At 36.8% G+C, this 144,179-nt stretch overlaps 1 protein-coding gene and 1 long non-coding RNA gene across 5 annotated transcripts; both read left to right on the top strand.

Moving 5' to 3' along the window:
• Positions 1 to 15,081: 15,081 nt before the first annotated feature.
• Positions 15,082 to 22,591, top strand: LOC122178747. The gene is made up of 4 exons (XR_006178450.1): positions 15,082 to 15,131; positions 16,360 to 16,426; positions 16,536 to 16,640; positions 22,387 to 22,591. It is a non-coding gene; the product is annotated as an uncharacterized LOC122178747 (long non-coding RNA).
• A 5,625-nt stretch (positions 22,592 to 28,216) lies between these two features.
• On the top strand, positions 28,217 to 98,861 carry RB1CC1 (RB1 inducible coiled-coil 1). 4 transcript variants are annotated; one of them, XM_042869140.1, is made up of 24 exons: positions 28,217 to 28,285; positions 40,259 to 40,371; positions 42,222 to 42,349; positions 43,781 to 43,907; positions 44,161 to 44,331; positions 54,593 to 54,795; positions 55,824 to 56,259; positions 59,480 to 59,650; positions 63,785 to 63,969; positions 66,688 to 66,874; positions 66,955 to 67,036; positions 67,724 to 67,785; positions 68,633 to 68,736; positions 70,779 to 70,905; positions 77,084 to 78,999; positions 82,188 to 82,347; positions 84,476 to 84,584; positions 84,703 to 84,943; positions 87,663 to 87,714; positions 88,731 to 88,778; positions 91,767 to 91,825; positions 93,583 to 93,710; positions 97,201 to 97,271; positions 97,847 to 98,861. In XM_042869140.1, the coding sequence occupies exons 3-24, from the start codon at positions 42,279 to 42,281 to the stop codon at positions 97,922 to 97,924; spliced, it is 4,788 nt and encodes a 1,595-aa protein (XP_042725074.1). In that variant the 5' UTR covers positions 28,217 to 28,285; positions 40,259 to 40,371; positions 42,222 to 42,278; the 3' UTR covers positions 97,925 to 98,861. The 4 variants fall into 4 exon arrangements, with proteins under 4 accessions (XP_042725074.1, XP_042725073.1, XP_042725075.1 ...); XM_042869139.1 differs by having other exon boundaries at positions 93,583 to 93,719; XM_042869141.1 differs by lacking the exons at positions 28,217 to 28,285; positions 40,259 to 40,371; positions 43,781 to 43,907 and having other exon boundaries at positions 42,269 to 42,349; positions 93,583 to 93,719.
• The last annotated feature ends 45,318 nt before the right edge of the window (positions 98,862 to 144,179 follow it).

Genomic DNA, 144,179 nt, shown 5'->3' with positions numbered 1-144,179 from the left:
GACACTTTCCTGTGTAACATACTTCAGGGAACCTGCTTCAGCAGAGAGATTGGACTAGATGTATCCAGAGGTCCCTTCCAGTCCCAACGTAATTCTGTGGCAGAGATGAAGAGACAGTACATTATGACTGAAGAAAGTTTGCAGCTTTCTTAAAATATCTGTGAACATATCCATAAAACCTTGTTACTGCATTGCCCACATGCAGAGTATGAAATGAATTAATAATATTTACTTATCCTGAATTAAGAAAGAAGACAATGCTGACAGGCTGAATAAACAGGAGGTGTTATATCTCATTAAAAAGCAAGAGTAGGAGTACTTGGAAAGACTGTGAACATGCTGACATACACCTTTTGAGGTAATATACCCTTCCTGTGATACTGGAAAATGAAATTCAATAGCACTGAAAAATCATTAAACATAGGAAAAGTATCAGATGAAAGACGTTTTCTGACTATGGATAGATGCTTGCAGTATTTCATTTGCATATATTCTTTCTCTGAAAGGACAAAATGTTGCTGTGGTAGCATTTCTTTTTATTATTATTAGTTATTTGCATTTCTGTTATATTTTCCTCGTGACGTGAGTGAGAGGATTTGTAAGAAGGCAAGTGAAGGTCACGTAGTAAAATCAAATTTTGTTCTGCACCATTTCTGATTGTCATCTTTTAAAAAGAATGTTTCATTTTATAGATACTGTAGGTATATCTTTTTATAACTTTTTGAATTTTGGCATATAGTTTTTCTATTACATGCAATGGATTGTTCCCATAGATAAAGTTTCTTCAGAATTCTGTGTGATTCTGTGTGTGATACTTAGTGCTTATGGGTGTGGAAAGAACAAATAAAATGCACAAAAAGGCTTTTCAAATATAAAATCAAGGTGAATGCTAAAATGAGAATAAGGCAGGTATCAGCCCATGGTTAGAGCTGCTTATCATGTTTTTATAGTAATGTATAGAATTTGTATTCCGTTAGCAAAATACATTTCCAAATTTAAGGAGTTTGACCAGTTAAAATACACAATATGATACATAAAATTATATAAAGTACATACCAGATAAAATACTTCTAAAATACTTCTAACTAAATATTGGTACCCATAAAAGTAGGCATCTCAATTAAATCTAGTTTGAATCCTCTGTTTTCGTTGGTAGAGAGGAATAAGCCCTGGGAGAAGATGATTTGCTGACCTCTAGGATTTCTGTGCTACCTGCGCTATCAAGGAAAACTGCAGATTTCTAAATCCCTTGGATAATTATTTCTTTTCTCAACTATACATGCACATGCATGCAGAGACAGAAGATATGACATTTGAAAATAGAGTAGCAAGGATTAAAGGAAAAAAGAGAATGAAAATGGCAATAAAGAAAAAAAAGAACAAAAAATAGGATGTCTTGGCTATCAGACCTATAAAGAAATAACTAGCTGGTATATTTCAGTCATTGCATAATGATAGCTGCTGGAATAGAAGTGTATCTGTTATGGATGTAACAGACTTAAAGGCTTGTTTCCTTCTAATCTTCTGAAAAAGGATTAGCAAATGGTCTTTGTTTTTTTTTCATGATTTCCTACCACCATTTAAAGTCTGCTTCTCTAAAAGGCTAGTCAGCATTCCACTTTTATTTACAAAGACACTCATTACAGTTTCTTAAAATTCTGTCCATTCTATCCAAATCATTGCTTACAATTTTCTTAGCAGAGGAATATTTTTAGTTATGAATATTAAATGTTGTATCTAATTTCTTTTTTGTTCTCAGATACGTTATATTTGGACTGAAAAATAATTGGAGTTCTTGTTGTTGCATTTTTAACTTTGATATTTTAATTTAGGATTTTTTTTCAACTGTCTCCCTTTCTCTTTTTATTTCCATTCCTGTTGCAGTTCTGAATCCATAAAAGTGAAACTCTTTTAATGCTGAAGATAAAGAACCTCAGATAAAGGATCTGGAGTTGTTCAGCCTGGAGAAGAGAAGGCTCCAGAGAGACCTCATGTGGCCCATCAGTACCTGAAGAGGCCTACAGAATAGATGGGTAGTGACTTTGTACCGGGGTGTGCAATGACACAACGAGGTTTTAAACTAAAAGAAGGCAGATTGAGATTAGATATAAGGAAGAAATTCTTTGCTGTGAGAGAGAGCCTACAAGGCTGATCCCTTCTAGGAATACAGTCCTTGGATCTCCAGTGTGCTTGAATGCCAGATATTTGTCCAGCAATGCTATGGCTGGGTAATTCTGCACATATTTCAGATAAGAATCTGAGGAACTTCAGAGTCAGAAAACTGTTAAAGCTAATATCTATGGAAGCAGAGATCCCTGGGGTGACATAGCAACTGGAAAGAGGTTTCTGAGTTGACTTTGTACTGAGGGGGAAAGTTAAGTCATTCAATCTCACTTTAAGCACAGTTTTTATTTGAGCTGTCTGCTTGAATGAGGTTATGTAGATGGCAATATAATCAGCTGTAATCGTTCCTTTTGCCCTTTTAAATTAAACTGAAAATAGCAAACCAATTTAGTTTGTAAGTAATTACAGTGGATTCTTAATTGCCTCAGTGCAGGTTGCTATTCCAGCGGATGTGCTGACAGTATCAGCAGTAATCCGCTGACAGTTCTAAGGACCCCAGGAGATGTCTGATATGACTGGTGGCAGCAGCTGAGCACCCAGCTGGCCTCCCCACTGCAATGTGCCAGCTGCATGATGTCCGAATGCCCTGCGAGCCCATGTCTCATGGCACCATTTAGCCACCCACTGGGTTCATTGCTGGTGGAGTGCCACAAAAATGCTGCAAAGGATGGAACTCCTCCCCTACAAGGACAGGCTGGGAGAGCTGGGGCTGTTCAGTCTGGAGAGGAGAAGTGTGGGGAGACCTGAGAGCAACTTTTCAGTATCTAAAGGAGGGGCTATAAGAAAGAAGGGGATAGACACTTTAGCAAGGTCTGCTGTGACAGAACAAGGGGAAATGGTTTCAAACGGAAAGAGGAGAGATCTTGACTGGATAGAAGAAAACAGTTTTTTATAAGCGTAGCGAGACAGTGGAACAGGTTGACCAAAGATGTGGTGGATGCCCAGTTCTTGGAGACATTTCAGGTTGGGCTGAGGGGCTCTGAGCAACCTAGTATAGTTTAGTTGTCCCTGTTCTTTGCAGTGAAGTTGGACTAGATGACCTGTAAGGTCCATTCTGACTTAAATGATTCTTTGATTCTGTGAAAGCTCAATGAGAATGAGCAGTGCATTATTTCATGCATTATTGAATTAGATAATCACAGAATTGCTCAGGTTGGAAAAGACCTCAAAGATCATTGAGTTCACTCATGACCTAATGATACTACCCTACTCTAAGTACCTTCTGCTAAATCATGTCCCTGAGCACCACATCCAAATGGTTTTTAAACACATCCAGGGATGGTGACTCAACCACCTCCCTGGGGAGCCTATTCCAGTGCTTAACAACCCTTTCTGGAAAGAAGTTTTTCCTGACATCCAACCTAAACTTACCCTGGTGCAACTTGAGGCCATTTCCCCTAGTTCTGTCACCTGCCTCCACAGAGATGAGACCAACCCCATCTTGCTGTAAGCACCTTTCAGATATTGTAAGAGAGCAATGAGGTCTCCCCTCAGCCTCCTTTTTCCCAGACTGAACATCCCCAGTTCCTTCAGTTTCTCCTCATAGGGCATATACTCCAAGCCCTTCATAATGGCCTGCAAGGGAGGTAAGATTAAGAGTTGACTGATATGATTGTCTGGAAATCTTAGTCTTCATATAAAGAAATGCACAAGAAATTTCTCTTATCATATATCTTTGAATATGTAATTGAAATTGAATATTTCTCTTTTTTGTTCTCCATTTTGCCATTGTTATAGGGTGATGGAAATAGAAATTAATGAACACTAATCAAATTAAAAAGAGTGTAATATTTTGTTTCAGGCTGAACATGAAGTAAAATAAATTTAAATGAGATAGGAAGAGGAAGGAGGGAAAGGAAAACATCAATTTTGGATACATTTATTATCAAGTTTTTTGTTTTGGTTGAGGTAATTGAACCTTCTATGTATTTAACTTTCCAATTTGAACAAGAATTTCCCCAAATATTTTTAAGTAACCAATACAGAAAACAGGAATTATGATTGAATTAAAATATATATATATGTATTCTGACTCATAGTTTTCTTCCACTTATATTAAAAGAAAATGAGTTTTCAAAATGGAAAAAGAAAAAACTAGAATAAACTTTATTCAAAAATAGACAAATGCCTGTTGTTTGGATGCAAGTTGAAAGACTTACTTCCACAGTAAGTCTTTTTAGAAATTTCATTTTTTTAAGTCCTCCTGTACTTGTTTGTCAAATAAGTGTCATTAAAAAGAAGCATATGCTTTATTTGAAATCCTAAGTATGCTGGACACATATGGGAAGTCCATTGTCTGTTTTATTGAGCTTATCCTTTCATATGTTCATGCCATATTTCTGAACGCAGCAGGACTACATAAAATACAAGGGCTGAGTACAGGCTAATATTGAAGGCTATCATTAGTGAAAATGAAATTAATTGGGTTATGCATTATGTGCTGTTGTCTCTTACAGAAACACCGGAATGAAACAGCAGGCTTTCTTGAGAAAGGACAAAATCATGTAAACAAAGCATCAAAAACCTCACCGGGAAGCATTAAACTTCTGAAAACTAGAAAGAAATTAACTGTAATTGCCAGCCTACTGGGGAGGTTATCAGAGCCTCTTAAATACTGCCTGTACTTTTGCAAGAAAACACACTTCTTTCCCTTTGGAGATGAAGTCTACAGAACTGGCCACCCATGCCTATGCTTATCTATTGCTGGAGAATTCCCGTAGTCAGGTATTATACAGAGAGAGAAACTATAGTATTGACTGCATTTAACCCAATGTAAGATGAGTGTGTGATCACCAACTCGCGTCAGGAAAAACATGGACATAGTACTGTGCTAAGCCAGGGGCTCACTGCCTTGAGACATATGACTTCTTGTGTAATGGCTGCTGGATGCAGGCATGCTTCTGCTGTGGCTTAGGACTGCCTCCACATCACAGTGATAGCAAAGTCCAACACGCTGGGCATTCGCACGCACTTTGAGATCCACTGCTTCAGCTGTGCCATGTAAACTTGATACTTTCACTTCTATGCACTGGCTACAGACTCTCTTTTTGTGTTTTAAGCTTTAAGATTTTTAAATCCATGTTTCCTTGGGCATATTCTAATGCTTTGTGCATTGCAGCTACAATTATCCCAAGTACAGACCAATATTTTGGTGTTTCAGTTGCTTATGTATGTGTACGATTTTTGACAAAGAACTTGAGGCACATCCTTAATCTTCTCCCTCCAGAAGTGTTTTGTTTTATGTAGTCTTTGCAAGAAAGAGCCAAGTACTGAAACACAGCAAGTGCTAATCTGCACTGGGTCTATGTCTAAACAAAATGAGCTAGCTTGGACAATGCTAATGGGAGGTAGAGATCATTAAACATACCAAGAGTCCAATCATAGCTGTACAAAGGTAATTGTCACAATTTTTCTGTTGCGTTTCTATGTCTGCATAAAGGTAATTCTGTAACAATTTCAATTACACGGAAATGTAATTTCACTTTGAAATTATGTTTTCTTTTCATTTCAATTCATTAAAATTCAAATGAAGCTCCATTCATTTTCCTTTTTCTCTTCTGTAGATTTGCAAACTCATTTTGCCGTTCTCAGTTCCTTAATGTTAGCTTTCTCCCCATACACGCAGTGCTGCCATTACATTTGTTCGCAGGTGCTTTATCAGATGGATTAAAGCAGATAGATGAGCTTTCTTTCTTTCTCCCCCCTCTTAGTCTCTAAATAAGGATAAATTTCTTGCATGTAGTGAATTTCTTGTACTTCTGTGTGGGGAAAACAAATAAAAATCTTTCATAAAGTAATTATTTAGTCATACTTAGTAATTTGCACCTGAAAAATTAAGGTTCTAGACTTTTTAAATAGAAGGTAACTTGGAAAATTCATAAATCAATACAGGATGGAGTTTTCTTCCACTGAACAATAGAAAACAATTGAAATGCAAAACTAATTTTTTTTTTAAGAAACACTTTATGTCAACTTTTAGTATTGCCAGCACATTTCAAAACTTGACACTAATATTTATTCCATTTAACAATACTGTTAATGAAGTTGGTTGTATAAAGCTGTGTAAAACCTGATACTTTTGTTGCCTGTAAATTCAGGCACATGCCTCTGAAAAGATCCCAATGGTGCTCATTCTACTACATAGAGAGAAGTAATAAAGCCAACAACTTCTTTGTTCAAGGCACTTCAGACGCTACTGAGAGACAGCCATGCATGTAAGGTACATTTTCAAATATCTCAGCTGCTTTTTTTCACTGAAAGCATCTTATTCCAAGCTGAAACAGATGTGACTGATTTTCTGCTCCAGCCAGTTGAAGAGTTTTGTGTGGGGAAGCCTGGGATGAAGCTGCAGGAGGCTGGGCATTGCCACAGGCTGCCTTTTCAATGGGCTCTGGCAGGAAAAGCAGCTCTGTTGAGCTACTTCCAAATCTGCTAGAGGAAACAGCAGTGTAAGCAAAAACTTTTAGTAGAGGCTGAAGATTGATGCAAATGAGTTGGTCTTGTTGTCATTTGTTTATTTGTTTTAGCAAAGTTCTGCAAAAGAAAATGAAGAAAGTGTTTGCAGCCAGAAAGATGCCTTGACAGGTGATAACAAAGGTCTTTGGGAAGGGCCCCACCTAGAGGGGCTTGAAATGAAACAGGTGTTTCTCAGTTCTTGCTCTGTGTGGAGAAAAAAGGTGTTCATTTTTTTTTTACAATAATAATAAAAAAGGTAACTTAATTTCTTGGGTTTTTTTTTTTTTTTTGTTTGTTTGTTTGGTGGTTTTTTTTTTTGGGGGGGGGGATAGGGGGTATTTATTTATTTATTTATTTTCTCATTTGGAGAAGTTCAGAAGACCTCCAATCTGGCTTAATGAAAGGATTTGAAAGGTGGACACTACAGATGAATTTCACGTATAAATGAACACTCCTTAGAATAGAGCACTTAGCCAATAAAATCTGCCTTTTTACTGAAAACTTGAATGTATCTCCTCTACTACACTGAAAGACTTCAGTCCTGTGACCTCGCTGTGACCTTTCCTTAAAAATGTATTTAAATTAATGACTGTTAGGTTTTTGTTGTTGTTTTTCTTTATGTTCCTTTGCTTGTTTTTACTGCAGATTTGGTACTTGAGTATCAGAGACTGATCTCCTATGTACTATTTGGCTGTTAGGAAATCTTTTTAATCTTGCTGGGAATAAATTAATAATTCAATCTTTTATGAGCCAACTTTAAGGGGTATTTTTCTGACATCGCAACTTCCTTCTGAATTCTCTCCAACTGGTAAATCTTCTTGTACTGTAGTTACAAAGATGGGCACTATTGTGTTACAGTTAGACTGTAGTGCTTCTAATACTTTCAAATGTCTTTTTCCTAATCTTCCTGGGCATAATTTTCATATATTTCACATATTCTTTATCCCTTTCACCTTCATTTGCATTTCATTTGCTGTCGATTTATTGTATTTCCCATTTGTTATGATTTGGGAAGAAGGATTTGTTTTCTCACAGCGCTCGCTTACACTCATTGTAAACTTAAATAGTATTCTTTCTCTTGCATATTTAAAATGTTTTCAAATAATTCCCCTTTATCATTCGCATTTATATATCTGTATTTCTGGGGCTAGAAGATCTTTAAGGTGTCTTTCAATCTGAACCATTCTATGCTTTTCCTCCTCTAGCCTTTTACTATACTCTTTCATGGTAAAGGTTTTTCTCCTGTTTTACACTTTGAACACCTTGAGTTGTTTCTCATCCTTCTAAACTTAAGACCAACCATCATCTTTATTTTCTACTGACTATATTACAAGCTAATCTTTAGTCCCTAGATTATATTTGGAAACATATGAGGACTGAAGTAATTATTTAACTGCAAGTGATTGCTAAACATGTGCAGGAAAATGCAATAGAAATAATTTGTTAAAAATGCAAAATAGAGGGGGAGAATTAAAGGTTCTATCCACTTGTCTACAAATGTTAATAAAATTGCCAACGTGATGCCTGTTCAGAAAACAAAATCTAGGGTTGGTTGTAAGTCATTTTCATCCCCATCATTTTCAGTGACAGAAAAAAGCCTACAACAGTCCAAATTTGGTTTAGCACATACAATTTATCTCTCTACTCACACTTAATTAAACAGCATACTTTGAGGCTTGTCTAATTTTCCTGTTCCAAAACACAGACACCCACCATTGAAGTTAATGGTTTTTATTTTATTTTGCAAAGCTATTCCAGCTATGCTAAATTAGCGGGAACATTTTAATCAAAGCTTGCAATGGATCATCCCCTGCCAGTCTGGGGGGGCATTACAGCTTGGTGCATGCAGAGGGTGTGTTTGCTTGAACACATTTATGCACAGACCAACTGGTCATCTCATCGCATGAACATAGACAGACTGGTTGAACCATATTTTCTGATCATAACTATAACAAGCTTAAATTAGTATCTCAGCGTTAACTTTATTGCTTTTGTGCAGCTCACAGAATGGAATTACAACCTGAATATTTGCAAAACCATGCAGATGGCTGGCATTTGGAGAACTATAGAGTGAGCATGGGTAAAACAAAGCTTGAAATCATGGCAGCTTCTTGCCTCACAGTAGTTCCTGAACCAGAGAAACATAATTTAGATCTCAATGCATTGGACTGCTTGTATATCGTGAAACTTTACTTTATGATAATGCATTGGAATAAATTCCCTCAGTAAAATATCTAATTTTAATACTTAATATGTTGGTTGTTTTTTTTGTGAGGCTTATTATGTATTTTCCAATATTGCTTTTCAGTGATGAGTAGAAAAGATACAATAGCATTCCTTACTATAAATAAAATTGGCTTTGGTTAAGGTTTTAATAAATTAACCAAATAGCACTAAAAATCTAGCACTCTGATATTTTGGCTCTCTGGAGATGCCAGACTTACTCTTTGATATTTTTGTCATCTTTGTAAACATTGCAGCCAATTGGAAAACTGATTACATTAACACTATGAAAAAATGCATGTTTTTACACGATCCCCAGGCAGAAAACAGGTTTTGATGCACATGCATAATGCCTCAGATACCACTATGAAGAAGACAGAGCCAGGAACGCATAGGAGCACAGCGCAGTATGAGAGGCCATAGGCGTGATTCAAAAAAGGACAGTTGCCAATTGGATGTAAGGAAAACCTTTTCTCCCAGGATGACTTTAACAATTACTTATGCAGGTTTGATAATGCATGCTCTCTTCAACACCACTTAGTGGAATAGGAATCTATACAATTGGCCTTTAATATAAAATCAGGATAGATAAAACTTGCTGAAGTCCTTTGGATTGTCTCAGATCTTCCTCAAGAACTCTTTAAGAATGTTTCCTATTGCAACTCTTTCCTAACTGAGAGCTAGTCCAATTTTTTTTATTATTATCCTTAAAATCCTACTTTTTTACACTTAATTATGCTTTTCCTGCTTTTAACAAAAGCTTTTAACAGTGGAAATTTTCAGTAATTAAAACACGCTAGAAAAAATTTCCAGGTGAAATGAGATTCTATATTCTGTAGTGCATGCTTTCATTGAAAAGATTTGCACTGGATGAAAATAAAACACTAGCTTAAAATTATTTTATTTTGAATCTGCTTTTTACCACATTTTTTTTCACTACTGTCTTTATTCAGTGTTAAAAGCATTGTTTGTTATATTTTCAGTAATGTTTTCTGTATGAAAGTATTTCTCTGGGGTGAGATTATGTTCTCTGAGCAAAAACTAACAAGATTTATTCTGCCCAGGGACTTCTGATAGTGTCTTTCCTTGACCTGTCTTCTGATTTCTACGTACATCAGCAGCATCATAGGCCAGGAGCCCTCTCTTGTTCCTTGCGTGGTTCTGAGTGCTCAGTCCTCATCTTATTCATGGCAGTGACTACTCACTGTTACAGGTCAATCATCCCTAAGAACAACAACAAAATCTCATTCAAAGCTGATGGATCAGACACTGGAAGAGCAGAAATCTATCCTGACCTTGTAGCAGACTTGTATGCTGCACAGCTAATGACAGCAAACTTCACAATGTAGGTGAACAGGGTATGCAGTCCTTAGCTCAGAACTGTAGGACTCCTCATTGTGGTGCTGTTTGGAACAGCTGCTTCTTGTCTTCATCTATGCTGTCAAAATGGGGTTATCAAAGACTGTTTTTACACACACACTGAAGTGTCTGTGCTGGGTCTGACTGGGCTAGAGCAGTAGACACAGCCAGATAAACAAAACAGACCAAGGGGTCAGTGTTGATGCCAAACAGCATGATGTTCAGCAATAAAAACTGCATTAGAAGAAAAAGGGGGTGTCGACTTGGGGTATCTAAGGTGACTTGCTTGCTGGCTGGGCACTGATCTGCCTTGGAGCTGCTGTGTTGACCTTTGCATCATTTATTTTTTTGCCCTGTGTCACTTATTAAATGGTCTTTGTCTTGACACATGAGTTTTGGTACTTGTTCTTCCCATTCTCTCCTGACCCTTTGTGGAGAGAGAGGAAGTAGCTGCAAGCTTAGGTTACATTTTGATTAATTTTTAAGAAATATTCTGAAAGAAAACTAATCAGAAGTGGTTACTATCACAGATCTAATCACTTTTCCACTACAAGGTGAATTTATTTGATCTCAGTTTCTCTAATATAATGAATACTATACCATATGTTTCCTTTCTTTCTATAATGCAAAGGAGAGCATAATACTTTTTCTTACAAAACAAGAAATGCTTTGTGCCTGTTTGTATGGGAACTGCTGAGTCACGGCCTGAACCTCTGATTAATCACCTGAGGTGAGCCTTGAGTCAGCCAGAGGAGCACAGGTGAAGGCAATTCACCTGTGCTGCCTTAAGGGGTGGAGCCAGGCTCCACCCCTCCTGGACCTATTTAAGAGCTGGCTACCAGAGGGGAAGGATCTCTTCTGGAGATCCTCCTCTTTTGGTATCTTCTAGTGAGCTCAACCCAAGGGTAAGCTCTTCTACTTATTCTCTTTTGTGATCCTTGTTTGCTTTTGCCTTACTCTTTTGATTATATTGCAATTATAACATCTTGGTTATACACTGTTACAGACATAATGCTAGAAGACAAGATGATCCTGTAAACAATAAAGGATTTGTACTCACCACAGTATGATTTTGAGGCATCTACCTTAAGCATTGTGAGGTATTCTCTATGAGACACATGCTCACCTCTGCCTTTGTACTCGGGCACAGTTACAGGACTTGTATTCAGGTCTGTAGAAATATCAGATATTAAATATTCTACTACCTAATGCACGGGAGTTGGGGAGAAAAATATGCTTAATAGTTTTAGTCCTTTCATTTATCGCTACTCTTCTGTGATAAGAGCTGAGAATTAACTCAATGTTTACTAGACACGTTATGTAAGAGAACAGTGCAAAACATTGTATGCAAAACAAGATTTGTAGTGTAGGCGTTTGTGATACAATATCACACAATTTCCAGTATCAGAGCTACACAGAAAATTAATGAATGCTGATTAATTTTTTTTTTTTTTTTCTAACATCATTCTCCAAACACCAGTTTTGGCTTCCCAAGTAAATAATAACAGCTGTGAGTCTATCTGGGAGCCCAGTTGGCTTGGATGAGATTGTTAGATGCCAAAATGAAGGGTATGTTTTGTTCCCAGTGATCTTGGGTCTTTTCTTTGCTCTTTGCCAGTTGCTAATAGGGAAAAAGCTGAAAATGTGGAATGATTTTGGATCTAATACAATGCTATGTTTCAATCATGTTTTTCTAGTAAGAAGAGAGACAATTTCTCCTCTCTGCCCTAAGATCTCTGATAAGTTATTCTCTTAAAATGCAGGGGCAGAGTTTCATTGTAAACAGTTTCACGGGAAAAGAAGCATTTCAGTGGAATTCCTCTGAAAAAAGGATGTTGCAATATATTTACTCAAAATGTGCTTCAAATTAAGGTTGTATCAATATTAATCAATATGACTAAGTCAACTTCGGTAGTTCACTCACACTGTCTCCCAAAAGGTCGATTAGATTCATCTAGCCAAGTATCCAACACAGCTGGCTCCTTAGAGCCGTAGTCTTTCCTTCTGGTTGAGCTACAGGAGGATATGATGTGGAATGAAAATAAAGGTAGTTAGTATTGGAAATTTCTGTGAAATTGAACTTCCATTTCTTCAGTCACTCATGGATTTCCCTCTGATCGCATTCTGAGAGAGTGAATAAGTTGATCAAATTACATAGCTGAATCTCAAGCAGTGAAAAAAACGAAGTGAAAATCAGCATATTGAAAATAAGGTACCAGAACTGAGTCTGTTCTTCCATGCAGGATTTCCAATTCCTTGAAACTTCAGATGCCGAATTATGCTCTGACTTCTAAGTACAGTTATTTGCTTGTTTCTTTCAATGACAAGACTAGAGTGAGCTGCTTCCCAATGCGATCCTTGATCCTGTCCTACTGTCTTATTTATATACGGTGAACTGGAAGGGGAAATTAATGGCTGATAAGTAAACCACTCATGAAAAAAGGGCTACTTTTAACATGTCTCTTTTCCCTGTTTAACACACCATTCCACAATCCATTGTAGTTGTGAAGCTGAAGCAGTAATACTGGAGCAGTAACTGATAGGGCTTTTCAAAGCAATGTAAGTCTAAACATATGACTTTTTTTTTTCCTGTCATGATGATCTGGGTACCAGTGCTTGTGAGGCTGCTTAACCTTTCTGAAACAGTCCTTGAGGGCTGTGAGCTATTTAATAAGATGTTAGTGTGAAAGTTACAAGTGCAAATTGCTTCATCATTTCTTATCCCAGTAGAAGCAGCCAGCATAAACTATCCCCTGATCTGAGCGTTTGGAAATCACATTAAATGTTCCACATAATTATCAAAAATTTCCTAGGTGTCTGTTCCCTTACTGTACTTCTACCCACATTTCTCATACACAACTTTCTTTTTTAGAAAAAAAGAAAAAGAGAAAAGACATCTCAGTAGTTTGCTTTCCATATCTTTAGTAAAAAAGATGTTAATATTGTTGACATTGATTTCTCTACTAAGCACGTTTTTGGACAAATATTATGGTTGAATAGATATTGTTCCACCCTGAATTTACAGAAATAAATAATAACCCCATGAGATGTTTTTAACGCCTTAATTTTCTGTTGCTTGATACAATATTTTGCCTTTGTTTAGTTTTGGCAGCTTCTCTGTAGGTTTTGTTTTTCCTACTGTTTGATACAATTATTGAAATGTCTCTAAGACTGCATATTTCAAACTACCAGCAACATCCTGGCACCAAGTAAAAGATGGAGAAAGAAGCTAAGCTAGTTCCTTTCTGCTTCTACTAACTTGAAGCTATACAATCCCCACAAGCTCACCAGACATATGAGTGGACACCCAGAAAACATATGAGTATGTCACTAGTTAGCTCATTGTCATGACAACATATTTTTATTAAAAATGTAGAAGCTCTTTTTAATCAACTAGTCTTAATCAACTGCTCCCTCTTTTGACATCTCTAAACAATTTGAGCATGGCTTTCAGCACTAAGAAGTTGTTCTCCACTGATCTGAGCCTTGTCTACATTTAGCAATAGCAGAATGAATATCTGGAGTGAAGACAAAGCATGCTTGTAAAAGGATTTTGCATGGAACATGAAAAATGAAGTTCCCCATCATTCTAGGTATTCCACTAGCTCAAGCAATTTTTTCAACTTTTATTCATAACTCCCATTAGCTTTTTATGTCAAGACTTTGGCTCTAATTAGAGAACCTGCCTTTACTTCATATACCCACATGACATTTTTTTGTTTTTCCATTACTGTGGTCTCATCCCCCACAGGACTGCTACTTTCAGAAGCCTGAGCTGTTCTTAGCTGCTACTGTTTTGTTATAGGCTTGTTTGGGTTAACAACCACTTATTGCTAATATAAATCTAGCTTGTGGTGTAGCTTCATTGCTGAGCACCTGGCTTGGAACAAGGGTTTTATATGCTAGACCACAAGCAGCTGTCTTGGTTTAAATAGATGTTTTACATGCTAATTCACAGATCCTGAAATTTGCTTTACCATATTTGCTAAACTATAATGCAAGTGGTTAGAACTGTGGATGTAGTTTGTCTCTAAATCTAGAAACAGTCTTTCATTTTAATGGTGTAATTTTCAATAATGTCTATTTATGAAAACCAACTAAACAAACACTGGTGTTCTATGATCAGACATCCCACTTCCATTGATCTTCATGATCTGGTCAGAATCCATTTTTTATACACAAGTTGGAGAGAAGCCTGATTTCTTTTTGCACAGTTTACTTTTCTTCCACCACTCAGAATATGATTTGAGAATGAGACAGCATTTCCTATTTTCAGAGCAAATTTATTTAAACAAATGCAGACATTTTCTGCTGCTTAATTCCTTAATAAATGATTTGGCTTTATTACTGCTATCTAGTAAAGGATGTGCAATGACCAACACAAATACTACTCTTTAATGTGATTTATTTTGTATATGCTTAGATTTTTTTCACCTAGATTTTCTTTTTAGCTAATTCAAATGAGTAGTTCTATAAATTCTGCCATCACCAACACAACCATAACAATTAAAACCTTTATTTGAGAACACTGGAGGGCTGCGAAAGACTTTCATATTTTTTTCTAGGTTACACAGTACTGAAAGAATATTTAATTTCAAACAGCAAATCCTACAGGAGGAGCAAAGTAGTCATATGGTTTTAAAAGTAATCTGTAAATTGAATTTTGAGGAAGCAGGAAGATCACTGTTTTTCTAGCCTTCAATGCGGACAGCTGGAGAGGGTGACTGGTGTAAGGGAAGTGTTAGGTCACAGCTTGAACTGGTGATTGAGCAACTGGTGAAGGGGTGTGGATGGCCCAGGAGCACAGGTAAATTGTTTGCACCTGTGCTCCTCAGATGACCAGAAGGGATGGACACAGGGTGGAATCACACTGGGCTCACATACTCCTCTCACTAAGGAGAGCGTATTTCTTGAGCCTAAGCAGCTCCCTGAGAGGGGATGCTGCAGGCCTTGTGAGGACTTTTAACCAGGTGGGTGTGTTTTTCTGTATACGATTGGTCTGTGAATACTTTACGTGGTATCACTAAGAAATTACCAGAAATAGTTCAGCTTCTTCATAAGCAGAACAGCTGATAAGACTCAAATTCTGAGAGCATTTTTGAGCAACAGAACCAGCTAGCATAACTTTATAACTTGACAGAGTATAGCATTGCTGGTCAAACTTCTCTTCCATGGGGAAATGACTGGCTCTGTGAATAAAGAAAAAACAGTGAATTTATCTTATGCTGACTTTGGCAGGGCTTTCAAAAATCCTCTGGTATGGTAACCTTATAGACAAGCTGCAGGGAGAGTGTGTAGATGGATGTATGTTAAGACTGATGAAAAATTAACTGGGTTAGAAGGCTCAAAATATAGTTTTTGGCTTGCAGCCCAGTTGTGGCTTGTGACAAATTCCTTCCCCCAGAATTCTGGAGTAGGCAAAGCGGATCTCCACTTATGACCTGAATGATGAGATGTATACAGTGAGCTTGCAGGTTATACCAAATTGAAGGGAGCAGGCAATATGCTGGCAGAAGCATCTGCCTGTCAGAGGAACTTTGTCAGTCTTAAGGAACAGGCTAGGAGAAATCATGGGAAGGTCAGCAGTGATAAAAGGGAATTCAAACTTGTGGGATGAAATAATTGCATGTGGCAGTAAAGGCTGGGCTCTGGCTGATGCAGCAGCCCTAGAGAAACTACCCTATGATTCTGGTTGAGAACAAGTTGGGTGAGGTTACAGTACCCCTGTGTTACTGATATAAATGCATCAGCAAGAGTCTATTGAAAGGTCAAGAGAATGATTATTCCCTTCCAGTAAGCATCTCAGAGTGAGTTTGACCTATCATGTCTTTGTCTGGACCCTCTCACTTTCCAGTGTGAAAGAAAGATCAAGAAACTGGAGGACATCCAGCAGAAAGGCTCTGAGATGGTTAGGGGGCTTTAGTATAAAATATGAGGAGGTACTAGAGAAAGTGGCTTAGTTCAGCATGGAAAAGAAGAGATTAACAATGAAGGAAAAAAGCTCTGTAGGCCCCTTTTGTGTGTAAAAGTAGGCTATAAAAGACTTACTCAAGCTTCTCTGCAAGGTCTATACAATGAGAAACAAAAGGAATAAGCTGCAGCAGGGGAAATGTTGACTGTTTAAAATAAATATCAAAGCTAGAGTGGTTAAGCTCTGAGATGTACTGACCAAAGGTGTTTTGAAATCCATCCTTGAAGGCTTCAGACGTTGACAAGACAAGGCCTTGAGCAACCTTGTACAACACTAAAATGGATCCTGTAAGAGGTAGGCTAGGGAAGTGGGAACTGTTTGGTCTCCTGAAATCCCTTCTAAGCTAAGTTATCCTGTAAATCTATGATCAGTTTAAGCAGAGACGACTTCTGTTTTATCCCAGGAGAATAATAAATGGCTACACACAGTCAAACTGATAAGGTCAATGAAAGCAATAAGTGCCTTCTCAGAACTACTGAAAATGGATTCAACACTGCCTTCAGCTAAGGTATGACTTAACTACTTGATGCCAATCATTGACAAGTGACGTGTTTTGGCAGTGTTGATTTATCAGTTAAATATATCAGTCACAGAAGTGATACTTGTTCAGTTTGAGTGATGCTTGCCTGAGCCATCCCTTTAGGCATGCCTTACTACTAACCCACATACTATGCTTGTAGTTAGTCTATCTCAGACTTAAGCAGTTTTGTGCATGGGTTATGTGCACAAAATGTTCAAAATGGGCTGTTTGTGTATTTCCATATCTTGTGAACCCTCCATCTTCTGTAAATTTTAACAAGACAGAGAAAAGAGAGGAGAGCTGGAATGGTATCTCAGTTCATTTAACTGAAAGAGGACTGGTAGGCTATTCCCACCGTCAAAAATACAGCATCCTGGAATCCATTTCTATGCACTTGTATAACTTCACAAATTTTTTTTTTTTTTTTGAACAGTTTCTTTTATATCTACTCTATTTCTTCTTCTTCCCTTTGACACATGAATGTTTTGCCACTTTGTTGGCTGCTTTTTTTTTTTTTTTTTTTTTAACTATTGACTGTTTTTATTTTGCTCTTCTGCAGAAATCTACTTTTACTCACCTATTATTATTGCTTGCTTTATTGCTGGTAACAGGAACTTGCCAATCAAAATATCTTGAGAGACTACAGAGATTTGCTGTATGTTAATTCATAAGCAAAGTACCTATTTTAATCTAGCTTTCTAAGTCTTTTATGGTGAGACTGCCATTAAGGCAAATATTAGGTTTTCTTTCCTTACATACACAATGCAACGTGGATGAAAAACTACAAGACAAGAACTTAAAAGCAGATATCTTACTAGCATAGGCTCACTCTACTCAAAAGCAGTGTCTTTCATAAATACCCAGAGTTTAAGCAAAAACTCTACTGTCAGTGTAGAATTCAGACTCAGGATAATATTTCACCATATGTGACAGGTGAAGGCTAGGCTTTTGTAGATTCTGTAATAGAAACTTCTGTACTGCAAAGTATCTAACTCCATAAATATTATCAGCGGCTTATCAACAGTGATAACACAATCTTACTGAATATATTTCCAGTTATGCTTTACTTTAAAAAGAGTTCTGCTGCAATCTTTCGCTGTCATCTAGTGTCCAAAGAAACTTTCTGCACTGTTGGGTGTTTACACAGAAGAATGAAATGCTATTTTTTCCTAATCTAATTTTTCCCAAACACAAGCAACAAAACAAAAAAAAAAATCAAACTACCAATAATCCCTGGACTAATTGCTGAAGTTATATCTAAAATTTGAATATTTTCTTCTCTCTCCATAGTTAATCAGATATGAACTTATCAGCTAAACATTGGCCAGTGAGGAAATAAGAAATGGAGAAGAAACCCACAGCTTTGAAAAATGGCAGTATTGCAAATGATGGTTGAAGGAAAGGATACTTACTGCAAAGGTCCCATTTGTATCTGAGCTTGAAGGGAAATGGAAGAATGTGGGCTAGAAAAAGGCACCATCGAAGTATCTCAGTACAATCAAGCAGGAGAGATACGTAAATCTAGTGGGGAAAAATATTAAGGCGTTATTAAAAATCAAACAAAATTTAACAACAAAGAACTGAAAGCTCATGTAAAACTCTTATTTTACTTAAATGTGTACTTGCCACAATCATGTGATCAAACTCAGGTTTCATTTCACAACACTCACATAGCACACAAGATATTCTGAGAAAAGTGTAGGGTTGTGCTTACTTGTCCATAAGGAAACAGGATTAAAATAAGCTTCGATACCCTGAGATGTCGTTAATGTATTTATCTCCTTTGGAATTAGCCTCTAGTTATGGCACCAGACTGTGAAATGACAGACGTAACTCAGGTCATTCAAAGCCAAGATATCTATTCTTGAATGTAAGGTTGCTGCCAAATGCATATTGTCTATTTACTTTGTAAATATAGCAAAATATATTGTAGTTAAATAACCTCTAGTGACATAAGGGTAATTAATTAGCAAAAAACATATTAATAGAAGGCAGATGGAAAAAAAAAAAGTAAGGATTTGTCTTTTTTTAAAAAATACCTTTTATGTATGCAAATATATAACTCAGATATGTAATCAATCTTAATTGTGCCATTTTATAATCTTGTAAGGATATAAAGTTGTTAAACTAAACTTTTGATGTCTACAAATCAGATTCAAGTTGCTTCAGAATGCAAAATAAATAAATCAGCATCTTACATTTGATCTAAACTAGAGTGGATAAATGTTGCAATGACTTAAATGTTTATGATGAGCAGGTCCATATTCATCTGCTCGTCCTCATAACATGGCTGCAATATTCTCAGTTGAAGCGATTTCAGTGTTCATAAAATTCAAAAGTTAAAAAAAATAAGCCTCTTAAGAACATACTTTAAAGTATTTATTTGGAAGTTAGTGCAAGCAAAAATAAACTTGCTGTTCTCAGATAAGGCAGATGCAGATTTTCAGCAGGTAAGGGAAATAAAAGCTTTAACCTGCTCAACAGCACTTTTCTCAACCTTTAAGCACTCTTCCTGAATTTATCAAGATGTAAACAACCAGCAGTGTTTATAGATTTCTGGCTAATGAATAAGATGAATATAAAAGACTAAAAGTCTCACCATGCCCTTCAGAGAGCTCCATATGGCAAATGCAAACAACATTTGGAAACCGACAAAATCACACATCCGTGTGCCTTATTTATTATCCTGTCTATTGCCTTACCAAGTAACTAGTGAAATTCAAATAGCTTGGAGTTCTGAAAGTGTTTTAATGCATTTTCTATAAAGAAAACAAGTAATTCTATAAATCTGAATAGCAGTTTATTTGCTCTAAAATACCATGCCAGAGATGTCTATCCCATATAAAATACTGCTTTAAAAAAAAGAAATTGTTCAAAGATTTTTTTCATTATAAAATAGTTATTTTTGATCTTTCAATATAGTAATTTTGAAGTAGAACATAACCCTGGAACTGTGCAATACAACCTTAGTATTTTGTGAAATTATGTCTCTGTTTATCTAGATACATCTATCTATGTACTGATAGTAAAACATTTTGAGGTAATGCTATATTAGACCTCTGAACTTTTTGGTTTTTTTGTTAGAATATTAGAAATATTCAAGGATATGCCCTTTTGCATATAGTAAATGACTTTCAGCCAACTTTGTACTCACTGGACTGTAAAAGAAACAAAAGATAAAAGTCTTTCCTGAAATGCTGCCTGAGCAGCATTCTACATGCTAGACACAACTCAGTAGTAATTCCTAATATTTAACTTCAGTGAAAAATACTAAAACAGAAAATTAATTCTTGCTAGATTAGATCGTGGAAAAAAACAACTAAGAAATACAAAATACACGTAGGGCTAACATGCAGGTTGTTAGACCACTTTGTTGGTTTTAACATATACATTCCTTTGTCTGCTCTGGGATTGCTGTCCTACTCTATTTCCTAAGAATATACATATAATTTAAAAAATTCAAAAAAGGAGGTGCAAAAACTTACAAAACCATGCATAGAGAGAGGACTGGTTCCCAAATATACTTCACAATTTGTACGTTTCAAGCTCTCCAGCTTTCAGAGCAAAACCTTTCTTTCAGCTAGAAAAAAAAAATGTGAAGACTAATGATGTCCCCTAGTGTTGCTTTTTCAGAACTACAGTACAGTGTTGCCACAAGTAAACCACAGCATCCATGAAATAGGTAATTCTAGAATGTATTATTCAAGTGAGAGGCTAATGTACTTCATACTGTTGCTGGCTGTGCATCCTATAGACCGTCTGTAGGGAAAGGACTGAGCAGCAGTGCTTTCTAAGACAAACTTCATGCAAGGATAATGCTGTTACTGTGCCTACACAAATACTCCTGTTGCATATTGGCTTCAGCAAGTATAAGCCTGGACAGAATAAACTTAGAAACATAGACATGGTTAGAACAAGATGTAAATCAATTGCTCATTTGGGTTTGAGAAAGAACACAACACTTTTCTTTGGTAACACCACAGGTGTACCAAGAATCACTGGCCTAAGCCCTGTAGCTCAGACCTTGCTGCTAGAGCTATGCATGTATTTGATAAGTGGGATCGATTTATTTCTGCTAAATATCAAAAATACATATTGCTTCAGATAAATAAGAAAAAATGTCTGTACGGACAAACTGCCACAGCAGGATGGCTTAAAAACATGAACATCCCCTGGTGCATCTCATGAGAGGACTCCAGAGGGCTTCATAAATACAGCTAGAGAGTAATGACTAAATAATTTCACCAGGTTCTTCCAGCATTTGGTGTGGTCATCTGACACTGAGGAGTGCAAAGTCTTTCACACTAATTCCACTTACGGATCTGGCTTCCTCTCACTTGTGTCTCACTTTTCTTCTTCTGTCTTTCTAATTATGTTAAGCACACTGCTGAGCTTACTCCTTAGATCTGCAAGAGTGTTCTGTGATTTCCTTTAATTGCCTCCATTTAATTGCTACTTCCTGTGTCAACACAGATGTACTTGTTTTTTTTGGAGTGTGCCTGAGAAATACTCTAACCACTCTATACTGCAATTGGAGATTATTTTTATTGTAATGCTATCATTAGGAAAAAAGTAACCGTAAAGCTTACGGTTAAAGGTTCTCCCCCTCTGTCTTTCAAAAATACTAAGCAAGCTGGGAAAAACAAACAGACAAACCTTCTTCTGCAGACAAATCTAGTTTAACTAATTCATGAATTTAAACTTATGGCTGTTTAGTGACCACCAGCAATGTTTGTCTCACATTCAGAGTGGGTGTACTTTGGTCAGATAAGAGGATGTATGTAAACCTATTGCATCCTTTCACCTAAATTTCCAAAGGTAAAATTAATGAGCAGAACTGATCTGAAAAGGTAAGTTCAAAGATAAACGTGGATGAAACGGGGTGTTCTTCCAGAGGGTTTATAAAGCAGAACAGAATCCCCAACATCATAATCTAGTGAAAGCTAGCACTAAGAGCCTATCCAGATTCAATACTTATATGAAAGAAGGAACTAAAAAATTAAACAGCTGCAACAACAAAGATAACCAGTATCATGTCAGCTCAAAAGGAAAGGGAAATAGATAACAGCAAAGTGACCTGGAAGTAACAAAACATCAGAAAGTGGAAAGCTGAAGTGCATAGCCATTCGAGGCAGATGTCAATTACACTTTTGTTCCCCAAATCCTACAGCTAACACTCAGCTTACAACAAGCTGCTGAACATCTAATGACATAAAAGTTCTCTACTAGACCCTTGCTATGGATTAATAATTTCGGTGAGTAACTCCAGGTATCTTTACCTGGAAAAAGCAGGAAAACTTCAGAAGACTAAAATGTAGAGTTCTAAGGCTAAGGCAATGTTTGAAATGACAAATGGATAAAACTAGTTAATCTATAGTTTGATGTGCCACCTACACCACAGTTTTCATCAAAATGCTAACAGCTCAATTCAGTGAAGACATCAGAATCAAACAACACCACTGATCCTTCTCTGAATGGTTCCATGAAAATGGAGCCATACCAGTAAGACTTCATTGACTCAGGTTATGTATTAGATGAAACGACAGGCTACTTGCAGAAACTTGTACCTTCACAGTTAAATCATGAACATGCAAAACACTATGCACAAATCTCATTTTGCATGTATGCATAAAAAGAGCAAAAACCTAAACCAGTCTTCAAGACAAGAATCCTATTCACAATTTTGATGGTGGTTAGATTACACTTTTAACATATTTTTCTTATTCTCCTACAGAGCAAATTCCAAAGCTGCAAAGCTCTGAAAGAGGATTCTGCCAGAACCCACGCCTGATCTCATCAATGAATATAAAAAACCTCCTCAGAATGAGTAATGAATGCAAGTGCACTCGGAACAGTCAGATTTTTTTAAAGTGATTTAAAACTTAGCTTAAATTAGTGTACTCCTACAGAATAATTTAAATGCGTAATTAAGAACGTTTGATAGGTACAGCCTCTTTTGGAGATGCAGAGAATAATCTTTCTACTTTATTCCATTAACTGAGGTCAATGACTAATTCACTGAATTGAGACTCTGAAAGCTAGAAGAAAATGATTGTTTTGTTTCCACTTCATTCAGGAATAAAAATGAAAGAAAAAAAAAAAGAAAGCACTGAATGCTATAGCTTGCCAGGGCAAGGAAGAAAAGTAAATTCAATATGTCAATAAATAGTATTTTCTTTTCACAATCCATCTTCATATAGGCACAAAGTGAGTAGTATATATTTAGTTTAAGGATTCTATTAACTTAAATATAATTAATAAAATGTATTAAAGGAAGAGTTTCTGCATCTTAAATTTCAAGTTTATGTTAATAGAAAGCTTGTGGGTGGAGGGAGTTTGTAGGCTAATATAAAAGGGGATATGATTATTTTTTTTAACAAAAAAGAAAGGAAAAAACACAAGTTCCTAAATTGCTGACTTAGATCATATGTAATTATACTTTTTCTAGCTTTTGAAAAGATAGACTACACATTAAAATCTAAATATGGAAGGAGTGGACATAGTCCAGAAGTGTACAAGTCTGTCTCAGGGCAGTCTCTGATGAAGGATCTTGCTGCAGGTAGTGTGCTGGGAGCTGGGGTGACTTATGGCCTGGGTTTTCAGATGGGTACACCCCAAAATTCTGTCTCAGGTCAATTCTGCCTCTTGAATCTCCTTTTCTGTGCTGTTCCAGGGGATACAGTGAGAAGTAAAGCTCACTGCAGGGGCTGTGATGAGCTGCAGCCTCATAGGTAAGCCTACACCCCTTAGCTTACGAATTATTTCTCTGTTGTTACTGATCCAGGACAGTAACTGACACAAATCATGTACGGATGTGAACAGGAAGACCATTAAGTTTTTTGAACACTGTTCTGCAAACGTGGACAACATATCTTGTGCCATAGCTGTAAAATGAAAACAACAAACAAACAAAAAAGTTTTCTAGAAACATGGGCCAAATGAACTCCTGCATAATTTCTTCAATCCAAATATCTGCTTATATAAACTTCCTTGTTTATAGGAATTAGACAACATTTAAAACTGTAAATGTATAATGTAAATGTGACTTAAGTGCTTATATACATGTGTGCATAAAGCTGCTACAAATTAAAAAAAAAAAAAAAAAAGTCAGTTCTATTCACAATAGCATGAAATACTTAGTAATGCTAATACAACAGTGTCTTTTATATAATTGCATATAGCATTACTGCTGTTCTTTTAGTGCATTACTTCCTCAGCCTTGCTGTGTTCAGCATCCCCTGCGTGTTGTGAAGAGGTGGTGGGAAAGTTCAGCCTGTGTCCCTTTCAGAGCTCCTCTTTTTTACCACTTCTGAAAGTATGTCCATTCTGACTATTTCATCTGAGTTTTAAATATCATTTGCGCATTACTTCTTGGGACCAAAACCTAATCTCATGACCTAGATGTTAAATTGAAGCCAACTGTTCCCTCGTGCACAAACCTTGGGCAATAAACTCATAAAATCGTGTTACTCACTTATGAATTCAAAATGTGTGTAGAAAGAATTACAGAAACATACTGGGAAGAGTCACATGATGTTCAAATTACTGGTTAGGAATGATCCATAAAAGGGCCCAGAGGGAGTGGCATGCTTTCAAAAATGGCATCAGCTGCTCCTGAGTCATTGACCATTCAAAAACAAATTACTGAGAGCTTACAGACCAGTCAGTGCTCTGGTTAAAAAAAAAAACAAAAAAACTAGTGACCAATCTGGATGTGACACTGTGCCCTTAGTCCACAGTGACAGAGCTCCCAACTCACTTGCCCTTGTAGAGCAGCCCATTCGTTTTGCTACCCAACTACAGCCACACAAACACAAGGCTGAGGAAATGGATCCCTTGATACACCCAATGTAGCACCCAAATTAAAAGCACATAGTGAAAACCTCTTTCAACTTCCAACTTCTGATCCATCCAACTTCTGATCTATTTTACAGAATGTGAAAAAAAATGCATGGGTGACAGTATATGTTGAAAGAACAATAACCTAAACATGGCACAGTGCTTTGAAATGTGAAGAATTATCTCCTTTCCTTTGATATATCCTGGAACAAAATAACATTCATAAAATATTTCTTTTCAGGGCACATGTACTAGATAAAATGTTAAACTTTTGTTTGTTATTGTTCAGACAGTCTCAGAAAAAAAAGCCCTGTAATTAGTTGCTTGACACAAAGTCTCTTGGATTGCTTTGAGAGGAAGCAACATAATGAAATGTTACAAGAACAAGCCAGATCAACCTGCTCTGCTGGCAGCTCTTTGCTGACTCCTGTTTCTCCTTCAGTCCTTCCTGAACTGTGCTGAAATCAAGCTGTCCTGCACGTGCTGCCCAAAACCAAACAGTGCCTCAGTGCCCAGAGCCCTGATTCCTTAATGCAATTGCTGAAAGCCTGAATTGCAGAGGTTGTCAGAAAACTACCAGGCCTAGTGGCACTGCAGCCTGTGTTGGAATACCTGCTATCAGCTTCTCCTATTGATGTGCAACAGGTCACCTCAGTATTATCTCCTTGGCCAGACAACTTTAATGAGCCTCCCTGGTACTTTAACTAACTGCCTGAAAGGAGGTTGTGGCAAGGTGGGTGTCAGACTCTTCTCCCAGGTAACAATGACAGAATGAGAGGGAACAGTCTTAAATAGCACAAGGAGAGGTTCAGGTGGGATATTAGGAAAAATTTCTATACATTTCAAAGTTGTTTTTTAACTTTGGTTTGTCCCCACTTAGAGTATGGACAGTGCTTGTTTTGTGAAGCTTTTCATGTTACAGATCACCCCATTGCATTCAAAGACTTTATGAAGGGGAAGAACATTTTTGGTGATACAGAAAGCAGAAGTTAACATCTGTAGAACTGGAGCTTGATCACTGGGATTAAATTAAATCTGCCTTGAATTGCTGTTAGAAACTTGTATGGTATTTCCCATTAAAATCAGTCTGCTCCTCTCAGTACCATTCTCAACTCCATTTACTGCTGTACTCTGAGATGAAAACACCATCTTTCAGGATGTGGGTAACTACACCATGCTTCCCAACAGGATGCAGAAGCCAGAGAGTGCTCATCTATCTGGTGCCATAAGGCACCCGGTGACACTGCGGCCTTGTTGCTTTCAACATCCCACAGCAGCAATGTTTTCCAAGTACAAACACCTGGCTGCACAGGCTGTGGGTGCTCAGAGCTGTCTGTAACAGCACAGGCAGACAGGCAGCTCTTCAACCCAGCAGCAGGAACTTCTGAGGGCTCCCGTGGGAGCCAGAAACCTGTCCCAGCTATTGAGAATGGGTGTCTTACAAGCTGATGAACTAAAAGCAAAAGAAGTTAGGTGTAGGGCTGTGCATGTGAGTCCAAGAGAAAATCTCAAGACTGAATTTTGTATATAGCCAATCTAGTTATTGTACTAAATGCGCTTGTCCTGCATGCTGAAAATGAGGTGTCATGTGCTCCCCTCTGCATTCCCCTTATGTGTTTGCCTCATAGGCTGGCTGCAGGATTGCACTTTGAATTCTGCTGTGCCATGACCTGCTGCTTATACTGTATGGAAGAGGTGCCCAATCTTTTGGCTTACTTGGGCCACACTGAGTGAACAGAAATTGTCTTGGGACACAAACACAAAGGTTGCTCCAAAAGTAATGCCTCTTGTGTTTCCATGGAACTGCAACTGATTCAAAGAGCACAATAGCACTATTTGATAGAGCAAATTCTCAGCTACAAAACACTTTTTCAACATAGTCACCACCATTAGCTGTGCATTTTCACCAGCAGTGAACAAGAGCGTGCTGCCGCACTCATAAAAATCTGCACCAGTGGACATGACCCACCCTTGCTGTCACTCCTGCTGAAATACACCACCCACCATCTTACTGTGCTCACATCCACTGTTTCATCTCCATAAATGTTCACAAGTGTTGAATGGCAGAGGCTGCCATTTTTTCCACATGGAGGAATTCAGTTCCACACCTTTGCTTCATCTGCCAGTACTTCCATGTCAGATGCCATTTTGTCAGTGCTCCTTCACTGCCATCTGTCAGACAGCAACAACATATAATGGACTGTTGGTGGGAATGTTCAACCTGTACTACCATACCACCAGCATCTGCCTCTAACATTGTGGGCCAAGAAAATAAAACAGCAGGCATTACTTTCACAGCAGCCCTCATAAAATATATACTGTAGTTCATGTACATAGGTAACAAAAATTATTTTAATCTTTAGCATTTTTAATTAAAACAAAACAAAGCAAAAAAGACTAACAAAAACACAGAACTAGTGGGATATGTGACCCTGTTGTTGTGAAACTACCACATCAGTCTAGTTCAACGGCAGCGGCTGCAATTCTTAGTGAGCTCTCAAGGTGCTTGTCAGAGATTTTAGATGAAATTTTACTCCTCCTGTACTTCATCCTTGAAAACAATTGTTCACAAATGTGTGATGACATGAATAACATATGACTGTGAAGCGAGGATACTTTTTCTCTGGTAAGAGAGGGCTTATAAAATTAAAGAGACATGGTCAGATTTTTAAGTAGAGCATCTGATTGGAACTCTATATGGTGCATTAGAAAATTCTCATGTAATGTATTTATGTCCACTGAAGTTGCAAATATACCCCAAAAAAAGATTTTTTGCCGTCTTGAAACCTGTTCTCAAATTCTTTTATCAAAATGGAAAGCAAGACTGCAGAGTGTTTGCTGCTCACAGGGCTGCGTTTAGCCAATGAATGCATAAAATTATTAGCTATAACTTGAGTGGTACTGCACTGTGCCCTCCCTGTGCCCTGGTTCCAGCTCAGACAGCGTTAATAGTGCACTGACTTTTGGCTGCTGCAGGACAGTGGGTGCTTTCCCAGGGTCGGGCCCGCATTGCCTGCTGTATGGTAAAGCAGTGTTGCAGAATGCGTGACCCGGCCACGTGTTGCACTTTAAGGGAATACTATGCAGAACACCCCTAAAACCCACATGCAGTTCAGAGCGAACCTTCCTCACACCTCTCTAATCTGCTCTCACGTGGCTAAAACTCCACGAGGAAGCCTGAAGTAAAAGAGAAACCACAAAGCAACGTGTGCAAAGTTCATTTTCGATTTCTCAGGACAGGCACGAGAGGCCGAATCGCGGAGCAGTCTCACGGCAGGCTGTATCAAAGTCCTTCCGAGCCCCCAGGGGCCTCAGCGCTTCCCTACGACCCCCGCGGGGAGGAAGCGCCAGGTCAGCAAGGTGAGCGCACCCTTCAGCTAGGGAAGAGTCGGTCCGAACGGAATACAACCTCCCGCGTCGCAACCCGCAATGGAGAGAGCTAAATCCGGACGGACCACCGGCACCCCTTACCCTCCCACAGCCCGGGAAACGGCTTTCGCCAGCACCGCCGCTTCCGCCCCACGGTTCCTCCTCCGGGCCGCCCTCTCCCGGCATGCGCCGGCGCCGGAAGCCGCTGACGACAATAACAAACATCGGCGGCGGCTGCGCCTGGGCTCCCCGGCCCCGCTCTCCCCGGCCGGCCCCGCGCCGCTCGCCCCTCCCTGCCATCGCCGTCCACCCGAGCGCAGCGGCCGCCGAGGCGGCCCTCGCTCCCGCTGCGCCGCGGGGCCTGGCTGCGCCGGTAGGGGGGCTCCGCCGCCGCAGGATGCGCGGGGCCGCCGCCGGACCCTCGGGTGAGTGGCGCCGGGGGAGGCGAGGGCCCCTCCGCGGCCCCGCTCCGCCTCCTCCCCGCCCGCCGCGGGCGCGGGGAGCCTGGCTGGGGGCTGCCGGCGGGCCTCCTTTACTGGGGCTATCGCGAGGGGCGGTGGTTCAGAGGTTGGCCGCGGTGTGGGCGGCGGAGCGTTGGGGGCCGGGGGTGGAGCGCGGTTCGGTGCCGGTTGCGGCCCCGGGGCGGCGGGGGAGCCCGCGGGGCGGCGGCGCACGGCGGGCTGCGGGCGGGCTGCGGGAGGGCCGGGGCGCTCCCTGCCCGCGGTCCCCTGCCGGGGGAGGGCTGCGCGACGAAGTTACTCCGGAGAATGACTCAGCCCGTGCTTTCGGCCGGGCTCAGCGTGCGGCAGCGCCGTGTTGGCCGGTGCGCTGCCGCCGTTTCCAGTGTTTACTTATCGTTGTTCTCGAGGAAGCATGTGCCGAGCTCTCCCGTTGTTTTCTCGTTACTGCTTGTGAGCGTGCTGTCAGGCGGCTCTGTGGGGCTGAGCTGCTGCTCGTCCTCAGTGCCCCCGGAGTTGTGAGTGACTGCTGGCTGAGGGTAAAGGCGTGTGTGGGACAGCTGCAGGGGCAGATCCTTGTGACGCCTCATCTTTATCTAGAGATTAAAATGATAAATTGTGCCTAAAAGCAAAACACTCAGAAACAACCACCAAATGTTAGTTTTTTTCCTCCTTAAGCAGTAATTATCTCAATAATTTTTTATTTTTTTTTTTTTTTGAGGAAAGACTCTTTTTGTATGAAGAAGGCTGTTCTGTCAGTGAGCCATTTGATGAGTTCACTTTAAAAGTTTCACCTTTGCCTCATGATGGAAGGGAATGAGGAGGTCATGTATTGTTTCTGCCTCGATGTAAATGTGTGAAGTAGTTGGCATGGCAGCCTTTAGGGAAGATGCTCTTGAAATTGGTTAGTTCACTGCACAGTAGAAGATATCTTATCTCTGTTGGACAGACAATGCTGGGGCAGCTCCCAGTTGAGGTTCGTATTGTTGGGCAGTATTTTTAGGATGCCAGGTACGAAACGTACTTCAATAAAGGAAACACTGATTATATGTTTAAGTTGTGAACTTTTCTAAAAAAGAACAAATGCCTAAAACAGTCTAGTACCTTGGATGTTTTTAAAAGATGAAGTAAATGAACAAAGAGCTGTGTTATCTATTTTCACAAAAGCTATAGTGCCAAGGAGAACACACAAGAAAGAAATGAGACAATACTCACTAAGTTTAGTTTAAATGAAACTAAAGAGAATCTAATGGTACTTACTTTAAAAGCCATCTAAAGCTCAAAATGGTTTTATTTTATCATACTGGGAGTTGTGAAGAAAAAATTAACTTGTGAATGTGGAGTAAGGACCTTCAGCTGTGCCGGTTATAGATCCAGAAATGCAAGCAGGAACTTTTGGGATAATGCATTAGTGTAAGGTAGACTTAACTGCAATTTGGAAGTCTATTACCATTGTGCAGTTTGTATGGTTTTTGTTTTTTGTTTTTGTTTTTTTCTCTGCAAGCAAAACCAAGTTGTGCTGTAGTCTGTTGACCCAGCCTTCTGCTTGACACAGATTTGGGTTAGTAGTCTCTGGGATCCTACTCAAGGGGCTGGCTCCGTCCCCATGTCATGTTACCATATTTATAATTAGAAGCATACGAGGCAGATTTGCATTTACTGGAGAAGAGGACATTGGTTATTTTGAGGTCTTTTGTGGTGTCTGGTTAAGACATTGCTTGTCCCTGTGAGATCTGAATGCAGCTAAGATTATGTATGGTTCTGGGAGAGTTAAGGTGAAAAGTATAATTTCTAAACCATGCTTAAACTTACACTTTCAGTTATTGTGGTTAAATAGGGTAGGTGTATATGGAAGGAGAGGAATAGCATGAGTCCTGCTCCTTTTGATAAGATGGTGATGGAGTGGGATTGTTTGACAGAAATTTTCACTATCTTAAACTGTAGTGTTGGTGGTTGTCAGTGTGATCCTTAGACCCTTGTTTTTAATCTAGCAGCTAGTTTGAGTAGAAGGCTGACTTAGAACGGTGTGAAAATCTAGAGATTTTGTATTGTACAGAGTGGATTTGCTTTTATATTACAGTCAAGTGAAACAAGTCAAAATGAAAAACTGTTGTCTAAGGTGGGTGCTGTGAGCCATAGCATGCATACCCGGCTGTCATCTGAGCTACTCCAGAGCCATTTGGACACTGTCCCAGCTGTCATGCCTCTCCTACATGTGTATTGCGCAAGAGCAGTTGTGCTCCTGATGTTGGGTTCAGAGCTACATGACATTACTTGAGGAATTTCTGAAGAGGAAAATGAAATGGTGAAAAGGTGAAATTCTTTGAAAAATTACCAACTTTGCACTAGACCATACACTGTTGATATTCTCAGCAGTAGTGATCAGTGAATAGCAAACACTTGTCTACAAGAAGCATGATTATAATAGTATTGTGTTATACCATCTGATTGAATGCACTGATACCAAACAGGCAAAAAAAGTATCACTAATATGGAAATTACTAACCTACCTGCTAGAGTTAGTGTGCATTTTGTAGCTGATTTGTCAGAGTAGTGGTTTGGGAAAACATTTTGAAAGATTCTCATGTGGTCTCTTAGTCATAAAAATGATTGATGATTGAGAAATCACTGACAGTAACTTATTTTATGAACTAGGGAAGGATTCTGTGGCTGTTGTTAAAGTCACTTGTCTATGAATTAACTTCTATTTCAGATACACTTTTAATTTAGTTTTGAGTTCAGTTGAAAAGAAAGTTGGAAGACATTGGGTGTTTTCCTCTGTGGGAAGAACTGGTAGTGGATGTACTTCAGCAATGCTTTCTAAAGCCAGTGGTATTTTAATGTATCTAAGTTGTTAATAATAAATAATATCTAAGTCTGAATTCTTGGCGATTGTTGATAGAAATATCAAAACAGATCTGTTGATTTAAAATTTTCACTCAGATTCAAATGGGGCGGATTGCAGTTGACTGATCAGGAGAACTACTGGCTGTCAGGAAAATTCTTGCTTATCTTCCATCTGTCTGCAGGTGTGTATTTTCCAGTAGGGTTCTGAGCTTAAACTGTGTACTCAGGCAGTGGCAGTTACTAGTGCAGCTTTCTATATCCATCCAAGATGTTGACATTTTCTTCTGGGAACTGATTTTGCAGCCAGGCCTGCTGCCTTTATCACATCAAGGTGAAGTGACTATATATAATCTATAGTAGTTGGTGTGTCTAGATCAGCTATTGAAGAAAGGAGTAGCCTACTTTCTGTATGAAATTACTTGCTGCTCTGTGATTGTTCTCCATTCTTCATTGGTTACCTGTTGATTGAAAAAATAAAATACCAAACCATTATTTTTACACTTACGGGATATTAAGAAAATTTTGTTAGTGTTTGGGAAATAGTATGTTCAGCATTAAAATTAAAATTGCCAGTTTTTTTTTTATTTGGACAGAGTGTCTGTATGATAGTCACAGTACAGCGGTCTTCATTATTATGCTTGGTGATGTGCTTGAAAGGCTAGTGTTGTGCTTTCAGTTTGAACAGGTTGAAGGCAATCACAGAATCATAGAGTCATAGATGTGTATGCAATGTGTATTTCTGAGGTAGAAAGTGGCACTGGAGAAGTAATGAAAGACAAGTTTTACTTCCATTGCAAATTCAAAAATCATACCTTTCAGCGAAACAGTCAGTTCTAAATGGCACTTTTGAGATCTGATATCTGTGAACATTTGAGTTAGCTGCTCAAATTTGGATTGTGCTCATGTTCTCATTTGTATTTGATGGAACTTATCTGCCGTGTTTTTTGTATGAACAAGTATGTTTGTGCTACGTTCTGTCAAATAAGCTCTTTTGTCTGATATGGATTTTGCAGATATGGCTGCAGCAACTTCCAGTCTTCTAACATATTCTGATTCTTCAGGGATTACAAATGTCAGTATTCTGTCTCACGTTCTGTTTTGGGTTCATTTATGCCTGCTATTAGTGCTGATATGTCAAAAGTGTAGGTATTTCATCCTTGTTTGGTGTAGTTGTGTCTGGAATGGCAATTTATACTGATAAATTGTGCTTTTAGTGATAGTTTTAGTTCCATCCTCCAGAGTGTATATTTCTATTAAATTCAGATGAAATGGAGGTTCTTATGTAAGAATATATTGTGTAACTGGACTAGCAGCTCTTTTCAAATATATTATGCTTATGTTAGATTGCAGGCATTCTGCTTGTAAATTGCAGATGACTTATTTGGCTATTCTAATTTAAAATACTTTGTATGGATACTTGTATTGCCTACTGATTGGGTTTGCATTAAGTTCCTTTCAGTTAACATTTCTTTAAACGAAAAGTGAGAATATCATTTAAAAATTCTCACATACCAGTCAGAGCAAAAGAGGGGGTGGAGTGTGTAAATTTGCCTTTTCTTATGTCATGTGAAAGACTCGAAGGCAAAATACCAATAAGCTGAACAAAGCATGTGTAATACAACAAAGCAATTTCACATGAATGTTCTGACTGCAAACACCACAACTGGGGTTGAATAAGGTAGAGGTGTAATTGTAGTGTATAAAACTTTGTGGGTGTGGGGTTGGTTTTTTTTTAATCTCTGAGATTGTCTATTTCTTAAGTTGGTAATATTCCACAGAGGCATTTATTAATGTGCTTTGTTGGCTGCTTTAAACTGCCAAAGATTTATCCAGGAAAAGCAAAGAAGGCCTATTGAAAGCTACTAAATACTTTCTAGAGATATTATGTTCTTCATACCCATCATGCAGTTTTTGTCATTTCTCAATATGTTGCTCTTATCCTTTAGATTTGACAGTAGAGGCCTGAAGGTTATTTTTAATTGTGTAAAATGCAAATAGCTGATGTGCCAAAAATCAAGTTGTGATTTTCTTGAATGTCTTTGTAGGAAATATGGGGTTTATGTCAGTTCTGCAAGTAACTGGTTCTTTGCTTGTCTGTTTCATGTAGTTGTATTATAAAAAGAATTTGATAAATAGGAGGTGGTTCATAGGTGAAACACTAACTATGAGGAAAAAAGTTTGGAAGCTGCTAATCATTTGAACACTTCAGCAAGACTGCGGTTGATTCCTTTACTGCTGGAAACTTTAATGTTATTCTAAACATTTACCATTTATAAGAAATTAATTCGTACCTGATGGCATGTGTGGTTAGGAATTGGAATGACGCCTTTTGAAAATTTTCACTTCTCTTCTTGAGTGACAGTGCTGACTTGGTTACCTCTTGTATCCATCATCTTTTTTCCTGCCCTTAGCTCTGGGGTAATAGTTTGAAGGGCTGTGTGGCAGACAGCAGTCCTTGAAAGAGTTCAAAGTTGTTGCAGCAAAGTAATCCAGTTTACAGCGTGTAACTGGAAAGTTGTGCTGCTGAAAGCTGGTGCAGGGAGAGGATCAGGACAACTGGCTGAGGAAAGAGATTCATAAGGCTGGTGCTCAGGCTGTAGTCAGTGTTTTTGATCGTGGTCTTGGTTAGCCAGAGAGAGGGTTAGTGAAGGAAAAGCATTGGTGCTGACTTGTCTGATCTTGATCTAAGACGGAAAGGAATGCTCGTTGGCTGTTTCTTGCAGAATTGTTTGCAAACACAGTAAGATTTTACATGCTAATTATTTTTCAAAAGTTCATTTCTATAGGGGACGCCTTCCCACTTGTATGGAGTTAGTCAGTAACTTGAATAAAACCACCTGAAGCTCTACATACTGAAGAGCACCATTTTTTGTAAAGTATTAATCACCATAATGTGAGAGAGATAGGTAGTCTGCATTTGTTTTTGAAATGGCAAAGTTATACATTTAAAAAAAGAGGAAAACTGACTCAGCCTTCAGTTAATTTTTGTCAAAGACACAGTTGCAAACAGCTGTGGAAAGACTGTTTCCATCAGTTAACAAACTACTACAAAAAGAGAATGCTTCTACAAAATGTAAGCTGTTTCCTAGCAATAAGAATGTCAGAAAACGTTGGCTTGTTTTCTGACTTGCATTTGTTAACCAAGATGCAGAAACTTCACTTTCTGACAGATGAGATGTGAGGTTTGGGGTTTTGCGAAAGCTAGTAAACTCCCCCCCACCACCTTTTTTTTTTTTTTTTTTTAAACTATTGGAGGGGAAAAAAATTGTCTGATTCATATGTGGATTGTATTTTGGCAGTTCCTCAAATACTATGAACAGAATAATATAAATAGATTCTAACCCTCAGAACTGAAGTTTTATAATTATATACGTATGGAGTCATGACATAATGTCTAATAATATGCTTGTTGCTTCATAAACTTGTTGGAAACTATTTATTTCCTAAATTCATAAGTTCTTTCCGAACTTGCAAGAAGCTACACTGTTTTGGACTACATCAGTTTTAAAGCTATTCCTTAATACAGTGTTTTCTTATTGTTGTTTCTGCCCAAATGTTGCTTTTGATCTCTTGCTCTTCCACCATTGATGCTGAGGATCTGTGGAGGTGTCACTCCACCTGTACTGCTGAACAGGGAGAACAGAGGTAGCTTCCATGTTATTCAGAGTTGCTCCCGCATTCACGTGGTGTAAATTATATTTCCTGAAACTGAAAAGCTAAAGATGGAGTTGATGTTTTGCAAAATGCATAATACAAAACAGAACAAAACGAACAAACAAAAAAACCAACCCTCAAAAACCAAAAAGAGAAAGAAGTAAAACTGTGCCATACTTCTGAGTTTTGAAATTCCTCTTTAATGAATTGGGAAGTAGGGACATTTGGCACATTTCCTGATTGCAGTGCCGAAGTGCAGCATCTTTCCTGTTTTAAGAGCATAAGGGACTTGCTTGATTGACCAGTTGGTGAGTTTGAGAACAATGCAGTGACTGCTGGAGATGCTTTATTTAACTGGTTCTGTGCCTGTGCACATCTCAGTGCTGTATAAATAAAGCTACATGTGGCACAAGAAGCTGTTGTCTCCTCTGGACCTGAACCAACAAGAATGATCAGAGGTCTATAGCACATCCTTAAAGAGAGGCTGAAGTAGCTGGGCTTCTTTAGGCTGGAGAAGGACTGGTCTCCAGGGAGACCTCAGTGTGGCCTTTCAGGACCCAAAAGGGGCCTAGAAGAAACCTGAAGAAGGGGCTCTGTGTGAGTGAATGTAGTGACGGGACAAGGAATAATGGCTTTAAGTGGAAATAGAGTAGATTTATTTTAGATCTTAGAAGTAAATTCTTCTCTGTGAGAGCGGTGAGGCATTGGCACAGGCTGTCAGGAAGCTGTGGATGCCCTATACCTAAAAGTGTGCAGGGGCAGGTTGGATGGGGCCCTGGGCCCTGATTTAGTGGGTAGAAACCTTGCTTATAATAGGGGAGTTGAAACTGAGAGGTTTTTAAGGTCCCTTCCAACCCAAACCACTCTGTGATACGTTAATTTAAGTGTATTTTAAGGAGTGTTTTCTTTGACCAGTCAGTTGTCCAGATAATGGTATGCATTTTCATTGTGTTTTTTGTTATTTATTTGTTTGTTTGTTTATTTAAACTAAGCTGTTTGCACTACTAAAAGCAGTGGTAGAGAATGTGTACTATCCTTGTGAGGACATCTTGTCTGTTCTAGGTGATCATAGTGGCCTTCTGCAAAATGAAGATGCCTCTGATTAGAAGCATTAGTAGCAGTATTGAATAAAGCTCCTTTTAAACATCACTTTACATGAAGAAAGTTGTTTATTTCCTTAAGTTCAGCCTTAGTCTCTATGTTCCTTTTCCTTTGATATTAGGAAGAGTGCTGTAAAATCCTTTACTTGTGAAGTGAGGTGTGGAAGTTAGACAAAGAGATCATTTTTAGAAGGGCACCTGAAAAAGCAAAGGAAGTAGAGGCAGAATACAGATTTGCAGAAGAAAGATTCAACTGAAAGGAACATTACATTCTCCTTGAGGGGAGGTGTATTCCAAATGAGATAACTCAGTGAGTAAGAAATAGCGCATGAGGTTTTTTTGTTGTTGGTTTTTTTTTTTTTTTTTAGCATGTGATGGACTTGCCAGACTTTGCCTTGAATGAATTACCCTTTTGACAGGTAGAAATTCTATCTACATTGATCTACTGTGAGAAATTGGACTCATGTAATCTCAGGTAGTATTTCTGATTCATATGGAAGCAATATCAATTATTACCGGCAATGTAACCTTAGTGGGTCCTCAATAAGAAAACGTTCCTTTATCAGCATTATGCAGGTGATGTTCCTAAACAGCTACGTGAATGCCTGATAATTAATGATGTGGCATTGCAAGCTTCTGAATGAATAGTGGGGGTACTGCCTTGCTTGACTACTTAGAACTAGTTCTGTCTGTATTTAGAATTGTATTTCTTTCAATCTGAAGATATGTGGGGGTGGTGTGGGAAGGAAAGAGTTCGGACTTCTTGGTCTTCTCTGATCTCAGAGATGAAGCACTGATGAGTACAGCACTTTGCAGATATGAAGTAATGCTTCTCTAGGCACTAAAAGCAAGGTACCTTTTACTGCTGATGTGTTTCTGTAAAAGGAATGCAAAACACTTGGGATTAAAGAAAAGCAATGACTTTGGCATCATTTAGTTTAAATTCTAGCTAGTTAAATTAAAATGTTTTGGTAACTCATATTGTTAAAATTTGGTTCATAATGCCCCTTTAAGCACAGTCAGTGTAGATAAACATTCATTTTTGTCTTTGTCCTGCCCTGAATGCAGATTTTATTGTTTTGAGTTTGTAAAGTTGGAAAGAATTGTACTGTGAAGCAGTGGAACAGTCACAATTGGGTAATGGAGTAGGGATTCTGCAGTTAATGGCAGAAATGGATGGCTAATGTAGCCATAGGATTATTTATGGAGTGCTGTGAAACCCATGACGTCTGTAGTGTTTTTACAAAAGGGAAAGGTCTGTAAACAGACATTCATTTCCTTTTACAGATGCAGGAGCAATGAATGTGTTCTGAACTAAATAAGCTACATTTGAAAATTTCTGAACAACGTGCATTGAAAGTATTGATCAGCACAGACTTAAAAAGTTGCCAGTTGTTTCAGAGTTTATAGTGGGTAGGACAGTCTTGTAAGGTGAAGCAGATGTAGTTCTATGTACATGATCTATGTATGCAATGTAAACACAATGTAGAACAATGAAATAAATGTTACATTGTCAGCATAACATATTCATGGCTGTTTTTGGTGTTAGGTAATGCAGCAACATACATATTTGAATTAGTTTTTGGAGGTTTTTCTACCACATTCTATTCTGACCTTTGTTTTTGTCACCTCATTCTTTTTCTTATATTTCATTTCTACCATATTCTGTCTGTTCTGGGAATTGCTACAGCAATTTCTGTTTCTAAATTTTCAACACTTAATGATGCTGCTGATAATTCCTGGCTGGTTATCATATAAATTTCTATAATCTGAAAGATAATGTATACTATAGACGTAATGCTGCAGGACAGTTTCCAATTACACAGTTAGCCTCTTTGTCTTTGGTAGTTAAGTTCTTTACTATGAGAGTGGTGAGGTGCTGGAACAGGCTGCCCAGAGAGGTTGTGGATGCCCCGTCCCTGGAGGTGTTCAAGGCCAGGTTGGATGGGGCCCTGGGCAGCCTGGTCTGGTATTGAATGTGGAGGTTGGTGTCCCTGCATGTGGCAGGGGGTTGGAGATTCATGATCCTTGAGGTCCCTTCCAGTCCAAACCATTCTGTGATTCTGTAGTTGTCAAATGTTGTAATTTTTCGACTTCTATTAAAAAAGAGGTAAATAATTTCAGCACTGAAGCACTAAGAAGCTTGAAACTGTACTGTGTCACAGAAAAGATTGTGAAATTCTCTTAACAGCCTATTGAAATAATGCTAAGAGTAGTAACGTGTTTGTGGATATATATTCTGTTGAAACTTGATGGTTGTTGACTTTCACTCTCGGCTTAAGTGGAAAACTTTTTTGTTATTGTTGAATTATATTCTTGAATTCTAGGAGTAAACTCAAAAAGCAGTGGGATATGTAGCTGACTTGGCTTAAATTGGCCTAATTTAACCTGACTTCTCGAAGAAAAGAGACTTAGACAACTGTGAATAAATTTAATGCATCTCCTCCCTTAACTAATCTTGGGCTTTGTTGGACATGGTCACCCAAGCGTTGTCCAGAGAAAAGAAGGGTAGCAAGAGCTCTCAACATTAGTTTTCTTAAAGAGATCTGAAAGCAGGCAGCTGAGCTCAGTAGTGTCCTCAGCAGGACAGTTCCTGCTGGAGGGAGAGCTGCAGCCTGCCCTAAGTAGGGCAGAGGTGCTGGCACAGCTTCCTGGAGAAGCTGTGGATGCCTTATCTCTGGGAGTACTCAAGGCCAGGTTGGATAGGGCCCTGAGCAGCTGAGCTGGTGGGGGGCAGCCCTGTCCATAGCAGGGGACTTTAACTGGATGATTTTTAAGGTCCCTTCCAAACCCAAGCCGTTCTGTTATTCTTTGAGTGCACAAATTTGTCCTGCCAGTCAGTGTAGCCCAGTTCCCCAGGACTGATTGCTAGCTTGTTTGTTGAGTGATAGAAGCAATGCTTGATTTCTAACTTTTTAGTGGTCTCAAAGGAATTAGAATGATAGCAGTTATAGTACTGGGGGCCACCTTTGTGCTAGTAGTTTCTTACAATTTGTGGTAATGTCCATTACTGCAATCTAAAGCAAATGTTGCAAATGTTGCTGGATATACTTTGTCCAGATGCAATTACTGCCAATGGCCAAAGCAGGGACGCTTCTATTAATAATTTTGCAATAGTGATTCTTAAACACATTGCTTTTTCCTTTTTATTGCATCTTTGCTTCTGAATAGGTGATGTATGTGCCTTTTGAATAGGTGGAAGGAAAGAGGCTCAGGAGAGAGGAAGACAACTTCAAAGCTCAGATAACTAGCTGCTGACAAAGTGACATCTGTTTCATGCATGTAAAATACAGTTGTGTATTTTTCTCCTTGTTCATAATGTTTGCAAATTTGGGACGAAGAGTTTGTTTTTGATTTACCCTTAGTCACGGGTTGTGTAAAATGAGTTACATGTTCTAATGTTTTTTTGGGGGCTTCAACAATCCTATTTTTAGTAATGGATTATCACCCTTTATAGCGCCCGATCATCTTCTCAGAAAGCTTGCTAGGGCATTAACGGGGTAGAAATAGTATTTGTTGCAATTCAGAATTTGAGCGTGCAGTTTGCTGACTGCTGTTGTGGCAGTTGCACTCAGTGGGTTACTGAGCCCAGTTGTCTGCCGCTGCTTTTCCTGCCAAGGGTTCCTTTTCCTTCAGCACTGTTATCTGAGCGGTAACAGTTAAAATGAGCTATCTTAGCTTTAAAAGACTGCTGATCTGGCTCACTTTGGTTGTAGTTGTAACAGCAGTTCTGGGAGAGGAAGTCTCTGGCGAGGATGCCACTGACAAGCAACCGCATCTGGTAACATCTTCAGTTCATAAGAACAACAACAAGAAGAAAAAAATATATATTTTGCAAATAGGTGACTGGCTTAACAAGGTTACCTAAAGGAAAGGAGTGTTTATTCCTGAAGGTGCCTGTTGGATACAGCTGCAAGATAGAACTGTTGATTACACAGCATAGCATACATGCCGTTTTACTCTGATTTCCCTTAGATCAGTTGTGTTGTGACTTTCTGTTTCACTGTTAGCATCATGTAAGAATTCTGCGCTGGTTCTGAAAAAGTAATTTCAGCTGATGGAAACTCAGGCAGTTCTCTTTAGTGAACTAACTCTCTTGGATGCACTGGAAAATGTTACAGCTATTTAAATGCAGTTTTTGTGGAAAAAGACTCAGATGTGTAGCAGTTTTGAGTAGACTTGAGACTAGATGGCATTGTTAATAAATTAAAAGAATACCACTTCTTTTTCTTTTTAATAGCATTGTCATACATTATTTCGGTGTTTGTTGCAGCGGTAGCCATAAAATCCTGATATTTTAATGATACCTGTAGTTACGTTCTGTATATTTTCTTTACAGATCTTCTCTGGTTTTGAACAGCCATGCTACTCTGTTGCCAAAATCGAGTACAGCAAATGCTCATTTATTCTCTTGTATTTGAAGAAGGTGATAGCTGTGTGTAGTGCCTGAAGGTAACTCTTGCTTTACTTAAAGTGGGAAAGTTTGAGACTGCTGATGCATGCCATAAAATATTTGATCTTCTTTCAGTGCTTTAAATGGTTAGCTGTGGTGTTAAGAATGGGATGGATTGATTAAAATTTCTCTTTCTGTACATGAACAGAATGAGGTTTCTGGACAGATTATCACCAGATTTTGCAAAGTAATTTTTATATGGAAAGTAAATATAATGCAATTATTTGACTAAGTGGGAAAGAGGTGTTCCCTGCTGCTTGTGTTAACATTATATTTAATGTGTCTGTTTCTAATTTTACATGGAACGTAGTCACAAATAATGCCTGTTGTGGAAATAAGTTTCTCTGTACTTTTAAGTCCCATTTGTTATATAGCTTAGGGCAGAAAAATTAATAATGAATTACTGCTGGTTTGTTCTTGAGGTTTGATAGTTTTTGTCTGTTTAGTAAGTTTCTTTATGGAATATATTCTCTACAGAGGTGATTTTTTTTATTTGACATGGTTCTCCTTCCAATATGATGTTCTTTCTTGGTAATATGTTGCTGACAACAGTAATATGCATGTCTCTGCTAGTTTATGTGCTACAATTAATACTTGAAATATGTGAGTATTCATGGAAGAAAACTAAGGACTGTCTGGAATTGTTTATCTGGTAGAACTACCTTCCTAGCCCTGCACACTTCAATAATGGTTTTGTTATTTTCCTTTATGGATTATGAGACTTTTTATTCTGTAGACAAAAATAAATGCAAATTCAAGCTCATTTTAGAATAATACAGTTAGCTGTGTAGATCTTGTACGTGTTCTTATTTCAGGGAAAGGAGCATCTTGTACTTCCTGTGAAGTAATTTAATGCAAAAAGTCTTTTCTATAATGGTCCAGAAATATAGCTGAGGCTAAACGTCTACATCTTACTGTTTCATAACCCTTTTACATTAAAAAAAAAAAAATTGCAGTGCTTTAGTGATTGCAGTGATAGTGTACTTTTGCAGCCACTCCATTAGCGCATAAGAAATTATTCGCAAATTTAAGAGTTTCTGTGGAGCAGAAGAGAAATAGGTGCAGAAGTATGAAGCCTTTCAAAGACAAAATAACATATCTAAGAATGTCTTACAAAGCAATTAAATGTTTTCTTCTGATGTGTATACTGGAAAAAAAAGCGCGTATAGTCGTTTATCTAGAAATTTGTGGGGCACAGGAATGAAAGTATTCTGAGATGCACTGTCTTTTTTTGATCACTGCATAGTGGCTAGTAGTAACTAAGGCTATAGAGTTAGCTAGTGCTGAAAACAGAAAAATCTGTAGATTTGTTAGTTGTGTCTGTCTGTAGTTAACTAATCGTTTTTAAAAACTACTTTTCTGGGGGTTTGATGTTCTCTTTTATGCGAGTGGAAAAACAACACCTGTGGTAATAACCAGTAGCAAGGCTTTGTTGCTGTACATTGGGAGATGAGTACTTACACCATTTTGCTATTTGTAAAAAGCAGAAAAGGTAACTAGAAATAACTTTAGCAGGGGAATTAAAAATGTATTTTATAACTTAAAAAAAAAAAAAAAAGCCAGGTAATGATCTGGGATGTTGCCCCTCTTCAACTGAAAGTTGTCTTCCCCTCCCTTCCTTGTCCATCCCCACTGTAACTTTCCATGTGTTTCTCTAGACCATTCACAAGTCAGAAGGCTTCCTGTGCCCATGGTTCTTGTAGGAGAAGCATCTGTATGTTTAGTATCAAAGAACTGGAATATGAAAAGCAGTGTGTTCACCCTCTATATAGCTAAAAGCTGTATAGTACATACTTCTTATAACTTCTATGTGAAACTGACACTTTTTTTTTTTTTTTTTTTTTTACAGTTTCTAAATGATTTTAGCAGTGGAAGTGATAAACTTCAGAAACCTAAAGAAATCATCATGAAGCTATATGTATTTCTGGTCAACACTGGAACTACTCTTACCTTTGACACAGAGCTTGCTGTACAAAAGTAAGAAAGTAAAGCAATTACTTTTTTTGGAAAATCTGTCAGAATTACATCTGGTCTTCTGTGATCTTTTGCTGAATAGCATTTTTATGTTTTACTTATTGGCATCATAAGATTACACATTGTTTTTCTACTCACAGTATTTTACATTTTCTGAATAAAATATGTGTTCCATATAGACTGCGTAGACTGAATGCTGAAGAACAAGCATGTAGGTATCTGTCTTATGCCCATGGTGGAAAAACTCGGTTCTGTTATATAAGACTCTAATATGTGTTACAACATTGTGTATGTAAAACATGGACTTCCGCACTGCCAACTGCTTGATACAGCAGTAGTTTAGATTCCCAGTGAAGTCCCAACAACTTGACTATTACTGTTTTTTTTTCCATTGCACAATAAAAGCATCTTGTAATCTTAATAATGTTTTATAAAGACCTATATGTACTAGGTATACTGAAACATGTTCCGCTGTTTGAGAGTACTGGTCTAATACAGTAAATCTTGTATATCATCGTCATAGCTCATATGTTTGGTGCCAACCTTCCAAGCTGTTTTCCTGTTCTGTCAGTGGTGAATGACTAACAGGTAACAGATGTGTATGCTGAAACATGGGCTAGATAATGCTGCTTAAAAGACTTCCATGAAAGTGCTAAGGTCCACTGTTTCCTTCCTCCTGAATTTCTGTTTGTGATTTTCATGACACAGCAAGTGAATTTGGATTTTAAAACATTGGAGTAGAAGGGCCCTAACAGTGTACATAGAGTGATTTTTTTTTTTTTTTTTGTTCTATAAAAATAAAACTGCTGGGGATATTACTGAGGATGAGATAAAATATTTCATCTCAACCATTTTGGATCTACTGGGTCATGAAGCTTGTGAAGGGACTAGACTATAATACATGTGATGAGTGTCTGAGGGAACTGGGGTTGCTTAGCCTGCAGGAAAAGAAACCAAGGGGAGATGTCATTGCTCTCTACAACTACTTTTAAAGAGATTGCAGTGGGGAGGGTATCAGTCCATTTTCTCATGTTAGGACACAAGGAAATGACCTCAAGTTGCACCAGGGGAAGTTTAAATTGGAAAGCAGGAGAGCATAGATAGGCTTTGGAATGGGCTGCTTGGAATGATGGTAGTAGATTTGCCATCCTTGGAGATATTAAAGAGATGTGTGATTTTTCCAATTGATTTACAGATATGTCAATACCTCTGTGTGTTCTTTGGTACACTGAGACGTTCTGTCCTAAATTACAGTGAGGTACAACATCTGAACTGCCAGACAGGGTGCCTAATGGCCTGACATGAGCCAACTTTTCACTGAGTCTGATATTTTTTTGAAGAAAAATGGATGGACAAGACAACATAAAGACTGTTCAGTTGATCAGTTTAACTTGACACGTGTTGATGTTATCTTCTTGCCCCTGTTTTTTCTAGCGTGGCTGATCTGAAACATGCAATACAAGCAAAGTATAAGATTGCCATTCAGCACCAGGTATTGGTAGTCAATGGAGGAGAGTGTATGGCTCCAGACAGAAGAGTGTGTAGTTACAGTGCTGGAACAGTAAGTGCACACTGCATTCATAATCTAAACTGTCCTTTAAAGAAGAAGGAAAAAAAGTATTCTACTGAGGGATTTTCAAGTATTTTTTCTTCAGTTTGCTGCATTCCTTTACTTTGAGAAACTTTTTTTTAAATGTGTACAGCTTGTAAATGTAGAATGTTCTGAAAATGTTACTCGTATGATGGAATAATTGGTGATTGAACAGTGTATTGTCTTTACTTAATACTTGGTTTCATTTTCTTTCTGAGTGTAGGACACCAACCCAATTTTCTTATTCAACAAAGAAATGATTTTGTGTGAGCGTCCACCAGCCATTCCCAAAACCACATTTTCAGCAGAGAATGAGATGGAATTGAAAGTGGAAGAATCTCTCATGATGCCTGCAGTTTTCCATACAGTGGCATCACGAACACAGCTTGCTGTGGTAAGTAAATTCTTAGTGTACTTGAACAACAAAGAACAATAACCTTTCTGTATATCAGATTGGTAGCTTGATACCAATTTTGAAATAGTTTGAAAATGGCATATTGGTGATGGTGTATTCATCAAAGCCTTTGTCTTTAAGATTCAAGGTAGGTACTAAAACATGCTTGCTCTTCAGCATCTTCAAAGCTTCTTACAAAAGCAAATGTAATACAGCTTAATGGATGCATGTGTTTTCAACATTTGCAAAATAAAAGCAATCTGGTTTTTGTTTTGGGCTCCTGCCCTAACGCTTTGCCTTATTTTCAGTGTCTTTAGTCTGCCTCAACCTGAAAGAAGAAAAGTTAGTTTGGAAATGCTGTTAACCCGGGTAGAAAATTTGTGGTACATGTTTTCAAACTGCCTTTCTGATCTTCTGTTTCATTTTATGCATCTAATCAACTGGTGAGGAATTCATAAAACTGAACTTCCTTTTCCCAAAATGCGTTCAGATCTTTTCTTACTGAGTAGTCACTTCTAGTTGCATAGAAAGTAAACCCAGAATTCCAGGTTGATTATTGCCATATTACTCTGATAAGGAGGGACTGGTGCCCTGCTACAAGAGCAGTAAGGTACTGTGTATGTCTACGAACAGCTGCATGTTCAAGAATGTGGCACAGCATATTCAGTAGCTGAATTGATTGATTTTTGCTGATAGTATCCTCACTTTTCAGATTCGGCATTCCAAATTTAACTGTTTCTGCTAACTCTAAGGATTATTTAAACTTCCAGCTGCTGGGACTGGGGAAATGGTTATGTTAACGCAGACTGAATAGTTGTATATGTGACTGTTCTTTTTTTTTCTGATTTCATACAGCTGAATTCAGAGGAAAGTGTCAAATCATGCATGTAGTATGAAAGTTTTGTTTTGTTTCTTTGTTTTTTTTTTTTTTTTTTTTTTCCCTTGGCCTCTCAGGAATGGATGAAGGGGAAAGTCAACCTAAATAATCTAACACTAACTTTTTGTCTGATTTAAGGCGAGGATTGAGTCCCATAAACACTTTCCTCTCTATTACCTGTTGACAGTTCTTGCTGACTTAGTAAATAGGACCTTGAGTAATTAGGATTCTGTGAATCATATGACTCATACTGGGAAGAGTAGTGATGTGAATTCATCTAAGAGTAGGAGGGTTTTCATCTCTACTACTTACTTGAGGAGTGTGAGAATTGTGTGGATTTTTTTCCTGCAGCTGAGACTGAAATGTTCTAAAACTGTTTTTTTTGTGAGGTGTTAAGAAGATTTTATAAAAGTAATTAAGACAAGTATCTGTTAAATGTTTAACATATTGATGGATTTGATAGAAAAAAGTGTTATATTCTTCACATATGTGCTTTACTTGGTGTAATGGAAGTGAAAGGTGATGTTACCATCTCTCATTTCTCACTGTTGATATTTTCTTTACTTCTTTTACTCCATCTCTGAAGGGGAAAAATTAAAGTGGCAGTTATGTGATCTTGAAAATTTTTAACTTCAATTTTGGCCCACTGAAGTTAGTGTACGCTGGTAAATAAATTGATTTAATTATTCTGGATTAAGCTTTTTGTATTCCAGGAGTTGATTTTTAGTTGTTTTTTCTTTGTTTTTTTTTCATAAGTGCACTAATACTTAAAGTTGAAAAGAATTGTTAGTCTTCTTTCTCTTCTCCTTCAATTACGAAGGTTATATTAATACGCACAACAAGCAAGTTCATTGCAGTATTTCTGTGTTGAAGTAGTTCTTCATATCTTAACTTGTTCTAGTGGCATGCCTTCTGTAAGGGAAGCACATATTTCAGAAATAATCTCCAAGACTATGTGTGAAGTATGGATTTTATTGGCCAACTGAAGCTACAGCATTTAGCTTAAGACTATAAATTTTACTTCGTGATTGATCTTCAGCTGATTTCCACAGAGTAAAGAAATCTTTCCATGCTTGGTGGCATCTATTAATTTTTTTTGATGAGGGGGATAATGATAATATTTGGAAGGTCCTTAGTTCTATTGTAGTAGAATTGAGTTATTCTAGTATGCACATTAATTTTCTGAAAAACTGTCTTCTGTCCTATTCTTTTGAAGAAAAAAAATAATAAAGACTGAATAGATAGTTTTATTCTTAAATCCGTTGTCTCTTTATACTTTGTTAATTTTATCCAGAATTTTAAATATTTCAAAATCATAGGCTCTGTATTTGGCTGTGAAAGTGCACTGGGTACTTTTCTGGGAGTTCAGGGGAATAAGAAAACCATCCTGCCTAATACAAGATGAGAAAATAGGCTCTTTTAACTTAAGGTGTACTGGAGTGTGAAAATGCCATAAAGGAGTATTGCAGTGTTATACTCCACTGATCTGTCTTGTTGCCTGCTTGAAACATATTGAGCAGTAATTCAGAAGAACCTGAGGGGAAGGCTGCAAATGCGATGAGGAAATGGATCTTCTTTAAAGTTCTTTGTAAGTGTATGATTTGGGAGGAAGAGGAAACATGGGAATTCTTCTCACAATTGATTGAGATACAGGGAGAGAAGAGAGGCTCTGAACCGTCACAGTTGTGGGAATGATGTGTACAGTATACTTACTGTGGTTTTGGATAGTAGACTTAAAATGAAAAATATGCAGTATAAACATCCAGGGTTTGCCTTGTTGTAGAGAGAGAGATTTTCTGTGTTACCAGAAAAGCAGAATTGCAGTAGTAAATAGTGTTTTTGCCTGTTGTAATTATTCAGGGAATCTAACTAATGTAATTTACTTATAGAAGGTATTAATTACAATGATATTTTATTTAAATTGTTCCTTGTAATACAAAATCTTATCTTGTCAAGAATGAGACAGTGATGTGCAGCTATTTAAAAGTAGTGGAGAATATTTTATAGCTGCCAATTTATTTTTTGTTTTGAATATGGTCTGTTTATTAGACAAGCAGTAACATTTAAAAATCAGACTTGATAAGTAAATGTAGTAGTAAAAACTGCTTAGAAGTTGGCTTTCAACTTTGCAGAACCTCCTGTAGCTTGTGGCCAACTTCTAATTTATTAATAGGCAAACTTGTTTTCTTCTATGGAAGGTTATGTGTGTTTTGGAGTGATGGCTTTTGTTTTCATTTTGGTTCTTCCTCATATTAAATCTATTTGAAAACTATTGAAATCATTTTTTTTTTTTGCATCTGTGAGTTGTACTGTGCTGTAAAGCTGTGTCACGGGGTTTTTTCATGCTTAGTTTGAACTTTATACTGTAGAGAATGTACACAGGTATTTCTGATTTGCATTCTGAATCTGTACTTTGTATATACTGGTAAACAGTCTTTTACAGTTTCTATTTGCAAAACCAAGTGGTTCCACATTCTCCTTTAACAAAGTACTTTTTATAATTTTTTTCGTTCGCATCATTTATTGCCTGAAATCTTATTTTATATCTTTCCTTTGTTAAATGGGTAACTATAACTGGCCAGCATGGATTTTAGATTTTGCTGTTGATGTCTGTGCATTTTTTGTCATAAGTTTCCGATATCCTTAGTTAATGTTCCAGCTTAAACAAAAGTTGTCTTCTAGCTAACAGAGGAGGCACAGTTCTTCTCCTGTCTTACAGGTAGTTAAATCTTTTGAGTTGTGTGATTAGTCATGCTTTGGATTAATTCTGGAACATAGGTTCAACAAAATAGTTATAATTGGAATTATATCTGGAATGTATCTGTTAAGATACATATGTAAATTTTGCTACTTCATGGTTTGTTTTTTCTTCCATTTCATCAATTCAGAAGCATGGAGATTAAAAAAAAAATTAGCAAAACTGTACCAATTTTCAGTAATATCCATGGAAGATTTTTGTTTGCATTTTTCTTTCTTTGTCCTGCATGTGCAAGCCATTGTCAGCTAAACAGCTTGACTACTTTTATGGCTTGAACGAATCAAATTCATTCCACTTACAAGTACAGTTTTTTTCATGAGCAAGAAACCTAAAATGTCTTTGTGAAATGTTTGCATTTTAATATCTTTTTTTTTTTTTTTTTTTCCCATATGGTGTAGAGATACATTAAAGCAGCTATTAATTTTTCTTTATTTTCTTTAATAATGTTCAATTTTTTAAACTTCTATGTAGCTTATTTTAGGTCTTTATACCTCCCAATACCTCCCAATCTTGCACTTTGCTTAAATCAAGTTTATTATCACCTGTTTCTTTTTCTACTGTTTTGCATGATTATCATACCAAGATAAAGTATTTTATTTTTGCTTTTGGTAATTTGATATTTATACAGATGTCTGTAAGTTCTTGTGTTGCTTTTTTCTTTTTTCATGGTTATCTCACTGTGTAGAATTCATAGTATAAAAGAAGCTTTAGAGAAGCTGCATCAGTTACATCATTTGTTCCTTCACTGGTTAAACTGCAATTCTTTTGTCAAATGTGGCAGTGCATTGGCTTATTAAGCTTTTAAATTTTTTTGCCAAATAATCTTTATGTAGTGTTTTTAACATCTACTGTTTGGCATTTAAATCACAGTTAAAGCAGGTATTTCCATTTCCCGTACAAGCATCTTAGTGATAGGACCAGTGGGAATGGTTTTAAACTAAGAGAAAGGAGATTTAGGTTAATTACTAGGAGGAAGTTTTTCACTCAGAGGGTGGTGACACACTGGAACAGGCTGCCCAAGAAGGCTGTGGATGCCCCATACCTGGAGGCATTCAAGGCCAGGCTGGATGTGGCTCTGGGCAGCCTGGCCTTGGTGACGCTGCACAGAGCAGGGGGGTTGAAACTAGGTGATCTTTGAGGTCCTTTACAACCCAGGCCATTCTGTGATCTTGGTTTCTCTTTGGCTAAAAAATTGTTGGACTTGCAGCTTGTCTAGTTTCTCACTTTCACTTCAGCAGTTCTGGCCTTGAGCTCTGTTGTACGTGGACAATGAGATGCACAGAGTGCTTTCAAAAGTTACAAACTCAGAAGTGCAGGAGATGACAAGCTGTTCTCTACACAGTGCATTGTGCAATAAACTGTGTTATGTGAATGTTTTCTAACTTTTTGATCTTTTAACACCAGTGCTAAAAATTTTGTATTCGTTTTGTATTTTGTATTCAGCTTTTAGAACATCTTCTTAAGTAATTTAACTGAAAGTTCCACATTATTTGTTTCCAATAACAAAGGTTATTGGAAACTTGGACTTTCTGTTAGGAGCTATGTTTCACATCTGAACTGAAACTGTTGCTGTCGTCGTCAAACTGTCAACTCCAGTGAGTTTTTTTATTTTCCAGATGAGAGTGAGAAACTGTGTGGTTGTTTCATTTTGTTACCTAAAACTGCAACTGTAGTCATAGCACCTACATCGTTCTTGGTTCAGTTCCAAATGCTTTGTAACTCTTACTGAAGAAATACAAGCATGCTTGAAAGCTATGTAGCTCTATTTAAATAAATACTCTCTTCTCTTGACTAGGAAGCTACTGTGACATCCACTGGAAAAGAATTACTTTAAAATTTTGTTCTGGAAGGTGTTGTGAAGATTGTAACATCTGTGTGACTTAATTGTTCTTATTCCTTTGTTTTGGCTAAAAGGTCTAATAGCTACAAATACTTCTAGCTCCTCACAGAGGTCCAAACTTATTGTAACTTAGATTATTGATCAGTCTGACCGTCTTTTAATATAATTGAGCTGGCTATGGTTAAAATATAAGAGCATTTAAGATTAGATGTGTTTTGGTTGGCCTTTGTGACCAAGCTGTTTGATAAATCACCAGTCAGGAGAGAAAAAAAGAAGCTTGAATAACTTGGAATCAAGTTAGTAGAAGCTACTGCTTGCCTTGTACCCCGCTTTGTTTCCCTGGCTGTTACATCAGCTTCTCATATCCTTTTCAGTGCTAAATGGTCACTTGACTTCTTGCAGCCTGCTTTTAGGATTACTGCCAAGAGCTAGTGAAAAAAGGACTAAGAAAATGTCACTAAGCTATGAATAGCTTGGTTCTGTATTGTGCTGATGGAAAAAATACCTTATGAATGTGTAATTAGCCATGAACTGTATGGACAAACGTCCAAAGGACACTGTTGCTGAAATTGACAGATTTTAAAAGGGGATGGAATATCAGCTGCCTAATGAAAGAAGAGAAATCACCATGAGATCTCAAGTCTCCCTCACAAATCAGCTGTTGCAATTACAAGTTATAAAATTAAGAAGTGATTAGTCTAGTAGGATTATTGTTGTTTTTGGATGAGGTGTATGAAAAGAGATATTGGCAATCAAGATATTGGTTACCTTTTCTGGAAGCACTTATCTTCTACTGTATTGTGTGAATGTGTGTAATTACACTTTGAGGGATCCTTTGTTGTGACCTGAGGTTGATTTTTGTTGCTGTTGTCCACTTTTTTTCTTGATGCTGATGACTTAAACCTCTAAGGAGTCCTTTTTACAGAATTCCAGACAGATGGCAATAGAGAACTTTGATGACTTGTTTCCTTTTATCACAGGGTTGTAGAGAATGGAAAGAACCCTGCATTTCCTGAGAACTTTTGTTCTGTAGAGGTAAGTCCAAAGAGCACTTAAGACAGACAACTGGACCTTCCCAAGATTTACTCTTTTCCATTCAGTTGAGCAAAATTAGGATGGCAAGATGCAAAGACAAAGTCTTGAAATTAATGAGAAATTAACTTCACAATGTTTTAGCTTAGGTCATAGGAGGAAATAATAAAGTAAAAATTCTGTTAAAACATCCAGACAAAGTTTAAGAAATCTTTCTAGTGGGCTTGTGAGTTTCTTGACAAACACAAAAGTGAAGATGCTTTTATTTACTCTTTGACATAAATGGCCAGGTTGGGTTTGTCTAGTCTTGTCTCAGTAGTGGTGCATTTTTGAGGTCCACATTCCAGCAGCATGGTGAAACTATCAGTATTGTAGGTGTGCCTGTGTATCTGAGTAAAATGGACATAGCTGTGCAAGGCAACTAGTTTTGATTTTAAATTTTTTTTTTTTTTTTAATTTTTTAATTCACTGTGAATCCCTGGGTGTTTCTAAATTACTTCTGAGTTGATCTGTGAAAAATCAATGACAAAGCATGCCAGTTGTTAGGCAGGCTTCACTTTTCTGTGCTGGAGCTGGCAATTTTGCTGAGAAGTGTTAATTAAAAAAAAAAACAAAAAACTTGTAGGGCTATGTTTATATGTCTGACATAGTTTGAGTTTTTAGACATTAGTTTGTATGCCTGACATAATTCAGTTTTAAAACGTTATTAATTTAGGAAGGAACTATTTCTGTGTGCAGATATACTGATTGTGAAGTAGATTGTTCTCCTAATGTAGCTTGAGGATGTCTTCCCTTAAAATCAGTGTGTGGAAAAGTCAGGGAAAATAGGCCCAATCACTTGTTGCTGCATTCCGTAGTGATGACATGATAACAAAGATACATCTATGAAGGTTTCATTTTTTTTTTTTTCTTAACTACTTCTGAGCTACTGTGGAAACATTAATTATCTCAGAATCATTCTTATGATTGCACTCATAATGGAATTTTTTGTTTTAATATTTGTCTTGAACATAGAACAAAGAGCTGTAGCTCACCTCACACTGAAAAAGAATTTGGTTAAATAGTTAGATGATATTGGATGATATTTTTATATAGCAGTTCCTAGGCATATCTCTGTTATGTAACAGATCTTGACAGTTAAGCTCATGTGTTATGTGGTTTCAAAAAATTATTAATTTGCTTCTGGGGGAAATACTGTTGTTTAGTCTTTCACTTTTCTGGGAGTCCAACTTCTGGGACTCAGCTCTTTGACTTGGGTGAACTCAGATAAATCATTACAGGTCAGACTGGTGGGTAAAAATTATCAGTACTTATTGTCTCTGGTTGTCTGTAAAGTAATGTAAAAAATGTAACATACCAGACAGTCTCAGTTGTAATGTTTTTTTTTTTTCCTACAAAAATGTTGTAACTTGCAACATCTCTTTTCACTTTTAAGTATTGTGCTGTGAAAACAACTTTGCTAAAACTAATCTTAAATTGACAACACTTAGGTTCTCCAGGGGGCATTGAGAATGACATAGAAAACTTAATAGGACAAAGCTAACTTAACAACTTCTTACTCCTATTTTGAATAATATAAATATATCTAGCTTAAAAACTCATAAATAAAGCCTGAGTTGAAAGTACATCTCGGGGCAGTATCTCATCTTCCTAAGCCTAGTGTAAGCATTTCCTCATTACACAGTTGATTTGTGCAATGCCGAGTCAATTTGTCCAAGGGAAAATAGAACCAACAAAGGCTTCTACCCAGGGCTTTTAAAGAAATATTTTTGTTTTGTGATGAGATAAATCCAGTCTTTATTTTTCTAAATCATGCTGTGGTAGTCATTTGAGGGTACTGCTGCATATAAGACATATAAGACTTTATGGTCAGTGTAGGCTTTATAGATTGTTTTTGTCTTCAAACTAACATGTGGTTCTGCATGTGCTTTTGCCTTTGGGATTCTTGCCAATAGCTTGATTGAATTTAGGAAGGGAATAGTTTGTGGATTGAAAGTAGAATGCTCATTTACGTTCACAAGGCACACATTAGAATGCAATGGATAAATATAATAAATATAGTTGTCTTTTCAGCTTCTTGTTTTTGGTATATCTTCAAGTATACCTTTTGGCAAAACAATCTATTCTTCTGGTTCTCAATATGATAATTAAGACAATATATTCTTTTTTTCATCTGCTGCAGAAATTGCATTTGAGAAATTTGTTCAAGGTTTATTTTAATTCTTCAAGTTTTCAGTATCACACTAGTTTGCATGTATGTGTTTAAATTGTATAGAGGGACTAGATACAGCACTGACATCCACAAGTCATTATCTAGAGACTATCTGTGTGCTGTTCAAGTTGTGTTACTACTTTTTTGACTTAGGAAGTGAGAGCTATGCTGCAAATAAAATAAATGTTCTCAAGCTTCCTGTCACACGTGCTGAAGGTGAACAGAGTTCAGAAAACAAGACGTAGCATCTTGCTGAAGTAATAAAGATTTGTAGTAGATTTTGATTTCCTTGGAGTTTCATGTATAAATGGTTGTGTATGTGTTGTTTACCCGCTGATTACTGATACCAGTAATTTGAAGGGCAATGGAATCTTGTGATGCTGCTGGAGAAAAGGCTTGGATTTTCAAATTTGTTTTTAGAAGCTTCATATTAGGTATTGTTCATATTCTGAAATATTCAGATAAAGAACTCTGCTGTTTTGTTATTTGTTTTGGGAAGACAAGTGTTATTGTTGGATTTGAAAATACTGTATGTTAAGCATATGTGCTGCTAACTATGTGTTCATAAGCAAACATTGTGTAATAGAGTCATAGGTTTGGGTTTTAGTACTGCTTTTTCACTGAACTCAAATAACTTGTTTCTCCATGCATAGTTTCTCACATGTACTAAAGCAAAAGAAAAATGTGCATTCAGTTTAGTTCAGCAACATGAACAAGCTGCATAAAGTTGTAGGATTTCCTTTCTTGGACGGTAGGATGAGAAGAATATTTGCAATATATGTTGTTGATAAAGTGTTGAGCTGAAGGATTTATTGTGATATCTGTTTTGTTTTCTCATTTGGTGGTTGGGAAGTAGCACTAGCAGATGAGGGTGGCAATCTGTTTTCTTAGTAAACTTTATATAGATTTTCTACTAATAGTTAGAAATCTAGAGTTGAACACAAGAAGCATTGCTATTAGTGCAATTTTAAGAGGATATAATAATATATGCTGTATCAAGGACTGTGTTGAATTACTACCTAACTTATCAGCATCTCTCTCTGCATCTGATGCACTGTGCTTCTGCTGGCTGATGCTGCAATTCTTTGTCTTGTTCTGAGTTTCTGTTTGGCTCATTAGTAGATTTCTCCTTAATTGACCTTGTTTACTGACTCTGGATTACTACAGATGTAATTATGAATTATACGTGCACTGAGTAACATATATTGGCAGCATTTAATTTCATGAGGTTTGATGTTATGGTGTTTTTTTTTCTTTTTGCAACTGCAACTTTAATCTGCTTCTTCATAAGAAAAATAATTCTCAGTAAATGATTATTAATTACTCTATCTTCTGATTTTTTTTTAATCTTTTTTTCTTAAAGAGTAAGGAAAGTTTTGTTGTTCTTGGTTGAAACTTACACGTCACATTTTATCACTTTTTATCTTAATATTTTCTTGGCCTCTTACTTTTCAATGATAGCAATATAAAACATCACAAATCTATCTAGAGTGACTTGCATTTTTTTTTTTTTCTTGGATTTTTTTTTTTTTTTTTTGGCAGGAAATGTACGAAGTTGCCAAGAAGCTTTGCTCGTTTTGTGAAGGTCTGGTACACGATGAACATCTTCAACATCAAGGCTGGGCTGCCATAATGGCCAACTTGGAAGACTGTACATACTCTTATCAAAAGCTGCTTTTCAAGTTTGAAAATGTATATTCAAGCTATTTGCAGTCCATAGAAGATATTAAGTTGAAACTTACACAGTAGGTTTGCTGTTAAACTTCAGTCTGTCTCCAAAGCTACTTTTTTGTGTGTGTTGTATATCTCTTGCTGGTTCTAATTAATCAGGCACGTAGTTGATTATGTTTCTGAAAATATTCTTTCTGTTGTATATTAGTCATTTTTAATGGACATTTTTCATTGCTTTCATCAGTGCTTAAAATCACTACTGAGTTATTGAGAAAATGATGTTCATTAATGAACAGCTGTTTAAGAGCTGGAGTCCTTCCAAATGTGCACTAGAAACGTCTAGATAATTTAACACATAATTTAGACATTAAACAATATTTTGACTACATAGTTGTACTTCTGAATTAATTCTGAATGGACTTAAACATACATTAAGAATGATGATTTATGTTGCGAATTTGCAGCTATTTTTAATGCAGAATTTTGTTATATACACTTTGAATGTGTGTGTATATATGTATACTTAAATTCTGCAAATTCTGTATGTTACTTGAAGGAAAATATTTGACATCTTTCTTGACATTATAGTATTATGATATTTCTCTGAGTTATGTACCTAATATAGAATGTCAGGTACTTAAAGAAATAAAATATAAATCCAGTTTACTTTTTTAAGTGGGGGAAAAAAAAAAAAAAGATGATCTCCATTGCATTTAACAAATATATAGAAACTATTCAAAGTCTGCAGATGTATTCAGCCAGAGGGCACTCGTCTTTGCTGGTAAGCATTGGTGCGTACCCATGCAGAAGCAAACATGAGTCCCAAGTGCATGTTTAAAATGTGAGCACGCGTCTGTTTATCAAATGTTGTGGTTTTTTTTCTTGTTTTTGTCATTGCATTGTACTCTGAAGATTATATTCTGTAGTGGAAGAGAGCAGAAATTGCAACTTCTTATGAAGTTGATATTAAATGTGGTACTTTGAAAGGATAGTCAGCAAATTCATTTTGAATATAAATAACACATTAGTTATGAGTGGTTTGTGTCAGTTTTTGTAATTGGATACTGACGGCTTTTTTTTTTTTTCACCCTTTTTAAAAAAGCTTGGGTTCTGCTGTCTCTGTCATGGCCAAGATACCACTGCTGGAGTGCCTAACAAGACATAGTTACAGGGAGTGTTTAGGAAGATTGGATTCATCAGCAGAGCATGGAGTGGCGGAAAGTGAAGAAACTGAGCATGGGAAATCTTCTGAACTGGTGCTTTATTCTGATGTATCTAAAGTGAACAATAAATCAATGTTAGCATCATTTTGCAAGTCAGTTGAACATTCAGCTTTAGAAGGCACAAATCCCGAAAATGTAAAAGACGATAAGGAGTCTGGTCAAAATACTACTGTCCAGGACAATGAAACATCAGTAGAACTGAAAGATGATGATCAGCCTTCCTTCAATGTGTCTTTATTAGACTGGATAAATGTTCAAGACAGACCTAATGATGTTGAATCACTGGTCAGAAAATGTTTTGATTCTATGAGCAGGGTAAGTTAATAATTTTGTTTACACTCAAATTATATTGGGAATTTGCTGCGGAATTTTTTTTTTTGTTTATTTTCCAAATGCCAGTTCTTTTGAAGTGATTCAGCTGTCTGTAGTTTATTGTTTCTCAAATAACTTTCTGACGGAGACCAAAAAAAGAGTGAGGGTGGGGTAAATACTTTGAATGGGTTCTGAAATTTTAGGAATTTGATCTTTAAGAAAATTTGTAATTTTGCATCGAATGCTCATTATCTTAGTATGTTTTTTGTTTGCTTTTGGCCCAAAGTAGCCATTCTTTATGATAAGCCAGTGGCTTCTTTTAAAAAAAGCGACTTCAGATCTTAGTTGATTGTGTTCTTATGCTTACAGTGAAATATTCATGGACCGAACTCAATATTATTCTAAGAAATACTTAAGTAATTATTAAAATATAGGTCAAATTCATGTGCTTGTGATTTTGTTTGAATACCATATATATGCGTGTATATATATGCATATGTATTATTCATCAGTCGATAGAGATGTGCTTACAAGAGCATAGTATATTATGTTGTATTTCTGTGGGGAAAAGAAGAAAAATTACTCATATTCTTTCCAAATGTCTTCTAATCATTGTAACCTTTTACTTTGAAATTCCCTCCTATCTTTCCGTGCTCGTTCCTTTCACTATGGCTTATATGTCTTAAATAGTTTAACTTTGTTTGCATGTGTATAATATTATTGCAACTCAGTATAGCTATATAAAAAAGAAAATAAATTTTATTGTCTTGGACATTTTATTTGCTTTTTAAGGGTCTGGAAGACTCTCTCAGTTATGTCTAAGCCCCTGTTATAAGGAATATTATCATGTAATTGGTTTTGCACATTGATTTTGATGAGTTCTACTTTAAAAGTAATGGTCTATCTCTTAAAAATCAGTGTCTTGAGAGAGGCATTAAACAGTCCTTCAAATAAATTATATTAGTGATACTAAAGTAACAAAAATGAACAACAACAAAAAATCATTGTCGTACGTTATTTGGATCAGCTTCTAGTCTTATCTGTCACGTGCCAGATATAAAGAAGAGATTATCTTGCAACTGTGTGCTTTTCTGTCCTTGCTTTTCTTATCCAAGACTAGTTAGAAACCCTTTGTTTCAATTATTACAATTATTCTGTAATATAAGTTGCTATTTTTGGGGGGAAGGGGATTGCTCCTGCTCCTTTGTTTTCTTGTATAATTAGAATTGGAAGGCAGAAATGATGTTCAGGATATTCAGACTATGCGTGAAACAAGTAATGGTGATTCAGTCTTGAACTGTTTTGGTTCACAAGAACCCGAAAGCTTCCAAGTCATATGACAGTCCCTAGTTTTCCTTAGGAAAGCATTAATATGGTTTTTTGATGGTAGCACAAAGGATTTAGTCTTTATCTGCCATTGATTTAGAATTAGTTAAAAAACAGAATTGGCCTATTTAGATGAAAAGGAAAAGAAAAAATTACAAAATATCTGAAATACAATTGTTCTCTTAGCATCTACTTGAAATGACTCTTTGAAGTAGGAAATAAGACTATAAAACCAGTAATTCTGTTCTTTTTCTTGTTCTCTACCTGCCCTTCTTTGAAAAATGAACTGTACTAATGGCATGTGATTACAATTGATGACCTGAATTCAGTTTCAAGTAATATTTTTATTAAAATGTAAGGCATCAGAGTGTGAAGCTTATATCTTTGACAGTAGCAGTCTTGATAGAATTGGTGTGTTGCAGAGCACTGTTAGGTATGTGATTCTTCTAGCCTCTAGGCATTTGAACAGTGATGCTTCTGATTGCAGAAACAGAGGCTGCAATAAAAGCAGAGGGTAAGTAGGAGCTAACCAGATGTTATGACAGCACTTAACAGAAACAATTTAAGTAGAAAGAGAGAAGACTTAAAGATGAGGAGAACAATATTATCTATTTAGTAGTGAAAGTAGAGCAGAATGCTATCTATGCAATTAGGTAAAAGGTGGGGAAAAAAAAAAAAAGAATGGATGGGAGAAATAAATTACAGGGTGAAATAAAAGGAACAGGTTTTCTTTATAAAGGAAATAAATGGGATAAATCATGCTTTTTATGGTGATTTAAAGGGAAGGAAAAAAGAAAACATGGTCTTCAGTATTTTTTTTTTCTCTAGTAAGAAACTGTTCAGGTAGCTGCAGTTCATACTTGGAAGAGAACAAAATTCATAATATGATGAAAAGAAACTTCAGAAGTTTTGAGAAAACTTTGGGGATTTTGTAAATTAAATTTATTTCTTATGAAAAATTCTGAAATTACCAGGCTTTTGTATTTTCTCTGGTAGTATTTTAGTGTAGTCATGTTAGTATTGATACCATGTAAGTGACCTCTTTTCTGAGAGTTACTGGGCTCTTGTGGTGTGGGTTGATGTAAAAACTTCATGCTGATGCAAGAAGCTAGTATTAAGACTGTGTGGATGACCTCAGAAGACTGTATCCTTTCCATTAGATTCTCATGTAATAAGGTCTTTATTTCGCTACTTCTGTAGTGAAACTTGAAGAATTACCCCTACTATAGCTTCTGTGTAGTTTCTCATGCCAGTTTTTTTCCATGGATAATGGATCACAAAGGAATATGCTGAAATAATTTTCTAAAATGTGTTTTTATTAACAAAAATATCAGTAAAAATATTACAAGTGTGCTTTCTCTGTAGTTTGTGTTCCAGCTACTAGTACTGGTCTGCTTATCTATGAAGCTATCAAAAATATTTGCTCAGTAGGGAAATAACAGTGGGTCTTGCAACTCTTTGTTCTGCCCTTCCTATTAGACTTCCCACTGAGTCATGTTTATCTTTCTTTCTGAATGTGGCTGTATGGATTCTTTTCCACTGTAAACTGTTCTATGGTTTTAATTGCCCCTGTCCACTCCTCATCCCTTCTCCTTGCCAGAACTGGATTTGTGTGCTAGTCTATGTTTGTATGCTATTTGTATGCTAAGTCTAGTTGGAATACTCCAAATAAATTGATGTGGTGACTTGAGATATTCTATACCACCCAGTCTTACTGCTTCTGAAACAAATGAAAGATGTAGGCATAGGGTGTCTGATTCAAACAAAAATCCTGGTGAAAATAGTATTGGTAACTAGATAATAGTGAAGGTAAAAATAATAAAGTTATAAAAATTCATGTAGTTATTTAGCATTATCTTTCAGAACAACAAGTGCACTTATTTATTTGTTTTTCCAGCTTGATCCAAGGATCATCCAGCCCTTTTTGGCAGAATGTCGACAAACTATTGCCAAACTAGATAATCAGAACATGAAGGCTATTAAAGGCCTTGAGGATAGGCTCTATGCATTGGATCAAATGATAGCAAGTTGCAGCAGACTGGTAAATGAACAAAAAGAACTTGCTCAGGTAATGTATGCATATGTGTGTGTGAGACACTGGAAGATGTTAACTTTTGATATATGCATGGTGATAAAAATTATAATGAAACAATTACAGATTGTTGTGCAGGATTTTCATTATTCATAATAATTAGAGATTTAGATATTGGTAATTTTTAATCTGATATTTTCTGTATGATTTTTGTATTTTTTTAAAATACTTTAAAGTATTTTTCTGTTTTTGTTTTTGTTTTTTTAACTGAAAAGTTGAGACACTACTATTATACGCCAGTAGGTAGAGAAGGAGTTGTGACCTTCAGTTTTCATTTGTGGAGGGATTTATTGTTATCCTTGTGGCTTAGAAATAGCGAAACAATTAGAAAATCAGAACTTGAGAGATGAACAGACTCCCTTTCCCTTTTGAATGAAACACTGCACTGTTTAACAGTGGAGCCTGTGTTCTAGTAATTTCAGTGACTGAGTCTAGGAGTAAGTTTGTGTTAAATCTCAATCTTGTGTAAGTGCTTATGTTGTAGCCAGCTTCTAAATACAATGGACATTTCACATAATGGAAAAGATAGTATTCTATCTCTCTACTTGGTTGTCCAGTGTTATTGATTGTGGTCTTCGCTGGATTTCAGTTTTCACTTGAATGAGAAGTCTGTCTCAAGCTCACCAATTTATCTTGAGTGAGATGCCTAAGAGTCCCTTGAAAAGATTTATAAATACTTCTGTGTATTTTGATTTTGTAACTTTTGAAATTTTACCAGAGTTGTGACTTTCAATTTGCCTAATCTTTTCTAAACTGTGTATTCATTTTTTTAAATGACATATGGCGGTGTTTTTTTTCTCAGAATGGTGAGATAGAACAGGAGGTCATTTGTTTTTCTGAAGCTTCAATGAGTTGAATACTTGTGATTAAACCACTGATGAAGTATGCTACATGGTAGCATTTTCATATATGCTGTTCATGTATGTTGGAAAAGGAAGCATTTTCAGACCAGTTCTAACAGGTCATTGATTTTAATTCCTTAGGGTCTTATTATTTGGTCTACAGTATTTAATGCAATTGTTTAGATACTATTTGAAAAAAGCAAGCACATTTAAGATACCAGAGCTAGTATCATGTTAATCATTCTAGTGATGGTCAGCATAGAAATCTAGAAAGAAGGGCTAAATGCAAGGGTTTAATTCAAAAAATATAGATGAAGACGTGAGTGTTCTTTAAAGCTGTTAATATTAGTGGTACTGGAAAAAAAAATTACTTTATGTTATACCTCTAAACAGTGAACCATTTCTGTTCATAAAGGGAACAGCAAGTTGATATATTTTATGGAACAAGGATTAGAAACATCTAAATGGTAATCCTAGTGGCAGTATGTGTATTGGAAGCTGCAGGCTTGTTTTTCCAGGCTGGAAGAAGCTGGTGTTTCATTTGAGTTGACTTTCTACTCCAAATTCAATTTTATTACTGAAATTCAAAACAAACTTAGCTCACAGAACAGTCCATGTGCTGCTAGAAGGCTTCACTGCTCAGATAACTTGCTCATCCATGGACGTGCCTTAAGGGTTTTTTTTTCTTTTTTTTTTGATATGATTTTCAATGAACTGACCATTAAGCACCCTTTCATATGAAAAATGACTTGGTGATTAAGTGTTAGGAACCGCTAACATTTACTGGAGAAATCTATTTTGTTCAATTCAAAACTTATTTTCTACGAAATCTGGAATTTGTATCATAAACATATTTAATTATGATCAGTAGGTGGCATTACTTACAAAAGTACTTTTCTAGAAAATTTGGAATTCCTTCAGTCTTTCAATCTGATTCTACTCAGTAGCTTGTCCTTTACATTTTCTTGCATGTATTTTTGTGTTGTATTTTTTCCAAATTTTCGCTATTGGTAGTGCAGCTTTTACAAACACGATTACATCAAAATTCACTTCCAAGAACTAGGTTCATAGAAGTGTTATCCTATGAGAACTGTTAACCACGGTCAACACGTTGATTTTTCATAAGACTTTCTTGATTCTGGGGTAGTTCTATTTCACTTCAAGTAAGTCTAAAATGTTGTAGTAGTAAGTCTTCAAGTAAGTCTAAATTTTGAAGTAGTAACTGAGTAAATAAAATAAAAGCATTATCATACCTGTTTCTCAGCACCTTTCTTAGTTTACCTGTGACAGTCACATCATGAACCCTTTCATCTTCTCAGGGCTAGAAAAGCAAGAACTTGCGAGAACAATTGATTACTTGCATCTTAGTTTTTTCCCACATTTGTTTTCCGTATTATTTTTGTCATTTTATGTTTTTGACTACTAGCATGTAATAGGAATTCGAATTTAAAACGTACTTTAAAACATACTCCATCGGGACAGAATATCTTCTGCAGTTTCAAATTTACAAATAGTCTTTTGGCACTAAGAGTAAAGTTGTACCTGACTTTACTGCCTCGTCTGTGTATGTCTATATATGTTATGTTCTGTAATCAGCATTCTAGAACATATTTAGATATGTGTTAGGTGGTCCATCTTCCCTATTCTGCCCCCCTTCCCCTTTTATGGATTGCCTGTACAACATATATGTACAGCAAACAACAGATAATTCCTTACCCTGCTCAGCACCTAGTTACAAATAAACATCTGGCTGTACTTACTGTCTACTGTAAAGTTTATTCCTCACCCTCCTACGTTTTCATGTTTTCTGTTGGATCATGAAACAAGGAAAGTTCAGAGCAAATGTTGAAAATTTGAGTCTTATTAGCCCTTCTCACTGTGAATAGGACTTCCTAGAAGACCATTTTGCCTTATTATAGGTTTTTCCCAGCCTTGGCTGTCTGATCTTTCTCCTTCAGCTTTTTAGCTCACATCCTCTGCTTGGTCACCATAAATGTTCAGCAAGTGTCAGTGAGTGTAAATGGGTACCATTTTTTTTTCTGCATGAGGAAATTGAATTCTACACCTTTGCTTCATATGCACTTCTGTGTCAGATGTCATTCTGTCAGACTGCCCCCCTGCTGCCATCTGTTGCACAGCAACAAAGTGTAATCAGATATTAATTGCATGGTTCAACCCCTGCTGTTATACTAGCAACATTGGCCTCTGATATTGTAGGCCAACATAATAAAATAGGAGGCATTACTTTTGGAGTAGTCCTCATATTACCAATACAGTTTGCAACATCATAATTCTTTTGTAGTCAGCTGGACAACTGGAACTGGATGACTGTTTCAGAGAATCTCTGTTGCTGTCTAGGTTCCAAAGAAAATGACGGTTATCATGGTCTTTTGTCTTTGCTTGCATCATGGGTACCCAAGGTGAATTTCTCATTCACATAATGAGTACTTCTGAGTTAAAAAAAAAAAAAAGTTTCAGTAATTATTACACTCAAACTTTCTCTGAAATGTATATTCTATAGAATACGGAAGAGCTAATGCCAGATATTTACTTGAAAAGATTAAGGGCAAGTTTAAGTTGGTTATTCTAATGTTTCAATACTGGGCATCCTTAATTGTCATTGCGTGTATTTGTTTTGCTGTTCTTATGGTTATACATTCAATGATGCATAAAGAAATTCAGTAATTTGTCTTAAGTGGGATTTATGTGGCTGAAAATGTAGTAACAATTATGATGTACTGCTAATCAATCCAGGAGATAAAAACTGAAGATAATGTTTGAGTTTGTATGTGTGTTCATAGGGAAGAGAGAGGAAAACAGATTTTGTAGAAGAATTTTGATATTCAGAAGGTAGCTAATTTAGCCTGCAGTAATGCTGAATGTGTTATAATGCTAAGTCTTCAGTATGCTTGAATTTACCAAGCTGGCTGTTGAAGTCAGACTGATGGTTCGTTGCCTCAGTATTGGTATCTATTTCTTTCTGCTGCATTAAATTTATAATCTTTCACTGAATTCAGTTTGTTGTGTTAAGGTCTCATAAGGTTGTGATAGTAATATTTGGAGAAGAAAATGTAAGATCAGATGTATTTGAATTGGATTATAGAATGAAAAGAATGCATGTTGGACAGTGACTTCACAATGTATGATTCTGTTAGCTCCCAAATATTTACAGGAAGTTTTAATAAACTCATTCATACAGAGAAGATGATCACTTCAGTGCCTTTTTGTTGTCACAAAGCTTTTTTAACATATGTCTTTTCTTTTCCAGGGATTTTTGGCTAATCAGAAGAGAGCTGAGAACTTGAAAGATCCTTCTGTGCTACCTGATTTGTGTTTGAGTCATGCAAATCAGTTGATGATTATGTTAACTAATCACAGAAAGCTGTTAGATATTAAACAGAAATGTACCACTGCCAAGCAGGAGCTTGCGAATAATCTACAAGTCAGACTAAAGTAAGTTACAACTGTTCAACTTGATATTGTGAATTCCATTTGTATTGAGAATTTTAAAAGTATTTTATAAGGAGATTTTCATTAATGCATAGAGCTTTTTCTAAATGAAAGAGAAAATAGAAGTTGGATAAACTTTTGAAACTTGCATTTGCTTATCAAAACATTTCTAAGTGTGAAATAAAATTTTAAGAGAAAAATTTCTTAGGCGTTTGTATGACCTTCATATCAGTAAAACAGTATCCTCAAACCTGCCTCCTCCATCAACCTCAGAAGCCATCAATGTCTTATTTAAAATTTAACTGATATAATTATATGAATTTTTTCATAGGGCAGTAGCAAGCATATGAAAAATACTTTTCAGTAGCTTATGATCATATCAAAGCAAGAAAGGCATGCTGTTAGTTTGTGATTTACTAGCAGTTAATGAAAAATAATTATACTAACTTAAAAAAAAAAAAAGTAATATTTTTCATGTGAGCATCGTTGCTGTGTGACACAGCCAGTAATTATTATGTATTGCTCAGTGATAAAGTTTTTCACACTACTAAACTATTTCAAGCTACTAAACAACTCAAATTTTAATGTTATGTCAGATGTGTAGGGAACATACACAGTATAATGATTTTGTTTAAATAGTTCTATTTGTGTCAGCAATTAATAATTAAGCAATATTAATGGAAGGTCTGGAGGGCGAAGCACAAGAGAAGAGGGTGAGATGCCTTGTTCAGAGCAGGAGAGATAAGGGGAGCCCTCATGGCTGCTGCACCTCCTCACAGGGAGCGGAGGGCAGCCCTGAGCTCTGCTCTCTGTGACAGCGACAGGGCCCGAGGGAATGGCATGGAGCTGTGTCAGGGGAGGGGCAGCAGGGGGTTAGGAACAGGGTTTCATATGGAGGGCTGTGGACACAGAACAGGTTCCCTGGGGATGTCGATCACAGCCCCAGACTGCCAGAATTCAAGGAGAGTTTGGACAGTGCTCTCACATGTATGGTTTGGGTGTTCCTGCATGGAGAGACAGGGTTTGGACTCTATAGCAGTATTCACAGAACCATAGACTTGCACACTGGATTAGATATCTATCAAGGAGAATTTTTTCTTCATGGCAAGATTACAGTTTGTATAGAAGAGGTAGTTTCAAGATACAGGAAAAAATAAATTAGCAGTGCACTAGTGACAAAGATCTTTACTATGAGAGTGGTGAGGTGCTGGAACAGGCTGCCCAGAGAGGTTGTGGATGCCTCATCCCTGGAGGTGTTCAAGGCCAGATTGGATGGGGCCTTGGGCATCCTGGTCTGGTATTGAATGTGGAGGTTGGTGGCCCTGCATGTGGCAGGGGGTTTGGAGATTCACGATCCTTGAGGTCTCTTCCAACGCTGGCCATTCTGTGATCCTGTTATGTCTTTATTACTAAGAATTACTTATTGGTGGATCAGAATAGGAGTTTGTCTATACAGCAGCCTTTAACTTACTGAAAAGATGGTTTTTTTCTTTTGGCACCATTTTTCACAAGTAATGGGAGTTAGTACCTAGAAGATAGCTTACTGTAAATATCATTTTAATTTCCTGTATGTTAAAGTATTTATGTAGCTATGCACCAAACTAGTGAGTTATTAGAGGAAAAGGCTGGCATCCTCTTGGGAGGAAAAAGCTAATGTGGCAGGGAGAGTGAATGCAAGAAAAATAGATTTCATGGAATACTGAAGATTTTCAAAAAGAAAAGCAAAGTATTGTATTCTGGGTCAAACCAAATATTCTTCTAGCTTGTCTGTCTTCAGTAGCAGTATGTAGCAGGTGACCATAATGGGAATCTAGTGAGAAGGAATCTTTTTGTCTAAGAGTATTTACTTACAGAAATAGTTCACTTGTAGTTAATTGCTGGTGGAGATTTCTTCCATTAATTCTTTTTTGAATTCACAAGCTCCTGGCTTTTTCAAGGAGCATTATAACAGTGGTATACAGAAAATACTTCATTTTTGTGCTTCCACTGGATGTTTGTTGGATTCGTGCAATGCCTTCTCCTTCTTTCTTGCTACTCATTGCTGTGAGAAAGTTAACAGTTAAAAGTGACTTCTTTGGTGTAAAAAAATCACTATAATGTTTCTCTTCGGTCTCTCAATTTTAGCACTGTTTCAGTAGTTAAACTATGATTTAATTATTTTGCTGACTGATTGAAAATTGTGTTGGCCATGGAATAAATGTTCAGATTTTCAATATAGGAATTTGTATGTTAAGAGTGGCTTTAGATGTTAGAGTTATTTGTAATGAATGAGTAGATGGCAGTCTGTCTTATCTGTTAGACAGTATCCACACATTCAATATTTCTTACTAATGCTTTTCTGTAAATATTTTTAAGACTTATAAACAGACTAGTCTCTTCTAGACATAGCAGCTTCTTTTTAAGTTCTTCTGGATAAAACTTCATTATCATTTATTATGAAGTTACATATGCTCAGACCTACTTATTAAAAACAGTACCTTAACTCAAATGCTACTAAGTGTTAATTATGGAGCACTTTCAAGACTTCCTTATTGGAGAAATTAATGGAGAAGACAATTAGTGAATTCTAAATTATTTGGTACTTCCAGATAGAATGCTGTTGTCCCATGTAAAATGATGTAATTGTTCACTTGATCCAAAGATGCTGCTAATTTCAGTGAAATTAAAATGCATAAGAGATGACTAAGTTGTTATCTTCTAATGTATAACCTACTTTTGTAGGTGGTGTTGTTTTGTAATGCTTCATGCTGACCAAGATGGAGAGAAACTGCAAGCATTGCTTCGTCTTGTGACAGAACTCTTAGAGAGGGTCAAGGTTGTAGAGGCTCTCAGTACTGTTCCTCAGATGTACTGTTTAGCTGTCGTTGAGGTTGTGAGGAGAAAAATGTTCATAAAACACTACAGGGAGGTAAGTAAACAAGATGTCAGGTTCAAACCTTTGTGTCACTGCATGAATTAACAACTAACTATGTATTTCCCATTTCACAGTGGGCAGGTGCTTTAATAAATGATGGGAAACACCTATATGAAGCTGAAAGGGCAAAAAGAGAATCTTTTGGTAAACTGTTCAGTAAGTACTTCCTGTTCTGTGGTCCGTGGCTTAGTATGACATTTCTCTTCAGAAGTAGATAAAATACTTCCATTATGTTTTAGTTTAAATATGCGTATGATTATGTTTTTCCATATAATTTTATCAAAAATACTGTGAATGTTCTCATTAGTTTAATGCTCCTGAAAGAATAAATGTTATTACACTTGAATGCAGTTTCTGCTTGAACGTGTTCTGCAAGCTTTACGATTCCTTTAAAGGAATCCTTTTGAAATCATTACTGAGTATTTGAGCATTGGTGCAGCATCCTCTGTAATTCATTTAAAAAATGAATGAAAAGCTGAAGTTGCACGTCTGGAACACTTGACCAGAGGTTTTTTTCTTTAAATAGGAGAATTGAGTAAAAGGTTATCAAATGTTTGGAAAGGAAGTTAGCAAGATTTCAAAGAAGCAACTTTGAAGAATTAACTGAGGCTTTTGAAAAGGTGAACAGTAAGCAAATAGAACTCATCACACCATTCAAGCCTCTGCTTTTATGGTGGATTTTACATGAGGTTCTGTCACCACTTTTTGTTAAGAAAAAGTATGTTTGGAATAACTTCAAATTTAGTTCAATTGTTGAACTACAATAGCTCAATTGTTTTTTGTTGAGGCATTGTTTGTATGTTGCATTTATTCCTTTTAAATAACCATTTTTTCTTTGCCCAGGGAAGTCTTTTCTAAGGAATCGCTTGTTCAGAGGACTTGATTCCTGGCCTCCATCCTTTTGTGTATGTACTTAGTATCTTTTTGTCGTTTCTTTCATTTTTGTGAACGGCACTTAGTAATTTAAATGAGGCGTAATTCATGTTGTATACCTGTCACATTGCCCTGACAGATGAGATAGCTAGACAGTGTACTTTTTGCTATTAAAAGGGACCTATATTAACACTGTTTACCAACTTGTATTGTGGTGGGAAAGTGTGTATCAGTTTGTTCTTTTTAAGGAGTCATCTGTAGAACTGATTTAAAAAATTGTTTTTTGTTGATGCTCGGAAAACAAAGGCCAGGAGGAGTAATTGTTTATTTAATCCAATATTCTGAATAATATAGACCTAAAATTTAATCATTTGGTAAAAACAAGTGTTTTCCTTTTTTCCTGTGATTACTGGAGGAGTGGAACAGAATTTTTGTTTGTAATTGAGCATTGCCTATTGAATTTCTCACAGATTAGTTAATTAAAGTAAAATATTTTGATTCTAATATTGCTGACTTTTTTTTTTTTTTTTTAGTATTTTAAATACTGGACTGTATTTGTGTATTAAGTTAGTCTTAAGTTTCAGAGTCATCTCTTATCCCTTAACATTAGTGGTCTGTTTAATAACTTTAGTAAGCTTAATAATAGGGAGAAAGTGCTGCTGCCAGAGGCACTATGGATAACAATAAATTTGAGTTTATATATTTATTCTTTAGGGTTGTGAGGGTATGGCCAGATGTGCTTGTTTAAAAGGAGAATTAAGTCTTTGATGAGAGAAATCATAGTTTAACTTATCTGTTATGAATTAGACTCCTTTTGAATCCCTTAGTTATCTTGTAATCATCATCAACAATGTATGAATTAATTTCTTCTTGATACAGACAAGAAAACCTCGCAGATTTGACAGTGAGCTTCCAGATATCTCATTAAGTGACTTGCAATTTTTGCAGTCTTTTTGTCCTTCAGAAGTTCAGCCGTTACTCAGGTAAATCACCTTTTTCACCTCTATGTGATGTGGAAGTGGCTTCCCTTTCTGTCCTGCTCACTCCTCATTCAGACCCCCTCTCCCTCTCTGATATCTTTTATGTAAGGAACAGACAGTGATATTTTGTAAACTGGTGTCGTTCTTAAGTGATGCTTTTAGCTGACATAGGACAGGTATGTTCTTTGTATGCTTCATGTACTCAAGTTAAAATGACCTGAGCACCTCAGTCCTATGTATTCTCTACTAAGGTGTAATTAATGTTGAGCATTGCTATGATGGATAATAAGCTTTCAAATTCATGTATTTTAAACCTGTAGAAATAAGATAGAGTAATGTTAAGCAAGTTAGCAAGCAAGAAATAGGCAAGAACAAGTATGGTGTGTAAGATCCTATGTCAGAAGAGATCTTTCTCTGTATCACCACAATGAGATGCTGTATGTGTGGACTATTGTTCTGTTAGAACAGAGCTGTAGTTCCATTTTCCAGCTTTAAGGCCAAAATCCCACAGAAAATAATAAGTCCCCGTGGAGATGCTCTGTTGTCATTTATTAGGTTTGCCAACAGTATCAGCCTGAAACCTGTTACTGGCGTGCAGCATTGAAATTCATTGCATTTTTCATCTTTATGTTGTATTGGTATTATTTTTGATTCTGGAGTCCTGTTGATCCTCCTGGTGCTATGTCTGCTGGTATTAACAACAGGTGTAGTGAGCTTAGCCTACTTGACAGTGAATTTGTTGTCAATCATGATTTTGCTGATAAACCCTTTTAATTTCTCTTGTTACAGTGTTAGACTTGCTTCTCAGGGATTCTAAAGATAAAATGTAAACTATAGTTTTATATATTGCCGATATTGACATCATGATTTTGGGGGTTCTGAGAATTTTATGACCGTCCTAGGAAGCTCTCTGAGTCCAGTAAGAATTTTGTTATGCTATTAGAGAATATTCAGTAACAAAGCTGTTCGTGACTGATGTAGTGACACAGCTTTCCACTTGATGGCAATAGAGGTGGGATTATGTTGTGTTCACCTTGGCTTCTGGGTTCAGACTTGCATTTGGTGGTAATGTTGATGAAGGTGGAGGACTTATAACTTGAACAGGCCTAGCTTTCGCACATCTTTATACACATTGAGTTTCAGAACAAACTTTATAGCAGTGGTCTCTTCAGTGCTTTAATTGAACATCCCAAAGAAAACAATTGGCAAGCAAGCAAGCTGAGGATGAGCAGTGGGATTCTTCTCTATCACTGCTGATTCCCGGAGCTTCAGGATTAAAATTATGCCTCCATTTTCATACAGTGCTTCAGTGAAAAGTTTCTGAGGTTCTAAGTTTAACTAGTTGCTGAAATATTAATTCCATAAGAATAATACTACATACCACATGCCATATATTTCGACTAAAGAATGCAAAATACATTGAAACATTATCTGCTTTTGTCGTATTGTTAGTCTAAATGAACTCCTGTTTCATTAATTCAGTGGAGCAATTCCAGACAAATTAAATATTCTAGAAGTACAGGCTCTCAAGAAAAATGAAATGTTACTTTTTCAAAGGTTTAGGAAACCTGTAACTTTTCAACACTTGCAATGTGATCACAACGTGTTGTTCAGTCTTTTCAGTGATAGGTAACCTAAATTAAATAGAATAATATAGAATTAATTGCTGCTTCAAAGTAGGAGCTGGATTGGAGAGAATCCAACTGAAGAGAATAATTGAGCCATTTGCAATTATAGGTGCTTCAGTTACAGATTTGATCACCATCAGTTCTCTTCTGGTATGTCTTGAAAGGAAAGACTTTGATGCAGTACTTCCCCATTATTTTTATCATTATGTGGTCCTTAAGAGCTCTGAAGTTCTTAATTTAAAGCACAAATAAAAGGTACTTGTGTGAATTTTCTATGCTAAATACTTGAAATGAAAAAAATATAAACTTCATTTAGAGGGAAGCTTTGTCTCGCTGGAATGTCTACATTAAAAAAATCAATCATTTGAATATTAGATGTAACAATGTGCCAAAAACATATCCTGTGTTGTTTTTAAGGGTTCCAATACTTTGTGACTTTGAACCTCTTCACCAGCATGTACGTGCTTTACATAACCTGGTAAAAGCAGCGCAGAGTTTGGATGAAATGTCACAAACCATTACTGACCTGCTGAATGAACAAAAGGTATGCTTTTTATTTTTCTTAACCAAAAAAATAGAATATTCTATTCAAAAAGAGCTGTGTATTTTCATAATGTTGTTTTATCTGCTTCAGGAAGGTACTTTGTTTTTCCAGATGCGAAGATTAGTTGATCACACAACTTTACAGTAGTAATTTACTTCATAATAAGTAAAGTAAGTCTATTTAGAAAATAGTCTAAAGGTATGAAATGCCTTCAACACATCAGATGCTTGTATTCCACAAAATTTGTAAAATTAATAGAATAAATTATAGTCCAGTGGAATTATTCTGATCATATTTTTCTGCTATTTTTATGATCCTCTTTGAATGTATGTATTTTGTCTCGTTTGTATTTTTCAAACATAAATATAAAAATATTCCGTTTTGGGCACTTCAGTACAGAAGGGACACTGAGGTGCTGGACAGGTAAAAAGAAGGGCAACAATGCTTGTGAAGGGCTTGGAGAGTATGCCCTATGAGGAGAAACTGAAGGAACTGGGGATGTTCAGTCTGGGGAGAAGGAAGCTGAGGGGAGACCTTATTGCTCTCTTCCAATATCTGAAAAGTGCTTACAGTGAGACCAGGGTTGGTCGCTTCTCACTGGTGACAGGTGACAGGACAAGGGGAAATGGCCTTAAGTTGCACCAGGGTAAGTTCGGGTTGGATATCAGGAAAAACTTGTTTCCAGAAAGGGTTGTTAAGCACTGGAATAGGCTCCCCAGGGAGGTGGTTGAGTCGCCATCCCTGGATGGGTTTGGATGTGGTGCTCAGGGACATGATTCAGAGGAGGGCTGTTAAGGTAGTATGGTTAGGTTGTGGTTGGACTTGATGGTCTTTGAGGTCTTTTCCAACCTGAGTGATTCTGTGATTCTATAAGCTTGTTACTTCTTTGGTAGTTTTCAATGTTTAAGTCTTTCTGCCCCAGAAAGATAAGGGAGAATTCAGGGACCCCATGACTGGTTGTAGCCATTAATCTGAAAACTGCTGGTTGCAGTCCTGCTTTCTGGGGAAGTGTTATATGCAGTCCTTTGAGTTTACAGGGAACAGATAGCTTAAAAACAAAACAAAAACAAAACAAACAAACAAACAAAAACCCCTACCTTTTCCTCCTCTTCCTCCACCTATCAAGCAGATTCTTCCCCTAGAAAGAGAAGCCTGTCAGTCACTTTAGGTTGCTTCTACACATTCTGCCTCTAACATTCATTGTACACCAAATAGGATCCTTTTAGCTTCTGATTGTAACCTATTCTGGGGACTTAAGCAGTGTTTAACATTTTATGTAAAGTTTAGTGCTTCAGATTGACCTCCTGCAGTTGAATATTTTGCAGGATTCCATGTTATAACCTAGAATATAAGTGTTCAGATGCATTTTGATGCTTTCTAGTACTAACCTTGTGCAATTCGCTTCACAACGCCATGGTCCTAGTTAAGTTTATTGTATATACATTGAAGGGGCTGTTACTGTTATTATTTTTATTTTGTACTCAAAGTCATGTGCATGTGAAATTTTGAATGAGATAATTCCTGCTTAAAGCAGATATGTGAAGTCCTCTGTCTTTTTACCCCTCTGAAACTTGAACATGAGATTTACTGTAAGTCTTTGATTCATTCTTTGGGTAAGGAACTGGCTAGAGGGCCATGCCCGATGGGTAGTGGTTAATGGAGTTAAGTGCAGCTGGTGACCTTATTCAAGTGGTGTCCCCCAGGGGTTGGTATTGGGGCCCATCTTGTTTAATATCTTTACTGATGACCCAGATGAGGGGATTGAGTGAGTAACGCTCAGTAAGTTTGCAGATGGCACCAAGTTGGGAGGTGGTGTTGATCTGCCTGAGGGTAGGGGGACCCTTCTGAGGGATCTAAATAAGCTGGATCACTGGGCTGAGATGAATGGGGTGAGGTTCAACAAGGCCAAGTGCTCTTTGACCACAACAACCCCATGCAGTGCTATAGGCTTGGGGATGAGTGGTTGGATGACTGTGAAGAGGAAAGGGATCTGGGGGTGTTGGTTGATGCTCGGCTGAACATGAGCCGACAGTGTGCCCAGGTGGCCAAGAGGACCAACAACATTCTGGCCTGCATTAGAAATTTTTTCTAATTAGAAATAATTAGAAATCAGAAATTAGTGTGGCAATCAGGAGCAGGGAGGTGATCATCCCCCTTATTCAGTGCTGGTGAGGCTGCACCTTGAGTATTGTGTTCAGTTTTGTGCACCTCGCTACAGGAAAGACATTGAGGCCCTGGAACATGTCCAGAGAAGGGCAGCGAAACTGGTGAGGGGTCTGGAGCACAAGTCCTGTGAGGAGCAGCTGAGGGAGCTGGGATTGTTCAGTCTGGAGAAGAGGAGGCTCAGGGGAGACCTCATTGCACTGTACAACTTCCTGAAGGGAGGTTGTGATAAGGAGTGGTTTGGCCTCTTTGCCATGGGACAAACAGGACCCGAGGAAATGGCCACAAGTTGTACCAGAGGAGGTTTAGGTTAGATAGGTTACATAAGGAAGAGCTTTTTCTCTCAGAGGGTGGTCAGGCACTGGAATGGCTGCTCAGGGAGCTGTTGGAGTCGCTGTCCCTGGCAGTGTTCAAGATGCGTCTGGATGAGGAGCTGCGAGAGATGGTTTAGTGCTTGTGGTAGCAATGGTAATGGGAGCACAGTTGGACTAGATGATCTTGCAGGTCCTTTCCAACCTTATAATTCTATGTAGAATATGAGATCTGGGCTTCTTTTTGATCTGAAGTGTAAGAAAGTGTGTCACTTCTTTCTTAATGAAAATTGATTTCTTTATGAGCAACTGTTATGAATAAGTATTTTAGGGCCTTTTCACTGTATTAGACAATGAAATGGCTAAGAATGGTGGCAGCTGTGAGTTTTCTGAACATATTCATTCAGCAGATCACACTATGATATGTAAATGTCCACTTCCAGCTGAAAGCATCCTGAAATTTCTTAGTGACACATTTTCTAGGGAATTTATTATTCACAAAAGCTTACAGTGTAAGGAAAACGTGAGATCAGTCAAAACAGTAGCTTTAATTCAAAATACATAACATTGGAACAAGAAAAAGAAAAGTTGCCTTACTTATTCCACCTTAATCATTTTTAGTATTCCGAAAATCCATCTAGAAATTGATTCAGACTTGTTTATCTGAGACATTTTTATTAGCTTATGGCTTCACAAAAAAGATGCTTGCTAAGTCAGGAGAATCTGTTCTTTCCACACTTTTCTTTTGCTGTGCTTTGACCATTTTGGATTCTTGGCTGACTCAGAAATGTCAAATGCCCAGACAGATTTGGGTAATTGTCTCTATCCATAGAGTAAATTACATTGCACAATCAGAGCTGGAACACTCATGATGTCATCTTGAAAGCGCTTATTTCTGTCTGTGATTTTGATGATTCATTTGAACACTTTTCTGTACTGAAGCAAATAGGCCTATTGAAATGATTTTCTTTGTGTTGTTGTTATCACCTAATGAAAGACATTAGGTCTCTTCTCTGTGTTGCTTTGGTTTGCAAACAGTCTAGAAGTGTCTTTTTTTTTTTTTTTTTTTAGTTTTATGTATGTATATACATACTATTTTTGCATATCTTTGTGCTTTTGCTTAGAATTACTGAAAGAGTATGAAGTATCCTTTTCTTATCCTTAATGTTGCTGGGAATTTGCACTACATGACTAGCAAGATGAATCAATATTTAATAATAGTCCTGAAAATGACTTCATCTTCACGCTCCTGCAAGTTGTTTGTGAACTGTAAGATCTACCCAGCTTGCTGATGACTCAGTGAGCACTGAATTTTGCCTGTGTAGCCCACAGTATTTGCCCAGGGAGGCCCATCAGACCACTGGGGATAGGAACTAGTTGATTTTTAAGGTGACTTCCAACCTAAGTCATTTTGTGGTTCTATAACCTCAGCTTTCTATTAAAAACAAGTGGCAGTAGAAGCTTGGTTCATCAAGTTGGACTACAAAAGTTTTTCTCATGCATGTTGTTAATGCAGCAGTTGAGTTGTCTGATTCGGAGTTTAGCTCTTCTTGCTGATGCAGGAGGATGGTCTTCATGCATTTGCCTTAGGCAGGAGAGGAAAGCTGTGAGTGCAGCCAGGTGAACAAAGAACAAGTCAGAGAGGGATTCCAATACCGTTTTGGAGATGTTAGTGTGTTCTGTGTCTCCTTAAATCTTATTATGACAGCTTTTAAGTTCATGGAATGCTAATGATGAAATGTGTCATTGTCTGGTGAGTTTCTTCTAATATTACATCATACCTCCACACACCATACATCATGAACAACATTGGTCTTTAAATAATTTGTTAATTTTGAAATGTGCTTTTAGTGCTTTCTGCTTATTCTGTTTAATGGCCTCACACCAAAGAGATTGCTGTGCCCTTTCATTTTTCTGATAGAGTTTAATCGGATCAGCGATTAGTCTAAAGATATCTAAGAGAAAGTTAAGGTGCCTGTAGGACTGAGATAAGATGATTAAGGTGTCATCTTCATAGGTACCAGGTAATTAACACTTTCAATCCTGTGGTATTAAAAATTGCTCTTGTAAGAGAAGCTGGCTTTTCAAATGAGATTATGAATCTACAGCTTGTTCTAGTTGAGTTCAAAATTCAGCACTGTTTGTAATCCTTAAAAGAATTGCCCAGTTCCTTGTCCATGAGATTATCTAGTAACATAACCAAGGCAATATATGTAACCCAGCAACACTGCAGAACTTAAATTAGCTCTACTATTCTCTATGCTTCCTATTTTTCTTTTCTTCCTCTGAACTCCTGTTCCTTCATTATCATGGGAATAACAGCATATGACATATATGTTGATTGCTGCCTATAGGCTGTAAATGGCAGACATTAGGTTTTCAGAGGAATAGGCAACAGTCAACTGTCTTCGATCTAGTTTCAATTCCTCTAAATGTGAGGCTTTATTCTTCATGAGGCTATAATCTGGTAATGCAACTACAGCTCACAACAGCCATTGCAGAGCGTGGAATTTTTTCAACCACAATTTTTAACAAGCTCCCTACAGACTATTGCTCCACACAGTGAAGAGTTGTGTTTTTTACTCTTTGTGCTATTATAGTTATTCTCTACCTTCTTGGTACTCCTGCAGGACCACACTGGAATTGATTCCATCTTTGCTTTGCGTGTAGAACCTTAGAATATTCACTCCCTGAAGTGTTTTTTGTTTATGACGTCTCTGATGCTAGCTTTTATTACAATTGAAGCTCTGGTTTATCAATGTTAAATGCTTGTTGCTTAAAGCGTATGATTTGAGTCCATTTGTCACCATATACCGTATCTTTCAACATGTTCCTCTCTAAATTTCTGTAGTTAAAAAGCAAGTTGATCCCAAGGCAGGTGTTGAAATATGGACTATTAATACCTTTACCAAAAGGAATGTTGCTCTTTAAGTTGTCTCTTATGATGTGTATTCATTTGTGATGACTAAAGACAGCATGAGAGTCAGCACATGTTCTTTGGAAAAGAGACACGAGCAAGATTACAGATAGTTATTCCGTATAAACCGTAGTCATTCATTTGAAGACTGAATGATCTGGAGCTCCAGAATCAGGCCTGGGTTTTATTCCAGTGTCCCTAGGCAAAATGACAGAAATTAGTAGTGTTGGAAGCAACATGGGAAAAATAAATCTACTCAAAGTGTGATATCCTTAGATCTGAACAAGGCAACAATTTTGTTATACTAAAATTTGTGGTAAACCTTCTTAATTTAATATTCGTTATCAATGACTGAATTACCCTGGTTTATAAAGCTGTACAAGCAAAAAAAAGTAATTTAACTAACAAAATTATTAGGAAAAACCAATTTTGTTTGTCAGGAAACAAAGAATGTCTGTTTATGATTACTTCAGTTTTTTTGTTATCATCCAAACTTACATTTGACTCCTTTCAAATACAATTGTATGGGATTATTGTAGAATTTCTATATAAATGGGCTCTTGGTAATTAGGTATGTGTGCAATTTTCCAATAATTTTCAGAAAAGTACCATTTGCAATTTCTGCTATTTTTAGTTGAATTTTTAAGTTATTTATTTTTCATCCTTACAGATAAGACTGACTTGTTCATTTTACTTTTGCCTGATAATTTTTAATCAGTTTCAAACATTTGCCAGGACTTTTACCTATCACCTTAAATACTTGTTCTGCATTTTTTTTAACTTGCAGGCTTCCAATAGTCAAACATCACCACAGTCTGCTACTACACCAAGGATGGAAAGTACAACAGGAACCACAATTGCTACCTCTTCCAGAACTCCTCCATCGCTCAGTCTTCAGGGTCCCCTGTGTCCTCCTGTGTGTCCCCCTGCTCCACTAGAGGAATTGTCACCAGACAGCATTGATGCTCATACATTTGATTTTGAAACTATTGCCCACCCGAACCTGGAGCAAGCTCTCAAGCAAGGATCATTGGACTTGGATTCATTAGCAGAAAGTCCAGAATCTGACTTTATGTCAGCAGTAAATGAATTTGTCATAGAAGAAAATCCAGTCTCTCCTAATGCTATAAGTGATCCACAGAGTCCTGAAATGATGGTGGAATCTCTTTATTCTTCAGTTATCAATGCAATAGATAGTAGACGTATGCAAGACACGGGTTCTTGCGTAAAGGACATTTCAGTAGAAAATGCTTCTCGTAGTGTTTGCATGGAGAAGTGTAAGGTAATTGCTCAAGATTCAAAAGTACGTCTAAGAGGTATAAAAGAAGATCTTTGCCACTTTAGAACACTTGTACAAAAAGAACAGTGTGACTTTTCTAATTCTTTAAAATGCACTTCATTAGAAATAGTAAATACTATTGAAAAGGTAAAACTTTCACTTGAAAAAACACTAAAAGATAAACATCAAAAAGAACTGCAGTCTCTGAAAAGTGAATATGAAACCAAAATTAATAAATTACTGGAGGATGATGAGGAAAGCAAGAAAAAGATTGTAAAGTTAAAAGGTGACTTGTTAGGCCTTGAAGAAGTACTTCAGAATAAGAACAATGAATTTGCGATGGTGAAAAATGAAAAGGAAGCTGTAGTTTCCCTTCAGAATGAAAAAGATCAGAAGCTACATGAATTGGAATGCCAAATGGAGACACAGAATTCTGAAATTAAGAAACTGAGACAGTCACGTGAGATAGTACTCGAAGACTTGAAAAAACTTCATGTTGAAAATGATGAAAAACTACAGCTCCTGAGGGCAGAACTCCAGAGTTTAGAACAAAGCCGTTTAAAAGAACTGGAAAACAACCTTCAGGCCAGGCATTTACAGGAATTTGAGAAGGTGCTTGCTGAGCACAAGGACAGTTTAGATCAATTAAAAAAAGAGAACCAGCATAGACTTGAACAAATGCAGGAATCTCATGCAGCAATTGTGCAAGAGAAACAACAGCAGGTAGAAGAGTTAAAACTCAAAGTTTCAGATCTGTCTGATTTGAGGTGTAAATTAGAAGTTGAACTTGCCCTGAAAGAAGCAGAAACTGATGAAATGAAGCTTCTCTTGGAAGAAAGCAGAAACCAGCAACAAGAGACCTTAAAATCTCAGATTGATAAGGAAACTGAAAGCTTAAAAAAAGAGATAGAGAAATTAAACAGTAAGATACAAGTTAGCAGTGATGAATATCAAGTGGGCTTATCAGAACTAAGAACTTTAATGACAATTGAGAAAGATCAATGCATTTCCGAGCTGGTAGACAGATATGAAGAAGAATCAAATTTGCTTAGAACTGAACTAAACAAAGTAACAGTTTTGCATCAAAAAACTTCTGAAGCAGAAAAAAGACTTTCAGATCAAATAACAGAACTGCAGTGTAAGTTAGAGTTGGAAAAAAATGCCCTAGAAAAGGAAAAAACAGAAAAAATGGCACTTTGTGAGCAGCAGGAAAAATATGAAGCTATCATCCATAGGCTTAAGGAAGAGAAAGATCTGTTAGTATCTAACCAAGAGCAAGACAAGCAGTTGCTGATTCAGAAACTCAATTCTGAAAAAGAAGATGCCGTACAAACTGCTTGTAAAGAATTTGAATTACAAAAGGAAGCTGTTGAAAAAGGGCTTTTGGAAAAAATACAACAACTTGAGATGCAAGTAAATCAGAGGTACTGTAAGGATTAAGTTGCTGTGCTATCTTTGTATTCTAAAGTAATTACTGCATATTGCAGCATGAATACACTGAATTAAGTGAAACTTCTATACATTTGTAATAGTATGTTTTTTTTATTCAAGTTACTTTCATTTTGTAGGTAGTGACATTCCTATGTGCAGTTAGTCACAAAGTTTGCCAGATGTCTTTTACGTATTATTTTCGGACAAGAAGTAAGGTTTTCAGTTTTGTAATGCTATGCTAAGGAATATTATTACAATTGCCTGAAATTCAATTTTTGATGATCTTAGCCTACTTCTCCTGTTGCATCCTTTGCTCTGGCTCTAGTGCTGTGACACCATGTGGTTCCTAACTTTTGGGTTGATAACGTTCTTATACTGATTGACTATATGCTTATGGAGGTGCTGATGTTGCCATGAAAAACTGCATGAGAATATGTGAACAGCTGAGGGCAGTCCCACAGCCACCTGAACTTCAACTGGCTTTAACTGCTATAGTTACATATATAAAGGTCTTCAGTTTGAGCTTTATAACAAAACACACTTGGGCAACATCATTTTAAAGAGCATTGTAGGATGACTGTTCTTCATTGTTAATTTCTGCAATATTTTTCCAATTTGGGAAAAAAATTCCTTCCCATAAATGCCAAGTTATGCTTCCTGACTTCCTGTTTCTAACCTGTGTGCTAGTTCATAATGCTGTCAGCAGAGCAGACTGTGATATTGTGTAATGGAAATATTAGAATTTTTCTCCGTTGCTGTGGCCTAGAAACAGTATTCTAATTTGAAGTGCTCAAATTTGTCATTAATGTTCTTGGATTGTCTCAGAACTCCAAGGTTAAATCTTGTTAGTACAATATCTTAAGTTTTTTTTTGTTCTGGGTATTACAGTATATCAAGTATTTGAAATAGAAAAAGTGATAGAATGGATATAAAAAGAACAGTGCAGAACATGAACACAAATTTAAGTTAGCGTTTAATTTTTTAAATGTCAGCGTAATGGTGTATTTTCTTTCTAAGTTGAATGGAGGGAGGGGCTATAAAAAGAATCCTGTGATCTGGTGTACACACAATTCACTTCTGCGGTGCAAAGAGAAATGTAAGCATCCACTTCTCTTGAAATATCCAGATCATCCCCATTGCCTCAGGATTTTGCTATGCTAAATATCTATCATTGATGTTGTATCAGTGTTGACATTTTATGTGTCTCTGTACAGAAAAGGTTGAAATAGTGATACACTTCTTGAATTCAGATTCAGTGATTGAGTTACAGTTAATACCTCTTTCTTAAAATATTCTCTAAATTTAATAAGATGTGGTAGAATGAGGAGAGGGAAGCATCAAATGCTGTATTTAAACCTTTTCTTTGTATTAGTGCTTGTAGAAGATCAAAAATGTGACTCGGTAGGGAAGAGGTGTAGCTATGTCATCAGACTTAAAAACAAACAAAAAACACACAGCAACAACAAAACCACCACCTGCATTTAAATTTTAACAACTGATCAAAGCTCTGTGTATTTCTTTACAAACTGGATAAGACTGATACCAATGTATTTCAAAGAAATGTTGTCTGCTTCAGTCTGATGAAGCATTAGTAGTTATGAGTTCTGTCGGTAGTTTTTATTTTTGAAGTACAACATTATAATATGTATTGCCTTCTAAGGCTTCGCTTTATGCCTTTCGTCTGCTGTTATGTTTTTTCCTTTCTAGCATGTGTTTCGTCTCCAGAAGGCGTATGTTATGTAGATTTGTCTTAATATTTCAAAGTCACTGTCTAGCTGCTTGCTTGGTTTTTCTTGAGTTCCTAAAGCCTTAAGTTATGTAACTCCAGTTGACTTGTTATCCTCGCTGAATTGTTGCTTAGAAGTTAATTTGTAATGTTAGAAAGAAACTTTTGCTTGTCACATAAATGTCCTTTTCTGCAAGATCACTGTTACGTTAATGTTCCAGAAGGCACTGGTGATAACTTAAGTTGTTAAATTTCTGAATATTTTGCTGCTATCAGGAGTTTCATTTTTGAACTTGAGTGTTACCTGTGCATTACCAATATATGATAATGTGTGTTTTGGTTATAAAGTTCCTGGAAGTTATCAGGATTAGGAGAGGTAATAGAACTTTAACCCATTTGTAATTCTTCTGTGTGATCTTACGTACATAGTGTGTACTGTGCTCAACTAAGATTGATGGAGATTAGTTGAACGATGCAATGTTTGTAATGATTGTCATTAAGCAGCTCGATTAACTTGATTTATAATACTTGGGGAGGAAAAAAAAAGAAAAAAAAAAAAAAAAAAAGTATGATAGGACTGCTTTGTAAATTAAGTTAAAAGTTGGTATCTTCCAGCCTTGGTATTTTCCAGCCAGTTCCATAAGACCACAATTAGTGGTGAAGCTTCTCCATATAGAAAAACCGTATCATATTGGTCATAATACTTGTCACACACACACTCTCATGGCTAGACTTTATAAATAAATTGAAGTTCAATCAGCACAAAAGAGAAGAATGAGAATTTTAAATAGTGCAGATTTTAACAAAAGTTGCTCAGTGAAGGGATTTGTCTGTCCCAGTACTTTATAAAGTGATGCTTCATGATAACTCATGCCAGACCACAGAAGTGGATAGGTAGTGCTTTGAAATCAATTATTAGAAAATATTTTATCCATTTGAGATTACCTGCTTCAAGAGCCATTTAAGGTTCTTATTCTTCATGCTTGAGTGACAATTAATGCTTTTCTTTCTGATCACTATTGCTGATCTCTAGATTCTGCAACCCACAGAGTTCTTTTACATCTGGATTCCTTATTGTTGAATTGCTTATTTTTGTAAGAGTTTTGGAGGTATTACGTTTTGACACAGTAAAAATCTACAGGGAGTCGATCTGTCATTGTTTCTTGATCTTCTGCTTTGCATTCCGTCTATTCAAATAGTAAAAACATGTCTTCCCCCTCAAGCAGATTTTAACAGTATTGACACACTAACGGTCACTAGAAAACAGAATGATCAAGAATAAGTATTTGGTGAGGTGCATGTGTTTTAAAAATAAAATTGAAGAGTAGTAATGACTTAATGTGAATACGGTAGAGTCTCAAAACTAACTTCTGACTTGTGTGCTTACTTTCATATTTCATATAGTCTGGGACTTATATATATGATGAATTTAAAACCTAAACGTTTTCTTTTAAGTCCTCCCACTGAATCATCTGCTGAATCAAGCTTGGTTGCTGAACTTCAAGAAAAGCTTCAGGAAGAAAAAATGAAATTCTTGGAGCAGCTTGAAGAACAAGAAAGAAGAAAGAATGAAGAAGTGCAGAACATTAGAACATCTCTAACTGCAGAACAGCAGGTAAAACTGACTCTTCATTGCTCTTCCTTCCCTGAGAAGGATGTGTTCTTTTCCTGTTTGTAAGTTATAGACTTTTTTTCTTTTTTTTTCTTTTTTTCTTTTTGCTATTGTAACACTTGTGCATTCTGAATTTGCGTTATGGTATTTTCTAGAGTCAGGATGTGGTACACCAATGGAATTCAACATGCTTATGACATTTTTTTTTTTGCTTAACTGTTTGTGAAGTGAGCAATCCAGATTCATTTTTTATTTGATAGTTTTGCTTGCATTGTTGTGTTAGTACTCTAAGTTTTACCTGTTAATTTTCTGAACTTCAGAAGGATGTCACTTAAGTATAGTTTAAGTTAATGGTATTTTTGGGCAACACAAATTTAATGCTTAGAAATACTAATTGATTTGGAATGCTTCTTCGTGCCTTTTAGACTTTATTAGCCTGGGTGGATGGTGTTTTAGGTTCAATGCAGATGTTTTTCTTCTTTCTAACTCAGATTAAACATTTCTCTGTACTCCTCACCTCAATACAAACTCACACTATACTGGATTAATTATTGCTGCACTGAATTACTTATTGCAGTATCTTTGCTGGCTCATTTTTTCTTTAAACATTGAATCTCAAATTTTGTAGGTGAACATTCACTTCTAAAATTGAATCTCGAAGTAACAGCTATTATCTACAGCTTTGTTGCATTTAAATACTAAGAAAGGATTTTCTGTTTTAAGTACTTACACTTTAACTGTAGCAGGATCAAATAAGGACAAAGAGACAGTGAGTAATCAACTGGCTTGGTGAAATGAATGCTGCAAATTACTTGGTGCAGAGAGCCGAATATCACAGGCAATTATAAAGACAGAAGAAGTTCTGAAAGTTTGGGAGTGCAGACATGAATACTGGAGAGAGCCTTCTGTAGTTAATCTAGTAGGAATATTTTATAGATTACATAGACAACTGTAATATTTATTTTTCTATCAGAGTTGGTCTTGATATGCCATTTTCCTCGTGCAGTAATCTTCATGTGTGGTGCAGAGTACGCTAGGAAAGGTTCAGAAGTGTTGACAGCAGATTCTGATGAAGTACACAATCTATTAAAAAGCAAATACGCCTGAATCAGTCAGTGCTAAAGATTCACAAAACTGTTGCTGCTGAATGCTGAATATTCTGGATATTTAACTTCACACTCTTGTAGTTTTTGTCCCTTTGAGATGTTACTTAACGCTTTTGGCATATTGTGTTAGTTTTCTTATGCACACGTTTACCAGAGTCTGTTATGCATTACGTAAAGCTTATACCTGTCCAAGTAGCTTATGGTTTAAGACGGATGAATAGGCATGTTTGTAGGCATAGAGAATCTAAAGCTAGTCAAGATCATGCCTGGCTCTTAAATTCCCTGAAGAAGTGAAATTGTAGGTTAAACTGTCCTCTTCAGAGACAGTTGTAAATAGGTTTTTGCCTGTTTCATCGCAGTAACCTCAAAAAGTTGTAATGGTGAGTGCATAATGTTTAGTAGAAGGATTCAAGAAGTAGAAAGGTTTGTCAGACTGATACAGAAGCATGCAGTGCTCTTCTTTATATTAAATAATTCAAGAGAATTCGCAATGATTCCTGTGTAACTTCTGCATTAATGAATTCTTCAGCGAGGAATTACTGCATAACTTGAAAGCTATTTTAATGCAGATTTTAGTATATTGTTCTACTAATAATTACATTTGTCTTTTGTATTATATTTCTTGATGCAGTGTAGCTTTGCCGTAGTGGCCCATTTAATCCCCAAAACAGCTTTTTAATTTAAAAAACCATGCAACTAATAAATAAATTGGAATATAAAATGTGTTTAAAAGTCCATATTCTTTTAATGATTGTTTAAAATTGTATGACGTGTCATGGACGTGGGACTGATGGGATATGAGAGAAAATTTGGGAGGAAAATCGAGGCTGTTTCAGAGAATACTCAAAATAAAATATCCAACAGTTTGTTCAAAAGAGTATGAAAACAAGCTTATTTCCTTGTTTAATTATAATCTAGAAAAACACATGTAATATCTCTTGTACTTCCTTTGTTTTAGTTACGTTGTTTGCATTTCGTTTATAATGTACATTTTGTATTTCAGTAGTACTTCTTTCTGTTTTCAGACCAACTTTAACACTGTTCTAGCAAGAGAAAAAATGAAGAAAGAAAATATAATTAATGATCTTAGTGACAAATTAAAAATGCTAACAGAGCAGCAAGAAAAAGATAAGGGTAAGCTAACTTCTGCAGAAATTTGTGTCTTTTCTAAAAGGATAATTCCGTTTGCTTCTTTGGCTTTACTCCGTAGTACTTCTATTATTACAGGAATTTTTATTTACTTGTGTCACAGATTTGATTGAAACACTTTCTGAAGATCGAGCTCGATTACTTGAGGAAAAGAAAAAGCTTGAAGAAGAAGTCAATAAGCTGAGAAGTAGTAATCTTTCTCCATCAACCTACTTAGCAGCAACTTCAGAAGCTTGTGGAGCCTGTGCAGCTGATGTTCCCACTGATACAGAGAGATTGGCTTCTGACATTGCACTTGAAGGAAGGATGGACTCTACCATGGAAACCAGTATGATGGCTGTGCAGTAAGTATGGGGCATTGTAGTAGAAATAGAGCATACTCTTTTAGATGTGTGTTGTTGGACTTTCTGGAGTACAGATGAGATCATGTAACACTCCTTCTGCCTTTGACATTCTTGCTAAAATTATTCTTTAGTACACACACAATTGGGACATCACAATTATCAGAAATGCTCGGTTTTCATAACTTAGAAGTAGGCAGCTTCAAGGTGAAACTTGATTAAAAGGTGAAGAAATATTGTTTACGTATGTGAAAAATAAGGAAAGTGGGAAAAGAGCAATTATAATAGGGTCCGAGGGTGAGATACATGGTTGTATGTTATTAGCATATCTTTTGAACAGTGGCTGATTCTCATATAAAACAGAAATTTGTGGTTGCTATCTACAGCAGTCACATAAACAAGTGTAATTATGCTTCATAGTGAGTGGGAAGTGCTTAATAAAATTAAGCCAAATACTCCAAATTAAGAAAAAGAAAAGCATGAGACTGAGTGGCCTTCGTGGGTTGATGTTTTGTTTTATTGGAGAGGAAGACAGGTATTCAGCATCTCTTAATTTGTATAACCTCTGAATCATCAGTGTTAAGACACTTATTAGAAGGTAGTAATAGGACTAGGAAAGAATAACTCTGTGATATTTTAAATTCATACTTAAGGAGAAATACTGAGGGCAAGCAAATTGCATGAAAGGTTTACTTTTAAGTACATAAAATTGATTCTTTGAGTGGTTCTGTTGTACACTGGTATTACAACAGATTGAAATAGCTTTTAGCAAATATTGCTCACATTTCACTGTTTATCACAGTTTGCAGAGGCTAGTCAACAGATAGCTAACCATGGCTATGTTTGAAATACTGAAGTGATTTAAGACATCAGAGGGAACTCCATGAAGTTCTATTGCAGTGATCAGCTTCACTATATTCTGTACTTATTTGTCCTGTATATTCTGTACTTGTTGGTACTGTACTAATGGTCTGGAGAGCTTTATTCTTGCCTTCTAAATGATTCCCCATCTTGTAGTTCTGCTCTGGATGCTCTGTAGTAGTTTTATGTCCTTATATTATGGCAAGCAAACTGTTCACGGCAACTGAGGTGAGGCTATGCAAAACAGAGGTGATAACCTCTCCCCTCACCTGGCTGGCAGTGCTGGGCCTAGTGTACCCCAGCGTACATTGGCCCTCTTGGTTGCCAGGGAGCTCTGCTGACAACTTGCAATCAACTTGCTGCCAACCAGTACCCCCAGATCCCTTTTCTGGGGCTGCTCTTCAGAACCTTGTCCATAGGCTGCCCCATCCCAGGTGCAGAATCCAGCACTTAGTCATCTTCATGCTAATGGTGACCACCTTCAAATTTATCAAGATCTTGGTGCAAGGCCTCTCCTCATTCAAGGGAGTCAACACTCTTTCCAGTTTATCATTGTCCAAATGTACTTAATATAACTTCCAGATCTTTGTTGGAATCGTTCATGGAAAACATTACAGGCAACTAGTTCAAAAATGGGACCCTGCAGAATCCTGCTAGTGACAACCAGGGCAACTCTCAGGCCTTCCCTTGCCCAGTTCAGACATGTTTTTGTTGTCATGGAACATTCTTCGAGGAAGGAAGATGGCAGGTTTGGGACTGATGTCTCTGAGCTGCTCTGTGGACAGCCCTGAGCTCCGTATGGCCTCCAAACTGTGTTAGAGAAGCTACAGAAGTAGCGGTTCCTTTGGAGGGTCAGGGTCAGAACACTTTGGTATGAATGGGAAGAAGGGCTGAAATTCAGCATGAAGGTCTGTTCCAGTTGATCCATTAGGACTTTTTTTCAAGTGAGGACAATAAACAGTTTAAAAGCATAACACAAAATAATAACAAAAATGTCTTATCTTTTAGTTTTACCTAATATTTTGCTTGGTTTTATAGCATGTCTTGTCAGACTAGATGAATGCACTATCAGTTCAAAAATGTGTCGGTTTTCCTTTCCCAACCAAATCAAGTTGGGCTTCACAAGGTATTGGCTCTTGCCTAGTAACCTGCCTTTCAAAATACAATTTAAATGTAAAAGGAATTACTCTGGGTTCTTAGGGAACTTCTAATTAAGTTGTTAGCATTATCTATCTTGTGTCCACCTGCTTTTTATCTCGCAGATGGACAGAGATATGCACAGTTAGCAACACAGTATTCATATTGGTCTTCCTCTACCTGGAATTCCCAAAGCACAGAGCATTTAAGCTGACAAGATTAGGGAAATACAGCATTGTGAAGCCGAACTGCAGTATCAAAGGTTAGCTGCCAAAGGCCTTAGGTCTGTAGTTCATACTAACATTTTGAAAATAATGTGAAATACGCAGAAATGACTCTATGCAACTTTGTAAGTTATTTAACAATGGCTGAAAAGTCACTGGGTTGAAAATGAAAGCTACTTTATAAGATTCTGTCAGTCCTGATTCTTAAGGTACCTTTCTGCACTGTGTTTTTGCTTTTCTCCTCCCTCTTATTTGCTACTTTCCTGATCCTTTCTTTTCCTGAATATATGCCTTGTCTACATAAGATAGAATGCTAGGATCCAAAGTATTCTGTGAATTCCATTCTGCTAGCAGAATGATGGCATTTACCTGTGAGTGAGAGAAGAGGAAAGAAAAAGAAACATTTTGTGTGTGTGTGTGTGTGTGTGTGTGTGTGTGTGTGTGTGGAGGAGGGGGGGGGAATTACTTCTAACATACCTGTTGTCTTCTTTCTATTTTAGTGAAAATATCCACATGTCTGAAGAAAAACAAAGGATCATGTTGTTAGAAAGAGTGAGTAGATTGTGAGATTAAATGTTGCAGCTAATTATTGTAAATATATTGGTTATGTACTCTGATGCAATATCGCATACTTGGTTTTTTGGTTGTACTAATTTCAGTGTAACTGAAGCCATTCAAAATGGGTATTAGTGCACTCTATTTATACTAGGACTACTCAATTCACCTTATTCATGTGAACTTCCATACAAATGCATCAGGTGTAATACTTTTATAAGTGACAGGTCCTTAATCTAGGGAATTCTTCACCGGGTGGGGAAAAAAGAACCACAACTTTTTCAAATCAAAGCATCTGAACCAATTGGTCAGGAAAGAAGTTTGGTTTACTTGTATCTTTGAGAAACAGATATTTTAGTTCTGACTGGGATGCATTATAGCCTTGACAATTTTGCTTTCTTAAGAAGCAAAATAACACCTGTTTTGAATGTGTTATGTTATCAGTATTCTGAAGTTATGGTTGTGCCCTTACATTAAGTATTTAATTAATGTGCAGGCTGGGATTTTAAGTTTATACCTAGATGCCCCTGCTTCCACCTCACCTTCCCTTCCCCAAATTTCAGTTCTTAGCTTTCAGGTTATAGGTTCGCTTGAAGTCTGAGATTAGCAGGAGAAATTGAATATTGAACCATATAATGCAAGTTACTGGATGTTTCTAACTATTAGCACTTGCATGTTTGATTCTGTCGTCTGTTTTCAAATGATTTGTTATGGTTTGTATCTGGCAGCTACAAATAGTAATAAGTTAATTTTCTGTTGCTGTTCTGTCTGTGAAATGTTTTTCACGTTAAGGAGAAAAACTGCAGATTAACATAATTTAGCACTTGGTGTAGCAGTGGTGATTACTGTCCTTCAAACTTTGTATAGATCTTTGAATTATATTTTGATTCTATTTTAAAACTATAGTATGTGCACTGCGCAAGAGTTCTGTCTCTGGTCATATTAACACTATTTAAGATGTTTATACTGTGAAAGTTGTATTAATTAACTAATCTGGTAAGTTTTTCTCTCAGACTTTGCAGTTGAAAGAAGAGGAGAATAAGAGATTAAATCAAAGATTGGTAAGTGTGTAACACATGCTTTAACTACCTTAAAAATTAAAAAAAATCACGAATGTTAAACTTGTTAAAATCTGTGAATATGTTTTTAATGCAATGGAAAATTGATGATCTGATAATCTTTCAGATTTAAATCAATTTAAGTTTTCTTATGTAAACAATGAATAAGGTTAGAGAGACCTCTTCCCAAAGAGAACAGACTATCCATACTTGATGTGATAGGAGTAAATTCCAGTGGCACCGTGGCTCAGGCTTTTCAAGTATTGAAAGTCAGTTTACAGGATTGTATATATGGTTGTATATAAGGAGTGCTAGCTAACTTAGAGATTAACTTTGGGAAATTGTTTCTTGAAGTTAGCATTTTGGAGGTTTCTTCAATTTTCAGAATATGGATACAGCATATAAAAGTCAGTGCTATTGTCTGTCACTTTTCTGATAAAAATTATTTCTAAGTTACAAGCCAAAAATGTAATTATCCTAATAAAGCATCCAGAATATTCTGAGACCCTTTAACTTGCACTTGTATTTTTGTCAAGTGTGAAACTTCAATTCTGCTTAGCTACTGAAAATACTCAAGTCATCATTTTTAACACTGAAGTCAGTGCCTAAAGAAGAATAGGGAGTATGCTGATAGTTATTTTAATTCATGAACTATGAATCCTTCTCTATTTATTTACCCACAACTTAGCCTTGCTAACCTTAAGCTTAAAAAAAAAATTACTTTGCATATGGGGAAACAGATGTATTTCTTAGCAGTATACTGGTTGGACTAGCCATGGATATCTCCCATTTCCTTAAAGTGACAAATGGTATCTAGTAATTTACTAGAAACTGGTACCTAAGTTCTTAAGTGAAGTTGTATTTCATAGTATGAATATTTTTTTCCAGTTGAGTTGGAGACCCTGACAGTCTTCTGTTTGGGATAAGATTGAAATTTGCTTTAGAGCTTATTTCTGTTACATATTCAGATATGAAATAGGTTTTTTTTTTTTTTTTTTTTTTTTTTTTTTTTTCCAAAAATCTTTCCATTCCATGTTAAAACCAGTCCGTAATCACACTGCTAGCAAAGGTCATAAAGAAAAGATTGCAACACCTTTTCCACCATACTTCATATTCTGAAACACGGTGAACACTCTGCCAAGCCTCTGTGTAGATTTTCTGAATTAAATTCTGGAGCTCTCCCAGAACATTTTCTACAGAAAAAGACTGTTTCCAGCCCATTCGATTTTGTAGAAAAGATGTGCGAGTTATCTTTGTGAGTAATAAAGAAGAAAATGGAGCTTTTAATGACAGGGATGTGGTTAAAGGATTTCTTTTGAGTTACTTTTCATTTATTAGGCTATATTAGCACATTAGGCGTAGAATATTCTCAAGTTGTAACAAGTTCAAATGGAGATAATGTTTTGTGCTTTTTCTTTGTTAGAAATTAATAAAAAACAGAAATCAAGCTGGCTTGCATTTTAAATGAATTTAATGCTTAGTCCAATTTTTTTACAATAAAAACTTCATATGTTAGGACTAAAAAGAGCTCTGCAGTAATGTATATAGCAGGGAAGTAAGCAGAATGAGATGGAAACTGTGATGCAGTTAAAATAAATAAATAAATAAATAATGACCTAATTGCTCTCACAGAAATAGTAGGATAAATTGCACAGATGGAATACCATGATTTACTGTGTCTGGTCCTGAGGCCCACAGTACAGGAGAGAAGTGGAGCTGTTGAAGCAGGCTCAGAGGAAGGCCAAAAAGACTATCAGAGGGCTGGAGCACCTCTCCCGTGAAGAAAAGCTGAGGGAGTTAGGCTTGCTCAGCCTCGAGAAGAGGAGGCTCCTGGGAGACCTCACTGTGGCCTTCCAGTACCTACAAGCAGGAGCAGGAAACAACTTTCTACATTAATAGCAATAGAACAGGGAGCAATGGCTGTAATAAAAGATGGGAAATATAGGTTAGATGTTAGGAACAAAATCTTAGAGGGGTGGTAAGACACAGGCTGCCCATAAAAGCTATGGGTGCCAGGTTCAGGGCCAAGCTGGATGGGGCCAGCCCTGGGCAGTCTGAGTCTGTTGGGGGCAGCCCTGCCTGCGAGTGGGGGTTGGAACTGGATGGACTTTAAGGACCCTTCCAGCCCAAGCTATTCCATGAAATAAAGCAAGTCTATGAACAAGTTACATGCAGTTGAAAACTTCCATGTGAGCTGCAGCGTTTCTTAATAATAAAAAGAAAGTATGATGTGAATGAGTAAAATGTTGTCTAAAAAAGAAAATCTGGAGTTGGAATGCATAAAGGAAACTTCTGAAAGAGTCATTAAAAGTCAAGAGCTTTTTGTGTGGGGCTGTGTTCAGTCTGAACTAACTTTCTTAATGTTAAAAAGGGTATTATGAAGTGAAGAAAATAATCTGTGAATAGGCTTCAAAATGATATCAAGACCTATATATATGAGAAGAGAATTACATGCAAAAACTTGCAGAATTAGGTTTTTGTTTTATCTTAGTACATTTGACCACAGTTTTTTTTACAGGGAGTCTCACTTTAATTTAGCAGTAAACTTCAGACTGTGTGACAGCCCTCAGTAAAACTAAGACCATATATTGAATTCAATGTCTGGAGTTTATTTGCAGTAAAGTAGTTTAACTTCCAGTGTATCACCATCTGATTTCTTAGAATGCTAAAGGCATCTGTGTTAGAGTGCATAGCTGCATTTCTTCTGTATACTCAGAAAATATCTTCAGTAACACTGAACTGGAAAGCACTTCTCACTGTTAAATAATAAAGGAGATATCAGCTGTTTTGTAATCAAAGCTAGTTATTAACAAAAAAAAAAAAAAGGCTGCTACAGAGTTAAATGGCAGAAATGTATGCAGTTTTCTTAGGTAAACTGATCTGCAAGAACAGACAGGGTTTGAAACCTATAATGAGTCTTAACCTTAAATTTATACTTCATCATAGCTTGCCAGTTCTTTATAGCTTTTCATTTTTGTTTTTTTTATACAGATGTCCCAGAGCATGTCATCAGTATCCTCAAGACATTCTGAAAAAATAGCAATTAGAGAGTAAGTACTTGTTTAACAATTTCCCTATGAACAGATGACTGTGCTTTCAGTAATAGCTATGTAATTAAAGTTTGTCACAGTTCTTTAGTTCTTTCTTCGTGATGAAAAGATGTATAGATCTTCTCGATAGTTCATGTTAGTTATGGAATAGTCCTAGTTCAGCATCAATAAAACATTAAACATTTATTTTTCCTTTAAAAAAAAAAAAGCATTTTCAATTTGGTGAACTTGGCTTTCTTGATTATTATTATTATTATTATTTTTTTTAACTTTTATTTTTTTAATTGCTATATTTTTTCCCTTTGCCGTTCTTTACATTATTTGTAAGGCGAGTACTTCATGGACCTCCTAGAATGCACCCAATGTATTCTTTTAGGTTCCTTTTTGTTTAGCTATTATTTTGCAAAGAAAAGTGGGTGTACGTTCACCCTGAACGTGTAGTGCTACCTTGTGTTTCACTAGACATACTGCTTTGCCAAAGTCTTAAAAAATTTTTGGTTATATAATGAAGTGAACCCAAATATTTCATTAGGTATGGTTGAATTAATAACGTAGAGTTAATAGTTGTTACTGGGGAGTGAGGGGAGAACTGTTAATTATTGCTAAATACAAAAGCCGTAGATGGTTGCTTGTAATGTTTCAATCAAAATTGCTTTTACAAAAGAAAACAAACGATCACTATTTCAATGTTTTCTGATTTGCACAAAATTGCATTTTTATTATAATAATGGTAGTATGTGCAGAATTAGCCTTTCCTTTAAGCAGAGAATATTGTAGAAATCTGTTGGAAGTAGCCAGGGAGAAAAATAATATGAAAGAATACACCTGTCCAAGCGGGATGTCTTTGCCTGAGTCTTTGAAGTCTGTCATCATTATCAGAATAGGGAGAAAAGCTTGTAGTATTGCTTATTTAATCTGAAAGTTCGCAATCTAGAATATGAGCTAGATTTCTCTGTATATATACTTACTTATCCCTGAGTAGATATCTCCACTCTTTGTTTATGAAGAAGAGATTTCCCCTTTCTTTGCTAATTTCTCCCCACTTTAAGAATAGTATCAGTATTTCTTACTGGATTGCTCTCGTAGTTTAATGCTTAATTTTTAGCTATTTTAAACTTCATTTCATTCATGGATAATTAAATTACTTCAAGCACATTTGCATGGTGAAACAGAAACTGGAGGCAGAAAAAGTCTGAATTCTGTTACTGAAACTTGTCATAAGAATTTTGTAGCTTCCTGTGTTATCCTGATGTTAGAAGAAAGATTTTAAAAAACTTTTTATGTGAAGTCAGTCACCAAAGTGTTTCTTTTTTTAACCTTTTGATCAAAGTCTGACAAATATTCTGTCCCTCCCTTATGCTTGAAATTTTAATACCAGATACCTAGCTACTGTTGTAGATTTACAGTAATAATACTGTGGTACTATTATCATCATCGTTAGTCTTGGTGAATAAAAATCAGTATAAATAGACCTCAGTTTGTTTTAGATATTCCTGTTTGTGTTTTAAAGCAAAGCTGTCAGTTCTTTCAGGAAAAAAAAAAATGGGGATATAGGAAAACATTTCCAAAACATACTTAGTTACATTTTTTTTTCTGGTGATCCCACAAAATACAAAATATGAATGAGTTGACAAGCAGAAAATTATGTGCTGCTGTACAGAAGTCTCGTCTTGGGCAATGTGTAGAAATATGTTTTGTGTAATTTATGTTATCTTTAACTTTCTTGCTGTTTTAGCTAAATTCCTTAATTTCTTTAGCTTTCAGGTTGGCGATTTGGTTCTCATAATCTTAGATGAAAGACACGACAATTACGTTTTATTTACTGTTAGTCCAACCTTGTATTTCTTGCACTCTGAATCTCTTGCTGCACTGGACCTCAAACCAGGTGAGTGTGGTAAGTGTCAGATTGCTTTCTATTATTATGTCTTCTTCCAAGTTAACACACTTAAATGATATTCTGATAGTAAATGATATTATAAAAACATCTGTGGTAAACATAAAAAGCATGTAATGTAGCTATTGGTTATCTTTGTAGCTTTTGCTATTTGCTGTTAAATGATATTCAGTACAGAATATTTTAGATCTAGCTATGAAAAATGGGAGCATCTTTAAAGTAAGCTGTAATAAATGCCAATTTGTCCACAGTGAGTATATGTAAACAAAATCTTAGAACAGCACAAGTTAGAGTGAACCTCAGAAAATCATCAGGTCTAACCTTTTGTAGGAAAACAGAGCCTGGATAAGATTGTCTAGCTCCCTGTCCAATTGCATCTTGAAAACCTCCAGTGATAGGGAATTATTCAACATCCCTGAGTAATTGGCCCTTTTCACTTAAAAAAAGAAGTTCCAAAAGCTTCAGAGCCTCTCTAAGTGTAGTTTGTACCTGTTGCACATTGTCTTCCCTACATAGCTGCTTGTGAAGAGATCTTCTGTCCTCTTCGCAGCTGCCTCTTTAGTACAAGAATGCTGTGATGAGATCCTTCCAAGCCTTTTGTTTTCTAGGATGAAAAGACCTGACTGCTTTAGCCTTTCCTCATAGAGCAGGTTCTCCAACTTTTTGATTATCTGTGGAAAATATTCCTATTGTGAATACGTGCTTAACTGTTCAGAATCAGCAATAATGATGCATAACTGTATATATCTCTGGCCTATTTTCATGTAGATTTAAACTTTTAATGACTTCTTTGACAAAGGCAAGCACAAAATTCATTTTAATATTTCTTTCCAAACTATGCGTGCTCAGTTCTTATTTTTAATACCTGTCTTTATGATATTCTTTAAAGATTGTCTTTGGATAAATTTTGTTCTCTTTGTATTTAAATTTCTAAATTCCATATACATGTCTGAAATTAAATTCTATCTCTACTGTAGAGGGATTTGCAAGCAATGCTTTTGCTGATAAAATTTTTCCATCGTATCCAGTTGTGTTTATCAGGACCCATTATTCTTCAGAGAATAGTTTCTCTATGTTTTGCTTATGTTGCTGCTGAAATTGGTGGTGCATTTGCTTCCCCTCTTTAATATTTACATTATTTGTCAGCTGTTTTTGGCAGCTCTGTAAACTTTACAAAATTGAAGCATTAATCTCTTTGAAATGAGGAAAAGAATGTTTAGTGTGTTGTACTAAAAGAAATAGATTCATATGAATGTTTTTAAACTGTCATACCTGATGTATGTCTTGCAAACCTTCCCAGCCCACTTTGCTCCATATTTTTGTTGCAAAAATGTAGTAAGAACACATGAAAAGGAACTTTGGTACTAATTCTGACTTCTCAGTGAAAACTTCTATATGGTGTTTCTTGTGAGAAGTTATCAACTTGCTCTCAATCAGCAGCCCTTGTTGTAGTTTTCAATCCCAGTAACAGAAAGCTACCAAGCTTTAACTCATTTCAAGACTGCTGATGAATCTATGCTTTGTTTTCTGGGACACGTAAGAGAAGAAGTGCTACAATACTTATAGACAGATATAATGTAACAATGGAATCGGTATTGCGTGTATCTGTGAAATATGATTGATTGTATTGTTTTTCATGCATAAGGTAACCCCTGTGTCAGTTTCTCTACTATTCTGCAGTTGTGATTCACTGAACTCTTCTAATTGATTTAGTTTGTTCCGTTCTTTACCACTTGCTAACTGCAGTTAGTGTTCAAATTTGAGAAAGTTGCAAGTAGAACAACCATGAGGACCTACCATTTGCTTTCGGAATGTTTATTTATAGCTCAGTGCTTTAGAAAACAGTGTCTTGGTTTTATCCTCACATCAGCACAGTAGAGAAAATGAGGAGGAAAAAAAAAAAAAAGAGAGGACTATTAGTTCACTTTAATTTGTGATAAGTTAGAATTGGTGTAGGGCTAGGCACTGCAGATTATTATTTTCAGGGCTGCCAGAAACAATCTGAATCTGACCAACATCTATTAATCTATACAGATCTAACTGTAGTATTAAGAGTTAAATATTTAGGTTGTCATTGGTTGTTTCTGCCTTGCATGACACTGAAATTGGCTGAAGACTGCAAGGTTTCTGTGTTGTTACACATCATCTGAATATGGAAGTTTTCATTTGCAAATTTCAGGGGTAAATGGAATCTTCCTCATTTTTGTGAAATAAGTGAAGTCCATTGCTCAAGCAAATTCAGGAAAACTGTATTTTCTGATTTAAATGTTAGTTGTAGAGGTTTCAGGTCAGGTATGAATACTTCTCATACTTCACACAGATCTGTAGAAGTTTGAAGCAGAATGGAATCTGCTTCATTATTGTTGTGGTTTAACCTGGCAGGTGGCTAAGCACCACACAGTTGTTCGCTCACTTCCTTCATTTGCTTCCAATTGAGTGGGGAAAAAAATAAAGTAGAACTCATGGGTTGAGATAAAACTGTTTACTAATGTAGAGGAAAGGATAATAGTTATGACAAATGCATGTGTGCATATAGCAAGTGATGCACAAGCAGTTGCTCGCACCCCTTTCAAAACTCTCCTATCGTGTGATGTCATATGGTAGGGAATATCCCTTTGGCAAGTTTTAAGTGAGCTGTCCTGATTCTGTCTCCTCTCAACCCTTAGCATGAGCTGAGAAACTGAACAGCCTTGGCGCTGTACAACACTGCTTAGCAATAACTATAAACAACGATGTGTTATCAACATTGTTTTTCTCCTAGAACCAAAACATAGCATCATACCAGGCACTCTGAAGAAAAAAGTACTGTCCCTGCTGAAACTAAGACAATCATTAATAACCAAATTAATTTTCAAGAGTAAGAATAAAATTTCAGACAATGACTCAAGTGACTTATGTTCTTATCACTTGATACAGTTTTTCATAGTCATGCGTAGAGGAGCACTGATAACGCACTGCATATTTGAGCTGTTCCTTCAGTCCGGTTTTGATGCTGTATCCATGCCATTGATCATTGACACTTTAAGAAGAGCGAAGCAATTAAGTAGACAATGTTTTGTAAAATAGAAGAGAAATAAACATTTCCTACAGAAATTTATACAAGCTGAAAGTTTTGTGCGGAGACTATCTCTTGAAATACATCAAGGAATAACTATCTTAAATCAGACCCAAAGATCAGTCTGGGTTGACTGTAATAATTTTCAGCCCTTAATTGAAGCTATAAAGTTTTGACTTGCTTTTGTTTTCTCTAATTCTCAAACAAAATCTAAATAGAAAGCATTTTTTTCATTCGAAAATTCCAGCGAGCTTGTTTTTTACGTCTTTGCACTTTTTTAATTTTTGTGACTGTTTAAAAAAATAAGAGAAAACTTGTTTCTGGTTCAACTTATGCTTTCAAGGATGTAGTCTTTAACCGTAATTAGTATAATATTCTGTTATCTATAGTTGAGTATCCATAATAATAAATATATTGTCTCTTTAGCTTCAGGTGCATCTAGGAGACCTTGGGTGCTGGGAAAAGTGATGGAAAAGGAATATTGCCAGGCTAAAAAGGTAAGGAAATGGAAGCAGAAACATCATCTGATTAAATTAATAGAGGAGAAAATAAGATTCTGTTTCTAAAAATATTAGAGTAATGAATGAGAGCTCTTCAGGATGAAAATTGTCCAAAGTTCTGCAATTCTTGCTCTGTTCTTCAAGTTATTGAATAGCAAGAGAAGGGGAACGAGAAAAAAGAGAAAGTGAGCAAGTGTCTTGGGTAGGATTGCCCCCCTGGAAAAGCTGCCTGTGTGAGAAAACTTTGCTTTCTATGGATCCTCCTGAACATTTCTGATTACCCCGTGCAAGCATATTTCAGTGACTGCAATTGCTAAAGTTGGCTTTGATTCCTAGAAAAACGTTGGTACCTTCAAGCATCAGGGGAAATAATGAGGCATCATCGAAGACCCGGATACAGAAATCATTTAGTATGAGAAAGTATGGAGGAACTTTGCCAGACTCTGTTGAGTCTGCCAAACTTGGAAGGATGGGAGTCTATTTTTTTGCTTAAAAATATATTAATCAGAGGAATGGGCTTTCAGTTACATTTCTGATGTGATTTGTTTTGTTTTTCTTTTTGATTTTTATAGGCTCAAAACAGATTTAAAGTTCCTCTGGGTACGAAATTCTACAGGGTGAAAGCAGTACCGTGGAACAAGAAAGTATAACACAGCAGAATTTCAGTCTGTTCTGTCTCCATTCTTTTTTGACTTGTCCTTCAGTGCTCATTCGTCGCTCCAAATACCAGGCCATGTTTTTATACTGAGTTCACGTGACAAGATACTTCACTGATGTACTGCTTTTACTTTTTAACAGGTCACATTTTAGAAACAAGAGAGTTGCATCAAAGTCTCTGGCCCTAACTGTTCCAATTTTTTACCCTGATAACTTTAGGAGTGTGGACCAAATGTGTTCATTTTCTCAAAGGGCAACCACATGCAACATGGTTTGTCAGCCATGTTAATTGCCTGTTAAATATACATTAGCTTGTATTTAGGTGTTAAGTGTTAGTTACCATTATTACCAGCATATGTCCTTTTGTGAAATCATTATCAAAGTACTTGCACTCTTTAACAGATTCTTTATATGTGTAAAATTCATCAACTATTTAAAGAGGAGTGTTCATTGCATGCAGATAATCATATAATTTTTCTTCAACATGAGTTTGCCTCAGTAGATGAGTAAAAATAACTACTGCAACTTGTTTCATTACATGAAAATGCTCTTTAATGTTATTAAAAAAAAAAAAAAAGAAACAAAAAAAAAAACCCAACAAAAAAAACCCTTGTAATTTGATGGACTGATTTTGGAAATCAGTCACAGTTAGATTTGCAATCTTCAAAAGCACTTTCAATGGATTGATCACAGATTCTGAGGGGAAGACACCTGTGCTGTTGTTCAAATTGAAGCACTTGTTCTTCCTGACAAACCAGAAATCTTGTATTAATCTATTTAGAAAAATCATATTGATGAAATTGTATTTCATGGTTGAGTTTCAGGAAAAAACTCATTGTACATTAACCATACAAGAGTCATTTAAGTAACAAATTATTGTAATTGTAAAAGACATGTAGAATTTTAAAACAATAAAGATTTGAAACTGTATGTGTTTGAAGCATTTGTGTGCCTTTTAAATATTAACTTTCTATAATGTTTATTTTATATTAACCTGTTGTAGCTTTTCTCTGCTTACTTAAGCAAAGTTTAGTTATATAGAAATGTTTTCTCCAGTTCATGTTCGATAACATTCAGTAATTACAAGAATTACCTTGTAATAATAAAAACAATTTCAGTAGAAATATTTTTTTTTCAGCAATTCAAACTGATAGGTGACATTTTTTTTGAGATGTAGTTATTTATTTATTTCATTTTATTTTTAATAACACCGTGAAAAGATATACCATGAGTAACTAGTTCAAAGCTAAATTCTTGGTTGAGTAATAAGCTTATGTCTAGGACTTAGTGGATAAAATCATGTAACTGGTTTATCTTCAGGAGATGTAGAAAGGAGGAAGAGAAAGGTAAAGATACAGTGAAAACGTTGATGCTTTTGCCCATATGTTGCAAATAGTATTCCCGTAGACTAACCTGTTGAGTACCCTGAAACTCCTGTATATGCTTTACTTAAAAGAAAAAAAGTTATTTCAAGTTACTTCAGATGTTTTGAGTTGTGAAATGCATAGACTTGGAATTGTATCTCATCTCTGATTAAAATAAAACTGAGACAGTTGATCTCTGGAAAATAGGATGTTATTTTGTCAAGTTGCATTCTTATCTGTTTCTTAAATTCGTTAGTTGATTTATTGACTTTTTTAAAGTTAGCAAGCAGTGTCTTGTACTTCAGGAACAATAGTGCCATTGTTGGAGTTTATCCAGTGTCAGCTATGGAAATAACATCTATCTATAAAACAAAGCAAAAAAACAGCAACAACAACAACAAAAAACAACCTATGATGCACTATTTTCACTGAATATTTTACTTTCAAATTCACAGGAATTCAGTTCTGTTTGGAATTTGTATGCAGCCTCATTCCTTTACTCAGTTGAGTTTAAGAAAGTCATGTGTAGCACTATTCATCCTTTTTTTCTTCATATGCTACATGTTCATTTGCACAAATACATTTTACATCCGTGACAAAATTTTTCCTACCTGAGGCAGTCTCCCTACTGCTTTGAGTGTACTCATCTTCCAGGTACCCAAAAGCCACGAGGACCACGAGGTCCTTCCGTTCCTGGGAGGACACTTACTCCTGGAGCAGCAGCAATGGACCTGCACAGCTGTATGCAAACCTGCACTACAACCTAAAGCCCCGTGCTGCCATCATTGAATATCATACTTCAAAGTTAACTCCCCAGGTTCATTCTTCATGGAGGCGAGGATGTGTCTGTAAAGTTGTAGGTTGGAGAAAACTGCTGCTTTGATTATGGCCTTGCAGAACTATGCATCCACAAGAAGTACTCCTTTTAGAGCATTCAAAAGTTAAATTGTGTTTCTGGTAATCTAATCTCAAAAATCCTCTGTGTCTTGCTACTCTGCATCATCAAGGAGGTCACTGTGGGCTTGGGATCATATTTGTGAGTGCAGAAGTGAGGTCAGTGCAGAACCCTGTGCTGAGAATTTAAACTTTTATGTGGACAGTAGCAGCAGTGATATATGATGCTTTGAAACTTCTTGATTCCCTTCTGATTTCTGTCTTAACATAGACAAAAACATGACTGACATTTATATAACAAACACACAAGCAGTTTATGAACATGAACTTGTGAGGCAGCTGAATACCTTGATTAAAATAAAGTGCTATAATGCAAACCACGAGGGAAGAAAAAGTCCTTTCCTGCTGATCTATGCCACTTAAGAGAATACCAGGATATATCTGTTATTCTTTCATGACATCATACTTACAAATTATAAATAACCAAAAAACCAAGCCATGGCATTGGTTTTGAGGAATATTTGTCATGTGTTTCATCTTATAATCTGTATGTATATTCAAAATGGAAATTCTGTCAAACAAACTCCTAACATATTCAGTAATGATTCTGAACAGTCATTGAAAAAAATTTGGTTTACATATTTTTTGTATGTCACAGCCTTACTGGTTCTTGAAACTATGTTTGTTATGCACCACCTATGTGTCTCATCTTGCTCCATAATAAAACTTTGTATATAGCTATATAACTTGGAGGAACAGAATATTCACAAGGTTGGGGGAATTCTGAGAATAAGTTAGATCATCAGAGATTTTTCTAATTCTGTTTTGTTGAAAATGTATTGGCTTAAAAAAAAAGTTTCTTTTTTTTTGTGCTTTGATATGTTTATTCAGTAAGTCCTATTTCAGACAACAGCAGCAATATTTTGAAGTGCAAAATAACATGGATGGTGGAGAAAGCTGGTTGAAAGCAAAGCTTATGCTTTGGACCTAAACAAAAAGGATGAAAGGCTGTGATGATTTAAAAGGGCTCTTTTTACTGTTCTTGAAAGTGCTCTGAAAAGTATGTGGCCTTTTGTTCAGCTTTGCTGCAGCAGGTCTCAGTCTGGTGCTTGTGCTTTTAAGAATTCAGTTGTGGTTCTTTTGAATCTTGTTATGGTCTGTGAGTAAGACTGGTTTAGTATATGCTGAAGTATATGTGTTTGTGTTTCCCTAAATATAGCTGCCACTACATTTGTTGTGTAACAAGACTGGGAAGTCAGCCCTTTGCAAAACTATTCGGTGCTGTCCTGCAGTATGAGATCTTCTCCGTGACCCAGTATGCCACCCCTTCTTGTTTTGTGGAGTTTTAGCTGGAAATCCCATTGGCTGTAACAGTAAAATTTGAAAAAATGGTTTATAGTTCTTACTCATTCCTGTCAGTTTCTCATTGATAAGTTGTAGTTCAGAAAATTATTTGGAGTAAAATGATTAATGTTAGAAATGGAGCATTCATAGCTCAGCGATTGTTGCCTTTTCAAGCTACATTTGACTATTAGACTTCAGTAAGCTGCCTCAGTGCTGTGTTTTAAGGTCACGGCGTCTTAAATATCACTTTACAAGCCATTCTGCAGTCCTAAAGCGATGATAAATTATAAATGTTAAACAGTTACTTCCTTTAGCACTCACTGTAATTAAATCACTTGTTTTAACAACATCCATATATAATACTGAGGAGTACTGGAAAGTCTGGTCCTGTGTTCTAAGTAGCTACTGGCGAGGAATTCAGTTCAATGTTGACATGCTCAAGTGGTCTCAGAATCACTGAACATTTGAGGTTGGAAGTGATCTCTCAAGGTCAGCTTGTCTGGGTGCCTGCTCAGGCACAATTGCAAGGACTTTTTCACTAAAGGATTGGAGATCACAACTAAATTACTGTTATTTCTATGGCTGTCCCCAGCAAATACACTGTATTTTTGTTTTATATATTAATTTATATTCCTTTTCATGGTTGTAATAGAATGCTTCAAGCCTTGAATTTATGGCTTGTTGGTGCACTGCTGAATAGTTTCTCCGTATTTTTATCTTAATTCTGTGGAATTGATCATGGGCTGCAGCCTTGCTGTTCTTTCCTCAACTTTTTCTTTTTGGATTTAAATTTGTCTTCTACGTATTTATCTTGAGACTTTTCCTAGTGGACCGCCTTAATTGTCTCTTGTACTAAAAAGAACATTTAGACTAAATTCCTGTCCTGAACTGAGCTGGTGAAGTTCACCAAGATGTTAGTGGAGAAGCCTTGTCAAGTCGTTCATGGAGAGTAAGAAATTCTGTTCCTGCCCCACGCTTCTACATGCAATCTATGTGATCTAAACACATCCACTTTAAAGATACCTTGTAGCACAAGACATCTCCATCCACCAGTGCGTGAAATCAGGCAGAGGTGGTAGGAAACTAGCATGGCTAAACAAGGACCTGCTGATCAAGCAGAGATAGGAAGGAAATGTACTGGTGATTTGTTTGACAGGTCTTCAGAGAAGGTTATTAATCTGATGCTGAAGTTGCCTGCTTCATTCTGAAATTATGGTATTGCTTCCAGTACTTTGTTGAATAGCTGGTTCTGTCAAAATGCTCCATTTCACATGATTCTTTAAAGCTTTGAACAAGCTTACCAAATCCTGCTTCATTTCTTCTGGAATTCAGTTTGTTTCGGTACTGCCGACTCCAACCCTGTCATTGTAAGCTCTTTGAAATGACTGAGGCAATTGAAAGGAACATAGCAGGGAGCAGTATTTGAGTACCAGCTGTGAACAGCAGGCCATCCTGGCAGCTGAATTGTGTTGTTGGCCTTGACCATGCTCATGATGCAGGATCTACAGGTGGGACCTTTGGGACATTGCCTTTTGCCTCAGATTATTGTACAAAATAAAATAGTTTATTGGCCTATAGTGGGAGGGGGAAAAGGTAATAATTTATTATGTTTTTCTTCAAATTTAATCCTTCAACTGAGTGTAGCAAGTGGTTCAGGATGGCAGTCTGTAGAATAGGTAGTGAAGTTGTTCTTGCACACGTTCTCCAATAAAAGTTCAGGACAGCGCTTAAAGCTTATGCCTTTTCTTACAAAGTGTGGTACTGCAAGAGATTCATGAACCTGAAGGAAAAAAAATGTTGTTATTCTTTTACTTCCAACTGCCAGAGTCCCAACCATATGTAGTTGTGGCATTCATCTATCTTTAATACACCTCCAGAAATGAGTGCTCACACTTTTAGCTTCTTACAATGAATTAACAGTTCCCACAGGACAGTGTGTCTCTGTTGCATTACCTTCTTTGGGTTCTTTCTGAGAGAATATTTTTGTTAAGAAGATGGTTGTTAGGTAAATGAAAGAGCAATAGTAGCACTTATTTCTGCGTGCATAGTTGATCCTTCTAAAACAAGCATATGATGATAATATGAAAGGCAGAATAGTTGGTTAGGTAGGTATGTTCACATCCAGAATGGAAAATAATAATAAAGTGCTGGAATTCAAGTGCAAAGGAGGACTATTATTAAATTTTTGAAAGCATAAAATGACTCTCAGTAAGTTACTATTTCAAGTGTGTCCTGGCAATCCAGAAGTCTTTTTATAACATAAAATCCGTGGGTTATTTCAATGGAGACAAAGCAAGGTATTAGGAGTCTCATACAATTTTTTTTACGTAAGTTATGTTTAAATCTATTTTTAAAAAAAGAGAATTAGACACTTTTTATTTTAAAAACCAGAGTTAAAAAAAAAACAAAAAAGATTATCTCTTATTAAACTGAATGCAATTATGTATTCAGGATAGTTCCTTCTTTACTTCTTAGACACTTTTTGTGGATGCTTACTTGGTGAACAATAAAATCACACAATAAACAATATGTTAATAGCTTCAGTGAAAATAATTGCTTGCTTTCTGCTACGTTTCATCCTTTAGAAAGTGACTGGGCATAAGGCAGTAAGCCCAAGTTTTTTTCATGCCCTGCTTCTAATCTGTGATTCTATAGAGGTTACATAGCACGAAAACAGCAATATGGTGTTGCTGTGTGGGTAGCTTCATGTTTGTGATGTATCTGGATGGCTGTGATGTGAAGTTGGTAATTCCTGATGCCTGTTTCTGTCTGATAGAAGAATAGACTTTACAACTGACATCCTCCAGTCCTGCTTTTTAGAAGTTGCATGTTTTGAGGTAAGACATTAAAAAACAAAAAACAAAAAACAAAAAACAAAAAAAAAAAAAAAAAAAAAAAAAAACACCCAAATTTCATACAAGGTAGTACTTCAAATAGTCTGTATTTCCTGTCTTTCATTAAGTTCTACTTTTGACTTGTGAATGAACATATCCCCTGCTTTATGTATATACACATTTCACTGATGTTTAGCATTAGTGGTTACCCATAACTCCACTCTCTTCTCTGTGTAACATCTTGATGAAGGATCTTGGCTGAGATGTTTCTCCAGGTCCATGTTTCACACAGGCTAGCCTTACAACCTGTGGCTGTTCTGCATCTTTTTTCTTTCCTCCCATTTGTGAGTTTTCCTTTTTCCTTTGTATGTTTAACCCTAATTCCTTTCCGTGTTCATAATGAAAATGAGAAATCATGAGATTACTGTGGGAGAATATATAGATTTTTTTGTCTTGTTTTGTTTTTGTTTTTTTTTTTTTTTTTTCCTTAAGAAGATTTTAGCATCTGCTTCCCAGAGTCCCAGAGTACTGAACTATGGAAGAACAGAAGGGAGTAGGTGGTGCCAGATAGCGTGTGATCTGAAACAGCCAGCACACCTTCACCAGAGGAAGGTCATGCTTAACTAACCTGGTGGCCTTCTACGATGGAGTGACAGCATCGGTAGACAAGGGAAAGGCAACCGATGTCATTTACCTTGAGCAAGGCCTTTGACATTCCCCACCACATCTTTATCTCCAAATTGGAGGGGAGTGGATTTGAGGGGTGGACCACTCGATAGATAAGAACTTGGTTGAAAGGCTGCAGACAGAGGGTGGTCATCAATGGCTCTATGTCCAGGTGGAGGCTGGTAATGAGCGGTGTCCCCCAGGGTCTGTCCTGGGACCGGTGCTCTTTTAACATCTTTATCATCTTTATCAGTGACATCGATGACAGAATTGAGTGCGCTCTCAGCAAGTTTGCTGACGACACCAAGCTGAGTGGTGCGGTTGACACAGTGGAAGGAAGGGATGCCGTTCAGAGGGACCTCAACAGGCTGGAAAGGTGGGCCTGGGTGAACCTAATGAGGTTCAGCACAACAAAGTGCAGAGTTTTGGACTTAGGCTGGAGGAATCCCAGGCATCCATACAGACTGGAAGGAGCGGTCTTTGAGAGCAGCCCTGCAGAGAAGAACCTGGGAATCTTGATGGATGAAAAGCTTAACATGAACCAGCAGTGTGCTCTTGCAGCTTGGAAAGCAAATGGTATCCTGGGCTCCTTCGGAAGAGGGGTGGCCAGCAGGGACAGGGAGGTGATTGTCCACCTCTGCTCTTGTGAGGCCCTATCTGGAGTACTGTGTCCAGGTCCAGAGCCCACAGTACAAGAAAGACAGGGAGCTGTTGGAGAGGGTCCAGAGGAGAGCCGCGAAGATGACCAGGGGACTGGAGCATCTCCCCTGCAAAGACAGGATGAGGAAGCTGGGCTTGTTCAGCCTGGAGAACAGCAGGCTGTGGGGTGACCTCATTGCAGCCTTTCACTACCTAAAGGGAGCTTACAAAGAGGAGGGGAATCAACTCTTTGAAAGGGTTGATAACTGCAGGAGAAGGGGAAATGGTTTTAAGTTGAGGGAGGGGAGATTTAGGTTGGATGTCGGGGAAATTCTTTACAGAGAGAGTGTTGAGGTGCTGGAACAGGCTGCCCAGAGAGGTTGTGGATGCCCCATCCCTGGAGGTGTTCAAGGCCAGGCTGGATGGGGCCCTGAGCAGCCTGGTCTAGTATTGAACGTGGAGGTTGTTGGCCCTGCACGTGGCAGGGAGGCTGTAGATTCATGATCCTTGAGGTCCCTTCCAACCCTGGCCATTCTGTGATTCTGTGATAGCTAACTTAATCTGTCTATTCTCAATTGAGCTTTCAATAGTTTGCGTCTAACCTGAAGAGTTCGCACCTCCTGAATGCCTCTTTTATGGCAATTTTAAGGAGGAAATGGCTGCTTCCATTTCAGGAAGATACTATGAAGAAGCAAGAAAAATTTTGTTGTCTTGAGAGTAAGAATGAAAATTGATTACTCAGTATTAGCTTCTACAAAAAGCTTCAGTGCGTGTAAGTAATATCTGAGTGGAAATGATGCAATTCAATTGTGAGGTGGAAAATAGCTATGTGACATAGTTTTGAGAATAATACTGAAAGTTCACAGTCTCATAATAGGAATAGCTGTCAGCTTTGAAGGAGGAAAGGAAAATTCTAGCTATTGCCAACAGGATGAGCAGCTGGAGGACTGCTGGCTGCATACCACTGGAGGAACAAGCTTGGCAGTGGAGTGCCTTCGACACAGGAAAGCCAGTGGGATTCTGGGGAGCAAGTCCTGCTGGGGTGACATCATCAGAGCGGTATCTGCTTATGTGCCTTTGAGGCTCGTGAGAGAATTATGTTAGTACTGTCAATTGCATACACAGACATAGTATGGCTCAGTGTAAGTTCATTGAATAACTATCAGATGTAGGAGTCCATCGGGTCCTACCCCTGCTCCAGCATGGGTATCAGAGCAGTGGCCCAGGCCCATGTCCAGGCGGCAGCTGCTGAGGACCCCACACACAACCTCTGGGCAGCCTGTGCCAGTACTCCATCACCCTTACATCTCAGAAGTGCTGTCTGAAATTCAGAGGCAGTCTTCTGTGTTTCATGTTCCATTGTGCTGCTTAATTTCTGCAGAAAATAATGGATATTTTTGAATATGCTTCATCAAATATTCATATAGATTCTGTTTCTCCCACTATATCTAATTTTCTAGCATAGGTCTTTGACCACTTCAAACATTTGAGAAGGCCTTTTCAACGCTGTTTTGACTACATGTGGTCCAGTCAAGAAACATTCAGGGTTTTGCAGTATATGCTAATAACTAAGATAAACAAAAGAGACCAAGGTGCTGGCTAAGAACAGACCAAAGTCATTATGGCTGGTTTGTGTTGCACTGGGGAAAAATAAGAGCTTGCCTTACACCTTTACCTGTAAGTTCTTGTGATGTTTTCCTTGCTGAGGCTTTGCTGTAACACATACTACAGAGAAACAGCTCAGTGGCTTCAGCTGAAAATATCTGATAGTGTGATGTATGTAACAAGCCACTGTTTCAGTGAGGAATGCAGTGCCTGTAGAGAACTTTGGGCTTAGGGACGCAATTCTGACTGCTCACTTCCCTCTCCCCAAAGCACTGGGGGCAAGATGATGTTCAAGGTCAATAAAGGGTCACTAAAAGAAACTGGGATCTATACTCTCAAATAACTGCCATTTTCTGATGCGTTTAACAGAAAACCCTGAATAGCTACATCAGAAAGCAGCATTAGAGGAACTGCAGACAGAAGTATCAAAACATACAATGGTTAAAAAAAATCTGTGATTATTTCAGATGCCTCTGGCTGGCACAGTGTCAGAAGCGTGATACTGTATGTGCAGAGAGAAAGGTGGTACATTCTGAGAAGCTGTTTAGGAGTAAGATAACCTTTTAAGAAAATGAAGTTATCTTCAAAGATAGGCAAGTAGAGAAGTGTGTGACTTCAACACACAAGGCAGTGAATTAAAAGCACGAGATCTTACATCTTGATGGAGGAAAGCAACTTTCCTTTCTGAAGCCTTTTGATGCCAGATGAAAGGAATGTGATGCCTCCTGATGCCAAAGTACCCCTATTTAAGGGAAGGCCCCTACAAATCCAGACAACAACAAATAACCTATAAATGTTATTCAGTGGACTGGTTTTAATGATTTTGAATTTGGAACTGGTTTTGTCAGTTTTTGGAAGGCAAGGTTTTGATTGTTTCATTTTTTCCTGTAGTAGAAGGCCGTGGTGGAATTTTTAGCTGAGTTTCCTCATTGGTGGGAGAAGAAAGTAGAGATTTTTGGTTTTTAGTTTTTTGTTGTTGTTGTTGTTTTTGTTGTTTTTTTGTTTTTTTTTTTTCTGCTTGTGGAAGTAACTGGGTGAATATCAGTGAAGAAAGCAGATCTTTTCCAGTGCTTTGAATCCTTGAATATCACAGCCATAAGGGTGGTAAATTCCTACGAAGTTATTAAACTAATCAAAAACCTACTGTTGCTTTGAATATTTTTTTCCTTGATTAAGAAAAAGTCATCTGTGACCAATATGAACCAAAAGACAACTCATGAGATGTCCTTTGATATTTTTTCACTATTTCATATTTTTCACTATTCATTAGAAGTCTTATATTTAGTAAGAATGTTTTTTATTAGTTTCTTGCTGAGATGAACCTTTGACTCCTCTAACAAACACAATGCCATGGACAGGGTATTCTGTTAACTGATATGGAGTCTTCTGCAAGAATTTAATCAGCTCTAGATATTAAGCACACTGTGGGAGATGTTGCATGACCATGCAGTGGCAGAAAAATATTGTTGTAGCCCCTCACCAGCATATTTCTTTAAAATAAGATGAGCCAACAACTTTATCTACAAGAAAAGACGTGCTAAAATAAAATTGCATTTCAGGTGAAAGGCTGCCTTCTGGTATTTTATTAGAGGTAAATCATTTTAAAGGTATATAATTTTTCACTATGTATGAACTGATGCTCTCAATATCTGTTCTGTAATGTTTGGAGTTTATTTCCAATAACTTTTTTCCAATTAAGAAAGTAAAAACAGCAACCTAATCTCCTTCCCAAGGAGGTTGTGGATGCCCCATCCCTGGAGGCATTCAAGGCCAGGCTGGATGTGGCTCTTGGCAGCCTGGTCTGATGGCTGGCAACCCTGCACATAGCAGGGGAAGTGACACTAGATGATCTTTGAGGTCCTTTTCAACCCAGGCCCTTCTATGATTCTGTGATTCTATGATATGATTCTCATCTAAAACTGGTTTTCACAGGTTTATGTTAAATGTTTACACCTCTAATGATTAAGGAAAATGCAGGGTTTTTTTGAAGAAAGAAAGAAAAAATGTAAGCTGTTTCTAACTTACCTTTCTAATGCTAAAATGGCTGCATTAAAAAATCTCTTTTTATTGCATCATGAGACTAAACAAATGTATGTTAATAACAAGCTTAATATCTGGGTAAGTATTCTGGGAGTTACTCCTTTAGAGTAGTCTTCCATTCCAAACTAATTAGCTTGAAGTTCCCTTAAGAGTAATTTGCATGGAAACAAAGTATCTCATTTATGGATAAATATGAATTTATTTTACATAATTAATTAGATTTTTTTTTTTGAGAACCTGTTTTGTTTAGACTGTCTGATCTATTTTTTATGCTGAGTAATGTCTTTAAAATGACTGTACATTCAGCCAGTATCAATTCTTCCATCTGCGGGAATGCTGGTAATGGTATTTTGTGCTGTTGTCCTAGTGACTGCTTTCATATTTTTCTATTTATTAATTTTATTTTTAAAATATTTTTGTAATTGTGTAGACTTTAAGTCAGAAAGCTGATTAGGTTATTTAGTTTGACCTCAGTTTGGCATTCTAAGCACTTAATACTTTTCTCCATTACGACTGAACGCAACAACCTGCTTAAATCAAAATAACAGGCATGAGCCTGTTTTTCATGAGGATACTGGATCCTACTATTATAACAGCAGCACCTACCAATTTGTTACAGCAATTAACATTGCTTTCTAAAAATGCAAACAATAAAAATGAGCTTGACTGCTAAATCACATGGCCCTTGGTCTCATTCTGGTGGTCTGTTGCCCTGGGCGTGTTAGGGTAAAATGTGAGTTGTAGCTTGTACAAATGCTTTAGTGACCCTGTATCTACTGGACCATGGGGGAAGCAGGAAAGCATGTTCCCTTCCTGAAGATAATTGCATCTTATTCTTCTTTTTGATTGACTTCATAGATTGGTCTCTTGATTGATCAAGAGAGATCCTTCTTCAATCTGGAGAGCAGCAGGAGAATCAGAGGTACCTTCATGAATGCCCGCCACCCACATCCATGCTGACCTAATCATGTTCACAACCAAGGGCAACGACTTCACAGTGCTAATGAGAGAGCATGTGCTCCTCTTCCTTCGCCTGCTGTATGTATCTGTACGTACGCTAGTTGGTATTGGTCCAGCCTCCAACTCTGTGACTAGAAATTCCAGAGCAGATTGCCAACCTGAGGATGACAATTGTTAAATTGTCTGTAGGATGTCTTTGCATTGACTGAGTACAAGGGGAGACAGTATTGAAAACTGGCCCTTAATCCACGTAAAATCACCAACCAGAACTGGTTTCTTGTGCATGTTAAATATGAATAAAAATTGACTGTTAACAGCAGCTAGGGATGTTTCTAAGATATTTTAAATGATGTTGGATAAGATATTTAGATACAAAATAATATTTAGATGTTCTCACCCTATGTGGTAGTGTCTGTGTTGCTGCTCTGATTGGAAAGAAGGAAATAATTATTTGAGAGTAATGCTTGGAGACACATTTCAGAAGACTGATGGACAGCTCTGATGACTATGATAATACCAGTCTTATGCAGATAATCTTTTCCCAGCTTTGATAATATAAGGTAATGTGGATTGTACAGGAAATTACTTAGTTTTTGGTATGAAACAACATTTTTGATCTGTTAAACAAGGAAAAAAATCCAGTTCTGATGTCTGCATCAGGCACTTCTGGTCTCTGATGAGTATTCTTTGTTACTGTAAATGCTGCTATGAAAACAGCTGAAGAATGGCTAATTGCAAACTAACAAGATTTTAGCCTCGTTACTTCTCTGTGGAACAAATTTCCCCTTGAGGACAGAAAGTTTCAACATGAATAGATATTTAAACTCTTTCCTGTAAAAACCTGTACTTTATAAAAGTCAATAAGGAGGCTTTGTATTTTTTAAACAAAAATTGTGCAGACCTGGTAACAGGGACAAGATTTCATTAAGATCTGCCACTTAATGCAGCAGCATGTTTGATGAGAAAGTTAATGTTTAACATCCAAGTGAAGTGCTGTAGGCATCAGTACACGTAGAGATGCAACAAAGCTTCCAGGAAATCATTCCCTTGGCATCCATTGTCATGCTGTTATACATGGCAGCAAAATGTGCTCTAAAAGATGGTGGTAGAGGTGGATTCAAGTGCCCCCAAGCAGGAGCAACAATTCAGCTTTTCCTTTTTGTTTTGGAGTTTAATGACTGAAGTATTATAAGACAGGACTTTTATGTACATTTTTTAATATGAATTTTTTATTTCCCCTCGCCAAAATTGGTCAAAAACTTGATTAATCTTCAGGCTTGTTTATGACCAAAGATTTGAGTGTCTGGTGTTCTGTCAGCTGCTGGCCGGTGATGACCTTCCTTATAAAAGAATGCTAGGTTATTTTCATGAAATAAATAGTTTATCATAAGTATTGTTCAGGTTTCCTCAGGACCACAAAGTGGTTGACTTCATGCCTCCTGTTACCTAGGCCTGTGATTTAAACCTCAGCACACAAGGAAGGAAGGTTGTGTGCTAAAAATACTAAACTTCCTCTCAGAGTTGTTTAGTGAACAGTTGTTTGTTTTAGATATCCTGAGTCCCATAGAAATGGGACTACATGGTTGATGTGAGTCCTTAGGAGGGATCCCAGGTTTTCTCTACCAATTTGTAGTGCTGTCTGAAGCAAATCATCTTCCCCAAGACTCTTCATGCTTTTCCTCTGCTTCTCGATGTGTTTGGAACTCAACTCTATGAGTTGGCCTCTGTGAATTTATTTTAACTTATCCTTCTCTCGTTAGCATCTTTTAGGTTGCCAGATGTGCAATGAAATCACTTTGAGAATTTAGTTCTGACAAATCTTTCTTCTGTGTCCCTTGCTGAAGATCAGGTCTCTACTAAGTGGATGGACTGACTACAGCTATTCAAAAACTGCAAGGACCAAAGGTAAGCTTTCTTTAGAAGAATGAAGTTCTGTCTTACTCCTGTTGAACAAGAGAGCAATCTAATCTTATAAATCATATAAAAAGCAATTCATGCAGGTTCTCGTGGCCTTAGAGAGGATAAACAAAGCACCAACAATTAATGAAAAGTATCATTTAATTTTCACTGTTCGAGTAGACACAGTAGGCCTTCAAAAGCACTTGTTGGTTGGGCAAACCAAAATCTGATTTGATTTCCTCTTTCCAGGCTCCTTCAAATCAATATTTAATAGTCTCTTCAGGCTGGCCTTCTGAAATGAGATATACTCAGTAGAGGGTGGAGTTTTGATTGCTGTTTTGTGGGTTTGATATTTTTTTTTCTTTGTTTTGATTGTTTTTTCCCCAGCTTGGTCTGAAGCCACTTCTACAATCTCTGTGCTGTACACTTAGTAAAACAAAATGGTTACCTATGCAGTTTGATAGTTTGGCAGTATCAAAGTTCACACACAAATTGCGTATTTCTGACAGCTACTGCAGAAGGCAGAGGCACCTTGATAGCAAGTAAAGAGCAGGGCTTCCCATGCCTTGGGATTTGTGTCTAAGCAGAACACAGTGTGCTCCGAGAATGAGCAGCTGAGTGGGAGGTATTCTTCAGTGTGCATCTCTGCAGCTGTTCCAGCTGCCTGGCACGGAGAGATTTGCAGTCAGGTTACCTGTCCAGCTACACTCTCACTGTGGGAGATGGGAACTGTGCAGCACAGCCTCAAGGACTCATAAGAAATAATAAAAATATAGACTTTATTTTAAAATTGCTTTCTTAGATATTCACTCAGTGAGAATTTATCACTGAGGTAGCAACAGCCCTGTTTAGCAAGGTGTAAGCTTCCCTTTTTCCAAAACATCCAAGCTGTTAAGGAATTTGCAGCTTAAACAGCTGAGAGGAGCACAGCTGACGTATCTGAAGAATTGCATTACATAGACAAGTAGGGTCATAACTTATTAAAACGTTTGCAAAACACATTCCAGTGAGATGAAGTTAAACAGCTAGAGCATCTTTTCACATAGAAAGGCATCAGGGAGCACAGTCATGAGAACCAGCTGCTCAGGTGCATTCCTCACATGGCTGAATTCACTTTTAATGACTTTGAACCCCTCAGAACTGGCTCATAGGGCAAATTCAATTTGTATTGTGATGTAAGTGATTCTGGAGCTCATGTAAGAGTTTTTCCCTTCCTACACCCCACTCTATATCTATCTGTACACCATCGTAGGCTGCTTTTCAACATATGCTTGGATTAGAAATAGATTGGCGTGTTATATACTTTTTCCTAAAAAAAAAAAAACCCTTTGAATATAAATTTACAGGTGGGAAAGACAAACCCAGCTGTCTTCCAGTTTAATGTTGGTCTGAAAACTGGGTTGTCTGCCCTTGTGGAATGATGTAATATTGGAAAGGGTAAGCAGGAACAGAGTCAGGGATTTCAGCTTCGCATACACAGGTCCTAGGCTGCTTCTCCGTGCCCCATCCTACATGCAATTAGTGCAGCTGCATGGTCATGACTCCTTCCCCTGACAGCCTGATAGCCTCCTGCATTTTGAGGGAACATAGCACTAGCTGGGATATCCTGTAATGAAGAGATAAGCTAGATAGAATCTTCTCCTCCTCCACAGAAGGCTGTGCAGCTACATGCAACAAAGGTGCTTGTTTTAAAGCATGAGTGTCCAAACTTTTGGTTTGCCTGGGCCTCAGTGAGTGCAGAGGAATTGTCTTGGGCTGCACATAAAATATATCATATAACTTATAGCTTATTTTTTTAATATATATATATTTTTATATTAAAACATTAAAAATAGTGGGCAACAAAACTGTAAAGCTAGTGGGATGTCTGACCTTTTGTTTGTGAAACTAATACATCAGTCTGGTTTGATGGCAATGGTTGCAATACTTAGTGAGGTCTCAAGGTGTTTGTCAGAGATATTTTCATTTAATTTTACTCTTTCTGTGCTACATACTTGAAAAGAGTTTTTCAAAAATTTAACTATAGCCAAAAAGTGATGACATGAATAAAGTGTGATTGTGAAGAAATAGATATCTTTCTCTGATAAGATAGGACTTATAAAATCCTTATAGACACATTATCCCTTTTTTTTTTTTTTTTTTGAATGTCTGATAGCAGCTTTACATATTCAATTTGAAAATACACAGATAATATATTTATGCTGGTTGAAAATGGAGTTGCAACTATACAAAAAAAATAAAGATGACATTCAGAGATCCTTAAACCTACTCTCAAATTGCCCCAATGTGTTCAGAATACCACAGAATACCAGAAACACTAATCAACTATATGTTGCAAAACTAATTTTAAAAATATTTCAACTTACATTTCAATTAAAAACATAATTCAGGTCTTTGAAAGGGTAGAAAAGAGCAGGACAAGGGGAAATGCTTTTAAGTTGAGGGAGGTAAGATTTAGGTTGGATGTCAGGAGGAAGTTCTTTACAGAGAGAGTGGTGAGGTGCTGGAACAGGCTGCCCAGAGAGGTTGTGGATGCCCCGTCCCTGGAGGTGTTCAAGGCCAGAGTGGATGGGGCCCTGGGCAGCCTGGTCTGGTATTAAATGTGGAGGTTGGTGGCCCTACATGTGGCAGGGAGGCTGGAGATTCGTGATCCTTGAGGTCCCTTCCAACCCTGACCATTCTGTTGTTCTGAGATATTGCAAATTACTTTATAATTTTTGTGAGCTTTTTGAGGTGCTGGAAATTACAAAATGTGTCAGCACTGCACTGTTGTTGTTTAAGCCATCAGGCAGCCCAGTGCCACACAGCCACTCACTCACTCCTCCCCACAGTATGAAGGAGAGAATTAGAGAAGAAATAGAACTCGTGGATTGAGATAAAAACTATTTACTAAGACAGAAAAGGAAAATGAAACAAAATAATGAAAAATATTTATATATATTCACAATGCAGTTACTTGCAACCTGATGCCCAGCTAAGAACAGAAATACCTGCCAATCAATGCTCTGCTGAGCGATGCAATGTCTCATCACCCTCTGACTGACACTCAGACAACCTCTGAGAACCAGCCATCCCCAGCCAGTTCCCTGCAGCTTTATACCTCCCTATGTGGTGCCAAGAAGTACAGAATTAACCCAGGCTCATTCAGGCACCTATGTTGGCATTGGCCCATGCCATCATGGTGGTGGTTCTGCCACTGGGTTGCTAGGCCACTGGATGTGCTCCCTTTGCTCAGCAATGACCAATACATTGATGCTAGTCAAGTTCTCTTCATTCAGTGTGGTCCAGGCAAACCAAAAGTTTGGACACTCATGTTCTACAGTATTCCCCATCAACCTTTTAACAGTGCACACAAAACCACCAGCCATGCTAACTGGAGGACTCAATATACTTGCATATCAAGTCTTGAAAGCTTCTTTGACTAATTCTTGCAAGTAAGAATCTGTAGAGAAATCAATTAATACTATAATTGAAAATGAGGAGATTCTGTCATTGGTCAGCTACTTATTAAGTCATTTAAATGTAGGATTAGTAATTCTTAAATTTTCTGCAAGGCTGAGGGCTGACTACCATCACACACCATTGTATTAACTGAAAAAAATGTATTCTTTTTCAGGCTTCTAGACTAAATAGCAACTAGCCCAGAGGAGATATCAAGGTGATATGATAAAGGCCCTGTTGAGTATTTGACTTAATTCTGTATAAATAGTAATGTACCACTTGTTTTACAAAGAACATGAAGGAAAATATGACTAATACATAACAGTAAAGATTAGTTTACTTGCTGGTTCATGATCATGATATAGATGGAATTTCCCTTCATAAAAATAGCATGACAAAGAATTCAAGAATATTTTCATCAGTAGCTAATGTTTCCATTCCCAGAGGAGAGCTCTTAGCCCACAAACAAGAAAGACTGATGCATTTAAGATTCTAGAGGATGTTACAAAATATAAACTGTAAGAAACTTTCAGCTTTGATAATTTTATCACATTAGAGGCAAGTGCATCACAACTGCGAAGTGCATCATAGCGCAGACGTGACCTATATTCATAAAAATATGTGAGTAATGTAACACTTTTTTTTTGCATTAGAAATCTGTGCTGCACTGTAACTGAGTGCAAACCTGGGCTCTGCTGAGAGCACTGAGAGTTTGGAGATGGAGCGTTTCTTTTGTGTTACCATTTTAAGGAGAAAGATGCGGCTTTTTCACTGCTACAGGCATGTGAATGCATTTTCAGAGGATGGCATAATGAATTTTTATGCATTTACCACGTGACATTCAGAACTGTTAAAAAAATGAAATGGGTTAAATTAAAAATTAGTGAGTAAGATGTGGATGCAGCATTTTTTTTAATATATATTTTGAGTGAATATGTTATGAAAATGATTGGCCTTGCTTAAACCAAATTCTTTCCTAGGATAATGATAGTTATCATAAGTGAATACAAAATAGATATAATCTGACTTTGAGGGATTGTGTAAATAGTTTATGAACTAAATAGATTTAAAAGATCAGTATTGATTGATATTGATTATTTGGACCTAACTTACTTTCTGCAGAGAATAATTATGTATCAATTTAGTCGTTCTCTTGTATCTTTCCCAAACTTTTTATCCCTTTTTGAAGTTGGAGGGGACAAGTGAATGACATTGGAAAGAATGTTACCCAAATGTGGGTAGTAATAATAATAATAACAATAAAATATGGGGAAAAAAATCCAATAACATTCAAACAAAACAAGGAACTGATGATGTGGCAGAACTGTAGGAATTAACATTCAGGAAAAAGTAAGCTTAATGGTAAACAAAAAACAAGGGTGGAGTTAGAATAGTAGTCTTAAAAATGTGTAGTTGGTCTAATGAATTAGAGAAGACATGGGTGGGAGGAGTATCTTGCAAAATATGTTGTGGGAAGTGACTTGCAGCCTGCAAAATGTGGTACATTAGAAAATCAGCAAGTCTCTATAGAGGGAAGAAGTTCACAAATATCTGAAAATACATAAATTTTTTAGTTGAGTGATGTGACACCTTTTCCACATAAGGAGAACAGATATTCAGGAAGTTCTTACAGCTGTGGCACACACCCAAAAGGTCAAACAGATTTTTCCAAGTGCACATGAGTTCTAGTGGCAAACTAGTTTAAGAAAATAAGATAATTAATCTAAAGGATTACACATATTTACTTCTTAAACATCTCTACTGAAGAGACAGTTAGCCTTTGTCCGTGGGCCGTGTAATAAAATCTTCAGTTCAGTGTGCAGAGCCATCCAAGAAGCAGCCAGGGCATATTTGGAGCAGGGGGGTGAATGATGTCTTCTATCAGCTGAAAGCAACCTGAGAAGAGAAAGAATTTGGTGCCGTCTTGATGCTCTCTGCATGGTGCCCGCATGAAGGCAGACACTTTGCTGCATTACAGAGTGAATCCTTGACACCAGGTTTGGTACCACTGCTCTATGGAGTGCTGCTGCATGGGCAGCCCCAGTCCACAGAGCCTGAATATCAGGCTATTTGGTAGTCGCTATGAGGAATATTATCTCTCTCTCCAAGCAATGAATTTCCCATTATTTTGCCATCAATTTTTATAAAAGGTGCCAGTAAGGAACTATTCGGACAAAGAGAAGTTTATTCTACTTTTCCATGGAATTTGAGGACATTTCCACATAATGTTGTGAGAATAATCAAGGCTATGGGAGGAAAAGATGTTAGGATTTTCAAGGGACAACAACAAAAAGAAAATAAGAAAGATCAGCACTGCTCAAAAGGAACAGACGTTACAGCAGAAACCAAACCAAATATGAGTCAGCATTGATCACTCATTCACTGGTAAAGTAAGCCCTATTCTGTGTTAATTTACTTGGTGCTGTTTTGGCTGTTGCAACATACCCTCTTTTGAGTCAGACATGTCTGCAGATGTGTTATGTATCACGTTGTTTTCAAATGTCAGAAGGAGACTACTCACTGGCCAAACCAAAATGCCTATTCCAGCTTCCAACATGACCATGTCGCTTTAGAAGGACTTTGGAATACCAGCAGGACACACTTGTAGTTTCGCTGGCGAAAAAGATGTGGATTATGTTACTATGATATTAGAATCTCAGGAAAGGAAACATCAATCTAATACATGAGAAGTTAATAGTTATGAAGGGAAATAGTGATAAGCAGAATAGTGCTTCTGGTAGGGTTGCTATAAGTCTGTTGCAACCTTTCTCTGATCTGAAATATATTGTTGCTAATAATGCAATGGACTAGTGAGCAGCAAGACCTCAAATCACAGCATAAAAGAACACAGCAGAATTGCATTAATGCAATTAGTATGCACTGATGCATCAGATGCCAGTATTTTGTTCAAAATCAAATAATTATAGTCAAATTAATTGATGACTTGAGGACTATCACCTTCATTTATTAATTAAATATGAGAAAAATTCTACCTTTTGCTATGTTGAGTAGGAAAATCAACCTAGGTTCACTGCAGCTCCATGTCCTTTGTAAACCCCCAGTACATGCATTGAAAATATGTTATTTAGGGAATCAGTGTTGTTGAGGCATCTCCTGAGAAAAAGCAGGAACTGCAGCTGCTGTTTCTGTACTTATTAGCCTAAGCAGACAGACTGTTGTCTTCATGGAGGAACAATATATGTTATTGCAGAAAATCAAGCGTGAAGCAAACTAGCAGTCAAGGCACCAAGATGTGTCTTCAATAGCTCCAGAGGCAGCAAGGAAATTGGAAGAGATGACAGTTGCTATTTGTGCTTGCAAACTGAGTGCAAAACAGAAAGAAAAAAAAAGGTATCACATGAATTGTTTAATTTGGAACAATAAAGAAAACCTTCAGGAAGAAAAATACAATATTGTATTCATGCTTTTGTTCTCTTTAATCACATTCTTTATTTATAACAGAGCTGGTGAGTTAGGGGTTCCCTAGGAATCCTTTCATAGCTCTTTATGCTGATTTATACTGAATCTCACGGGTTTGCTATCAAGGGGATGTTGAATTAGTTGAACTACAGCTGGGTATAATTCTTGGCCGTGTTATAGCAATTCATAAGATGAAAGTCTGGTTCCAGGAGATCAAATAGGATTTGGTATCAAGGCTTTCCCCTGTATTTTCATTTTTTTTCACAGCTTGATCAGAGTCAAGGGAAAGAAAGAAAATACAACTGGTATGCTGGCTGTTTTGTAGTGGCATTAGAAAGAGAACTCTGAGCCTTTTTAATCTTATGTTGGTTTTGTTATTTTTTTAAGCTTTGAACTATGGAATTCAAAGCTTTGTATGTGTGAACTTGGAAAACCAGCTCAACTAAATGTTCTAATTTCAGAAGAGAAACTGCTTGAAAGTTGATTATTTAAAAAAAAAAATAAATCATAAATCTTTCTAAGCCTGTCATGTGATGCTTTGGGATCTGACCCATAGTACTGTAGTGCTTGGAATACTCAGTTGTGGATCTCCCTAGGTTTCTTTAATCCTGATGTATTCCAGACTGAGCTTCTAAACTTTTCAAAAATTGAATAGAGGTCTTTACTCTTTCCCTCCAACTCCAGAAGAAGGTGGGGCTGAGAAACGATTAAAGAGGAAATACAGTTTAGCCAATGCAGCAGGCACATCGGTTCTGTGTTTTCCTAAGTTAGCTTCTCCGTTTGCATTTCTCAAAGTTATGGAAACTGGGAGGCCTTTTAATACAATGCTCATTCTCAGAGAGAAGGATTTATTTCCTCATCTTTATACTATGTACTGAATTTATGGGGGGGTCTTGTGAGAAATTCAGTCTAAGATTGCAAGTGCAGGCCGTGTGCAAAAGTTGCTTTTCTTCTGGGCACCTTAAGGGGGTTAATGGAAAAGCTAAAAGTAGCACTGAGCTGGCGTATAGGAAATACCATCCTGGATTAGGCTCCAAACACACCTAATCCCATACCACATCTTCAGTAAAGATTACTTCAGAAGAAAATGGGATTATGTAGCCTTTGCTCCTCCACAGATATTTGCAGGCTTATTCTGAGTTGCAGTCATTTGAAATTGGCTTAAATCCTGAGGACTGTGACTTCATGTCTCAGTCAGCTGTACCGAATCATGATCCTATGGATGCTCTTGTCATCCATGGAAATGACCACTTTTTCCACAGATTGCAGATTTTCTGAGCCTCAGTGCTTTTTGTGGCAGTACATTCATACCCCATGCTTTAATTGCACATGGGTCCTGGGATATCTGATATGAGCTTTTAGAACATGCCAGATTGTTTTAAATTTCTTTTTTTTTTTTTTTTAACAGTATGAGAAATCTGTTCTCGCAATCCACGTTCCATGTCAAATAAGGGGAGCTGCTTTTCAGCCTGGTTGCCCTGTAATCCATTCATCCATCCCTAGCCAGGTATGGGACTTCCCATTGCCCAGCTTTGCAATCTGCAGCATTCTCAACTCTGGGCACACTGTAAACAACCTATTTCAAAGTCTGTGATAGAGTAATATACAGGGAATAATTATTCAGTGTTTTTCTTGATAAAAAGAGCAACCAAGTGGTATTACTAGGTGGCAAGTAATATTAAAAAAAAATAAAGCAAATGATAGTACTATTTTTTTTTTAAAACAAACAAACAAAAAAACATACTAAAATTTGTTGCTTACTGTTATAAGATCTTTATTTAAAGGTACAAATACAACATCTGGACCAGAAACCCCTCAAACTTTGGAGTGCTGGAAACTGCTTGCAAATACTGTTCATGCTTAAACTCTTTCCCTTTGCTTTTGTTACTGGCCACTGCAAGGATTAGTCAGAGCAGAGGATATCCTACTCTCCGGCTTGCCTGTGCCATACTGAGAGAAAAAGAATTGTCTTTGGCTGCAAATAAGATATATTATATATTTAATGTATGTCAGTAACAAACTTCTTTTTTTAACTTCTTCTATTTCTTTGTATTTGTTCTGAATACACAGAAAAAGAAGAAAGAAAGAGTGGAACAAAACCAAAACGAGTGGGTTGGACACATGTGGCAGAGCACTGAGATGAGGTCCTCTATCTGGACTATATGGCTATTTGCACTTTCTTAGCTTGAGGAGGTAGAGGTTTGCAGGAGTTTAATTGTCTGTCATGAAGGGGTTGGAATAATCAACAATTTGGGACAACCAAGCAACTCTTGATTGTCCCAAATTTCCACAAATGTTCCATCAGCTGTGCACCTGTGGTTCTGTATATTAAAAAAAAAGGGCACAAACACAAAGTGTTGTTATGACAGCACCAAGTCTAACAAATTTTCGAAGTGTGAAAACATTTGTGAACGATAGAGATGGAAAAGATTTTTCTCAGATATCTAATCACATGCCACATGCACTTTGGAAACAGTTCAGTACTGAGCATTTTACAGAGGAAATTATTTCATCCCTACAGTACATTTAAATAAGAAAAATTAGATGTCAGGGGAAAGAAATTGCTTAAAACTCAAAATTAAAATAGAAGTTATTTTTTATTTTTTGCTCAAATTTATTGCTCTTATGACATTTTCAAATGACTCTGAGTGAAAATTACTGCATCCATATGTTCATCGAGTGTCTTGTTTTTACTTCAGAGTCAATCTTAGGCCAGATAGAGCAATAGCATATCAGTGGTACATTCAGTTCTTTCAGACAAATGCAAGTTTGGTTCTGAAAGGCTCCAGGTAGTAACGAGATGGGCTGGGTTTACTTCTACCCAGTGAAGTAGTTTAAGCCAAAAGTTCTCAGATCATCTGTCAAGAAGGTTAGAAGAGCATTGAAACACTGGGACCAGGTGCCAATTTGCACCCAGCAGCCCAGCTCAGGCTGATGGGATAGTGGGAGTCAAGCTGTGGATGAGCTTGTGAGTTGAATGGGCAAGCTTTGGCTATCATACATGGGAGAGGATGTTCAGGGGAACTTTTTGAAGAGCAGCATCATGACAGATACCATGAAGTTTTATGCATCCTTTTCCCCACTCCCGCAAGCTGTCATCTGGGGATGGATATAATCTGAACAATGGTGCTTACAACTGGGACCTGTTACTAGTACAGGACTCAGACCACAGGGAAATTTCTTTTCATGTTTGCAAGTGACACTGTTTACTTCAATCAGTGTGACAAATTCATTACATTTGAGCAGAATTAATTTTTGTCTTAGTTAAAAACTTTATGCTTTGTTTATAAGTTGGACTAACAGAGAACTGAAGAAACAGGCTGGAGCAAGCAGGAGAAAATTGACTTGTAACTTCTGTGGAGAGATGGCCCCGGTTCATTCAGATAATATGTACTTCAAAATGTTGCTATGTAGGATTGCACAATTGAGTATTCTTTCCTTCTGGCTAACTTACAGGTGATGTCTCCCATTGGCACAGGCTGCTACAGAGACGCCGCCAGCACTGGTAAGGTGTGGGCGTGCATTAGTGATATTCTGGTTTCTCTGTGGAATCTACTAAAATGTAGCTTGGACCATGAGGGAAAACATTTGAATCTTTTTCTTTTTCTTTCTTTTTTTTTTTTTTTTTTTTTTTTTTTTTTTTTCCCACATAGGTGTAATTTTGTCTAAATTTTGGGCAAGTTTATACAAACAAAATAAGTTGGGAAATCCATATGGACTAGAGACTATTAAAGGCTGAAGAGCTTAGAGATATTCATTAAATGCTGAAATTACTACACTGCATTCCCAGTATTAGAGACCTAAAAGCTAGGTCCCCGAGGTCACTCAGGGAAAAAAAAAGGAAAACAAAGAAATAAAAATAAATTAAAAAAAAACTATTTTAAGCTGCCACCACACTTTAACATGGAACAAAACTATTCTAAGCCCAACTTTTTAGAAAAAGCAGCACAAGTGAAAGTAATTGTGTAATTGTTTGAGCCCCAACACATGACCTACATTGCTGTTTAATATCCTTTTTTAGCTGTTTGTCTGTTTTCATGCTGTGAACACAGCCTTGTCTTTGGGACTGTTCAAGCTCTCCTGTACATGTGGTGCAGATCTGATGCTGAAGCCTTATGATTTACAAATGAACTAACCAAATAGCGAGGAGAAAAAATTATTACCTTCTGGGCACATGGTTTAGCAGAAGCAGCAAGCTTGTTGCTCACCTTTGAATAGACAGATTATAAAATAGATTTAAGACTCCTTATTTCTATACAAAGGCCAGTATTAAATCCTGATTAATTCTAACTGAAATGTTTTTCAGCTCTAGCAGTAGCAGATAGATCAGGTTAAAATTCAGCAATGTACACTTAATTGAATTAAAATCTCTTTGCCAATTTTATTGGATTTTTGGTTGCTCTTGGAAACATACTCCTCCCCTCCTAACTACCTTAAGCTGTTCTTTCAGGGAAATTAGAGTATTTAATGGTACTGCGATCCAGAATTTTTAAGGCTACACTGGGGGCTTGAGTGAATCTTCAGAAATAGTGGCTGGTTTTTATGTGCAAGTGATAAAAGGAAAACAAACAAACAAACAAACACCATCACCACCAACAAAAAAAACCTGTATAGTTTACAGAAAAAAAAAAAAAAAAATTAAAAAGTAAGCTCTGTGTACCTTTACTTGCTTGAAAAGAGAGCCTTTTCCTGGCAATCCTTTAGAATTTATATTTCTTTAACTCCTTTATAAGTCATTGTAAACCACGTAATTTCCTGCCAAAGCTTCAGTTGGTAGAAGCTTCTGAGTTCTCTGGCTGTTAACTGAAGCAATTACACACTTCAGATTAATGGCTGAACTGCCTAAAATTGACATCTAAAAAATGTTTCCTTCCATACAGAGACTTTCTAATATTTATCATTAAGAAGTCCTGAAAGCTGTGTTTTTTTGAAGACCCTCCTTATCCTAAAAGCCAGAATAAAAAGAAAGAGAACAGAAATATGACAAAAAAAAACTGCATTTTTAAGTTAATTTCTTTCTCAAAGAAGTTTTAAAATCTAAACTCTTGTTGTTTTCCATTCAACTGAAGAATTTTTGATTGTTGGATGTCACCAATACATTCAGTGCAGGAAGTAGGACTGCAGCTTTTCAGTATATTTTGTGCTTTGATAGGACTGAAACTTTTCAGTACATTTTGTGTTTTGAAATCCCAAGCATTTTATCGTCACTAATGCACATAAATGCATTTGATTTTCATTTGACTGGTGAAGTAGTAAAAGGCTAGAGTTTGTAATTTTTTTTTTCCTTTCATTACATTACGATTGTGTTGATTTCTTTTCCCCAGAATAGATTCCTACTTCATAATGGCTGGTTGTAAATTTATGGAGCAGGTTTGAACTGCTTCTACTTCTTTTTTTTTTTTTTTGTGTGTGTGTGTAGCAATTATCTCCCTTTCACAGTCAAACACATTTGGGCTGGTCCCACTCAGACAAAACCTTCCTCTGGTCTACAGCACAGTCCCCAATAGCAAATATCAATGGGTAATGCCAGAGATGAAAAACATTCACCTGCATTCTCATTGCATGCTATTCAGCCTGCTGCAGTGGCAGACGAAAGTGCCAGCCTCCACAAATGGCATTAAAAAAGATAATCAATTATTTTATTTCAGAGGGTATCATACTTAAAATTGGTGAGAGACAATGTGGTTTATAATGCAGATAGCTTATTTATGGTAAGTTAAAGCTTTATTCTTGGAGTTTAGTTATTGTTCGTACCTTGTTACTCCATACAAACTCTGCTCTGATGTTGTGTTAGATGTATACAGAGCAAGCAAGAGGTTCTGAGAAAGACAAATCCTTCATAAAAATTATCTTCCTGACCATGTTTGTCTATTCAAAAGACAGAAACCGATACAAATGTATTAGGAGTTCTTGTAGGAGCCATCATCATAATGTATCAGGAAGTCCTGGTATATTTTACCTTCTTGTTGCTGCAAAAACTGGATTAGTGCAGAATATTATCCCCTCTGCTCCCCCTTAGAGACTCCTCTGCCTATATGGAGCCCTGTACTGAAGATGTGAAAAGGGACTGGTTATCAGTCCAGAAGAAACTCTTTGGACTTCTGGATATGATTAACTGAGCCTCGCTTTCAGGGCTCTCCTGAGAGTATGTCTTTGAACTCTCGCCCTCCCAGTGGCGTTAGGAGGACCCAGCAGAATGATTTTTTTAATGGAGACAGGCCAATTTATTTGTTTAGTAAGTTAAAATATTAATGTTATTAACCTAATATGGCAACAGAATATAAACCAAAACATAGTAAGACAGATTGACTTGCATATGAGAAATATTTGATTTTTTTAATCTATGACAAGTATATGAAAATTCTATGGTGTCTGACATCAAGAAATTTATATTTAAATACTTTTGATCATCTGCTATATTTTAATGGGCAGACAAACAGAAAATGTATGGTTACATTTTGTAGAGGAAAATCAGTCAAAAAAGCCAGAGCCATGAGCGCATCACAGAATTGTTTGCCAAGCTTAGCTGGCAGTAATGAGGTTTGAGGTCAATCATTAAATGTTTTACACTGATTCACTTGGTACCTGGAAGATGTGGACTCATCCTAAACTGTATGTAACCTTCCAGTTGCTCTCTGACTGCAATCATTTAAAGAAGGAAATCCGTCTAAACAGTGTTCCTAGTGAACTATATCAAATGTACAACAATAAAAGTAGGGAAAAGAAGTTCCAAAAAAGTGGATAACTGTTAATCTCTGGCATGGGACATACTGAAAGATACATGGACTGGCTACACTTTAATGGCAAATTTGAAACTTATCTTCATTGACAATTTCGGTATTGAAAATATGAATGAGGGCAGGTCTATAGCTGAGTATGGGGAAGTACTTTTGTACGGGCATGTAGTGATATGACAAGGGGAAATGGCTTTAAACTGGAAGAGGGTAGATTTAAAGTAGATATTAGGAAGAAATTCTTTACTGTGAGGCTGGTGAGACACTGGAACAGGTTGCCCATTGGGGTAGTGGATGCCCCCTCCCTGGAAGCACACAAGACCACGCTGGATGCGTCTCTGAGCAATCTGGTCTAGAGGGAAGTGTCCCTCCTATATAGAGGGGTTGGAACTAGATGATCTTAAAGTCCCTTTCAACCCAACCCATTCTATGATTCTATTATTTTGGCCAATTTATTTTTATTAGTTGTTGTTGTTGTTGTTTTCACCACTGAGATAAATGATTCATGATTTAATATGGTTAATAATTTTCTTTGTAAATTTTTAGCTTATTGGCATCTGTGGGTAAAGCAACATGTAGATTTCAAAGTTGCCTGGTCACTCATGTGATTTAGGAAATACTTTTCTATGTCTTAAGTATTGAAACCATCTGTCTTCTGGCAGTTAAGGAATCTCTGTTGTGGGGGACCTTTGCATGCACCAGCAACTAAGGGAGCAGGGTTTGTATATTCTTGCTGAGCCACTTAATAACATGCAGTGAACTGGTATGTGACTGAATATTTCTTGTGTTTAAATTTTTGGCTCCACTGTGAAAAAATAAAGCTGGGTTTGGGGGTTTACCAATATCTCAGCGAGGCACAGTGCTGCAGTTCCAGACAGCTCATGAAAAATGAGTATGTATCTGGCAGATTCCATGGAGTGCTTGCAGGAGAGAGAAGATGAGTAGCAATTTCTTTTTCCACTTTGCCCCACTACCTACCTCCAAAGAGAGATGATAATTTGGATAATTCAGAGTATTCAGTTAGAGCACAAGTGTACTAGAACGAACAGATCAGCAGTAACAAATGCTTTGAAATTACATGCTGACAGTTGCAGGAGTTAAACAGCAGTGGCACAGAGCTTTCAGAACTTTGCCATGATAAATCAAGGCAAACAGAAATGCGAAATAATAATCTGTGAAACATCATTCATTGTGTCAACAGCCACACTTTGGGGTATAATGCCACAAGAGAATGAGGAGTATTGTAAAAAAAAAAAAAAGGTTTTGTGCATATGAAATCAATGCTTCACCCTGAAAAAAATAAGGTTTTTATTTAATTTTAACTGTTTATGCTATTTGATTCTTCTGAAGTATTTAGCTGTTATCTGTGTGCTGTTGACAAAACAAACTGAATTTATGCTGTTAGAATAATCACAATGAGTCATTAAAATAATTAAAATGAGTCAATGAAATGAAATGAGTCATCCAATGAGAGTTAAACCTGCAACAAATTCTTGTCCCTACATTATACAATGGATGATGGGCTTAAAACTTCTGGCTGTCACATTTAAGTGTTTTTTTTTTTTTTGTGGCTCATACTGTGATCTGATTGTAGCATTTTGTTCTTTTGAATGAGTCTTTGTAATTGAATTAACTTGTTAGTCACAGAAAATAGAATCTGAAAATAGAAACAGAAGGGGAACATTGATACTTCAAAAGAAGTTTCCTTTCGGAAAGTTTTTATCAGTGTATGCTTGAGAAGATAATATCAGGTTTAGCCTTCAAAAAGCAGTAGGTATTATGAGGATATATCCTGCATTTCAGATCTGGGTGTATTTTCATCTTGGTTCTTGTGCTGGTCAAATTTTCATTTATAAGAATGAAAATGGCTTGGTATTTTGGAAAGTGATGTTTCACTGTGTAAATAAAGCATGTGAACTATTTAAGGAGGGGGATTACATACTGTGGGTATCTGCAAAACATCTGCTAGGCTTATTTCTCTCTGTTGGAGTTGGTAAGTTTATGATTTAAAGAAAAAATGTAACTAGTCTCAATTTTCCTTAGGTATTGGATGTTATTTATGACATACCAATGATCAGAAAATGTTTTATAACTATCACTGATTGAAAATACTATTTTGAGGATAAATTTGGTAAGTGCCTTCATATTTTTAACTGACTGTAAGGTGTAATTATCACAGCCTGAAATACTGACTTCAGTTCTTTTCCCCTTCCCAGATCTGTTGAACATTCGGCTTGATTTCAGGTGCCTAACAGTAAATTTGGCTGGCCACCTGTACAAATAAACGTGCCAAACTTTGACCCTAGATATTGATATCAGGCTTTAGGTAGGTTAGACTAGAAAGGAGATCTTGGTGTGTTTTGACCATCCTTTTATGATTCTAGTTGCTACTTTCTGACTTTTTTCCAGACAGTACATGGTGATATAAATAAGGCATATAAGAAAGAACAGTTCCAGTTCTTACCTGATTAAGAAGAGTTTCAGAATGTTTTTCACAAAGTACTGATATAAATAGATCCATAATTCATTAATAAATTACTGGTTCAACAGAAATCCATGAAGAATATTTCAGAGTAAATTTATTCACCTCATTAAAAAATGGCATGGATTTAATTCCATCCTTTCATTTTATATCTTTTCACTTTCATTTCTAGACTATTTTTGGCTGACAGGGCAACTGAGTATCATACCAAAGCTGAAGGTGCCTATTGTAGCAGGTATCTACAGGCAGTAGGGGTTTTGTGTGGTGAGTATGCTGACTGTTTCACCTCAAAAATCAAGGCATGCAAATGCCTGGTTCTGCTTCCCACCAGGGCTTGGAAAGACCATGGCTCCCAGTAACTTCAGCACTTGGTCTCAGAAAGAAAGATGAAGATGATTGGTGGATTGACTTTTTTTTTCAAGAGTTTAAGCTGTTTCATAAGCAGTGTAAGATGATGGAGGAGGAAAGTCACACCTCTTTCCTGCCTGCCCAGTGCTTCTCCTTAAATAGGCTTAAGAATTTCACTGAGGAATGAAGAGGTTTTATCCCTTCTTACAGGTAATCTGGTGTAAATTTATATCATGCAACAAACTGCCTTTCGGAGACAGATTACACAAATTTGTTCCTGGAGTCTATTTCATAATCTGTCAGTTTGCACAGAGGTACCAATGGGGAACTGCCTTTCTGTTTGTGTTATGGTTTTATTTTAAAAGTGAATAATAATTCCCAGGCAGCAAATCAGAGTAAAAGAAAAAAGCAAATCAGAGTAAAATTTATTATCACTTTTCTCTGCAGACTTCTGAGTGTTTAGTAAGCAAAAGAGAGAAAGTCCATCTTCTGTGGGTAGTACATCATCTACACAGTCTTGGTAATCCTTCATTTTAACTTTGGCGTGCATGGACTGGGACATGTCAATTCCATTGAAAATCTTCAATCCCTTTCCTCTTACAATGATAAATTGTCTTATACTGAGCTCTCTGGAGAGTCCTTTGGTCTTGATTTGTTTTTTCAGCATACGGAAGAATGCATTTTTGGCAGTAACCAGTGACTCTTTCTCCCTCTCTTTCTTTTTTTTAAATTTGTTTGTTTGCTATTCAAGTGTATTGTTTGTGGATGGGAATTTACTGAATTCATCATACTTGGGAGTGACATCTAATACAATCTGGGACAGAGAAGGGAAGGAAAAAACTTGATTTTGAAAAACCTAGTTTTCAGATAGAACATTTCAGCTTTTTGAAGCTAGACTAAGATGTGCTGAAGTAAAGCAAAACAACACCAAGATCCTTAGGTGTGTGAAAATGTTGATACTTTTATAGTATAATTCCTTTCTGCCCTCCCCCACTCCTAAATGTTGTTGTTGGAATATTTCAAGTAAATACATTCTCCAAAAAATAATGCCTCTAGCTGAACTCACTGCCTTGCTTTATCTTTACTTTCAAGTTAAGTAACAGAGGATGAAAATCAAGAGCAGTTTTCTATCTATTACTTTCTTAGTTTGAATGTTTCAAAAGTCTGAAGGGAAATTCTCCAAGGACTCTAATAGGCAATTTCAGTAATGCTGCGATGTTATAGATTCTTGGCTTTTCTGTAAGTTGGACTATGATTTAAGAGGCAGATCTTTTTTTCTTTTTTACTGGCCTTAGTCTTCTATTAAGGAGTTCTCTGTCTTACTGGAAAAATGCTTATTTCTATTTTTGATTGATGTCTTCAGTGAACCTAGTTCAAGGGTTAGGTAATTCTTGGTGATTTGATTTAATATTTTCAGATAATAACTTTTACCTTTAAAATTTAAAATAACAATGCATTTGAGTTGCAGGCTGTGTTATTGTACCAGCCACTCCCAGAATGAAGACTGTAGAATGGTTAGAAAAATTATTTTGCAGGAGGAAACAGTAAGAAGGCAAAAGGCTTCTCCAAGGCTGCTTCTGCTATTGACCCTCAGAAAACAAATGACCAGTACAGTCACTAGTCTTCCCCAAAGACCTGTATTACCTCAGGAGACTGAAGTTTTGATGGAGATTTTATAATAGTCTTCAATAACATTAAAGGTAGACATGAAAGAATAATTACACTTGGCCCATTTTAAATAGAACCTAGGAGTAATGGATTTAAGTTATAATGTGACAAAGAAGTATATTGGAAGAAAACTTTCTTACAGCATTGAAGTAGTGTCTGTACTGAGATGGTAGAGTCTCCCACCACTGTAAGCTCCTCAGAATAGACTTGACAAGCATCAGTCAGACATATCAGTGGTGTGTTCTGAAGAAGGATGAGAGACTGGATGTCTTGTGATCACCACTTCCATCTCTATGTCCCTGTGAGAAGAGAGAACTTAAGAGCTTCATGCAGAAAAAGCAATATTGATCTCTTCTAAAAACAGACACTGTAGACTGTGCATCCCATGGTGCAAATGCTGGACAATCAAGCTGCATAATGCAAGCAGGAGAACAGCACTATGAGCAATAATGGAAGAATGATGACAAAGGCAGAGCCATTTATCTGCTGTTCCTGCAAGGCTTGTACTCACTCTGCTTTCATCTTTTCTAATGGAAAAGGAAGCATTTACTAGCTGGATGTTAACTCCAGAGCAGACACTGGTGTAATTTCCTCTTACACTGTGTGATTCCTATAGGCTCCAGACCCTTAAGAGCTCAGTTATTTCTCGGCTTTCAGCAGTTACTACTTTACTGGAGCATACAAGAATTGCACTTATGTAATGTCTCTCAGCTGAGGATCTCAGGATTCTGCTCTATTTTACAGATGAACAAAATGGGTCACAGAGTGGCTGAGTGGCAGTTCAAGATCACACAAAACCAGTCAGGTACTCAGAGCTCCCTGTCAACCTTAGAGCACAGAATTTTGCTCAGTTGCTCCTGGCTAAATGGAGCAGGCAGTCATTCTTACTGTTGAATGGACAGGCACCATATTCCCAGGAGAGAAAAAGTAGAGCAAAAGTTTTTGGTAGAGCAAAAGTAGCTAAGCAAAACTTTACACATTCTTTCAAGGATAATTACAGCAGTAACTATTTCTGGTTGCAATCCCAAGTTAGTAGAAAGCTAGCAGTTTCTGACAGTGCATTCAGTCACAGAAAGTGAAAAATGTCTTTTGAGTTATGAGACTGAATTTTCTTTCTTTCTACAATCTACTGCACACTACATGTACATATGCGTTCCAGTCCCTCTAATGACATCTTTATACTCTTCCTTGGTCAGTATTGGTGTTTTTTCCTCTGCTTACATTTGTCCATGACAAGTATATTTTGTTCAACACAACAGTTATATTTCTCGACTGACTTAAGGTGACTCTGGTCTAGAAAAGAGGGATGAAGGAAGGCAGTTGTAGTTGTGTGTATGTATTTACATATGTATATATAATATATATTTGAAATCTGTACTTAGCAAGGGATGAAGAACTAAACAAATTAAACTAGTATCTTCATGGGGCTGAGTTCAGCAATGCTGTGAATTAATCAAACCTGTAGGAATTATAAAAATTTTAATGTGAAGAGGAGGTTATTGATATTCATGACAACAGGTTAAAAAGTGTCCATGATTCTATTCTGATTTTTATTTCCTTAATGAGTGAAACATAACAGATACATGTATTCTTTTCAATGATAAATTGAAGCTTTGTCTTCAGAGATAAAGAAATCAAAGAAGAATTCTGAAGACTCCCTAGCTGTTTAAATAATTTCCTTCTCCTTTTGACCAGCTGGACATTTTTTTTTTACATTTCACTTGCAGATCAGTGCAAGCCCGTTTTTCAACCCAGCAAAAATGTATTCACCCCTTATGTCATGTCAAGGATCCTGCTGGCTATCATGTTATTGGGGTTAATACAGATGGACACACTGTCCAAAATGAATCACAATACTTATTAAAATACTGATCTCATAGGATTCTATCAACACATTTATACTTGCAGTGGAACCAAAATCTAATCAAAGACAATTGGTGATTTACTTTAATAAGTACAGTTGAGTGAAGTTCTATTGAGAATTCAATTTTGTGTGCATGTGTTTTGCAACCAGATTCCTCCCTTCTATAATACATTGGTCCCTCAATGCCTCATTTCATACAAAGAAGGAATAATTTAGATTAGCTATGGACTTCATCCAGTAAAAGATACGTAAATTAGAATTAATGCCACCTTTAAGCTACAGTTGTATCGACATTGAAAATAAGGGGTTTACCAAAAAGTTCACTGTGTGAATCCAACCTGAAATTAAATGTTTGTTTGATTGGCACAAATTCCATTTTTTTCTTTGGGTGTTACAAAGGATCAAACATTTGTTTCGTTGTTATTAACTGTTTTTTGCTGTATCTGTGCCTCATAGTCAGTGCAAAAGTTAGTCAAATGAATGGAAAACATTTCCTGCTCTTGAATTTTTGTCTTTACGGAATATCATAAATAGCCGCTGAAAAGAACTGCTACAGATCCATTTGAAAGAAAAGAATGTGGAACAAGAAGTGACTTGGAGGGAATGAGAGAGCTGCGAATATTATTTTTCCAGCATGTCCTCATGAAAAGAGGATCATCTGACTTGATGGTCCTCTTGATCAGATTGAGACAGACTTCAAAAGGAAGTGAATCAGGGTTGTTGTGTCTCGAAGGGAATACACATACTGCCTGCTAGGGAACTACATTTTCTCCCAGAGTCCTATTTAGGGCATTTGGATTCCCAAGTGACTGCTGGTATGTGAGCGATGTAAACATTTCTTTTTCACCATCAAGTTGTATATCTCTAAAGTCTATGTAAGTAACATTTCTATTTTGGCCACCTTTTACCTCTTTGCAGCAGCTCATAATTTTAATGCCTTCATTAAGTCTAGCTATAGTCATTTCAAAATTTAGTTAGAGCCAAAAATTAATTATTTTTCTTTTTTTTTTTTTTTTGTTTGTTTGTTTGTTTGTTTCATTTTGTTACATTTTGTTTCATTTTGTTCTTCTAAATGTTGAAGGTTGGAGATGTGAACAATGTTTTAATAGAAAGTAGTTGAGTTTGTAACCCTGGTTTATAAGCTGAACAGCAAGTTTATTGAGAGATCGGGTTGTATTTTAATACTTATGCGCTAATATGAAATTTTTAGATTTTGCAAATGAGATTTTTCTAACCAACCAAGTTAGCCAGAATCCAGGAGAGTATTATGTTTCTGTCATGATTAAACACATTTATGTTACCACTAAACTAACTATTCCAAAACAGAGCCTGTACAAAACCTGCAAATGGGCGAAAAAGTTAAATTGCATTTGTTGTCTTATAACATGTGGAATATGATTTTTGACTTTAACATAGCCTTCTTGCCTTTGAAATGAGTAGTTTTATACCTAGCCCTAAAGTCTTCAGCTACCTTTTTTCAGCTGTGTCAGTGACAAGAGAGAAAAGTCTTAATAAAGCTATCAGAGGACAAAAGCCACATGCAGTTATCAAGACTAGCAGACACTGTAGCTTCTCTGAGGCATTTGGAAAAGATCCCAACTGGTGAACACTGGTTGAAACATGATTCTGACAGTGATGATTTGCGCTTCTAAAGGTCTGCACATTATGCACGGGTCTTTACAAATTAGGAGACTATTTCTAATCCTAATGTATATTATATTATTATTGAACTGATCTTGTGTTCTCTCTGTGGTTCTCTCATTGAATTTAGAAAAGTGTTTTTTTGACACCTAAGCTTAACAAATAATCTTTGTTTACTGTCATTTATTATGCACTGATTGATTCAAATGTGTCACTTGCATTACTGAATATGCTTGTTATAGATCTTAGTCTGGAATGAAACATCTAATACCGTTTTCTTGCTTTTCTAGGAATTCAGAAATAACAAGTGTACTTTTAGCCACTTACTGGTATCTATTCCTTTCATACTTGTGTTTAAGGACAGCAATGAATTGTGGCATCATGACCTAGAAGTCATTGCAACCATAAAAATTCCTCTCAGGCCAAGTACATGAGGAGCTTAAATGTTTTAGAGCTTCTGTAACAGGTGAGAAAAGAGGTACTTATTCACATTTCTGAAATGTGAAACTCATGCAGACTTTAGGTAAGCGGTAATGACTCTGGATTTATTCAGAAGTGAATGAAACATCAACAAACCTCACAAATAAACAGCAGTTTATTAAACTAAGCTCTCTTCTGGCACTTACTGGAGGCTCAAATAATCATCAAGGCATTCTGTAGCTGCAGTTTGAGAGCGGTAAGTCTGAGTTTCTTTCTAAAAAGGTCAAAGAGAAATTATTAATACTTATCAAGGCTCAAATGAAAAAAGATGTTCTGATCTAAGAAAACTTCCTGCTTTTCTATCTTAGTGGTATTAAGTTCTGTGTCATAAATCACATTATTTATGAATGTCATGCACTGAGTCAGCTGTGGAAGTGTGGGCCACAGCCAAGTTAAAATTTTACACTGGAATAAAATCTAGTTAAATACATGTCAAAAAACATGATCTATACTTCAGGAGTCTTAGATGATTCTTCAGACTCAAAGCAGAAAACAAACCTAATGACAAATTGAACACAAATTTATACATGAAAAGAAAAAGGACAATACATACATAGACTGATTTTTAAAAGCTTTCTGGCAGATTAATTTTTTAAGATAAACCAGGAGGACAGAGGCATTTCAACATGTTTTCTTTTTCTCTTCTCTTTCACTTGTCTACCCTTTCTTTTCCACCCTTTTCTCCTTTTGTGTTATAGTGAATAATGTTGAATAGGATGTGATATTGGTACCAACCACCGAACAGGAACACTTGACTGCAAGTTCTGTGTTTTGCTTCAAGTTTTGGCCACTTCAGCTGTGTGCCTATTGTTGAAAGTATCCCTGAGAAGAAATATAACAGATTGTCTGCTATTTTTTTTTTTTTTTTAATCATATCTGAGGTTTTCTGGACCATGGTAATTATTAGTTCTGCTGAACACTTGCTTACATGGAAAGTGATTTGAAAAAATTGTGTATCTAGCATCTAAGTGGATTGTGTAAGCAAAAAGTTGCACCCACACCAACACAATATTTTAAAGTCAAACTTGATGTAATCAAATCATTTGCAGTCAGAATTATAGAACTACAAAGAAGTGGTTGCTCCACTATTTATGTATGTTGCAAACGTTCAACAATTACTTGCTCATTTAATGTTAATTTCCAAAGAAAATAAGAACAGTAATTTTATAAATTGTTTTTTTAAATACAGAAGATTGCAATTTATCTGTTCCTTAATATTCCAAAGCATTCCTCTTTATTTTTTTTTAATCTAGGACACACTCTAAGTTGCTGTAATGTGACTTGTACATACTTGCTTCTACTTCTATGCTTCTTATTGTTAAGACTAAGATTTATTCCATCTTGAAAGTTAGAATTTCAAGCTCCTCTAAAAGCTGTCAGAATTGATTCAAGAGCTCTTATTTTCTTGGAGGTTAGTGACAACAGATATAAGCTGATTGTTTACCTATAAATAATTACAGACTTCCTTAAAGATGATGGATTAAGAGCAGTTGTTCCCCTTCCTCCTCATCCATCCTTCTACTATCTATTAAATATTCCCTGACATCTTGGCCAAACATGGTGTTTACAGGCTATTGTTTTATATGCAGATTGATAAACAAAGGAAATCACATTATTAAAGCCTCACCTTGTACAATGTATGGGCATTCTTTTGGTAGCTCTCTTTTCTCCACTACAGTGATCTGTATTCCTAGCCAAAAAAGCTGTTTTCTATGTACCTTCTGCTAAGAGACCACCCCGTTGCTTCATGTGGAGTCTACCTTTCTTTTTGTTTTATCCTGAGATATCAAGTGCCAGTGTGGACAGCTGATTATATATGTTTCTTCTTAAAAGCAACTTATGAAGGTTTTGAAGTTCTCTGATTCTGTATACTTTTTGACCTTCAGACCTAAATCATTTCATGTAGTGAGTAAAAGGTTAAAATGGGATTTATCATAGTTTCTATAAGCTAAGGAGATCCTGTGAATAAATTTTAACTTTGCTGTGTTTTATGACTTGTCAAAAAATGTAGAGCATTTATCAGAAAACAATAAATTTAGATATATTCCCTGTTGAAACAAGTTCTGTTGTCAGCCAAAGTCTGCCTGCATGTTTCCTAGCATCTCTAAAGCTATAACTTTTAGAAGATGACCCAGAACATCTCTTTCAAACAGGCAATGCTTGGCTTGGTTAAGACTGAAGTAAAAGGACTTGTAAGCATATCTTACCATCTTTTTTCCTATCCTTTACAGAGGCAATTACCTCTAGTCAAACTGCTTTCAGTGATTTCCTGTACCACAAAACTCTCTTCATCAACAAGTTCTGAGTACTAAATAGAGTCAAATTACTCTGTTCCAAATAGCATTATACAAGGCCATACAACTACTTGCCCAGTATACTATACTGTTGGCTGTATAAATGGCTTTAGTTAGATGTATTTTACAAGGGTTGACCCAAACCATCAGGGTAAAGACATTTCTCTGAATACTCTGATTATTTTTTTTTTCCTAAAGTCTCACAATCTTTTTCCCTTTTCAAGATCAAAAAGTTATTTTTGGAGAACCAGAATACAGACAGTGTAGGCAGGTTAAAGATTTATAGATGGCAGAATGATGCTTTGATCACTATAGCTTTCTACTTTATTCCTTTCCTTGTAATTCCTAACATTTGGTTTGAATTTTTTTATTGCTTTTGTGCTCTGAACTGCTATTTCATGAAGTTATTATTCACTGCCCCGAAATCTTGATCCCAGTGCTACTGATCAACTCAGAGCTTAATTCTAATGTAGATTTAGAATTATTTTTCCCTATGTGAATCAGGATCCATTTATTTACACTGAACTTCCTCTGCTGATTTTTGGTCTACTCACATGATACTTCTGCATCTCCTCAGAGATAGCTCTTATCTTTGCCATCTTAGATAACTTGGTATCAATTCACTGAAATATCCAGCTCACTTGTAACAGGAAAAATAATTTTGCTTCTCTTTTCATGAAGAAATGTGATGGCAATGGGGAAGGAGCAATGTTAAAGCTTGTTGTTGTGTACAACATACATGCTGGTTGACCAATGCTGTCTATTGTCTATGTATTTACAGCCTTTGCCAATGACAGGCCAACTCAGCAGTCTGACTTCACTCAGAAATATTTACCTGTTGGTGAGCATCTCTTCTGATGCCATCTTCACCTTTTTAAAAAAAAAAAAAAAAAGAGTAATTTTCTTGCCCTTAAGGAGGTGATGTGTAACTTCAGAGACCTTTGATCAATTTCTGTTGCTACAGGCCTAAAGTGGACAAGGCATTTAATTTGTTTATACCTTGGTGTCTCATGTGTAAAACACTTGCACACTGGTTTTATGTTGTCTTGTCTATACTGAGAATTTCTTCAGGCAGTTTTGTTACCTGTAAGAGTGCCTAGAATGAAAGAGATCCTGTCTCACAAGGGGAGTTCTTAACGCTGCTAGGAGAAATCATAACCCTTACTGGAAAACACACTTTTATTGTACATAAAAATTAGGAAAAGGAAATATTCAGACCTTTCAACAAAATGAGCCAGGCATTTTTTCCTTTATGCAATATTTTTGGCACCAAGGTAAATGCAGATTGGAAACACCAAATTAGCATAAGCAGGTGTTTTTCTGGTATTTCTAACCTGAATGAAAAACACAGTCTCTCAGCTGACTTATTACTGGGCCACTTAGAGAAAATTACCACCTAAGTGTAATAAAGCAGGAGAAATTTGGTAAGTGAGGAATGACTATTTATTCCTACAGTGATCTGTCTTAAAAATCTAAAACAATTCCAATTTAAAATATGTAACCAAAATGAATAAAAATTTTCATCCTTACATATTTGTCTATACTAATTAGTGTGTTGCAGCTGAGATGTGGACAACCTGGTCCATTTGGTAGCGTAGACTTTTGCTTCCCAGGAAAATATACTGGACACAAATACAGTCAGCAATGACAATGAAGTAGAAATTTGGTTAGTACTAGCAGCAGTACAGGGACACACCTCTTGTCATTTTGAGAGGCTCTGCCATGCATCCACAGCAATCACTTTTTCCTCTGGGGAGTTAGGAGCTTATCTTGAGGGCAAGAAAGAGGCTTCCTTATGGTGCTCATACTGTAGCACTTATCTTGTAGTTAGGAAAACCTACACACAACCCAAGTGGTGGTAGGAAAGAGAAGAGGGACATGGAAGTTAAAAATGATTTAATGGCTTCAGATGTCTTGATGGAAGAGGAGTGGGATCAGCCTCTATTCCTGTGAATTTTCAGCTATTCAGATAGGGGCAGCTGGAAAATTTCAAAACACTTTTGTCTTGGAGTTAGGGCATTGTCATCAGAGCTATGATCTGAAAGGTCTTTAGGTGAAAAATAAAATTAACCTTACTTTTCTCCTTTCCATGTATGTTTGTAACCACAGAGCTAATGAGGACAAATTTGCTGCCACTATTACTTCTCCTTTGATTATAAATAGTGTTCTGAGAATGAGCTCAGCAAGAGAAGTCTTCATTTGTGAGTCTTGCTGGAGCTTTGATGTAGTGTTAAAGTTTATCTGACCATCAAATATTCAGAAACAGAATTGCTTTCAAACTACAGATGCGGCCATGATTAGGTGATAGATCTGCGTGGTATTTTGAGGATCTACAGTTTGGACATAGGTATTTGAAGCAAGAGTTAAACTCCTAAGCCCTTTAATGGATCTATGGTAATTAGCCAACTCAAAGACTCTAGAAGACTCCAGAAACATTTGGGAAGGGCTCATATTCCTTTACAACAGCAACTTTTGTAAATACCTGAGTGGCCAATGGAAGTAGTAAAGACAAGGAACAGAGGTAATTAATTCCTTCATCAAAGCTATGAGATGGTTAGAGTTACCTTGTATCTCAGTAAGCTGTGCAAGTAATAGAAGAGAAAATTTTGAGTGTTACATATTTCACCATCTGGATACTCAGGCCTTCCAGGCGTTGGCTGATTCCTCCTAGGAGTAACCACGACTGTTTAACTGTTCTTATTCACTGAAAAGACACATACCCATTGCCAAGAATTATGGAAGACTCAAGCCCAGTGAGAATCATCTGGATCAGAAAGAGAGCAGAGAATCCAGACTTGCTTTTTCTCTTCTGTTGTTTTCATACTGACAGCACACACTGACAGAAATTTTGAACTTATATACCAGTTGACAGGACTTGTTTATCACCAGTGACACAAAACCGTTTGTTCAGAAAATTCCTCATTCTTGTCCCCAGAATGTATTATTCATCAATTCTGCTTCTGAGTGCTCTTTTCCAAGATAGTGTTGATTGCCTACTGAGTCACCCTTGGTAGCTGCCCATTAAGCATGTGAGACATGGTGGAAAGCAGAAAGGGAAGGCTGTTGAGAAGAGATGTCTACAAACCATGAGATATTTGTTAGCAAAGGAAGTACACTCATCCACTTGCCTCCTGAGGAGGAATGGATAACTCAACGAGAAGGCTTAAATCCAGCAGGCTGTTACTAAAACATGGATTTGATATCACAGTAGGCATTAAAAGAGGTTTCCTTAATCCAAGGATTACCTGAACGTATGTGTGTAATAAACAGAATAATAAGAACAATACTCCAACATTTACAGGTGGATCTTGAACACTGACCCACTTCCCGACACCTGACTTTTGATCCACATTTTTTACTCCCGCAGGAAACTGAGCGATCGCTGCCATCTATTGGTAACAAATAAGCTAACCTTATTGTCCCACTAAGATAAGGCACTAGAAATCCCATAATTTACCTGAAATCAGACATACTTTGAAGTTAAACATGATCATATATCTTCTCAGCCTACCACAACTCATGATGATGTTTTAAAATGAGAAACTGTCAGCACATGAAATGTACTCCATTTATGCTAGCTTTTCTTTGTATTACTTGGCTGGTTTTGTCTGTTATAATACAACTCTCCATAATTAATATGAGACTGTACTCATGTTTTCAGAAGAAAACACCTAGTTGGTGTTAAGCAGATTCTAGGATTCTAACATGAGCCAGCAGTGCGCTCTGGCAGCTCGAAAGGCAAATGGGATCCTGGGCTCCATCAGGAGAGGGGTGGCCAGCAGGGAAAGGGAGGTGATTGTCCCTCTCTACTCAGCTCTTGTGAGGCCCCACCTGGAATACTGTGTCCAGATGTGGAGCCCTCAGTACAAGAAAGACATTGAGATTTTGGAAAGGGTCCAGAGGAGGGCGACTAAGATGATCAGGGGGCTGGAGCACCTCCCCTATGAGGACAGGCTGAGGGAGTTGGGCTTGTTCAGCCTGGAGAAGAGAAGGCTGCGGGGTGACCTCATTGCAGCCTATCAATACCTGAAGGGAACCTACACCCAGGAGGGGAGTAAACTCTTCAAAAGGGCTGACAACAGCAGGACTAGGGGAAATGGATCCAAGTTGAAGGAGGGAAGATTTAGGTTGGATGTTAGGGGGAAGTTCTTTACTAGGAGAGTGGTTAGGCCCTGGAACGGGCTGCCCAGGGAGGTTGTGGATGCCCCGTCCTTGGACGTGTTCAAGGCCAGGTTGGACGGGGTCCTGGGCAACCTGATCTGAATGTGTATGTTTGGTGGCCCTGCTAGGCAGGGGGGTTGGAACTACATGATCCTTGGGGTCCCTTCCAACCCGGGTGATTCTGTGATTCTGTGATTCTGTGTGATTCTGTGATTCTCAAGTTTGAGATAACCTGGTTGCCAGTGAGAAATATTTCATGCTGTTGGGAGAATCTCCTAAGAAGTACCATGATATCTTAAGATCAATGGTACTGATTGCCACAGTTTGATTTATCATTATCACATTATCCTTGATAGAAGAAAAAAAAACACGGGGAAATACTTGTTGCATGAGTGCTCTACACTTCAAATATGTAAAGGAGAATCGTCCTGACCAATACCTATGAAATTAATCAAAGTAAAATAAGTGATTAACGTCTTTTTAATATTTAAAACATTTATCTCTATTTCTGAATAGTACTTAATGAGTGTAGTAAGTACACACAGAACTAACAATGGAATAATGAGCTAAGTAATTTTCTTCGACATCTTATTTAGAGTGTTCATAAGATCTCCATACCTATGAATGAATCAGTCAAAACTAATTTTAAGCAAGACTTCAGTGGCTCATGCCACTAATTCTATTAGAATTTCTAGTGTTCCTTGAGTGATAATTGCAGATGTGTTATAACTGACACAAAAGTAAAGTCTCTTACCATTAATACTTCCATTATATCATTTGGACTTTAAATTAGAGAATTCAACAAAACATACATTTAGAAGAAATAAATTATTCCTGTATTTTTAAATAAATGTTTTACAGACCTTTCTAAATACACTGGGATATTAGATCCTTTGACATATTAGCTAAGGATTTATTCTTTCAGAAGCCACAAATTTCATCCATGTGTTGCCAATTATAGATTGAGATTTGAATTATACATTGAGATTTGAAATGTTTCAACTGACATCTTTTTTTCTATAAATATTCATTATGTATGATGTGTATAGATTCAACAGAGAAGATGAAAACTGATCTATATAAAAGCAGAATACTGATTAAGGTATGTATGTATCTTAAAATTCCATTATTTTTTCATTAAAATGAATATTTCCCAGATCCTGGGAGCAGTGAACAAAAAATTTGAATTTTTTTTCAAAAGGTAAGATGAATAAAGATAAATGATATGCGTTGATTACAGTTTAAAACAATTAAACAAATGAAAAACAAACAAACAAACAAACAACAGTGTTGCCAGAGTTAATGAGAAGCTATATATTGAAATATCTTATGAAAAAACACTGAGGAATATTTATTTTATTCTTTTTTATATAGGAAAATTTATTCTAAAAATAAATGGTTATTTCCATGCACTTAGGACATATTTGACTTCTTTTTAAATATATGTTGTTTAATATTTAGTAGCATCTCTGGCGATGGAAAAAAAAAAAAAGATAACGTGGTAATGTGAATTCTGGTAGAATGAAATGAGCTGCTTTGCCAATCAAAGCATCACCAAGAAGACCAGAGCATAAATCCATCTGTGTGGAAGTGCACTAAGCTCTTACCCCAGCCATTGGTAGTGTGGCAGCCTCAGGGAAGGACTGTCCCCAAGGAAGCATGAGGGCTGCTCAGTCATTAGAGCCATAGGCTGAGCAGGACTTGGGTGCACTTTTCACACTGTGTTTGTGCAAAGCATGGGGAATGATGTCATACCCACGGTTTAGTAATGAGATTTTGGCATTGTTTTGCAATGAATGTTTAACATACCCAAACAGTACTAAGTGCTCAGCATAGACCGAGGGCTTCAGTCGTGTGCTTTGGAAGTACAAGGCAAGGAAAGCTGTATGACAAGTTTTATGAATGTTTGAGTTTTGTAAGAGAATATTGTAATAGAGTTGTAATCCTTTTATCTGAGAAAGGTTGTTGCTTAATCTACTGTTCACAAAATCAAAAGTGGGAAGTAGCAGGGGCCTGTCGGTATTAAGATCAAAGCACACAGGCATTGACAGCTATATTTATGTTGCAAGCCTACTTGCAACAGAGGTCTTTTGAAGATAAGAAAGCTCTCATTATCAAAACAAGAAAAATATTTTATTGCTAATTTTAGTTTAGGCATTTAATTTTTGGGAGCAAGTCTCTTTCATTTGGCATTATATAACAAATACAATTTGGAAAATTATTTTAGAAGAAAACAAATTGTTTCTCTACATGCTTATATTAGATACTACTCAAATAATGTGATTTTCAAGTTCATTAATTACCTTGATCAATAAAAAACAATCCAATGAAAAATGCTGACATCGACTGTACCTTCATGAGCCTTCTCACTGCATCTGACATTAGACAGGTGTTCTTAAAAGTTCAAAGCAGCCAGGTATGTTTAACTATTGATTTAGGATTTTCCATGCACAGTTGTTGTTTGGACACAGGCAGAGGGAACTGGCTAAGTCCCTTGGAGACATCATACTGATGCAACCAGAAACTCTTGGAGAGCCAGGAAAGTCATTATTTGTGACCTGGGAATGGTGAGTTCAGCGAGCCAGTCAAGACTGCATCACTCTACCCACTATTTCAGCTTTTGACTAGATGAAAACAATGTCCTTAGCAGATTCACATGGACACTTTAATAGGCAGCTGCCAAGACAGCTTGCTCACCACTCTGAAGTTGTGATGCCAGAGGAGTCCACACTAGAGACAACAGCATTTCCTACCTTTGCTCTTATTTTCTTTAATCCTTCCCTTAACTTGATCTTTGACTTCAAGAACCAGGAACAGAAAGTTCTCAGAAAGTGCTCAAGATCCTCTCAGCTTGGGTTTTATATATATATATATATATATATATATATATATATATATATACATATATATATATGTATTTCATGAAGATTGCCAAACTGAGGATATTTTTTGTTATAAAGAATAAGGGCAGAAGAAAGGTAAGAAAAAATATTACTGATGCAGTAGTTCTATTTCAAATGCAAATATAAGTATAAATGTATGTATAAGTTATAAATATGTTGAGTATTTATAAGTATAAAGTATTATGTTGTAATGATGTATTTCTTTATAAGGATTAACATTTATAAACATAACTATATTACTTAAGCTTATTTTCTCTATCTTTCTTATTTTTGTTATGCTTAATAGAGCTTTAAGAAGTATTTTGTGATGATTGCTTCATGCAGGACTAAAAAAGCTACACTCTTTCTGTTCAATTCCATCTCATGTTTATTTGTAGTGATAATGTCGTGGCACTTCCTTTCATCAGCTAGGCTCCCTGAAATTTGTTTCCCTAATTTCAGCCTATATTGGCCTACTTGTAATCTTCATGGCAAGGATAGCAACAATTTATCACAGCCAGCTGGAAGAAGGATTTCCTTTCTCACAAGAAATAACATTTAAAATAGGTATACATATGCATCAATATA

This window comes from Lagopus leucura, unplaced genomic scaffold (genome assembly GCF_019238085.1).
Source record: "Lagopus leucura isolate 7727_CA_CO unplaced genomic scaffold, USGS_WTPT01 Super-Scaffold_100002, whole genome shotgun sequence".
In the NCBI taxonomy this organism is placed as follows: domain Eukaryota; kingdom Metazoa; phylum Chordata; class Aves; order Galliformes; family Phasianidae; genus Lagopus; species Lagopus leucura.
Note: the sequence above shows the minus strand (reverse complement) of the source record. Positions and strands in the feature narration are given on the sequence as shown.

Bases quoted from the DNA above. Each gene is read 5' to 3' on its own strand.
- RB1CC1 (XM_042869139.1), top strand. From the start codon at position 42,279: ATGAAGCTATATGTATTTCTGGTCAACACTGGAACTACTCTTACCTTT. The intron at 59,651-63,784 runs GTAATGTATGCA...TTTCTTTTCCAG, and splicing joins AACAAAAAGAACTTGCTCAG to GGATTTTTGGCTAATCAGAA. The intron at 66,875-66,954 runs GTAAGTAAACAA...CCCATTTCACAG, and splicing joins TCATAAAACACTACAGGGAG to TGGGCAGGTGCTTTAATAAA.